Genomic DNA, 144,179 nt, shown 5'->3' on the forward strand with positions numbered 1-144,179 from the left:
GACATGATCTTGTGCTTGTGGCCCATCCGAGACTTGAAATTTCATCATTTTCGGGCAAAGCATATATTTCAGCGGGCTTATCACAACCATTGTATCAAAAATTACATATCTCACTAATTAGAGATATTAAAGTTGATTTAGTAATTAAATTCAAATCCCTGTAAATATAATATGGTTAGGTACTTTTGGATTAAAGTTGATTCACGCTTCAGGGTGACAAACACACTGGGAGGATTGCAAATCCAGGGGGTTCCTAATTCAGGGGGTTACAAATCCATCCTCCCAAACAGGCCCTAAGGATCACATCAATTGGGTTTAAACCCAACAGCCACAGCCCTTTTTGAAAGGGTGTATCTACACCCTTAAGGGTATTTTCACAAAGTCTATAAATAGACTTTCTCTTATCTATTTTTTGTAAGCAAGAAAAAGTTTGGTTTTACGTTCAAAGTATGGTTTAAGTATTTTCTAGTTTGGGTTAAGACTGTAAGTGTAACACCCTGAAAATCAGGGGTCGTGCATACGCTCGACTCCCGAGTTCCCAGGGTCACTTATAATCGGTTTTCATTAATATGCGATTAATCCAGGTTTAAAGGAGCAGCATGGAATTACTTGAAACATGAAGCACGATCACAACTAATCTGCTAAAATGAAAATAGATCATTATATACAGGTCCAAAAGAATATAAAAAAGGGTCGCATCAGGCGTTGCCCAACAAAATCACAAAAGGAATATCATCACCAAAAGAATAGGGCTGAGCCCTCTGCGCAGCGATCCAGTGTGCCATCTACAGGTCCGATGAGGGCCCGTACATCGGCTGGAAGTAAGAGAACTTGTCCTCCTCCTCGAGGCTCGCATCGCCAGGCTCCACGAAGTCTGTATCACCTGCATCTATGAACGGGTCTGGTTGGTGTTTTAAAACACCGTCCCAGAGTGGGAGTGAGTGATCAACTCAGTGGGTGCTATTAGCCATAAGTTGTAACAAGCATCAATTATAATAAGAATTTAATGAAAAGCAATCAATCATAAACATCTATCTAGTCTTGTTAATGTGCATGTATGCAGGATGATATGATGTATGCCCTCACCACAACGCTCCCTCGTGCGACAACATCTAACGATCGCCAATGCCAACACTCCCTCAGTGCGACCTCGACTGCTGAGTCGCCAACCTAGCTAATGCCATGCAATGATGATGTTAACCGGGTTCTTAGTTAAGTCCATTTATCCAGCAGATTTGGAAATCTGATACACCCCACATATCAAATGCCCTGAACTAGTTGTGAGGCCAAGACCCCCCAATGTGTGAGGCCGAGACCCCGCGATCCTTGACCCTGTCGGGTTTCCTCTATCTCCGACTTCAAGTACATGGGGGTGCTGAATGTGGGGTCACTCGCGGTCACTACGGGGAGGCGCGTCACCCTAGCGTAGGCCGACAGCTTGGACATAGTGTCCCATTCCACCATGCCCAGCTCACGAGACTGTGGATTAATATTCTATCCGGTATCGATGGGTTACAACGGTGGTGGGGTGTTCCAGTTTCCATACATATGTGAGCAAACAAGGTTAACAAACTAGGTGGGTCAGCCAGTGGACTAAACCGCACGAGCCCAGGCAAGTATGTGGCGGAACGACATCAGGTACAAGCGACCCATGTAGCCTGTCTACTGCCGCCCACACATACTCGTCCAAACCCATGGGTTTAGCCTCAAGGTGGTCCTACCAACGGAACCACCTTCGCTCTCCTCATGTTCCTGACCAACCCAAGAGTAGGAATAGTGACTCATAGCATGCCAACTACCAATGTAACATCAAACATATTCAACACCATGTTCTCATGTTGCTCAATATACAACTCAAATTTCTCTAGCAAGCAAACTATTAATATCATGAACAAGGTGTATGTGTGTGGTGTGGGTTGGTGAGGAAGTTAAGCACTTCCTACACCTCAAGAGATCAATTACACAAGAACAATGAATCAACACACTAAGAAGCAATACATATGAGAGAAAAGAAAATCAAACAAACATGAGCATGTAATCATCCATACACTAGATCATGAGAGGTAAGATTTAACATCAAGGAGAACTAAACATGTCATTCCATACAATCCAACAACATACCATTCCTAGGTTCCTCTAGATTCTTCCATACAACATACCAAGCAAACAAAATCATTAAACTCTAACTATAATTGGTGCTAGGCCACCTAAGGATAATAGTCCGCACCTTAAGGGGATATTTCCATTCTTTGAGATCTTAGGGTTTGGGGATTTGGGTAAAACCACCATTTCCTAAATCAAAATCAAGAAAGACAACATTAATGCCTAGCAATCTACAATAAGTTGCTCTATTGAAGGGAAATATACCATTCTTACCTCCGCTTCTTGGCATGGGTGGGTTTGGTGGAGGTTTCCTCGGAGAATGGGTAGAGAGTTATAAGGTTGTGCTTCCTTGGGCCCCACCTCATACCACATACTCATTTCCTTTCTTCTTCCTCTCTCTTTCTCCTCCTTTCTCCTCTTTCTCTTCTCCCTTTTCTCTCTTCTCTCCTTCCTTCTCTAGGGTAAATTCGTATGGGGAGAGGGGTGCCCCAAAGGAGGCCCTTTTATAATGCCAGATTTGGTGCAAATGGCCCCAAGTGCTAGGTTTTTACTATACTAGACCTATGAGAGGGTCTTTCTAAGCTCTAGGGCCCACTATGGGGTGTACAAGTGAATATACACCGTAGGATAGTTAACCCTAATGATGATCTATGTATGGATATGATCGGCCCGCCATTTGGATCCGCCGATTGATAGATATGATGAGAAGTCTGTTCAACGGTCGCCGATGGTCGATCGGGGCTGCGGCTATACGGATATGAGCAGGGAAATATCCTCACTCTATGTGTGAAGTTTGGTCACAAACCGACGGTCCGAAATCCTCAACTTTGCATGAGAGTGGACAACTCAATTCACTTAAGTTCTAACTCCTTCTTTTAGGGTATTTGCACTTCTCATGCACTCGTCCTTTAGCTCAAGTTGACCAGTTCTGGACCGTACCCAGGTCCGATTCCCGCGATGGACGTCAAGCCCAATGAGACGGACATTATTCTATAGTTTTGGAACTAGTGGTCCACCAACGAGCGGTCTAGAGTTTGTTTGGATAACCGGGGCAGTTCTGGTGGCCCTCTGACCATGAAACTTATAGGATAGGTGATCCATGGCCCGATGAAGGGCCATGCAAAATTTGGAGATGATCAGATATGGGGTTTAGTCGCACGGGTCTGATTCGTGATCAACGGTCACCGTGCCACGATCGGGTCCTAGAGTTTGCGGACGGGCGTAGAAAAATACATTAGACCCTCATCGTAAATTATGAAGAAATCTTATATTTCAGTTTTATTTACACGTGCCAGATTCCAATTTTGGCATTGGTGGGCCGCATCTGGCAAGTGCTAGATTCCACTTCTGGGTGTCCACTGGGTCCGTGGTCCGCGATGGTCCCCGAGCCCAGTGAGACCTATGCTCTCCTAAATTTTTATAATTTTTTTGACCTTCCTGTGTCGCGATATAGCCCGCACGGGCTGTTGCTAGGTGTAAACAGCCATCTGGCTTGGAGGCCCGCACCAGGTTCTATCAAGACCTGTCTGGCCTAATCAATTGGGCTAATCTTGGTCTAGTTTATTTGTGATACCTCACTACAAGTAGCTTAAACGAACGGTCCTGTGGCAAATCCTACGTGGACACCCCAGGACACTGTTCTGGTTGGACGGGATGTTACACTACACCTGATGTTTAAGTGATTAGGATGATTTATTGGTTTCCTACGGCTGATTAATCAGACTGGTACGGTTCTTTACTGGTACCACCCATGTATACACTAACATTAAGTGTTAATGGTTATTAAGTAATATTTAGGTTAATTAAAATTTTAAAATAATAAAAAAAATTGATGGATTTTTGAAAATCTAAAACGGTGAAAATCCAGGATGTTACAGTAAGTGGTTCAAGCCCGCGTACGGTGAGTGTACCATTGGGACTGGGTGATAGTCGTTGTATCCTAGAGGTCAATTGATCGTTGAATCCTGTTGCACTTGGGATGTGGTCCAAGGACGGCAAATTCGATTTCAAGCCAAGTGAATCATATCACGCCTCGACTTCTACAAACCGATAAGTTTTTTAATTTTCTTAATTTAATTTTATTTATTTCAAATAGCTTTCAAACATGAAACTCTAACAATCTTGAAATCGAAATTTTTTGTTTGGAAACTATTTGAAAATATGATAACATAGTTAAGTGCAACATGACCACACTCGCTTAGGTTTAGTGTGAAAATGTTCACGTATTTCATAAATGTAGTTGTCTTCATTTGTTGCAAGTTTCGTAGTGACTCATATATGTGCCTTCACATATATGGCTACATATATGTCAAATTGAAATAGGATGATTCTTGGACTTTGTCATGGAGATATCTCTATATCATTGCATCACGCCTTAAATCAGTGATATTCTCCAAGAGTGGATGTTACCAACCATTCTAATTGTGGAAATGTGGTGAGATATGGGTTGTTCAGCTTCTGCCACTCTGTATTAGTCATGGCCCAAAGTCAAGGCTACACCATTCATAAGATAGGTCTAACATGAGTGGAAACGGTAACCTACGATTCCCGCTGGCATACACTTGTGGGTCTTGATTATTGAAATGATTTAATCTATAAGCCATGGTAAATACATGATGAAGCCCATGTGAAAAATGTTTGCTATTTCTTTTATTCTTGACCATCCATTTAGTGGACTCCATTGTGCATTGGCCAATTCTTGAGAATTACCCAAATTCGACAATCCTTGCCAACCCATGAGTGATCTTCTAACCAATGTTGAAAACAACTAAGTCCCACCGGATCCAGAAGAAGAGGAAATTATGAAACTGGCTTCTTATGAAAATCTATGTTATTTCTCCTAACGACTCATACTCACTTCAAACTAGAAATGTCGAGATGTTCTATGATCCTCAACTCATCGTCTCCTCCTTTGTCTCTTCGCAATGGTAGTATATAGTGGACTAACATACGGCTATGGAATTATTCTCATTGATGTGGTCGGGTTGTGATTGTTGTTTGTGGGAGTGGTATTGAGGCTAATGAAGAAAGTCATCTAATTGTGCTCCATGAGCGAGTGGTGGTGGTGATGATGGGAGAGTGTAAAACAATTTAGTAGAACATTGGCCATGGGACTTCGATATTATTCTTTATCTACTCCCAGTAAGTCTATTTCTCTCATGCTTATGCATTACTTAAACTCAATCGACAGAGAGGGGGAGATTATGATAAAGGGCTTTCATTTTTATGACCCCCTGAGAAAGAGAGGCGTGGAGATGAAGCGGTGCACTGTCAGATAAGTTGGAATTCAAATTTAATGTGGTGGTTGGAAGAGCACCATGGTTCATACGCATGTGTTCTATAATTCTACAAGTAGCAGAGTTTCTTAGCAATTATGACCATCCATATAGTTTTTCATACAGTGGATGCAAAATATCCAAAGATAATACACATATATCCACCGGTTTATATGATAACTGGAGTTCAAACCGACAGTAAAAAAAAGTTGTAAATGGTGTTATCCACTATTCTTAGTTTATGAAACTAGGCTGGAATGGTATTGTTCAATATTGGCGAGAAGATGACACTTGGGTCAACCGTATTATCTTTTTTATCCTTGTTGTTTAGAGTAAATAAGGAAAATACCCTCTAGTGATTAGGAAGTAATGAGGCAGTGTGTGACTCTTGTTACACAAGTACTCGGAGAAACTGTACACATACATGGCACCATATGAGAAATGCAAAGGTTCATATGTGCTATCTAGTCTTTCTTGTGCAAGATTAAAATGGCTCATCGGGATTCTATTAGAGGTTTTACAAGTAATGGCATTGGTATGATCCATAGAAAGTTTTCTACTAAACCCTATGGAGCTTGGGTGTTCTACCGCCATATATGGGGATGAATCCAACCATCAACTGGTCTACCACATGCATTTAGGATTTCTCGGATAACAATGGAGTCATCTAAAATTAGGCATATAAAGTCCTAAGGTGGGCCACACCATAGAAATAATGAACAATCATCCAATAACCTCCATCCAAACCGATAGATCATAATTGCCTACCGTGGTGAATGGTCTGTCTTTGTCCTTACCACTTGGATCAATGGTATAGACTATACCATCTTTGAGACTTTCATCCAGCGGACTTTTGGTGAATATTCATAATCTAAGGTGAGTATGGTATGAAGCGGGCCACCCTTGAACTTTTAATGCGACACATTAAAAGTATCTTGGAGATTACACTAGTCCACCGACCAATGGATGAAGGATGGACAATTGGGAAGTTGGGATATCATGGACAAGGGTTTTGCCTTTAATGGCCTAGATGGAGGGGTATTCATCTTGAACACATTGCATGTAGATGGTGCATCAACGCTACCCATCTAGTGGGTCAATTCCATGGATGGCCATTAATAGTATGTAGTACAAGAGTGCATGGTCTGGATCGTGAAAACATAGGGTCTACTATATGTTAGTGGGAGAACAAAATATAACATGTCATTTTGTTCAGGTGCATATCAATGAGTTGAGTTTTGTGTAGTTGATGTGCAGAGAATAATAACTATATTGGTGTTGATCTTTATAAATGCAGTAGAATGCACGGTTACACACTAAGGTGTCACTCCACACGTGTATGTAGCATGAGTAGTTAATTAATAGGTTGTTTGTATTCATAGTGACCTTAAAATTAAGTTATAAGGTGGACCAATCATAGGTGTGGCTGACCTTTATGATAATGAGTACACATAAGGAATATAAGAGTATGGTATATTGAACTGGATCAGATCAATGGCCAAGTCTATGAAACCATGGGCCCACTTATCATTGTGTATTTATAGACAACTCACATTATTCCTTTTGTATCATTGCATGTATCTTGTGACCTTTGATCCATCGTACATTGGTTGATGGTTGATCTATTTGAATCTTGTATTCATATTTTAGATGTACAAATATATAGTCTTTCCATTATAACATAAAATATTATACGATGTATGATTCTTAATACATAGACACTTAGAAATTGTACATATGTGGAAAAAATCACATTCCTAGTTATAAATATTTGAAATTGTGGGGGTTATGTACTTGGATGCACTAATAAAAATCAACTTAGCTCATAGATGCACTTAGAGTTGATTGTATAAGAGGCCAAAGTTACAGATCCATACAGATGTTATGTTGGCCCATGTGGAATGATTATGTTTCGGTTTTAGTGATAATGTGTATAGATAAAAAAATCCTCTTAAGATAGAGAATGAAAATGATTAGTGGTCTGAATTCAAAAGATGATTGTTCAATTAATGAGATTTTTAAGCTATATTTTATTCTCATTTGAGGCTAGATTTGGACGTTAGGGATTGGTGTTCATATGCGACTATAAGTTCACTTGATGAACTATATTATTTTACCATTAATAAATGTATAGTTTTCTACTGGCCAAACTTATACACCTATGAAGCCTATTGTTCAATCTGCCGGCCAAGATACTTAACATGAATTTGGACATTTCTCCTCCATATTGGAATATCAAAAATCTATTAAGGAATATATAATATTGTAATGACGTTAAATTGTGGTGCATGATAAATTACTCCAGCCTCTTTGTATTACATATACAATAAGTTTGATTGACTTTACCACTAGTTGGTTGAATGATGGGCTAGTGAAGTTGGTTGAATGGTAAGAGTATATTCAGGGCTAGAAAAGTTAGTTGTATTTAGAGCTGGTGATACGACGATTATCATAATAAAAGTGATGGTCAATATATGTTGTATGATGGAGTCGTAATTATTGACCTTGTGAGGTTAGAAAAAAGTTTAGTATGCATTGGCTTGACATATGATTAGTCAAAGAGGTTGTAACGGACTGCCAAAAACTTAATTGAGGAGCAAAAAGATGAATCCGCCTAAGTAGAGGCTCATTTTTTAGTAGCTAGTTAGTGAGGCAATAGCTTATCAAGGTGATGATCTGTAGCTGGTTTGAAATAATGATTAGCTATACTGGGACTAAGACACGACCAAACTCCCATTAGAGGTAGTAGTTGTGAATTTTATTTTATTTTTACAGGGTGAAACCTAATGACGTAATGTCACGTGGAGGTAGAAAGCCTACGAGTGATACACTTTTAAATCCTCTGACCAGATGACTATATAAAAGATTAATCAATGATACATCGAACGGAATGGGGTTGCGCCTAATAAATGAGTTGCCAATGTCAACAACCTAATCTATACAAGTGGAGATCACATGAGATAGGTTCAATGGGTAAATAACAAGACACAAAGTAGACAATTGCATTAATATAAATGAGCCCCTTCCATGGTGTAGCAATGTGAGCAACAATGAAAAAGTATGAGTATTTGAACACTTAATGAATCAATAATAATATATTTAGTAGTGTAATCAACTGATGCGTACACTTGATGAAATTCACCTATATGGGTGCGGAGGTGGAGGCCACTTCCTATGAAATTTTGGGTGAATTCTTTAGAGCACTCATGAAATCCAGTAATGGTGCATGACCACAACGCACCAAACTGCAGAATCACTTATAGTGAAAAAGCTGTGTGAGTGGCATATACTTGTGATTTGCATCAAAAGGAGTCAGGTTTGAGACTATGGTGTCACTTAATTCTTGTAAACCTATCTTGTTTACTCTAATATCGGTTGGAGTCTATGGTGACACCGACACCATTGCACAACTCTTCCATCTTAACCTGAAAGTCATAAATTTTGAAACATGTGGGACATTGTTGTATTTTAAATTCTTTTAAAATAAATTAATGTTTCAAATTTTCTGTTGGGTCAGGCCGTAGCTGTAGCCATAGATGTGTGCAAGCCCACGGATGTGTCTTTTCATGCAAGTCCGAAAGGTAGCACCCTTTCATATTTTTTGTTTTGAAAAATTGTATCTTCTCAAGCATAAGGGTCACATCAATTGGATTTAAACCCAACTGCCACAACCCTTTTTGAAAGGGTGTCTTTAAAAAGTCTATAAGTAGACTTTCTCTTATTTATTTTTTGTAAGCAAGAAAAAGTATGGTTTTACATTCAAAGTATGGTTCGGGTTAAGACTATAAGTGGTTTGAGCCTGCGCACAGTGAGTGCACCATTGGGACTAGGTGATAGTTGTTGTATCCTAGAAGTTAATTGCTTGTTGAATCCTGTTGCACTTGGGACGTGGTCCGAGGAGGGAAAATTGGATTTCAAGTCGAGTGACTCATGCCATGCCTTAACTTCTACAAACTAATAAGTTTTCTCATTTTCTTAATTTAAATTTATTTGGTTCAGATAGCTTTCAAATATGAAACTCCAACAAAAAGTATGTTCACGGCTACTTTTTCAGCTAATAGTGATCATCTCACGACACATAGTAGAAGATAAGTGACTACACCTGCATGGAGTTATGAGTGGAATGTTTTAAAATGCATGATTGGCTAAAGCGGTGATCGACAATGACACATGATAAAACATAACTGGTCACATGCATTTGGAAATAGATTGATTATATGAAGATCATAAAGATCAATTTCAAGATAGAAATATAATCAGTTATATCTACCAGATGATTTGTTGATTACAGAAAGATTTTGAAGATTGATGATTAAGTTAGAAATATAATCAGCCACGTCTGTTAATTGGCCAATTAATATGGAGGAGATTGCGAAGATTGATTGTAAGGTGAGTCTCCAGCAAACTGCTTTGCATCTCTATAAATTCAGTAGAGAGTGATGAGCTCGAGGCCTATGCCAATCTAACATAACACTACTCTTTTAGTGTCACGTTGCCCATCCTTCACCTGCTATGGACATTTATCTTAGTTATAATTCAATCTAACTCCACTATTAGCCAACGTAATGGTACGAACTAGCATAAATCAATTAGATTGAAATTAGTTAGCTACCACCCTATGTCACACAACTATGTCGTTAGACCTTTAGAGAGATCCCTAGGTATTAAATGGATGGCTAGGGGGCCATCTTACCGCGTGCGTAGGGATTTCTTCCACCATCTCGCCATAAAAGTTCTATCTAGGCCATGAATAAGTTGTTGTTTAATTACAGTGGACTTGCCATGAAAGCTTGTTGAGGGATAAACAAGTGGTCAAATCACGACAATCTTGCATGCAGAGTGAGGTTGAAAGCAATGAATGAACAGTCATTCCCACGACTATCTTGCTATGAAGGACCCAAAGCAACAAATAGGTTGTCACCTCATTGACCTCTTACCTATGTTCGGGGTAATGACTAATTGTTATTTCTAATGACCGTCTAATAATGAAATTCAACTTTTTGATAAACAAAATGTCGAAGATTCACCCACCATTAGTCGTCTTGCCATGAAATCTAATCCTAGGTAACAAACATGCAGTTATCCCAACAATTGCCTTGCCACGAGACTAGCCAAGCGACAAACGGATGACCATTCTCGTGAACAAGAATTGTCTCACACAACAAAGCTTAGTCATGTAATGAATTGACTATCATTCTTGACGATTGTCATGCCACTAAGTCAATTGAGAATGCAATTCAGTTTTCGTGCCAGACAACTGTTTTCTTACAGAGCTTGGTATCTTACTAGACAATGAATGATTAACATGATTCAGTGTATTATTCAATAAATATATGTGTATCTATAATATTATTGAATCATTTCATTCACGAGGAGCTGGATGAGAAGAAACTTTGGGTAGGGAAGTGAATGAACATACGCCCCGAATGGTGGCCATGGTGGGTTCAAGGATCTTACGCGACGGAGCGAACTCTTCTATCATAGTAGTCTTGGTAGTAGTACCAGTAGGCCCCTTCGATGATGAAGTGCTTTCGGCCTGGGGGTGTCGCCCAAGGCTTGAAGGCACTAATGACAGGTCCAATTGGGTGATCCACTCCGGAGATCTTTTCATGGGAGGATTGTCATTGGTTATTCTTTTTTTATTAAAAACTTTTTTTTTTCTATTTATTTATTGATTATAGTTAAAGGTGTACACGAGTCGAACCGAGTCGAGCTTGGCACAACTTGACTCGGCTTGCCCACTAGCTGACCTTAGCTCGAACTCGGCTCGGATCGGTCCTCGAGCTTGACTGGCCAACTCGACTCGGTTCAGTCAGTAGCTCGAGCCAGTTCGAGCCAAGATCGAGCCGAGTTCACCTGTGCAACATTTTCACAAACACATGGATTGCACCTTCAAATTATCATTGTATGTAAAACACCAGCAATGGTTTTACAGGTATTTCATTAAACACCTTGTACGTTACACCAAAATCAAGAAAAAAGAGTATTTGTTTGATGAAACATAACTTCCTTGCCACCAGCTGATGCTCAGTTGAGTCATTTCATCAAACACTCGGTGAGCAACATTAATATCAGAGTAACTGAGTCATCGAACTAGTTCGATCCGAGTTCGATTTGAGTTGGGTTTGATTCGAGTCGAGTCAAGCTCAGTTCGAAATTTTTTCGAGCTGGTTCGATCCAAGTTGAGTCGAGCTCAATTTGAAATTTTTTCGAGCTCCAAAAATCAGCTCGACTCGGCTCGAACTCAGTTTCGAACCGAGTCGAATCGAGCTTTTTGGAGTCGAGTCGAGGGAGATAACCAAGCTAACTCAGTTCATGTAAAGCCCTAATTATAGTTACGTTATCGATATTAATATTATGATATCTAGCTTTGTTTTATTTCTTTTAGCAATATTGTGTTATCGGTTTATTGGTATAAGTTATCATGTGATTAATTGAAAATTATTTTTCCAAAGGTTAAAAAATTCATAAGAAGGATGAATCCTTGTATGTCTGATTCTTCGTAATTGTGGATAGATAAATGGCTGATCCGCACCAATCCAACAATAGGTCTATTTTGACCCATCGGATCTTAAGGCATTCAATGTGATCTGCCACTTGATATTGCGTGTCAGAAGAATATGGAATTTGAGCTAAATAAGTTTACTAAAGAAGTCCGTATCACAAGCTTGCAACAAGTGGGACTCACATTTGGAGTGAACATAAACATTAGGGCAGCCCTGTATAAATGTTTCGACGGTGGGAGTTTTCATCCTCATTATTTCTCATGGTGTGTCCTATGTAAGTTTGAGATCTCCCTCCTTTTAGGCCTTTGTCCTGGAACAGGCTGGCGAAATGGATGGACAGTATGGATGTAAACCAAACATCACGGGTAGCCCACGGACGCTGAGGTCACAGGAAATTCTGTAATCTCCCGTCCTACTCGGAAGTGTGATGGTTCACGCTCAGGCACTCGGAAATTGCATCCGCATCATCATTAGGTCCAAAAGCGTGTGACCTACTGTAAGTCATCATAGCGAAATCAGATTTGGTTGAAAAATATAAACCTTTTATTTGAAGAAATTTGTCTGGACGTTCAGACAGCTGGCCACGTTTCATCTTAACCGTTGAAAAATGGCCATCAATTGGCTTCGTTAGTTACTCAAATCAGAGTAAATGGTGGCTTATGACCTAATAAAAAGTGTGGATAGACTTTGAACGTTCTAAATAGAGTCACTTGCATCCCTCATGTACAATTCCTGAGGCGCCTGCGTATCAATCATCACACTCTGGCGGAGTATCAAAGCTTCCCTCTAAAAAAATAATCCCAAAAAGATCCTCTCTTTTCTAGAGAGAGAGTGGGAGAGAGGGAGAGGGAGAGGCTGGGAAATGGGTAAGAAGGCGACAGTAGAGAAGAAGAAGAAGAAGAAGAAGGGCCGTCCTTCTCTTCTAGAACTCCAAAAACGTCAGCAGCAACTAGAAAAACGAAGCCCTAACCCTAATTCCGGAAACTCTGATCCTAACCCTACTCGCCGATCCACCAGACGAAACCCTAACCCGGACGCGGACCGGATCGAAGAAGAATCCCGAGAAGAAGAAGAAGAAGAAGACGACGACGACAACGGCGATGAATTGGATGGAAAGAGAAAGGAGAAGAAGCTCAAGCTCGTGCTTAAATTACCGCACCGGTCGTCTTCGCCGACGGTGAATTCTTCCGGCGGATCGGGTGGGGGGTCGGACGGTTCGGATGATTCGGACGGGGAGACTTCGCTCAAGAAGCGGAAGATCAATGCCGTCCGCGGTGATGGATTGGACGGGTTGGCGGGGAAGAAGGTACCTTTTTTGCCCCTCGGATTTTGAGTTTTTACAATCTCAGCTATTGTGGATTATTTTGTGAGAATTTGGCTTGAAAGTTGGAAGTTCTTTGATTTGACATTAGTCAACTGTTCAGTTATTTTGTTGAAAGTTAGGTCAAAGATGTCCTTATTTTTCAAAAATTATTTACTTTTTGTTTAAATTCTGGATCGGAGTTTTCTTTTTTGAATTTTTAAAATTATGTATTGGATTTTTCTTTTTGATTTTTTTTCCCCCAAAAAAGTCACATTTTGTCTTCTCTTCTGTCGAGACTTCTTATTTGAAGCTGATTTGCATTTAGGTCTCTCTCTCTCTCTCATTTATTTAAATGTTTGGATTCTGTATGCGAATTCGATTTGATCTGATTCGTGTTTCCATTGAGTGATTTCGGTACTATGGATTTTGCAGGCTGTTGGGCATAATTCTGGTCTGAATGCAACGGATCCTCTTCCAGGTTTTGGGGTTGATCGTGTTTAAGTTCACAAAAGACGTTAATACTTAGTACCATTTAATTAATTAATTAAAATATGAACAGGAACCCCACCAGATTCGGGCCTCGCAACACCCTTACCGGACAAGAAGTTGCTGGTTTTTATTCTTGACAGGCTTCAAAAGTGCGTGTTCTCTATTTGGGAATGATCATATACACCCTGATCGATGGGTTTGATATTGTAGCCGTGCAAAAGGTGGGGCCCTCCATTAAGATTGTCTTTCGCAAAAATCAGGCAGGTCTGGTCACAGGCTGCACTGTATGAAATCATTAGATGCTTTATATCAGATCTCCCATGTGTTCCTATTGCCTTCCTTGAGTCACAGGTTTTGTGATTTTGGCGCCTTAGGATCTCCTCCTGCCACAGCTTGTTGTCAAGCATAGACAGCTCTTCCCTTTTTTCTGCCCCTTCTAACTCTTGAGATCTTCCAGAACATTCTATCTCAGACTGGATTCTACAAAGCTGACCCTCGATTTGCGCGCTTTCTTCCCACAAATATCTCCAGAGCCCTCCTTCAAACACCTGCACAACATCAGTTTCAGATACCGGAATTTCTGCACTATCTTGAACATGGGCATGCCCTTCACTTTGATAGTACAGGTCTCCCTAATAACCCTTTCTTATTCTGGGTGCTCCAAGCAGATTCATTCAAATAAGAGTGATTCAATATGCATGCGTGGCCTGCATGATGACTGGACTAGCCTGACTTTTGTGCCAGGTGATATTCATGGTGGGGCCCAACTTTTTCATGGCTTAGATGTAGTGCACATGGGGCATGTTGTCACATGTACTTCAGCCAGTAACTTACCATCTACTAGGGTGTATGTGATACTTCCTTCCTCTTTTGTACATATATATCCTAAACAATTCACTCATTTGATTACTTTTTTGGTTCGTTTTGATGTTGGGTTGAATGAGATTTTTGATTTTACTTCAGGAAAGACACTTATGGTGTATTCTCTGAACCCGTGGATCCAGATGAGGTATTTTTCTGAAATGAAAAATGTATTTCCAATAATCAAATGCACATTTTTTTTTTCACCCCGATGAAAGAATTTCTTTTAGGCCTAAATTTCTCTCTCTCTCTCTCTCTCTCTCTCTCTCTCAGCTGCCAGACTACCATGAAGTCATAGAGAATCCTATGGATTTTAGCACTGTGAGGAAGAAGCTATCTTCTGGGGCGTATGCGAACTTGGAACAATTCAAGGTTAGTCAATACACTTACTGGATTAGAATACTATGCTCTTGCATTGGGGTGTTTGATCGATTTATTTATTTATTCTTGTAGTATGTTTTTATTTTGGTAGTGGACCCATGAAGTTTTGCATAATTATAAGTGTTATTTTTCTCATCTTTTATTGTTGCAGTTGTTTGTTAGGGATACCAAAGAAACCCTATTTCCATGTGACAAATATCACTAAGGTTTTTAAAATCTTTTGATACTTCCATGAATAATTAATCAAATGACATTACTATGATTATATCGTTAGATTTTCAAAATCTCGGCATTTTTAATTTTTTTCTTTGAAAGATGGAGAAAATTTATTAAAAAAAGCCTAACAAGACATTAGGCAAATTGCAACAAAGTAGCCCGATTCAAATCAACCAGGGAATCTAAACATGAGGCCCATCCCATTGCATCCAACTTGGTTGTTCAAAACACCTCGGCATTTTTATTTTTTCACAATTCTATCTCAAAATTAACTTAGTTTTTGTTATTTCATTATATGCATATGTATTTCAATTTTAAAATTGTTTTTAGTTTATAATAGTAATAATATATAAATACACACACATGAGGAAAAAGTAATATGAGGTCGACCTCATGGGAACTTCCCATGAGGTTTAATCTTTGGGCCCCACCATGGTGTGTCAGACATCCACATCGTGCATTCAGTGGGTCTTCTCTAGGTTATGGGATGTCCCAAAAATCCGCCGCATTCGGAACTTAGGCAGGCCACACCATCTGTAACCATGTGAAATCATGCCTAAAACATCAAAAGCACTTGTTGGGGCCCACCTAAGTTTTGGAATGGCATGAAATTTGGTGTGACCTCTCATCCAAGTGGGGCGCACAGTGGATGGGCTGGATGTCTGAACCTCATCTCAGTGGGCTCTATAAACAATGAGGAAGGTTTCAATGGGTGGATATCCACTCTTAACTGTTGTTTGTTTTGTGCCTCACCTAAATCATGGATTAGCTTTATTTTTAGGTCTATGGCCCACCATGGAAGGGTGCATTTGATTGATGGGGTGGATGTCTGACACACATCGCGGTGGGGCCCACAGAGCTCGACCTCATGGGAAGCCCATGAGGTCGACTTCATAGTACCTTTCGCCCCTATGAGGTTGACCGCATAGTACCTTTTCCCATATATATATTTGGGGAGTCAAGGAACAACATATTCATAGGATGATTGTGGCAGAAATGAGGATGTTGAGATGGATGAGCGGCAAGATAAGGAAGGATAAACTTAAATGCGAATTCATTTGAGGGAACTTATATAGGGTAAGAAGTCGAGGGAAGTAGACTAAAGATGATTTGGCCATCTGCAATGGTGACTGAGAATAACGATAATTAGGAGTGAGTTGCTTAAGGTTGAAGGCTTTAAAAGGGCAATGTGAAGGCCTAAGGGCCTGTTTGGTTTTCCGAATTACACTTTAATTGGCTGTAAAGACATCATAATAACTTCTTTACATGTATTTCTAATCATTGGAGCAGTACCAGGATTCTGCTTTCCCACGCTTGTTTTTTCAAACTTTCAGAGTGTAATACACACTAACTGTGTGACCAGTCGTTTGGTAATACATTATAGTAGTCAAATCAATATGTTAATAGGCTTATGGTGTCCACCATTCCAGTTATACATATACTCAAAACGCTTGTTTGTTTTTTCAAACAGACTGATTATGTTTAGAAGGTTACAAGTGACTGCATCGGACCTGATAGGGTCTTATACGACCAGGACCAAATCTGTCCTGCTTCAAGTAGTAATTTTGGTAAACATGTTCCTAGATCAACTATAATCTCAGCTCTATTAATTGAAATAGCTGAAGCTTGTAGTGATGGTCCACATATGAAAGAACAGTAGCAAGGCGTCATTAACCATTGGATTTGTAATAGTTTCTATCCTTCCCACATTAACTATGAATGAGCTGATTGAAACAACAATATGTGGGCATCCGATGATGCTTACACCAGACAGTATTACATGGATTTTGCATTGGAGCATGTGAATAGATTGTGTTGTAATATTACATATCTTGGTTTACCTGAAAGAGTCATAGATGTGACAATTGTTAGATATCAGTGTCAACGATGCAAACTAATGTCCATAATGTTGCGTGATAGTCCAAAACATATTATCTCCTTTGTTACATATCAGTGTCAACGATGCAAGGGACTAATTAATATTGCAACACATGGTCCAAAACATACTATCTCGCAAAACAAATATCAGTGTAAACGATACAAACCAACGTCCAAAATATTGTCCATAACAGTTTAAAAAAAAAAGCCATATAGCCAACACATAGGCTGCCTACTTAAACGACCACAGCGTCCAGCCATCAGTACCGCCAAGACATGAGGTGAATGGCGAGGATTAGAACCAGGCAGACAAAGATAATCTTGATTAGCGCCAAAAGTGCATTCGTCGAATCTTCATCAACGTCCTCCCGCATGTAGTTCCCACTAGCAGATGGACAGTAAAAGGATGGTCCCTGGAAAGTCGGTAGAGGATTCATGTGAGCGGTCGCAGATCGCCGTGCAAACGTGGACCCGCTACTGTCACGATCCTCCTGCGTCTCAGGTGTGAATGCATTTGTCACATCCATACTATCGCGATATTCTTTCCATTGAACTAATGCCTCTGACGTGGATTTGTATCCATGGAAGCGGGCACACGTATACCCTTCCACCTGCTGACGGCATTCCTCCCAGTTGTGGTAAATACCTGGACGACGTCCGTTGAAGACAACGTAAAGTTTTTTAGGCATCTGCACATATTGGGAAATATCAGATGAATGTGTCTTAAATATTGTAGGAAACATAGAGTATAAAAAACCTGAGATAACCAGAGTCTGGCAATATGAAAAATGGCCTTCTGCAGTAAGAGTATAGAATACCTGAGCTAACCATGAAAATTACATCATAGCTACACTACTGATTAAATAGACCTACATAGTACGTACCCTATGCAGATATGAAAAGCAAAGTCCCATACGTCATACGAAGGTTACGTCTAAAGTAATAGCAGATAATATGGGTTTTTAGGCAGTGAGGAATAAGCATTAACTACAGGCCTAAATCCATAAACGTAACAGTTATCATCTAAAAAATTACAGTGATCCAAGTGCCTCCCAGCACAGCTATCTGTAAAACAGAATAGCAGGAAAAAACAAAGTTTGTCCAGTATTTCAACAGCTAGTACACTTCACTAGCCGAACAGAAAACCCAAAATATTGTCCAACGAACCAAATGGCTGATCAGCCATATGTAGATAACATCCCAAAAGAGAAGATCAATGGATAAAAAAATCAGTCAGAAGAGATCATCAGTCCGAAGACTGATCTGGTGCAAGTATCATCAGCACAAAGTCGAGCCTCATAGACTCGGGAAGCGAAAGGAACGACGCAGATTGGCTTTCATCTTTGGACAGGATCCTAGTTGATGTAAGACCTCGTTACTTGTGAGGCCATCAATCTGCTCGAGTGCAGGTACAATCTACTTCATACGTATGACGTCTTTGCCTTTGTGTATTGTTAGTGCCAGAGACTTGACAGCATCTGCCACCTCACTCATCCCTTTGCCAATTACGTCACATGGGCGTTCCAATCTGGCTCGCTTCCTAGAATTGGTTGTGCTACCCGTGTTGATGGAGTTGTTGCCATTGTGATTCGGACTTTTGGTTGCAATATGCGCACCGTAATAACTTTGAAATGACCATTGGATGTTATGTCCACTATCTCCCACATCGTCACTTGACAGAACAAGTGTTTCGTCATTAAGATCAACCGATGCAGTCGGTGTAACATCATCATCACAAGACTTTCTCGTACCAATTTGTGTATGCATATTTCCAGTCGTAGCACGAAGTCCAGTAGCTCGGTCACTTCCAAATAAGAACACCAGGTCATCATACCTTCTTACCGGTTTCCCACGAACATGTTGGGCATAGGGATGTGACTATTCACAGAGATAGAGATATATTGATTAGTAAACCTCAATGGACTGGCTTTGGATAATCTAAATGATAAATGAAAAAATAACATCTCACCCGTATGTAATCATCCCATACGTCATCTGGTGCGGTAACTAACTTCTTGTCGTCATCCCAACCGAGCCCACTCGCGTTCAGGGTGTCCCGAACCTCAAAATACAACCTCTTTAGTGTTTGCAGGCAATTACCAACATGTTTCTCCACAACTGATATCCCTAGTGCCCTCCTGACACTTTCTACAAACGTTTTATACGTTTCTTTTTTAAATCTGTTCGCACTCTTGCGGCCGTTCGCAACCACATCCATCAATGTATCGATGAGACAGTCATCCATTTGGTCTGTCCACCGCATAGCACCACCTGAGATAACGTTCTCATCAAGTGATTTTGATTTGTATTTGCGTGGTGTCCTTCTGGGTGTGTCACACCGACCTTGCCCAGACTGTTTCTTTGGTGTAGTCTGGTTGTCACCGCTATTTGGATCCATATCGTCATCACTATATACTTCGATAATCTAAAAATAGCACAATAAGCAGATTTAGTTTGACAAGTACAACCAAAGCATCTAGGTCAGGAGGATGCATTAATTTATAATAGGTGAAATATATAAACACAAAAAGTAAAGATAGCATATAGAAATGGGGATATTCATCATTACAATCATCAAAAAGTATATATGGATCTTTTAACAAAGGCTGTATAGGCAACATAGTACAGTCATGTGATGATATTACCTATTGTAAAAAGTGAAATTACAATTCAAATTTCAAACCATACGACTCACAGGATGAGATTCGTTCCACATCCTAGTAGCAATATTGTCTCGATATGTCGCCCATTCGTCCTTCTCCCATTGTGTCACGTTCATATCGCATGGAGACAAATCTAGACTCTCAGCAACATTTGTAGCTGTGATTTCATCTTTTACCAAACCTTCTCGCCAGATATACGGATAAAGTTGTGTAAAACACAACATGCGATGACTATCTTCACCTGTGTTTGAGGGTTGTATGGTGGAGCTGATTTGAGGATTGGAAAGCGGGCTTTCAATACTCCAAAAATTCTCTCTATAACGTTTCTTAGTTGAGCATGCCGATAGTTGAATAGTTCTTTCTTGTTGGAAGGATTGCGGCCCGTGCGGTACTCATTGAGGTGGTTCCGTACACCACGGCAAGGAGCCATGAATCCCGATGAATGAGCGTAACCAGCATCAACTACGTAATACTTACCTACAATTAATTGCGATGAATTATCAATCTAATTGGGTGGAAAATCATATTATCAATTGGTTGTCAGACAGTTATAAACTCAGTACCCGCAGGCAAAGTTAACCGATCAATGGAATGTGTCAAAGCACTCTGTAAGATGCGTGCGTCAGAAGCTGATCCCTCCCATCCGGCGAGCACATATACGAACTTCATGTCAAATGTACATGCACCCAACACGTTCTGAGAAAGTACCCCTTTCCTGTTACGGTAGGTTGCACTTTCCAATGCCGGTACATAGGCGGGTATATGAGTCCCATCAATTGCACCAATGCAGTCCTATTTTCACCGTGAATAATCAGGAAGACAGTATATGACATTGCGCAATATTGCATCATTTGATTATACCATACCTGAAAGTAATCACTTCAGTTAGGATTGGCTAGGATCTCAACTGGTGTATCCGCACCTAGGAGTTTCATGAACTCCGGATACAATCCGACAATAGCATCCACCGCTTTACTAAAATAGCGGCTCACCGTTTCTCCAGATCTTATAAACCGATGCCCGATGACACGGTTCCTAACATTGTCCTATCGTGTGAAGGAACATGATAAGTTGTTCCTCCATAGATACATGTTTCCTGTCTGGAAGTAAATTTCTATCTCTTAAAAACGAGCATAGGTTTAAAAATGTAGCTTTGTTCATGCGGAGTTGTGCTACACACTCATTGTCACCCGCTCTAATAATCCCATTTATTAGCTTCCTTCTTTCAAGTTCTCCAAATCTGGAGGGTGATTTATATAAAATATTATTGCAATATTCACCTACAACAATTGTTGTAGTTGCTGCAGTAAGTGTAGCTGCAAAGGCTGCTGTTTCTTCATCCGTCCATCCATGTTCATCCATGTTCTGTTTGGTTTTCTTGGAGAACACACAGATTGTTCGGCTGATTCAACAACATAAAAATATCAATATTCAGCGCCAACTATCCAAATCTGGTCTAGGAAATATTGAAAGGTTCAGTCCAACTTTGCTATCCTATAGCTTCTTAAATGAGATTATTATATTATTGCTACAGGTTCTATGGAAAATCATGCGTATTTCTTAGCTGTCCATCGAGGGACTGTTTATCAGACATTCAGGGTTAGGTTCTACATGAGGTGCATTTGGCCTGTGTGCAATCAGACTCAGCATGGTTGATAGCTATCTCAGCATGTTCAGTTAACCAAGGGAAAGGTAATACAACACATGATAGGTAACCATGTTCAGATAGAACAAATATCGGTCGTATCTGGTTACCTGTCTCAGAATATTCAGTTAACCTCAGCATGAGAGGATGTAAGAAATCACCCCAATACACACAGTTGAAATCAGTCTCATCCATGTTCAGTTAACCAGAGGATGAGATAATGTAAGAGAGTAATTAGCTACACAGACATTTAAAATTGTCCAAGAATGGTCAGTTAAGTAGAGCAGGATCAAATAAGAGATTAAATAGCTACATAGACATCTGATATCAGTCTCTACATGTTCAGATAACCATGGTAAAGATAATGTAGGAAGTAATAGGTAACCATGACCAGATAGTAGAACAAATATCAGCCATGGCTGATAGCTGTCTGTATTTGTTCATTTAACCATGGCAATGATAATTCAAGAAATGATAGGTAAGCATGTCAACAACGTCCACCAAATATCTGTAATGGCTGTTACCTGTCACAGAATGTTCAGTGAACCTGAGGATGAGAGGATGCAAAAAATCACCCCAACACACTCATTATCACATCAGTATCATCCATGTTCAGATAACCAGAGCATGAGATAATGTATGAGAATAATTATCTACACAGACATGTGAAATCAATCCTAGAATGGTCAGTTAACCTGAGCATGTTATGATGTAAGAAATCATAGATACATTGTCATGTGAAATCATTCACAACATGTTCAGGTTCTACATGGCTTTGTTGGAATAGCAAATGAGAGCTACACAGCTGAAATCAGTCTCAGCTTGTTAAGTTAATCATGGGAAAGCTAATATAACAAATGATAGGTAACCATGTTTAGATCGTAGCACAGATTACTGAACATGGTTGATAGCTGTCTTAACATGCATGGTTGATAGCTATCTCAACATGTTCAGTTAACCATGTTCAGATAGTAGAACAAATATCAGTCATGGTCGATAACTGTATGTATTTGTTCATTTAACCATGACACTGATAATATAAGAAATGATAGGTAAGCATGTCTAGTTTGTAGAACAAATACTAGTCATGGAGGATGATTGTCTCTATTTGTTCAGTTAACCATGACTATGCTACAATGAGAAATCATAGGTAACCATGTTCACGTAGTAGAACAGATATCTGTTATGCCTGTTACCTGTCTCCGAATGTTCAGTTAACCTGAGCATGAGATGATGGCGGAAATCACCCTAACACACACAACTGAAATCAGACTCATCCATGTTTAGTTATCCAGAGTAGGAGATGATAGGAAATTAATTAACTACATTGATATAGTGATATCTTCAATCAGTCTCAGCATGTTCAGTTAACCATGGCATCAAAGGAATGACACATGATAGATACACACAGCTGAAATCAGTCGCAGAATGTTCAGTTAACCATGGCAGAGATGATATAACTTCCGACATCTACACACACTGTGGAGCGAGTACCCCATGGCCCTATTGGACTAGGAATGTATCAAGGAAAGAGGCTTGCAATGCGCACATTCAACCTCAAAGTAGAGAAAGGAAAACATAAAGCCTGTTCGCCTGTCGGCACCTATACAATGGCCCACCATTTGTTCTTTTACGGGATCAATGTCAAACATGTGGGCAACAAGTGTCCGAAACAAGTCAGAACAGGACATCAGCTTCTATTTCATAAACTCACTTCTAACTTAGTCATGGTCTCCATACATTCAACAGAGCCACATGACTTACCTCTTCTGGCGTTGCCGTAGCTGATGGCGGGGGGTGGATGTCAGTCCCAGACGACAAAGGATATTTCTGCTTGACAGAGTAACAGATTTATTACCGTAGAAGAAAAAACTATAGTGGAATAAAGGGATGGAATAGAGGGTTTTCAACCGAAACGTAATACATATAATACTTGAGTGGGGTATTGGAGAAGATGTCAGTAGCAGAAGGCAGATGGATCAGGCCCCGGAGATTGCAATGAACATCACAATCGGGTGACGAAGTCGACAAAGGGAAACCATGACGTTCCAACAACATGCAAGACAAATGGGATCATGGAAATCGTAATATGTTAGATGGCAGAAGACATGCGATGACATGCAAGCTACCGAACAAACGGACATCAAGCAAGGCGTGTGATCTGGATGAAGAAGAACAGCAACATGATGGCCAGATTAAAATGCATTCTTCCTTGTTTCCATACTTCAGATATTATGGAAACAGAGGATGCGCAAGCGGAAGGAGATGCTTTTGATTTTTCCCTGTTTCCATAGCTCAGGTTTCGACAGTAAACACGGAGAAGTGGAAGAGAAGGAGATGCTATTTGGTAAATGGTAGGGAGAAGTGAAAGAATAGACGATAGACAAAAGCTATCTGGTTGAAGGGTATGCCGTATATCTGGCCTGAGATTGAACGCTCTGAAAGAGACGAGTGCGCTGGTGAGAAGTGGAAGAAAAGCAGAAGCTTTTGAAATGATAAAATCTGAAATCATACATATGTAGCACGATCAGTGCTCATGCGGACCACCGAACCATGGTTGTCAGACAAATCCATACTTTGAACTACCGTCAGCAGGGGATGTAAATCCCGTCTCTGCCCGATGCGTCTCTACTACCGATTCGGGCGCTGTCAGACTGTGTCCGAAACATCAATTTTCAAACGGGCGGCTGGAGTGTAATGAAGACTTATTACACCTAAATATGCGTAATTCGAAAAACCAAACAGGCCCTAAAAGGACATGGGTAGAGGTAGTAAGAAAAGTTTTGATGACCTATGGTTTAACTGAGGATATGGTCCTTGATAGAGTGGAATGGTGGTGTAGGTTTTGTGTGGTCAACCCCAATTAGTTGTGACCAGGCTTAGAGGATGACAAGACAACAATTTTGTTTTATCTTTATTTTTGCCTTTTGGTTAGATTTTCCAATAATATACGAAGAAAACCTCAAAGTCTGGAAATCTTCAAAAAAATTCCTGAAAAGCGAGAAATTGTTGAGAACGAGATTTTTCGTAATCCCATGTTTGTAAGCATTGGAGTAATTCATTTCAATGAAGTTTTGACCCAATACTCAAAAGCAACATGTTTCAAAAATTTGATATTTGGAACTTTATGTTCTTTGTTCCTTGTTGCAATGCAACTCTCCTCAGGGCTTGTTTGGGAGCATAGATTTGGAACCCTTTGGATTTGGAACTCCCTGGATTTGAAACCCCCTAGATTTGGAATCGTCCCATTGTGTTTGACACCTGGAATTGAGAATCCCCTCTAATTCAAAACTAGCTATGCATAGTATATTTACAGGGGTTTGAATTTAATTACTAAATCAACTTTAATATCTATAATTAGTGTGTGTATGTAATGTTCGAAACAATGGTTGTAACAAGCTTGTTGAAATCAGTGTATTAAATAGCGTGTAGCGTACGCTACGTAGCGTAGTGTACAAAAAACGCTACGTAGCGTATAAAATAGCGTAAATACGCAGTAGCGTATGCTACAAGGGTTGTAGCGTACGCTACACATACGTAGTGTGTAGCGTATATCGCGTACACCTCAAGACTACTGTAAGAATTTTAAAATAAAAGTCATTTTAGTTAAAAACTTGTTTTTAAATGGTGGTGACTGGGCATCTTTCCTTTTGAGTAGGTGGTGGGGGACTCATATTATAAGTCTTTTTTTTTTTATAACTTAAAACAATCGCAATAGGGCTTTCGAACAACTCTATTGCAATGCCACAGTAGTCGCAGGTTCCCCATTTTTGAAGCTTTGATTTCAAGATTTTGAAGAGCCATTTCTCAAATCCGATTTTTGGAGTTCAATCGGAATTACAAGAGCATCATCTTGCTGGAATTTCAGGAGCATTGAAGCCCAAACAAGGGAGAAATCGCGTATCCCTCTTTTCGCAGCCGCGCAGACACGTAGCTCCCAAAAATCAATTTTAAGTTGATTAAATCTCTATTTAAGGTATGTTTTGGCCCTTTAATCATTTTTAATGAGTTTTATTTTTATTTATGCTGAAATATTGTGTTATTTTTTCATTTTTTTCAATTTTTTTTTCTTTTTATGGGGGCTGTGGTGTGTATGGCATGGATTTGACCCATCCAACCATCACGTGGGACACATGCGTGGAGTCCACTATGTTCTATGCCACAATCCACATGTGTGGGGGTCCTCTGTGGTGTTTTATGCCGTGGCCCACATGCGTGGGGACCATTGTGGTGTGTATGGCATGGCCCACATGCGTGGGGTCCATTGTGGTGTGTGTATGGCATGACCCACACGCGTGGGGTCCATTGTTGTGTGTATGGCATGGCCCACACGCGTGGGGTTCACTGTGGTGTGTGTATGGCATGGCCCACATGCGTAGGGTCTACTGTGATGTATGTTTTTTTGAATAATGTGACATTTATATATTTTGCTTTTTTCTTACTATTTAATATTTATCACATATATATATTTTTAAATTTAAAAATAGAAGTATTGTGTAGCTTACGCTACACGCTACGCTATTTCGCTACACGCTACGGAGGGTTGAACGCTACGCAACACGCTACCGCTATTTAAAACACTGGTTGAAATACATACTTTGCCTGAAAATGATGAAATTCCAAGTCTCGGATGGACCACAAGCACAAGATCACATATTAGTGACTAACCAACGATTTTTAACCGTTGATTTAGGATAATGTTTGGATGACGTAAATCATCGTATTAAAGTAATTATAGTGATGCAATTGATAATCTAATTGTTTTGGGATATCATCAGTGAGCCATGTGCCCAATAGATTAATTGTCTAGTGACACATGTTACACATGCAACTCTTGGAAGGATTTTAGATGTAATCCAAGCTTTCACCGTGGATTTCAAACCATTTGAAACCCCCAGTTACTTTATGGTGCCAAACATACCAAGGGATTTGAAATCCCCTCATATCGCCTCAAACCCCCCCAAATCCATGGTGCCAAACGACCCCTGATGGTTTTCTTTTTCCATGGAGTGAATGTGATGGTCTTGGCTATTCCAATATTTTGTTCCAGCTATCCATAGGGATTCAAATTTCTACTTGAATACAACCCCACCTTTTCCTTATAAATGTCCATGATGTAAGGGGCCATTCTTTGTTAAGAATCATGTCTTGGGCTGCCTGAAAATATTATTAACCTGAGAGCTTAGACCGACTTAAAAACTTGCATGTTTAATATTATAAATATCTAATATCAATGATTCAATATAAATTTGTGGAAAGAAATTTAAAATTAAATTTGGATTAATAGTGTCAAGCTGATTTGGGATCACTAAAAAAAGCCTCCAAAACAGCCTGGAATTCTTGCAATATGTGGAACTCATCCCACTAATGCATATCCTAACTATTTGACTTCATTTTCCTTGAGAAATTTGAGGAAAAAAAATTAAAATTAATTTGGTTGAAATAGTGTCGTCATGGTGTGCCATAACGGTCATTACGGGGCCATAAATGCCGTTACATAAAGGTAATGGTGGCAACCGTTACATTTATGTGGTTGTAACGGCCCATAAGGGCTGTTATGGAAAAAAATGACCCGTAATCATCGTTATTGCCCGTTACAACCCCCGTAAAGGTTGTAATGGCCCCGTAACGGTCCATTACAGGGCAGATACATGTATTTCAGGATTATTTTTTTTTCAATAAAAAAAGAAATCGTAACAGCCGTTACAACCCTTGTAATGGCCGTTACGACCCATATCTTAAAGGTAATGGTGGTGGCCATTACGGCCACCATTACTGTTACGAAATACCTCTAGTGTCGGGACCACTCGAAGGTCCCCAAAGTGCACTGAAATTTATGCAATCTGTGGGATTCATCCCACTAATGCATATATCCCTAAGTAGTTGACATCATACCCCATAAGAAATTTGGATATAATATATATATATATATATATATATATATATTATATCTGTCACCATTCATCCAAAAACTAACTTGAAATTACCAAAAGATAAGATATGAAAAACTGGAGAAAAACATTGATTTAGTGCATGCACGTGTAGATATAAACTCCATCAATGTGTTTTGAATAATCTACACTCTAAATACTGTATAAATTTTTTTTTGGAAAATTGCTGGAAATTATATAAAAACTAGCAAAAATATAAAAAAATGAAAAATTGTACAAACATGATCAAATTGAACATAAATCTACCAATATTTGGGTGATTTAGTAATATAATGCTGAATCAATAAATTTTCGACAAGGAAAAAAAGAAATTTTACCTATTTTTCGATTTTCACCAAGTTTAGCCTCAGATCTTCAATTCCTCCAAAATGGCTTAAATTTCTTGTTTTAATCTTCAAGGATTGCACATATCTAGTAATAAACGAGTTAAAAATAGTTCTAAGAAGCAAAAATGTCAAAAAGTGGAGGAGAAATGGGAGAAAAGTGAAAAGCAACCCCCAAAGGGGACTTATATACATGTAACAACCCTGGGCCATTAGGTGACATCATGATGGGCTGTTATTTGTTAAGGTCCAAATTTTCTAGCATGGGCCATTATGACCCTCTATCACGTAGTGACCGTATGCACCGTTTTTGAATACCTATTGCCCGGCTTGGCAGCTCTTGGGGCAAAATGCTTTTGTTGCTAGTAAACAATCTTTTGCCTGTGTTCTAAGTAAACACTGTCAATGATCTTAGAAGTTCCTTGTTTGTCACAATGTCATGTTGGGACTTGGGAACCATGTACTTTTTTGTTCCCTACTACAAAGACCATATTTTCTGTGAGGATTTGGACAAACATTGTTGTCATGTGTGATCACATACACCATTTTTTTCCCAGAAGGATCACATATGCTAGCATGTGCAATCCAAGAGAGTATGCTATGGCATACTTTTTTTTTTATGTGACAAGTATGTGATCGCAGACTCCATATGCGATGGCATACTTTGTAAGTTGTGCTTGTTATATATATATATAATTTTTAACTTGTATTTGTAAATTATGTTGTAACTTGTAAGTTGTTCAAGTTATCAAATTATTATTTATCAATAAAATTTCTATGTTCAAAGTTTTTAATAATTAATTCTCTATTAAGTCTTAATGTAGCTTGTTGATTGTTTTGTTAAATTTTATATAAATAATACAAGTATTTAAGTAATTAATTATATAACTTAATTTATAGATGGCCTATCGCGCACTTATCCGATGCACGTAGTTTATGGGTGATTGCGTGCATCTGCAGGGAATAGTCTTGCCTTCAAAAGGGGCAGACACTATTGTTATATAAAAAAAACTTAATTTATAGATTTTTTTTTTTTTTAAAGATTTAATTTATATATGGTCTAATAGTCTCAAACACCCAAAACCACAATGAAATGGGCAAAAGAACCCAATCTAATCACTTGTGGTAATTAGGCATATTTTTTCCTAATTTTTTAAATATATTTTTATATTTTTACATTTTTTAAATTTTAAAAAAGAGGCCAGAGCAATATGCGATCGCGTATGCAAACAGCATATGTTGGTCGCATACGATGATATATGCGATTTGACAAAATTGGGTACAGATAATCCGAACTCAGCTTGCATAATCCAAACCCGGCACGAGTTTGGGCGAACGGCTTTGGATGCACTGACACGAGTTTGATTCCCCACCCCATGGATTACCCGATGCACGTGGTTGGTGGGTGATTGCATGCATCCACAGGAAATAGTCTCGCCTTAAAAGGGGTGGGGACACCGTGTCGTCATAAAAAAACTCCGAACCTCAACTTGCATTCATATTTTTCTTCAATTGTATGATCTTGTTATAGCTTACCTCGTAGCAAATAATAAGTCCTCATTGTTATAGGATAGGATGTGTATATACAGTGGAACATGCTAAAGATAGGTGGATTGCTATCGAGAGGATGGAAGCTTTCAATCAGATGCTATCGAGAGGGCAAGTCTAGCCTCATAAGTGGTTTAGAGTCTCCGACTTGGTAACGGCTATCTCCCACCTTCAATTCGTAGACGATACCATCATTTCTTGCGACGCTGACCCAATTATGGCGGACAATTTATGTAAGATCATTGTTTGTTTGGAGGCGGTTTTTGGCTTGAAGGTTAATTTGGAAAAAAAGCGAGATTCTGAGCAATCATCACTCCAAAGACAACGTCTCCTTTTGCTATGATCTGTAGTTGTAAGGCGGGGTCCCTCCCATCCTCTTACTTGGGGCTGCCATTGTGCATGGGGAAACCCGCTACTCATCTATGGGACATGGTTATTGAGCATATAGAGAATCTCTAAGTGGAGGAGTTGTTATCTTTCCCCGGGAGGGAGGTTAACTCTCATTAGGATGACTTTTGCAAACATGCCGCTCTACTTCATGTCCCTTTGTAAATGCCCTGCTCGGTTTGGAAGAGACTGGATAAGCTTAGAAGAGATTTTCTATGGAAAGGTGCGGAAGGTGGCAACAAATTCCATCTTTTAAGTGGGGAGGAAGTCTGCAAACCTCTTAATGAGGGAGGAGCCGGGGTGAGGAATCTTCTCGATATGAATAACGCCCTACTTGGGAAATGGTTTTGGTAGTTTGGCACAGAACAAGGGAGTTTTTGGAGGAAAACAATTGCCTCCAAGTATGGGCTGTAGATGGGGGGGTGGGAGATCAAGGAACCTCCCTCTATAGGGTCTTCAACACGAAGGTCGATCATGTTGCTCAAGTTGGTCTTCAAGAAGGGCATATCTTTCTCTATTGGCGATGGGAACCGAGTGAGATTTTGGCATGATGTGTGGTGTGGCGATGTTCATTTAGCTCAAGCCTTTACCAATTTAGCTTGACTCTCGCCCGTGCCAAATATTCTAGTGACGGATTGTTTCTCTTTCAACGACCCTAAAATCTGTTGGACTCCACGTGGAAGGGACTTATTAGACAGAGGTGGAAGAGCTTCTCCGTCTTCTCGATATGCTTCACTTTGTCTCCTTGTTTGGTGATGTGGACAAAATGATTTGGATCGCGGATAAATCAGGTTGTTTCTCGGTCAGATCCTTCTACAAGATGATGTGTACCCATGAAGGGGGGGTTGACAGTTATGCCTTCCACTTTTGGCATTACGCCATACCCCCTAAGGTTGCAGCTTCACGTGGCTTGTGGAAAGGAAGGTCCTTACTATTGATAACCTTCAAAAGCGCTCTTTGGTCATTCTAAATAGACGCTATATTTGTTATCAAGCTGAGGAGCCAGTGGATCATCTATTTATCCCATGCCCCTTCCCCTCCAAGGTGTGGTTGCACGTCCTCTCGTCCTTCACCTCCTCATGGCTCATACCAAGCAATGTCTGGGACCTTTGCTGGGCTTGGTGTAGGGAAGGACTTCAAGTCAAGGATGGGACCCGATTTCACATTTCTCTTCCAGTGGTTTGGTGGGCGACGTGGGCTGAGAGGAATGGATGATGTTTTCAAAACTTGTCCCTGTCAATTGAAGTGGTCATAGCTAATGTTTCAGCTCTCGTTCTTGAATGGGGGACCTTTGCAAAGCCCCTGGGGTGATGAGTGGGGGTTATCTGTTTATGGCTGCTTGTTGAGCCCTTGGCTCCCCCTATCTTTTGTTTCCCTTGTATTCTTTTCTCAGTGGCCGTTGTCGGTCAGTGGCCCTTTAATTAAATTTCTGTCTACTCATCAAAAAGAAGAAGAAAAAAGATAGGTGGATTTCTATCAAGATAATTCTCCTCGTATATATTTGGTATTCACCATGTAATACCAACAAGCTAATCACAAAGTACCTCTTACATGTTAACATGGTATTAGAGCCATCATCGGCTCATCTTCAATTGTCCATCCTTGATCTCACGATCATTGGATCTGCTGCCCTTTGCATTCCAAGTAGCCACAATTTTTCTTGATCTACCACATGTCGCTCAAATCTTTGATTGAGCAACTTGGAACCTATGGTTTTCATTAGCGTACCCAGATTTACATCTCTAAGCCTCTGTCATCATCCTTCTCTAGCCGACTTTGTGTTTATCCTCTTCACTATTCATATTATTGGTATAGTTACATGCATCGCTGGTTGGGAATATGGAAACGTGCATTGAAATCGCTGATACCCAGAAATGTATCACTAACTGATGGAAACATTAGGAAAACACGGGGAAATTTGATGGAGGATACATGATTTTATCCTAGCATGCAACATGGAGATTATGAAAGAGTCCATAAAGTAATGCAATTAACAAAAGATGCTAACCAACCACGTAATTAAGAGTAAATAATATGAACTAAAATCTGATTTAACCTAAATCACATGCCCGCATGCTAAGAAATCACATAAATCAATTAAAATTAGGCCCGATGGAAGGATAAAACTTCCAATTTAGCATAGGCACGTTCTACACTCAATTGATTGATTTGTAGGTTCAATGATTAGGGTTAGGAAGGGAAAAATATGAAATTTGAAAAATTAGGGTTCATGGGAATTGGGAATTCTGGAATTAGGTTTTTTTAGAATTTGGAGAAAAGATGAAATTAGAAATAAATTGGGGGATTTGGTTAAGGGGATTAATGGATTTAGGTATTGGTAGAGGAGAATTAAGGTTTTGGATGAAGGGAAGTTAGGTATTTTGGGGTCCTCAATAGTTAATTTCGGTTGGGGTTGAAGTTGGATGATGAAAAGTTGAAGAAAAAGATGATTTGGATAGTTTTGGATAAGAAGGGAAGAAAAGAGATGGAGTTTTTGGGAAAATACTTCTTTTGGATAGAAAAGAAGAGAGGAGGAGGATAATAGATGGAAGCCTCACACCTCCGTTGAATGGGGAATGGAATCACACCACACCCAAGTTCCAAATCACATGCAGTATTCTTCAAATCACATGAAGAAGAGAAAACACCTTTTTTTTTTTTTCAAAATAATGGCATTAAGGCTCCACACACCCCCTTCTCTCTTTTATAGTATCAAAAAATACATTTTACAAAAAGCTGCTCTCAGATAAGATTCTCAACATAAAGGTGCTTAATAAATTAAAAGTTGTTCCTGACTCCCTAATATTAACACAAATATATGTTATAACAAAAATAATAAAGCATGTAAATAATATAAACAACTAAACCGTTTCGTGGCCCATAAGGGTCCATGATTAAGATGTTTGATGATGATGATCCAACGGTCCGATCATTGTGTCCACCAAGCTCCTATATGCAGCCCATGTGCATCTTCCCAGTGTGGGGTCTTCAAAGATGTACTAGCATGCACATGGGGTCTTCAACGTGGCTAGGAATGTGAATTGGGCAGGTGGGCCCAATGTAATGGTCGTCTAGTCATAAGGAGACTAGCTTAGCCCTCCTCCTTTGGTATAACGCTCGAATGTCCTCATCAATTCCCCTCCGTTGAGGAGATTTCGCCTCTGGCGAAATAAAGCTGTGGTAATGTTCAAGGAGATTCGGGTCTTGTTGCTGAAGCTCTGCCTCTGTGATCCATGTACTGTCTAACTTTGGGTTTGCCCTTCCACTTGACGAGGTACTCCTGGTAACCTGTATGTTGTCTGGAAACCGCTTCTTCATTTAAGATATCTTCTATCTCCTCTCTTTTCGTAGGTATGGATGGTACGGGTGGTAAATGTTGAGAAGAGGGGTCAGGTAATGGCCATGGGTTATGGGATATGTCAGGGGCATCATCATCAAAGTTCATGTGGGGGTTAGGGGAAGGTCCATGAAACAATACAAGATCTTCCACATTAAATGTGGAACTGATACCCTTGTTAGGTGGAAGATCTATTAAATAAGCATTCAGACCAGTCTTTTCAAGATTTTATACGATCCAGTGCTATGGGCTTGCATTTTTATTTATTTATTATTTTTTTAATGGTTCCCTCTGGAAACCTTTTTGGACGTATTATAATCATGACTTCATCACCTATAACAAACTCTTTAAACCTACGGTGTGATTCAACAATCATTTTGCATGTTACTTTTTTTTTTTTTGAGAAAGGCAACGAGATAAATATATTAAAGTAGAAAAAACAAATACAGAGAGTCTGCTGAGAGGGCAGAAACTCAAAGGAAACACATTACACGCCAATGAAAGTTAAATCATGGCCCTATAACCTATCTGATTGAGACGCCATTCCACTAGCATGCGCTTTACTCTAGAAGAGACTACAAAAGTTGAACAAGATGCGTCCGAGAAACATCTTTGGTTTCTTTCTTCGCAAATTGCCCACCATATTGCGAGGATGCCCATCCTCCATAGAGAGGTTTTGAAATTACCGAAGTTGACCCCATACCAAGCTTGAAAGAATTCTGCCGTCGAACGGGGGGCGCACCAGCTTATGTTGAAGAGAAGACAGAAGTGAGCCTAGATTTGAGAAGAGAAAGGGCAGTGTAGTAGGAGGTAATTCACAGATTCTCCATTCTGCGTACAACAGAGACAGATGTTGACTAAAGACATACCTCTCTTGTGCAAATTGTCGACCGTCAGGATTTTCTGCTTGCAGACAAGCCATCCAAATGCCTGGGTTTTTGGCGGTGCGGGAGACTTCCAGATTCGATGCAGCTTCTGAGATTCATGTAGCGTCGGGCTGATGAGGAGGGAGGTATACATAGATTTGACTGAGAACAGACTGTCTTTTGCCAATTTCCAAATTAGACCATTTTCTGCTGACAGATCTGGAGAGGTAGCAGCTACACAGTTCAGCAATTCAACGTATTCAGCTACTTCCCAATCTTGTAAGTTTCTCCTGGTAGGCAAATTCTAGACGACGTTGTTGTCTTGGATGTCGAAACAATCGGCTATAAAGCATTCCTTTGAAGGGGCAAGAAGATACATATTGGGGAATCTTTCTTTCAGCGGAGAGGGGCTAATCCAGGGGTCTGACCAAAAACAAATTCTGTTCCCTTTGCCCAACTCAAAGGCCACTCCCCTCGATACTAGAGAATGGAGCTCCGGGATATCTTTCCAAATTGTCGATGCTCTGTAGAGAGAGGATTCCTTGGTCCACCAGCCTCCTGCTGACGTTCCATATTTACCTTTTATGACCATGTTCCACAGTGCCCTGGTTTCTATCCCTAGTCCCCAAATCCACTTGCCGAGAAGAGCCCGATTCATCACTGTTAAGTTCTTTATTCCAGCCCCACCTGCTTTATACTGCTGACACACACCTCATCCCAACGCAGAAGATGGAACTTTTTCTCCTCCCTGCCGTGCCATAGAAAGTCTCATCTTAGTCTATCAATAGAAGATATGACCTTGTGTGGGCACCTGAATAGAGACATAATATGTGGGCAGATTTGACAGGGCTGCCTTGATGAGAGTGAGACGACCTCCCAGCGATAAGTATCTACCTTTTCATCTTGCCAAGTATTTTTGAATTCTGAATATAATTTTCTCCCAACGAGACTTGGGAGGCTTGCCAATGCATAGAGGCAGGCCCACAAAGGTAGCCAGAAGGGCAGCAGACAAGCAATGGAGAATGCCTGTGAAATGCTTGAGCTCCCCGTCTTCAAGATTGATCCCTAATAACTTTGATTTGGCGAGATTGACTCTCAAGCCCGACACTGCTTCAAAGCAGCATATAGTGGTTCTCAGATTTTGCAACTAAGCAGAGTTAGCTTCACAGAAAATTAACGTGTCATCTGCGAACTGGATATGCGATAAGGGCGTACCCATTCCTTTAATCTGAATGCCTCCAAGAAGGCCCACTGAGATACCTCGCAGGATTAGTTTCGATAGGGCCTCAACGACAATGAGAAACAGAAAGGGGGACGGGGGGTCCCCTTGCCTTAATCCTCTAGAACTCTTAAAAAACCCTTTGGGAGAGCCATTTAGAAGCACCGAGAAATGAGCCGAACCGATGCATTCTCTTATCCACTTGCGCCATTTGTCCCCAAAGCCCGTCCTCTTCATCATATAATCTAGGAAATTCCAATCCACATGATCGTAAGCTTTCTCAATATCCAACTTGCATACAAGGGTCTTCTCCCCAGACGTGTGGCTCGAGTGTAGGCACTCGTTTGCTATTAATGCACTATCTATTATCTATCTCCCAACTATAAAAGCACTTTGGTGTCCCAATATTACCCTGTCAATCACCCATTTGAGCCGAGAAGAGAGAACTTTCGCCAGTATTTTGTATGGCCCTCCAACCAAACTGATCGGTCTGTAGTCCTTGAAGGATGCAACCCTCGACATTTTCTGAATAAGGGCAATAAAAGATGCACCCAATCCTTTCGACAGTCTGCCTCTGTCATAAAATTCCTTGAAGACGGCCATAACGTCGTCCCTTATGACCTCCCAAAACCATTGGAAGAATAAAATGGGAAAACCATCCCAACCAGGGGCCTTTTCGCTGCCAAGAGAGTCAATAGCAGACTTCACCTCTTCAATTGAAAATGGGGCTTCCAACTTACAAGCTTCATTCGATGAAATGCAGTCCATTTTGCATGTTTCATTACTTATATTGATTCCTTTTCCAATCTCCACATGCAAGTCATGTATATTTGTGTAGATGCATGTGCAGACTCTGAAGGCCTATGGAACACTGACATGGGTATGCAATCTATAGGTCCCCTAGGCTCATTTACTTGTTTTTCCAGATCCGCTTCGTCCCCAGGACTCATTTGATCGTGAAGAAGGTTTGGTAGAGTCAACGCGTGAATGTCCCGCACGGGTGTAAGCTCATCCAGTATGTCCTCTGGAATAACAATATTAGACTTCTCTAATACCGGACTCACCTCAGATGGTAACTCTACACTACTCTCGTGTGTAATCTCAGGTGACATCTCCATAATAACCTTAAGTGTGACCTCACTTGCCACGTGGGCATACAACGTCAAATCAGTTTCTCTTTTAGACTCTTGGGCATTAACTATAGGAAGAGACTCAAGCTGGAGTTTTGTCACATCTTTAGGACCACGTTTCTTGACGTCCTCCTTTTCCGGGCTACTTTTGGACAGGAGAGGCTTAAAGACAATCCTTTTGCTCTCATACAAAAACGAACACATATTCAAGCGACCGAATAGTGTTGCGTCCCTATCATACAAAAGGCCTTCCCAAAATGATGTGGCCTATATTCATAGGCAAAACATCACACCACAATGTCTGTGTAGGAACCAAACTAGATGGGAATGGGACAATACTAAGAAATTGAAATCGAAGGCACATTAACCCATGAGACTTGATAGGGTCGAGGGTGAGGAACATCTAACATACCTAAGGGATCCACTGTGCTAGCAGAGACCACATTGATGCAATTGCCACTATCAATGATTACCTTGCACTTTTTGCGACCACGCTTGGCATAAATGTGGAAAATTGAATTCCCGCACCAATCATCACTTTCTACAATCTGGCTTAAGGTGCGGCTAACAATTGCAAGTGGCACAGTCTCAACTCCTTTAATTTGATCCTCGACTTGTGATTTGACATCTTTCCCGGTGTTGGGGTTCGCCTGAAGGGAGGCTTTAAGTTAATTGACACGCACATTGGTCACGGTTAATTGAGTCACAGTTGTCCTATTGTGCGCTTCAATGGCCGTTAGACGGTTGTTGATAGCATTAAGGGCCTCGGCAATCTGTTGTAGATTCATAGTGGGATATAGGCCAAAACCACGTCCAGAATGAGTGGACATACACAAGGTAACTCTTAGGGAAAAACCTAGATCTTAGGATAATGTTATGACAACGATTAAACCAACATAGAGATCAAATTGGACACACAAGAAACACTAATATGAAAATTCAGCAAACTGTCACCCTCAAATATTACGTTGAAAATTCAGCAGGACAGTAATCTGAGAGCACCAAGCTAAAAATTCAGCAAACTGTAATATGAAAATTACAAACTGAAAATTCAGTAAGGTGATAACCTGAGATTACAACACTGAAAATTCATCAATGGTATAAGTGGAAAGCGCTGGCTGAAAATTCATCAATGGTATAAGTGGAAAACGCTAGCTGAAAATTCAACAATGGGATACTCCAAACTAGGAACAAAATTCAGCAATATGATCATAGATCCTATATGCAATGTATGCTTTACTAACCCTAGATGTGACTCTAGCCTAATTGCAACACAAAAATCCTATGCTAAACCTATGACTTTGATAGCAAGTTTGATTAAGGACACATGATTTAATCCTTGCATGCAATATGGAGATTATGAAAGAGTCTATAAAGTAATTTAATTAACAAAAGATGCTAACCCACTACGTAATTAAGAGTAAATAAAATCTAATTTAACCTAAATCACATGCCCGCATGCTAAGAAATCACATAAATCAATTAAAAGTAGGCCCGATGGAAGGATATAACTTCCAATTTAGCATAGGCACGTTCCACACTCCATTGACTGACTTGTAGGTTCTATGATTAGGGTTAGGAAGGAAAAAAATCTGAAAATTGGAAAATTAGGGTTCATGGAAATTGAGAATTTTGGAATTAGTGCTTTTTAGACTTTGGAGAAAAGATGAAATCAAGAATAAATTGGGTGAATTGGTTAAGGGGACTGATGGATTTAGTATTGGTAGAGGGGAATTAAAGTTTTGGATGAAGGGAAGTTAGGGATTTTGGGGTCCTCAATAGTTAATTTCGGTTGGGGTTGAAGTTGGAGGATGAAAAGTTAAAGAAAAAGATGATTTGGATGGTTTTGGATAGGAATGGAAGAAAAGAGATGAAGTTTTTGGGAAAATACCTCTTTTGGATAGAAAGGAAGAGAGAAGGAAGATGATATGTGGAAGCCTCGCACCTCCGTTGAATGGGGAATGGAATCACATCACACTCAAGCTCTAAATCACATGAAGAAGAGAAAACACAGAGCTTTTATTTTTTCTTCAAAATAATGGCATTAGGGCTCCACACACCCCATTTTCCCTTTTATAGTATCAGAAAATACCTTTTACAAAAAGCCGCTTTTAGATAAGATTTTCAATATAAAGACGCCTAATAAATTAAAAGTTGTTCCTAACTCCCTAATGTCAACACGAATATAAGCTATACCAAAAATAATGAAGCATGTAAGTAATCTAAACAACTAAACTATTTCATGGCCCATGGGGGTCCACGATCAAGATGTCTGACCAACAGTCCGATCATCGTGTCCATCAAGCTCCTATATGCAGTCCACGTATATCTTCCGATTGTGGGGTCTTCAAAGATGCGCGAACATGCACCTGAGGTCTTCACCGTGGCTAGGAATGTGAATTGGGCCAAGTGGGTCCTATGTAATGGTCGTCTAGCCATAAGGAGACTAGTTTAGCCCTCCTTTGATATAATGCTTGGGTGTCCTCATCAAAATTAGTGGAATTTCTCAATGAAACTTAAGGAGATGCTAAAATACACATATTTGCATATATAGGAATCAATAATTGCACAAAAAAAAACCCGCATACATGACAAGTTTCTCTTTAATGGCGGATGTAAAAGCATGCAACTCTAACTCAAGGAAACTTTGTAGAAACATGGGAAAAATGGTGGAATTTTTTAATGATACTTCAGGAAATGCTAAAATACGCATATTTTGCATATTTAAGAATCAAATAATAGTGAAAAAGACGCATATCTGTATATTTGGGAATCAAATGATAAGTTTCCCTTTAATGGGGGCCTAAAAGCTTGTATCGTTAACTCAATGCAACATTGGAGAAACATAGGGAAAATGGTGGATCCATCCATCCATCCATCCATGCACATACATACATTCAAACACACACGCATGATCCATCCAAACACCTATGGATACATACAATGACAAATACGCACACACATGCATGATCCATCCATGCATGCACGCATGTGCACACACACACATCCATCCATCCAACCATCGTCCATCTATGCATACATGCATCCATCCATCCATCCATTTGTGCATGCATGCATGCATACATATACACACGCACAAACACACATTTCTACAATCATGCATACATACAAAAATTGAAATGGAATTTTTTTAATAAACAGATTTTTGATGATATTGATACATCGGTGATATTATCGAAATATCATTGATACATTTGCGATACAAGCGACACCTGGAATTTATACCGTCGAAAATATTGGCAATACATTGGTGATATCGATACATTGGCGATATATCGCCAATACTTGGAATTTTTGATACCATCAGTGTTATCGGTATTGTCGAGCTGGAGATACTGATAATATCGGGGATATTGTCGATAATGTCGCCAATGCTTGCAACAATGATCCTCTCTGGCATCCTCTGAGTGCTCTGTCTCATATCTGCGTTCGCACCATCACTTGCAATCAGATCCAACCCATCACCAATTACAGCATTGTCCCTGCATGTTTATGCTTTCTGAAGCCGAACCTGTCTACATCACTGTTGATACTTCAAGCCCATCATGAACACATCGCTCAAACATGACATCCTGACCGACCATTTCTGATAGTCTTTGATTTTGAACGCATAGGTCACCGTCCGGATCTGAGGTCCTGACATCGTCGGCTGGATTTAATTCTCTGCCATCGTTGACCAACATATCTGCACCATACCAACACCATCATCAGCTAGCAGCAAGGTATTCGGTAACAGTGGCCATAACAGCCACCATTATTACCATTATGATATGGGCTATAATGGCCGTCATGGCACTCTCTATTTTTTTGAAGAAAACTTGTATCGGCCCCGTAGTGGAAACACCCCCCGCGCGGTTAACAGCCATTACCACCCCGTAACGTGTAACGGTTGCCACCATTATGTTATGGCACACCTGGGTTAGCAGTTGTTGATATTCATCTATTCCACAGCCATCAGCGTTGTTTGGGTATAATCTGATATCTTCCTGCTCAAAGTCAGTTTGACCCTGCTCTCTGATCTTCATTTCAGCTTCTCTTATATGTTTTCTGGAGAGATTCATGCTTCTCTCATATGCTTTCTGGTGGGAACCTTGTTTCTCGTCTGATTTTTGAAAGGATTTGTCTCTCATTTGCTTTTTGGTGAGATTTTGATTCCTTCTTATTTCGACGGTTAATGTCAGCACTGTCCACCAATCTACATCGGATCTGATGTTTGCTGCTGCCAGTAACCATCATCTTTCTGAATCTGCTGAAGGAAATGGATTTGATCATCTGAAATTCATCGGCATTTGTCTCTCTTATTGGTATCTGTTACCTGAAGTTGACAAGTCAGTGGCATTTGAATTCGTGCCTGATACCTTATATTTGGTTCGCATGTTCTGTTTCCTGATCAGATCTCCTGTCTACAGATCAGTTTCATGTCCAGGGAGCTGATCTTCGGTTCACCAATTTTCATGGTTGTTCTGATCTTCACTCTCGATGTTGTGCCTATTCGTCTATCTAATGCCGATCACCGTTTTGGATATCTTCTTGTTGCAATCAGCCCTTATTGCAACTTGGTCACAGTGCCTTCTGCTTCGTATCAGATTGTTGTTGTGCATCTGTTATCCACTGTTGCTGCCCATTGTAGCATCACTTCACGCTGGAAGCCTGCTGCTGAAGATTTTGTGTCACTGTTCTTACTTGCAATGCCCTTCAAACCATCTAGTCTTTCTTAGAGCACCTTGTGTTTGAGGTGGTTGTTGGTAGAGGGGGATAGGGTGCACATAGAGCTATATATATTAAAGATAGGTGATTGAGATTTATCTTGAATGTCAGTTAAGATATTCCCCCTGGTATATATTTTAGTGTTCCTAAAGCAATACCGACGAGGTATTCACTCTTCACAATGCAGTCTCTTACACGTTAACACTCGTTACCATGAGTAATATGTAGATGTTGGCAGGTTTATTCTTTTGGTGGAACATGTTTATGCTAACAAATGTGGAAATCAAATGAAACTGTTATTCTTCAATGAAGATATCAAAATAGTTTGTAAATCCTTAGATATGTCCTGCCTGATGTCTGTTGTCAAAAACCCAAAAGTTTATGATTGGGGCTCAAGCCTTTCAGGTTGAAAATCATGATTAGGATGAGTTAATCAATGAATAATGCCTAATTATCCATAAAAAAGGTGAAACCATTACCAACCTTCACTTGAACTTTAAACTTTGCATTTTATTTTTTGGTGTATATGCGTACATTTTTTTAAAAAAAATTTTAAAATTTTTATTTTTGGATTTTAAAAATTCAGAAAAATTATTATTATTTCAATATTTTTCTGTTTTAATGGTTGAATATTGTGTGTTAATGATAGTTACAAAATTAAATCTATGAGTTTTGCAATCAATTCAAAGCTGTCAAGTTCGTAAATTCATCAAACCACTCGATACAACTTTCTCACCAAAGAGTGGACCATTACACCACCATAAACACGTTAAAAAATGATAAATGAATGCATATTGGGAATATTTAGAATTTTCTGTATTTAATGGATATTTTTCTCGGAATGTTTTTAGAACAAATGTTTTTTTTTTTGGCCGTTGGGGGCGTATCGGCCGTTATGGGGCCGTAATGGCCCATACGGCTCGTAACCGTATTTGTAATGTGGGCACCGTTACCGCAACGGTACACCTTCGTCACACCCCAAATCTAGTTTCCGGCGCCCATTCGCCATAACCCAAATCCGTAGGTGACAACTTTCGTAGTACTCCCTGATTTCGGTTCCTAGCGCCCATTCGCCGAGGACAAAGAAGAGGAAAAGAGAGGCAGAGAAAGCCAAGAAGATTTGGCCATCATCGGAGTGGGCCTCTACCACTATGGGTCCACCACATGCAATCGTGCATGCAACAAGGTGGGTTCCACCCTTGTGGTCCCACAAAATGAAAGGAAACAAAGGAAATGGGGAAAACCTCCACCCTTGTAGTCACTCTCCGCAAAGGATAGAAGTGGACGGTTGGATCGGGTCAGATCGTCGATTGGGATGAGCCACCAAGCTCCAACAGCACATCCCTTCCCTTTAATCTCTCTCTCTCAATCACATTACTCTCTTTCTCACAATCTCTCTTAATCTTCTCTCTTCCTCCCTAATCTTCTCTTTTTTCTTGTCTTCATTTCTATCCCTCACTCCCTTTTCTTTGTCTCCAAATGTTAGAATGGTGTGTGAGATATCTCATACGTATGGGGGCCTTTTTGGTGGGAAAATGGGGATAGAGAGGGAAATAGAAAGGGGGAGAAAAATAGCATGAAATTATGAGGTAGCTAGAGTAGGAGGGTATGTGTTGACTTTGGGGGCCCTTTTGTATGGGGAATGGGAGAAAATGAGGAGCAAAATGGTCTATTGTAGGGTGTAGGTGCTACTTTTTAGGGGTATATGGGTCTTTTGGAGGTGATAGGCGGATGTGTGATGGGATGATGGGGAAAAAGGTGATAGAGTATGGAGGTATGGGGATTCACTAAAATCTCTAGAGATTTGCGTAAGTGAGGCTCGCGCTACATATACGTTGCGTGGCCCGCCTCGTAATGCGCCAACGATTGCATATTCCAAATCTAGCATAGTAATGGGGTGTGCCGTGTGGTGCCCACGTGGTTACTGGGGTATTGGTCTCGGGTCGTTGCCGTACTAAAACATGGTGCTTGATCGGTGCTTGCTAATCTAGTCCATCGTGGGTGTGCCGGCACTGGAAACTAAGCGTACGGAAGGTTTTAGCGGAACACGGGTCTCACATCTCTCCCTTCCTAAAAGAAAATTTCGTCCTAAAAAAATTTCAACAACCAAACCTTATGCAAAGTACACTCACCAGGGTGCTATGTTCAGAAGTTTCTAAGTTCTCAAACGAGAATGCTAATTTAGACTAAGTCCGCAAACTGGCAAGTCTAAAGGTAATTCTCTAGGTCATTTCAAACAAGGGATTCTAGTGATTCTAAGTTCGCAGCCATCATGCGGTGAAAGATTCAAGGGACTATAAGAGAAATGTGGAGTCGTTGGCAGGTATTCCTAGGTTATGCTCTGATACCAACTTCCGGGACAATACCAGCTTGGAGACTCGTGTTCCGCTGGAACCTTTCGTATGCTTAGTTTTCAGTGTTGGTATATTCGGGATAAACCGGATTGGTGAGTATAGACTGGGCACCCTGTTTTATTACCACGACCTGAAACCTATACCTCGGTGACCAAGCGGGCGCTGCGATTCCAACACCATGTGGAACGCCTTGATACCATACCCGATTTGGAAGATGCGATCGTTGGCACATTACGTGGGTTGCACAATGCACGCATGGTGCGATCCCCACTTGTGCAAATCCTTAGAGATTTTTGTGAATCCTCATGCCATCACACCCCATCACCTTTTCCTCCATCTTCCCATCACCCATCACACCTATCACCTCCAAAAGACCCATATACTCCTAAAAAGTAGCACCTATATCCTATAATGGAGTATTTTGCCTCTACTTTTTTCCCATTCCTCATGTAAAAGGGCCCCTAAAGTCAACACCTACCCCCTACTCTAGTTACCCCATTGTTTCATGCCCCTTTCCCTCCCCTTTTTGTCCCTCCCTTTATATTTCCCTCTCTATCCTAGAATAGCCGTTTCCCTCCCATGATGGCCAATTGTGGAGGGGCGTATGCATCCTAGTTGTGACACGACACATGGTTTACAGTTCATATCAACCATGCATGAATCCACCATAGGTAAACAATATCCAAATATTGGATCCACCACAATCCATATAAGCCATACACAAGGTATTCCCAACAATGCATCAATATAACCTTTATGGGTTTCCATCTTTCCAAAACATGATTCTTATACATATGGGGTAAGGTGCTTCCTTTGATGTGGCATCCAAACACATATTCCTATCCAAATAACACATGGGCGTGCCATGTCTATCATCATAACATAATATCCATGAAACAAGCATAGTTTCCACATGGTTGTATTCACATGCATGATTCCAATTCCAAATGTCCCAACACGCATCATGTTCAATATTAACAAAAGTCTTGCAGCATATCATCATGAAATTTTCATGTTACACATCATCATAACATGTACAAACATCACAAATCACTGGCCACCCCAAAACTTCTTCATATAGGGTCCATACATTCAACCCTAGTGGCCATCCCAAAACTTCTTCATATAGGGTCCATACGTTCCACCCTAGTGGCGCATCAACGTAGTATCCGCAGGTTAGCTCTATTCAACGAGTTAACTCGCTGATCTAGATGATTCCATGAAAACCTCCATCATGGAACATCAACATAGGATCCATATGGTCACATGCCCCATCTAGGTTAGGTTACCAACATCAATTTCATATAAATTCTGCATTCTACATTACATAGTTTGGGTTTAGGTCAAATCATAATTCAAACCCTCATCAAATCATATTCAAACATGAAATCATTCATCCATCACACAATTTACAGCGATAAATCATGTTTAAACAGAAAATAAATCAAGGGTTATAAAATTCAAGCAAACAACATTCAAACTTAAGAATCTAGGTGTACAATCATGAAAACATAGGCTAGAATTGTGTCTAAGCTTCAAGGGATTCCTCACCTTTGCCTAACTTGAAGCCCTAGTTGAGATTATCGAGGAAGACAACGTCTACATGATCCAAGGGGCACACACGAGCAACGGATGAAAGGTCCCACATGACGGGCGACTTGGATGGATGGGGGGCTTCCTTAGGTTTGACGTCTCTCTCTCTCTCTCTCTCTGCCCCCCCCCCCCCCCCTTCGCTTTCTCTCTCTCTCATGTGAAAGGGGTAGAGGCATGAAGGTTTATGGGGAGAGAGGGGCGCACACCCCCCCTTTTGTAAGAGAGGTGGGTGTGAGCTAGAGTGTGGCACATCCCACTTAGAGTGGGGCTTTCTAAATCTCATGGTTCAGGTGTTCTTTTCTAAATTCTAATCCGTTCATGGTGTTGAGGTCGAGGAATAGATCTGGGATACATAATTTTCTTGGTGATCTGAAATCTAGATTGGCCCATCTTGAAAAATGGCATGGTGGGTGCCAAAACAGGCTTGATCTTGATTAATGGTCCACGCTTGATGATCAGGGCCTAAAATTGGGAGAAATGTGTAGTCATGACATGCAAACAATTGGGTAAAATTTGGTGGTTTATTGATGGTGGAAAATGTCTAAATCTGAAATCTCACTTGTTGGATCAAAATGAATGAATTGGCTTTAAGGCGGTCATCATTCAACGATTTAGGATCGTAGATCAGGGTCTAAATTTTGCATGATCTTGTAGTCATATGAGGCCAAGGTGTGGTGCAAATTTGAGTTGTGATACAGTGGGAAGTGGGTTTATTGAAAGATCCAGATTTGGTAACGTGGTTATTTTCTAAACGGGGTGACTTGTCGCTTAAGAAAATGCTTACCAAGGTGAGGCACTCATATCTCACATTCGGTTCATATGATGGGCGATCTAAGTCATTCATAAGAAGGGAAATATTTGATCACGACTACCTATGAACTTTCCTCACTCGATGGACACTAAAATCAACGGTTAAGGGGTTGATTAGGCAATTGGGTCGCTTCTACTATGATCGAAGGGTTGAAATTTGATGTATACGGTTAATTTATGTTAGATAGGCATGAGATAAAATTACAAATCAATCGAATCATGGAAACCATATGATGTAGAAATCAAAGGTCTAGGTTAATGACATTTTCGTAATTATTTCTGATATGAGAGTTTTGAGAAATCTAATCATTCCACATAGTTCTAGGCACGTTTCTAAGCAATTCTTATAAAAGAACTTATATTTAAATCATTATAGATAAAGAGTTATTCACCAAATGAGTTAAAATTCACTTTGATTAAGGAAAAATACACATAACAAGCTATATGCTAAACCTAACATAAAACGGTGACATCTGGGATGCTTCAATCCACCCCCCTTAAAAACAGACTTCGTCCCCGAAGTTTTTGAGGTGCGATGTCGAGAAGCTGGGGGTGTTCCTCTCTCATATTATCCTTACTCTCCCACATTGCTCCCCTTTTCCATGGAATGATCAAAGCACTTTAACTAGGGGAATGGCTTGCAAAATTCTCATTCCTTTTTAACTTTTGTCGTTAACATTTGCCTAACGATGCGGTGCATGATGAGGATGCCCGAAAATACTTTACCATTGGATTTAGCGAGCGAAAGGAAATCGTTTCTATTATTCTTGAAATTCAAGACTTGTGCTCGTGATTTCTTTCTTGTCTTTAATTATCTTTGATCCATTTTGACGTGTATCAAAATTTGGGGTTATTACATCATGTGGTGGCTTTTGTTTGGCTTGTGGGTCAGAAGAGAATTTTCATGGTTGATAATCTCTAGATGAGATCTTTAGTTCTTCCCAACATTTGTTTGATGTGTAAGGAGAATTAGGAATCGATTGATCACCTCTTCATTCATTAACCTTTTGCCGGAAGAATTTGGGATAATTTCCTTTGCTTCCTCCACACCAACTAGGTGATGCCATGGGCTGTTGAGGACCTGGTATGGGCTTGGCATGGAGTTGTTGGCAAATCCGGGAAAGCTATTAGAAGACTTAGTCATTATGGCTATCTTTTGGGTTATTTGGAGAGCTAGGAATGGGCGTTGTTTTAGGAATGAATGTGAGGGTGTAGACACGGTCATTAGAAAAATCAAAGGTCTTTTTGTGGGTTTGCCCGTCTATGTAAAGGCCGCCTTGGTTGGCCCTCTTTTTTTAGTCTCTTTGTTTCTGTTCGGGATGGATTCTTTTCTTGTTTTTGTCGTCTAATAAAGTTGCTATTATCTCTCTCTCTCTCTCTCATAAAAAAAAAAAAAAACCGATCATACAAGGCAGAAAAAAGAAAAAAAGAAGCTCCACTTATTGATAGGGCCTGCAATGAGCAGCCTTTAGATTGCCTGAACTTTAACCGGTCCTAAAACTCAAGCCAGGCTCAGCCTGTTTGGTGGTCAGGCCTTCAATTTCAGGCCCAAACCTGCCCAGTATACTCATCAATAGGCCTTCTCCTGGGCTTGGACTAGGCCTTACTAGGGATCTGACTGATGGGTCTATATTAGAGGCCCGAGCCTGACCCATTTCTGGCAGGGGCCTGAAACTCAAAAGCTCAACCTGTCCTATTGTTGAAATTGTTGAGTATTATTTTGTGCTGAGTCATAATTCATGTTACTAAACATGAAGTCTGTGTTGCTACCGTTGTTAGAATTATGAGAGGGCAAGTTGCACAGGACTCGTAGAAATATGGACTTTCCAGACGTGTATAACTGTTATAGTGTTGCTGTGTCATCTGTATGCCGCAAAAAATCCAACAAATGCTATTTGTAGATTATAATCAGTCTATATAAAAAAAAAGCACAGAGATGCAAACTTGCCCAGCACCAGTGAAGAGTCACCCTTCTCGTGTCCAAATCGAAGGATAAGAAGAGAGGTTAAGCTGTTTGAATAATAATCTTTCAAACTGTGATTATATCTCTTGCTTTTTTGGACCTGCCATAAAAAAACACCTCTCTCTCTCTCTCTCTCTCTCTCTCTCTCTCTCTCTCAATGTGGAAGAGTGGTTTATCATTTGTGATCATCCATCCAGTTAATCCTACCGTGGATGGCAAATGGTTGAAAATGACATGGGTTGATCCTAGCATGGTTAGCAGTCAAACGTTTATTGTGAAAACTGAAGATACGTGATGGCTATGAATTGTATAATAGGTGTGATTTTAAAACTCTACTCACCCATGATGGGGTCACCAGATGAGTAGATCTGACTGATGCATCACCATGGTACTTTGTACTATGGGGAGAAGGCTTTACCATATTCTGGTTCTTCTGAAAATGTCCTTGCTGTATCATCTCCCTTGCAAGAATCACACAATCTTTTGGCTCATGATGTTTCCTATAATGAAAGACTTCTAAAACTAATCCATTCCTACCCAACAAAATCTTGATTATAAAAATAGTAAAATTAGCATGTGCAATACATGTGCAGAGAGAGGAAGTCGTTTGGGGGAGGAAAAGTTCATTATAGGAGGGGAATTTGCAGAATTGGAGAAATTTAGTCTGCAGTTAGAGAAAATTAGGGAAATTTAGGGTTTATAGTGAAGGGAAATTGGGAATTTAGGATTAGGGTTTGGGGGATGTTGGGAAAATTAGGTAAGTAAGAAGATTTAGGGAAAATAGGAAAGAAGAGAACAAATTCCTAAGTATAGGAACTTGCTTTGATGCCAAGTTAATGCAACTAGAATAAAAAGAAACTGAATGTGGGAATACAAAATTTTAGGGTTTTTGGCATATAGACCCCTACCTTTTAGCTATACTGTAAATAAACCCTCAGGTTTACGTATTTGTAAAAATCTCCTTCCGTTTTACTGTGTGTGCAAGCTATATCCTAACTCTAAGGTTACATTTGCTAATGGGAAAAGAACCATGTTAAGCAACTTTTAGAAAGGACTGTTACCCTCTTATGTGAGGGCAATTGAAAACCCCAGTTATTGAAATCAGCGTGCGTATTGAGACAACAAAAATCTAATGAACCATGCTAGCCTGACTTTACATAGGCATACAGGGGTGTGCTTACTACTAACCGAGCGGCTCGTGGGGGACAGTGTGCATGAGATCCACCTTGTCTATTGGCGCATTGCCTCACATTCACTCTGGAAATCAAACATCAAGGTGGTCCAAAACTCATGTAGGCAATAGGCCACACTGTAAGGAAGAGTTGGGATGGGACACCAACCATTAATTAAGCGCCTGGACCATTGTAATTTATATATGTCATCCAATCATTCATTCAATATGAATCACTAGGATGAAGGACATTCCAAAATTAACTAGTTGTGAAACTCAGGTGGGCCACACCATTTGATTTTAGAAGTTTTAGGCATGATTTTGCTTTGTTTCCTATTGTGATGCCCACCTGAGTTTTGGATTGGGCATGTGGTCTAGTTAAGGCACTAGGCATACCCCCGACACACTTGCCCCTATAGGGTCCGAAATGCCTAGGCGTGCCTAGGCTCATGCTTATATATATATATATATATATATATAAGTTGCTTTCTTAAAATAATCAAAGTTGCTCTTTAAAAAAATAAAAATCAAAGTCAATGCCATTCAATTTGTCTTAGCCTAATGCTCTGTATTCCAAAATTTCCCCAAATTCCCCAATTATAAAATCATAATTTATCAAAAGTCAGGTCGAGTTGACCTTTTTTTTTTTCCTGTGTATCCCGATTTAGTAGTGTACGAGTTGTCTAGAATAAACATTATCAAAAGTAATTTGTAACAGGAAAAAACGAACGAAGTAAATAAACATTGTCAAAACTCAGAATTATGTTCAAAATCTCAGATGGAGTTGCACATACAAACCATTCATTCATTCAATATCCTCTATATGAAGAATGCCTTTGTGGCGTGCAACCCGAGTATCCTTGTCCATAATAGTAACCCCCTCCACCTTTGTTGCCAGAATCATCCTTTTGTTCTCTTTTTACGGCTTGGACTGCGGGAAAACTCTGGGTTGAGTCTGAGCTGGAGGTGCCTAAAAGAAGGTTGTTTACTTCTTTTGAATCGGATGGTAGAGATGCCTTTCCATTGTCCGCATTCATAGATTTAACGGATTTTTTCAACCTCTTTTATGATCCAATTTGTATGGGGTTCCCAACCATCTATAGAATGCAGCGAGACTTTTAAGAAACTTTGATGATTTATCGCTTGGTTTATGTCCCGTACTCGTGCTTGCTTCTACATCCTGTTGTCTCAGAGTGGGTTGATGTTATTTGGTCCTGGATGCCAATTCTAGGCTTTGTTTTACTGTTTCTCTATAATCTTGTTCTTCTTGTTCCCTTAATAGTCCGTCTTCTTCTTCTCTACTAAGTGTGGGGGCTCTTCTTCTGCTTGACACTTCATTTATAATAGGTTTACTTCTATATCTTCTGTGATTGGTTGTATTGGCTGTAGGTGAAGAGGTGAAAGCCTTTGTCTTCTAGTCCAGAAGGGCTCGAAATAAATCCCGGACTTCTGAAGGAGCTTTGCTACATAGGGCAATGTCTCCTCCCTGACAAGCTAAATGCAATTTTAACCGATTTGTTTTGTTTACAAGTTGTTTTCCACAACTCGCATTGCAACTTTATCTTTCTGTCCTTGGAGTAGACTTGGGCTCCATAATCCCAAACATCTACCGATGGATCATCTTCGCATGACAGATCTGTAAGTGTGAGTTTTGAAAGAAAGAATATTTGGTTACGCTGAGTCAACATAAATAATTAAGGAATGGAGATAAACAAACACAACCAACCAACTATATGAGATTTAAGCAACATTGAGATTTAAGAAACATTAAGTCATTTAAAAGCATAAATAAAAATATGAGAAATATAAAAAAACATTAAAATATTAAGTTGAAAAGCATAGAAAATATACATCCACCTATCAAATGTTATAATTCAAATCCACAAATAATAACTGTCAAATTGTCGTTAGCAAATTCAAGGAAAATAGGAGGTACTATCTTATTCTGCTTCATGCAATTATTGTAGGTAATGTCTCATCCTACTTCTCACTCTCCTCTTCATCGAACTCCTCATCAACAGAGTTGCCTTTTTTCCAGATTAGATGGAGCCAATCCTATGTATAAATGAACTTTTCAACTACTTCTGGTGTAAGTGAGCTTTGATACTTGTTCATGTTCTTACTCCCCGTGCTAAAAGTAGATTCTGACGCCACAGATGAAATAGGAATTGACAATGTCTCGTGCCATTAACGAGAGCACAGTGTATTGTGATTCGCGAGCTTTCTACTTCCACTAGTCTAAAACATCAAATTCTTTGCCTTTGTACTTTACAAGTGGCTCCTTGAGATAATGGTCAAATTATGTTTTGGTTGTCTACGTTTCGATCTCAACTTGTGCCATGAAAGACATGAAATCGTCGATCGTATTTTGTTATGCAGCAACACTAGAACGAGAACCCACTTGAGGAGTCTGGCATGCAGTATTGTCTTTTGCAGACCCTAAAGTTTCTACATAGAAATTATACATATATCCAACTGCATCACGAATCTTATCGACCTTGGTAGCACTCTTCTCACCATACAACTTTTTAAAAATGAATATAATCATGAACATCTTGTATCGAGGATCAAGAATGATTGCAACGACTACCAAACTAAACTCAGACCAATACTTATCAAACTTTAACTGCATACCCGTAGTCATTATTTGTATTGGTCTATTACAGCTTCTGTGCAAAACATCCTTTACTCTCCGAAGTTCTGACAGAAATATATTTGTTGTTGGAAACTTGCTTTCTAAAAAGATCTTCGTTGTGTCATAATAAAATTGAAAGAAACTTGTGAACTGCTTCAGCTCTTGTCCAATCATTATAAGAAGGCAAACACTAACATGCATTATCACACTCCGCATAGTGAAGGAATGCATCTCTGCAAGCTATCGCTGAATCCAACATTTCGTAAGTCGAATTCTAACTTGTCATGATATCCAGTTTCATCGTTCTTTGAAATGAAAAATTTAACCGTTTCATGATCTCATTACATATATTTAATTGTGAAGGTGAAAACCATATGTGCTTCACACTCTTATATTCTCGATCGTTGGCTCAATTTTTTTAAGCCCATCTTGTATAATCAAGCTTAAGATGTGGGCACAACACTTGACATAAAATATTTTCCCATCGAAATACAAGTCACTGGTGGCTCTAAATTGGTTCTGCAAAATCGTTATCACACTATCGTTTATAGATGCATTGTCTAAAGTTATCGATGAGATTTTTTTCTCAATGCCCCACTCCACAAGGCATCTGCAGATGTAATCTGAAATCATCAAACCGGTGTGAGGAGGTGCAAGATAGCGAAAGTTTATTACTCTTTTGCAGAGCCTCCATTCGGCATCAACATAGTGGGTAGTTAGTGACATATACCCCTTTCGTTGATTGGATGACGTCCACAAATATAATGTCAGGCTGATTCGGGAAACTGATGCCAATTGCCCTATCAACTTGACCTTCTTGCTCGCATACATCTTCATGCACACTCTTTATTGTTGTACGGGAGACCTCATATTTGGGGTTAAGGCCTCTAGCTAATTTGACCAAAGACGGACTCAATGCCATTTGAAATGGTTTTTTATTTGAATAATAAATCTGGCCGTTAACTCATTCACATGGTCCCTATTATACTTATAGGTGGACAAGGTACCTTGCGACGAATCCACCATAGATTGAGTAAATTAAAGTGTTTGTTGGCCTGAGGTCTGACTTCTCACTTTTTTTTTTTATGATACTTCAATATGTGTTTCTTCAGAGTTGTGGTCGACCCGTCTACTTAGCATATTGAGCCTTACAGTACTTACACTATATCTTCACATTGCTGTTCTTTGTGGTTACTTCTTCAAAATCTTCTCACACTACTAATCCTTTAAAAAAAAAATTTTTTTTTTTATTGAACTCTGGGAGGTACTAATCTCAGTGGGCATGTCTTCATCTTGTAGACCTAATCCTCCATTCAAGATCATCGACAAAGTAACTGACAAACCGCTGGGGGTATTGGGAATTTCCTCGCTAGTTGTCTACTAATTGAAAGATACTACTAAATCGGAATAGCACTATAATGCCCTAAAAGTATTACAAAACCCTAATATATTATAATACTTCCATATTCTCATTTAAACGCCCACGCTGAAATTTTGGCAGCATCCCCCCACATCTCTCCAGATAAGTTGATCTTCCATTTCATTCCCATGCAAAATATCTAAGCAATGTGACGATATTTGACATGAGTTATAAAAAGGAAGAAACGTTTCCCAAGAGAAATAGAGAGATGGAGCGCATAACAGGCATGAGCATTTAAATAGGCTATATGAAAGCATACTATCTATTTAACCATGAACTGTCCAAAATGGGACAATTTGAACGATTTCTATGCCACAAAAAAAACACACTATATTTATGCCTGACCACATAGAAATCCTCAAATGGGTAACTAATTGTTTAATTCACAAAAATGAACCACAATAGGCTAACTGCCTAATGCACAATGATAAGCTAAGCAATAAGCAATGTAATCCATAATTTACAAAAGTAAACCACTAATAATTCATAAAAATGAACCACAATAGGAAAGCCATCTAATGCACAATAATAAGCTAAGCAGTAAGGGGTTAGGGGAATGAGGGTTTAGGGGTTAGGGTTTAGGTTTTAGGTTTTATGTTTAGGGATTATGTTTGGATTTAGGGTTTAGAAATGGCTCAGCCCGAGCCAACCCAACCGCACCCGAGCCAGCCTGGTCGCATCCTAGCCAGCTCGGACGCACCCAAGCCAACCTAGACCATATATAAGCACCCAACTCATTCCAATTTGTCCATTCAACCCTACCAAACTCCAATTTCACAAAACTCCCAAATTAGAATAAATGAAAATCATGAAATAAAATTATAGAAGTCTTCCCGAATACAAAATTACCTTGATTAGTTGATTTGGAGAGTTGGGTGGTTGTCGAGAGTCGACAACGAGCGGGTGGGCAAGTGGGTGAGTTACTATAACGTTTTTTTTTGTTAAAGTTGAAATATTTCCCATGCTTTTGGTTTTTCATCTTTTTTACTTTTTAGAAAGGCAATGAAGCTTTTATTAAAAACGCCAAAAGGCGCAAAAACAAAATAAAAGGATCCCCACAATGACCTAAAAGAGACAATCTATGGGGATATACAGCTTGGAAGCCCACTTTTTTACACTGCTCTTTGCTTGGCTCAATACAATAGAAAAAGAAGCGAACTTGTCCCTAAAACAATGATTATCTCTGCCCAATTAGACCACAAGTTCGCTAACAAACAAAGCCTCCATAATTTCTTGCCATTCCACCCAAAACCACCCGTGCCACAACAAAAAAAGCTCCTCGATGGTCCCGGCATCACCCAAGGAATCTTGAACACCCCCAAGAAGCCCTCCCAAATCAACCTAACAAGCGGGCAGTGAATAAACAAGTGGTTTACAGATTCCGCATCGTTAAGGTAGGAGTAAATATTGGGAATGATCGTTGACCTCTTTTGAAGATTATCAATGGTAAGCACCCAACTCCTGCTCACCAACCACGCAAAAGCCGCCGCCATCTTTGGGGGAGCACTGTAGCTCCACACGAACTCCGAAGGGCATGTGCCTGCAGTCGCATCCTTTGGAGAGGAATAAAAAGATTGGACCAAAAACGTGCCTGATTTCTCGAGGCTCTACACGAAATATTTCCGATGCTTTTTCACTATTGCTTGTAAAATTGAAACTATGACAGCTTGATCGAGGGTCTGTTTGTAATGTTGCTTCCACCGCCTGCAGGCCAATCCATAGTCCACTGCCCAAACCATGAATACGATGATAATGGGTCCAGCCCATCATCATCGCATTCCCCTTTTTGGCATGTATCTGAGGACTGAGGGCCAGATGCTACCATTTGCATTTTTCAGGATGTGCTAAACGCCTGCTTGTTATATGAGCTGGTAGGGACAGTGTAGTGTCTGTGAGTGATCCGGGGTTCAACCCCTGGTAGTGTTACCCATAAAAAAAAGGGATGTGCAAAACATGCTTGTCTACAAAATTCACCTGTATCGGGGCCTCATTTCACATCATTTCCATTATGGGTTATTTTCAAACAAGTCCTATTGGTGAAAAAATAAATAATCCAAATGGGTCCTAAAGCTTTGAATGCATTTTGGTTCCTGTTAATGACCCGGTCAATGACTTCCATGTATTCAGTTTTGGGCATCCTTAACTTGTTCTTGTCTTTGTTGGCTGATGCAGCTGTTGAGAATTATAGAAGCATCCCACATTTTATGTTTTGGCTTGGTTATTAATAAATATGTTATCAATTTTCTTATTTGAAATTTAGGATATTGGGGAAAATGATGCAACTGGTTTAATACAAGTTCTGATGTTTACTTCTATTGTTTAATATGCAGAAAGATGTCTTCTTGATATCTTCAAATGCAATGCGCTACAATGCAAACGACACAATTTACTTCCGACAGGTACAATTGAGTGTCCCCCCCAATGACCATATTGTGAAAATAGCCATGATCACTTTAAAAACTCTGTAATCTTTTCCAGGCACGATCGATTCAAGAGCTGGCACAGAAGAGTTTTGAGAATTTAAAGCAAGACAGCAAAGGTAGTGAGCCTGAACAGAAGGCTGTACGGAGAGGCAGACCGCCGGGCAAGAGCTCAATTGCACGATCGGTTGGCAGACCTCCCTCTGATCGCACTGGTTCAGATTTTTCCTCGGATGCAACTCTTGCGACTGCTGGAGATAATGCACTCTGGTCAAGTTCAATACTTGATTTCTCAAGAAATGCAGATCTTTCAGATAAGTTCAGCATCACAGATCTATCAGCAAGGACTTCCCATATGCCTAGCAATAGTGAAAGCTACAGCTGGTTGGCTGATTATAGATCTGAGAGAAATGAAGAATTTCCAGGTTTGTAACTTGACACCATCTGCTGAAGTAGCATATTTCTTTGTCCTGCTGCCTTCATTTTTCCTCCTCGCTTGCCTTCCTCCCTATATTCAACTTAGGCTGTGATATTGCTGCTCCCTTAATCCTGCTTCCCCATGTGAAACCTGGCTGCTCAGCAGGTTTGACCACTCTCTATGTACTGTGGCCTGAACATGAGGCTGGACATGTCATCAGGTGTCCCATACATGGACATCAATGTGGACCGCTAATGCATTTGTTTCAATCACTCGTTTCTTTTTTCTACATGTGTTGCTACCTGATGACCACACCATCCTGATTCCTGGCCACTGCACACAGATGGTATGACTCAGTTGATGAATGGCTTGGATCTCTTGTAAATTTGCCATTCAGGATTTGTAATTATATTTCTAGGTAGCCATAACACTTCCTTCAACTCATTGGTTCAGATTCGGAAGAGTTTTGAGGTATAATTCTTTGCTTGCAGGTTCTCTGCTGAAGGGCATGTCAAAATTAGGGAAGAAGCAGTTCGTATTAGATGATAACCGCCGTAGCACTTACAAGAACTCCCATCAGTCCATCTCCAGGCACGAAATGTCTGTATTAACAACATTTGACGCAGACAGGAAGCAGCTGACACCGGTAACTGTCAATGGAAAATTACATATCATCATCATCATCTAAGCATTTTATTCTGATTTATTGTGATAAGGCTATAAGGACTATATCCTCAGTCAAACTATAGGTCATCAAATCTTGTCTCTCCACCCATGTCCTTTTGGCCTTCCCCTTATCATTTCAGGACCTTCAACTTGAACCAACTTACTCCTAACTGGTGAAGTTCTTGGTCTCTGTTGCAATGGCCAAACCATCGAAGTCTACTTTCCCTCATATTATTACCTATTTGTGCTATTTCCTCAAATGCATTCATTTCAAAATATCCTTCCTCATCTTGTTACTTATCCATCTCAACATTCTCATTTCAGCCGTGTTCATGCTATGGACATCTTGTTCCTTGACTGCCAATATCCTGTCTCATAAAGCATGGCTGGTCTTATAGCCATCCTATAAAACTTCCTCTAGCTTCGTTAGCATGTGGTTATCTCATAAAAAACTCAAGAGGCATACATGATACATCTCCACGCCATCCACCTAGCTCTAATTCGATTAGTAACATCCTTACAAGTCTTGTTGCTCTCCTGAATTATTGACCCAAAATATCGGAAACGGTAATTTTGGGGTACATGGTCAATAATCTTAGCTAATTCCTCATTCTTTTTATTTATTTTTTTTATTTTTATAACACACCCACACACACCACATGGGTACTTGATCCCATGACCTCGGTGTTGAAACCCACGGGGTCTACCACTGAGCCATGAGTAGGGACCCCTCTGAGCTAATTCCTCGTTTCCACTCCTGTTGTTACTAAAATTGCATTCCATGTACTCTGTTTAGTTTCTCGAGTAGTGGTCCTCACATCTGTTGCCACTCTCTCATATATATCCTTAGTCATATTGATACATCTTATTGAGACTCCTTTCTTTCCCAAAACCCACCATATTCTTTAGGGTCCCTATCGTATGCTTCCTCTGTGTCAATAAAGACAATATGGATATCCTCCCTCCCTCAGTTTGACATTCCTGGCATGAATCTGAACCGATTTTCTTATACATTTGTTTCATGTCTTTGTCTTTGCTCGATCACTCTCCCAAAGTTTCATAGCGTCAGTGATTCATGAGTTTTTTCTTTTTTTCTTTTATTTCCAGAGGGAAAATTACAAATCAAATGGAAAATCTATGTATTTCTAGTTTTTATTTTTGAAACTTTGAATGGTTTTTTAGAGTTGTGGCTCACAAATTGCTATTATTAAAATCAGGTTGGGCTTCACATGGAGCACACATACGCTAGGAGCTTGGCTCGATTTGCAGCCAATCTTGGCCCTGTTGCTTGGAAAGTCGCCTTGAAGAAGATTGAAAAATCTTTGCCCACTGGAATGAGGTTTGGACCAGGATGGGTGGGAGAAATTGAAGAATCACGACCACGGCTGCCACTACGATTGGCATCTCCACTTTGTCAGACACTGCCCTTGTCATCAACACCTCCACAACAGCCCCTTTCTCAGTCCAAAATCATGCTGGAACCAAAAGATGATAAACTTTCAGAAAGGCAGGAACCGTCAAACAATCCAACTTTAGATGCCCATTTGATCAGAATCCACCCTCCATCTGCCTCCACATCCGCAGTTTCGAACAGATCTTCCAATCCTGCAGAGGGTGGAGAAGCTGTCAGGCGGACAAGTAATGAAAGTGGCTTTAGTTTACCGGCCGGTGTTGGTGGCGGGGCCCAGCCTAGGCCTCACTTCCAGCTTCATCAGAACCCTGCCATTTACCCTACTCTCAATGGTTTTAGAAGCTTCAATCTGCCATCACAAGTTGGGAAGCTGACCAGACCTGCAAGGCCTGCCTCTAACTTTGGTTTGGAGGGGTCGATGCCTTGTGGAATAATTGACATGGCTTCTAGAATCAATAACAGTTCCACTCATCTGACATCCATGAACCATTTACAAATGGATTCGAAGTTTTCGAGCAATTCCAATTCAGTAAACGCAATCAGTTCCTCATTGGATTCACGCCACGAGGGCCAGACGGGCTCCAGAGTAGCGCAACATCCACAGCCGTCTTGGCAGGGACAGTCACTTCATCAGAAGCAGGATTCAGTTCCGCCGGACCTGAATGTCGGATTCCAACCTCCGGGATCACCCCCTTCCGGCGTGGATTCACAGCAGCCAGATTTAGCATTACAGCTCTGATGGGGGGTTAGTTATTCTTCTTTTTTATTAGGTTGACAAATAGAGATTGGTGGCATGGTTCCAAGACTCGGTGACTCATCTGAGTCGACTCGGACTTGGTTGGATCTGATCCAGTTTGACACCACTAGTCAGCCGGACGAGTCACGACTCAACTTGAGTTTGGAGTTGGGCCAAGTCCCTGAGTCTTAAATCCATGATTGGTGGTAGATCATTGAGAATTGGATGGGAATGAGAAGAAGCTGAGGGTTTTCTCTCAGAAGGGGAGAGTCAGTGTCGCACCCATTTATGTTTATTAAGAACAGGGAGGAGAGCTTTGTACAGATTAATGTAATCCAAAATAGCAGGTGAAAAGAAGGCCAAATTCCCACTTGTAACATTTTAATCTTATGAGTTTAGTAGAAAAGGAGATTTTTGGTTCCGTCATCCAACAGCTGCATCCCATCTGGTAATATTATATTAAGCTATGCATTGAAATACCGTGTATGATCAGCGTTTCTATTTTACCCTTATTCTTGTATTACTCTTCACACACGCACACACACCCCAATAGGGAACCCAAAAAGTCTATGTTTCTCTGCTTTCCTATTTTGAGCATTAGCCCCATGGGAAGGGGTACACTTCATATATATATATATATAGAGAGAGAGAGAGAGAGAGAGAGAGAGAGAGGATGTTCACTCTGGATGTTCATGTACTAAAAATCCCCAGATTCGAAATCTTAGCTGCAGAATGTGTGGCCTTTTGCCAGTTGAATGGGAACAATAGCTGTATCTTCTTTCTTAACGGTCTGTTTGTTGGGCCACTCATTGAAGGGTTAGGATTTATTATTTATTTCAGTTGTTGAAATAGGGAAATATGATTTTTTTTTTCCCCTTTTCAACTGCCCTGTGAATGTCCACTGTTGTAATGGTCAGATAATAATCTTGACTTTGGTTCACGATGTCTAAAGATGGACCCATAATCTTTGACCTTTTTAATCTCTCTCTCTCTCTCTCTCAAATATATATATATATATATATATATATAACGTCAGTAATCTTAGATATTTTATCCTTACAATTAGTCCCAGGAACTTTAGTTACTAGAGAGTAAAATTGTCCATAAACTAATTACTTAGGAAGGGAATGTTGAGATTTTATCGCTCAAGGTGCCATAAACAATTTAGATCCAACTCTCTTTCTTTTACTTTTATTTATTTAATGCACGCAGTTTACATGGACATTTTCTATTCCATGTAGCTTGTATTCACCTCTCATCTTCTATGTTAAACACATGAAGTGTCTAATTGGAGAGACCAAAGTGGCAATGGCTCTGTGGGGCTCAACCTCATGACTAACTGATATTCACTCTTGCATTTACTCGCGTTTAGGACACCAACCCATAAATTAGACAGATTGGGGACTCAAGTGGGCTAAAAAAGAGAAATAATAAAGATGCGTCGCCCACTATTCCATTCTTTCTTCCTCTCTCCATGGACCTCACATCTACCTTTCTATTCCCTTCTCGCTCCACTTGCATTGCGCTTGCCATACATCCTTTAATTTGAATTTGTAAACAGCTTACACTTTTTTTTTTTTGTTAGCTTGTTAGTACACCCCACTGTCAGTTCATACCTCACTGTAAACAGCTTACACTCTGCCATGGTACCAAAGTTTCTCTAATAACATTTTATTTGAAACAAGTATTTGAATGATTATCTTGTCGCTCAGGTTGAAAACTAGGCCATTCATCAGGCAGCGGGCCCTAAACATGGCAGGGACAAAATAATATTGGCCTACTGATGAGGTAGGCCAAGCTTGAACAAGAAAAATGAACTCCTAAAAAACAGTCTGGAGGTCCAAGCCATACACTTGATTAGTATACTACCCTATTTTTTGGTCCATGACATGTTCACATTGCATACACTACTTGAGGAATGAATTGACTCCTGTGCTATTTTCTTAGATCATTGACATTTATTTGACACCCCTCATTGAATCACGACCCTTGGTTTTTGGCCCATCCAATGGGCCCTCTGAATGGAACAATCAATATCTGCACATGTTGGCCACATTTTAAGGCCTGTTTGGATTGAAGTAAACTAGGAGAATGCAAGGAAAAACTAAATTATAATATAAGCTAATAGTAGATCGACTACCTTTTTTTACACTTGTTTATTTTTTAAAGAAAGGTTTTAAAAATTAATATCTTTTCAATATGATAAGAATTTTATAATAAGTGACTTCCAGCTTTGTATGGCAATTGGCAAACATGGCCTTTTAATTTTGAAAGTGGGACGTAGAAATCTAGACGGTTGGTATGCTGTGTCCCCACATGGATGGGACATGGCCCCAAAACCATCCGGATTAGAAGATACCAGTAACCAAAGTTGGGGCTTCCAAACTTGAATTTGGGCCGTTGTTGCGTCTCTTCTTCGCAGTCAGTCTTTGTACCAAAATTACAAAGGTGGAATTTTCCTATCAAGGAGATTCCTGGGGCATTGTCCTCAATGATGGGCCCAAGAAAGCAATTGTCCAGATAACAGATTGGCCAAACCCACTTATAGGAACTGAAAACGGGCTTACATAGTGAAAAAATGCCGGTGGAGTATCGAATAATTCCTCCTTTTGTATTCGATGGTCGATCAAACAGTTATGAATTCCAATCAGCATGATTTTCTGGGATGTGGCTCATCGAAGGATGTGGTCCACTTGTTGGACGGTTGACATCACCAAAGTGCACCAAACAGTGATGGACGCACATTCAGAAAGCAGATGATTCCAAACTTGAGGGGTCTTCTGTAATTTAACAAAAAGGACAATGGCAAATTCTAGAATAGTATGACGCTGTTTTACCACTACAGTTCACTCCATTCGCATCACTCCAAATGATTACAGAGGGCCGATGTTTTGCCATAAATGCCCCTCGCCTGTCGTCTCCTACAACGGCCACGTTTTCAGGTCGTTTACCAGTTAGGCAATAGGTGGTTAAGGGCGGTTTCGTCATTATCAGGCCTTCTCGTTCCTACGTCTGGTAATCTGGTAATTTCCTTGAAAAAGAATGGTGCTTTAGTCAATTTGTAAAGCGAAAATGGGATGCAGAGCGACGCCTGACAGATTGCAAGAGAGCGCGCGAAAGCCGGTGCTACGCGACAAAACGTGAAACCTGGGATTCCTATTCTCCCAAACGAACCCTGCTTTTCAATCATTACGAAAAGTTGCCACTCACTGTAACAGGGATCGACGAGGTTCTCAAAATCTCGCGTATCGTGATATTCTCGGAATGTCGGCAAATTTTTTTCTCTCTGTCAATTCATCGATTGGATGGTTGCGATTGCCTAATGAACGTGAATCTGTATCGATGATGTGCCATAAGAAATACATGGATTAAATTGTTGATGGGACCTATTTTCTATTTCTATAAAAGTAGCATCAGGATGAAACGATAATGGCCTGTTACGAAGCGTGGATTTAGAAATCCTCCTCTTGTGTGTGGCACCCTGGTATCAGAATCAATTTTGATTCAAAAATAGCTATGAACAGCATGATTACAGGGGTTTGAATTTAATAACTAAATAAACTTTAGTATCTCTAACTTATGTAATGTTTGACACAAATGTTATAATAAGCCCGCTGAAATATATTCTTTGCCTTAAAATGATGAAATTTCAAGTCTTGGATGGGCCACAAGCATAAAATCACATCCGAGTGACTAATCAATGATTTTTAACTGTTGATTTAGGTGGACAATGTTTGGACAATGCTTATCATCATATTAAAGTAATTATAGTGATGCAATTGATAATTTAATTATTTTGAGATATCATTAGTGGGCTATGTGTCCAATAGATTAATAATCTAGTGACACACATGTTACCCATGCAACCATATGAAGGATTTGAGATGTAATCCAAGATCTCACCGTGGATTTCAAACACCCTCTTCGAGAGGATTTGAAACCCCTGGATACTTTATGGTGCCAAACAACCAGGGGATTTGACCTCAAATCCCCCCCAAATCAATGGTGTCAAACGGCCCTTAAAGGTAGTACCTTATTGGCACACTAATTTGGTACCCGATAAGAGGGAGAATCGAGTTCCAATTGGCTTGAATGGGCTTATTTGAATTTAGTCTTAATGAACTTGGTTTTATTTAATTTTAATAAAGACTACTATAAAAAATCGTGATGGTTGTTGATGCACTTTTCCAGCAGATCCTCCGTTGTTAACCCTTTTGTACCTACACAGGTGTAAAAGAGAAACAAAGGAAACCCTGGCTAGTGCAGAGACTCTTCGATGGCTAAGTCAAGAATGGGGTCTTTTTTGTAGGGTAGGGTCTCCAGAAAAGAGACACTAGTCGAATGCTAGGGTTAGAATGTATGTACTTGTGAAGATTGGGGATATCTCTATATATATAGGGAAGAGAGTCCAATCGTACTAGGATTTGTCCTGATATCTTGTAGATCCGTCGGGATTGGAATAATCTTTATAAGATTACCGATTTCCGAGATTATTGGGATTTGATCTTATCTCCCGAAGATTTAGGGAGAGATCTTCGGGATGATAGAAGCTCCATCGAATCTGCATCTCAGATTTGGGTCAACTCCCATAGGCAGGTGCCGGGTCGAAAATAAGCGACTCCGATCTTCTTGACAGATCAACATTCACCATCTTCGACCAATGGTTGGGTTGTAGGATTCGTGTTCCTTTTAGCTGGACGCTAATGGTCTTTGACCTTGTCATGCGATGTCGTTGGCCTGTAACCAGACATTGGCCGATCTATGGCTGAGCTATAATCGAGTAGTAGGCGATCTGGGGTTGATATATGGTCGAGCTTTATACGACCTATGACCGTTTTATGGTTGATCTGTAGTTGACCTATTAGGTCAGAACACGCCTTGTTTTAATAAGCTCGTAGCCGTGTTCTTAGAGTGTCATTACGGTTGCATCGACCTCTTTGCAGGTTGGCCTATTTTTGGACGTAGACGCCTTATCAGGCTTGAGTTTCATTGGGCCTACGCTGGTTAAGTAGAGTTGGTCCATTCCATGAGCCGACTTATGGACTTGTCAATTTTTCTCCCAACAATGGTTTCTTGCAATGGAATTTTTAACAATCCCTTTTTATAAATGGCTTTGGAATTAGAGATTTTTCATAAGTAAAAAATCAAAAATTTATTTTGTTCGATTATTATTATGATTTTCTCTTTGGGCTTAAAGAAGGAAGGCGGTATTGCTTTTGTATGGTATTAGTCTTGAGATCTCGCAGCTAGTGCACGCTTAGAAAACCGTTTGCTAGAGTGTTGTATTTTAAGACATAGTTGTATCGGCAACTTTCAACACTGATTTAGCATATCGATGGGAACAAACTTTATCACAAATAGCAACCACATACGTGCCTCGACCTAATGGCTATTTTATATCACTATTGATTGTGTTTTTGCTACCATCTCATATCTCTAGTGCATGTTGTTGTACCCTAATTCTAGCAATTCTGAGAAAACCAACAGGGAAATGACATGTGGCATTGTATGAGGGATATGAAGTGGATAAAAAAGATCTCTAAAGATTTGGAGCACTTTTTGCGGAATTACAATTGACATAAGTTTACTTTTACACATCATAGGATGGTTGATAAAATGCTGTGGTCGATGTATAAGAGGTGCAATCAAGTTGTTTAAGGATATGAAGGACGACAGATGACAAAAAAATAAAACCTTAGCTAACGAGAAGCGTTTGGAAGTGGAAATGTTACAAAAGAGAAATGTAATAAGAGAATGATATAGAAAGAAGCCTTTCGACTGCTGTAACCATTGTAGTAATGGAAGAAGGATCTGGAAGAATAAGCCACAACAGAACTCTATAAATAACAGAGGAACGTGACGGGAAAAAAAATAAACATCAAATCTCAAAACCAACAAATCAACAATCAAACGTACTTATCAATTTTCTTTATCTCAGCTTATCCTAGGAGTAGTAATAACCCAGTAGTGGTAATTCTTAGATATAATCTTTAGTTGTAATCCAAGTCTACGTTAATATGTTAGATTTGTTCTTTATCTAATATCAAGCAGTTATTTCAAAAGACACATTCTTGCAGTTGCTCCTATTGACTAATTGTGAGTTTTTTTTTCTTTTGTTTGATTTGCACTGATATTCTGAAAGTCCATTCTTATGGAAGGCACAAAGTAACCCATCTTTAGATGAAGAACCCCACCATCTGATTATCGTCTGATCGTTATCAAATTCTCCAAGTGGCTGAGTAAGCGACCAATTTTCTTAGAATTTGGTCATATACATTCATATTAGACTGTATCTACTTATTTTTGTACTTGGGGGTCAAAGTTGATCAGTTTGGATCAAATTACTATATTGATTTTGGCATGCTCGCATAATTGAAAATAAATCGAGCAACCAACATTTTTTGGCACGCCCAATGGGACTAACAACTAGTAGGATGTCATAAATATTTATTATCTACCGGTCGTGCAAAAAGTCAATATTTTTTAGCACGCCCAATGGGACTAACAACTACCAAGTTGTCATAAATATTTATTATGCACTGGTCATGTAAAAAGGCCAACATTTTTTAGCATGCCCAGTGGGACTCCAAATTGCTTAGTTGCCTTAACAGTTGGTTTACTCAAGTATATTTGTAAGTATAGTAATCATTTGGAATCATAAGCCAAAGGGGTGCTTATAATTCTTCAACAACCGCTACTGCGGCTAACGAGCCTCCTACTCAAGAGGAGGAGGTGCAAGTCCAACAAGTACCCAATTAAGGAGATCCACTACCTACTCCAGCGCCTGTTCCTCCAAACCCAAATAGACTATTGACATCACGGGTTTAATCTCTTGAGATTATGTCAGTCGAGATGGTTGATGTGCAGATGAGGATTTAACACATTGCAAAACTATCATGGGTTCAGGCAGAATAATCACGAGTTCAGGCTAAGGCTTTTAATAGGTGGATGATCAGTTAGACCAAGACCATGAATCAGTCGATAGTTTTGTTTACTGATAGAGCATTTTTTGCACCTTAACAACAGACTAATGCAAGTTCTGTTAGAAATTGGGCACTTATACCACCAATTCAACTGATGCCATAGATACTGCCATTACAACAAAATTTACCACCTAGTCCTATCCCTGGTCCAATTCAGGATGTGTGAAATTAATCACACCTAATCCTAATCTCAACTCCCTAACCTAAACCTAAACCCAAATTTGAAAACCCAAACCTAAACCCGATCTCGAACCCGATTTCCTAAACCTAAACCTTAACCTATTCTCAATTCCCTAAACCTATAGCTTATAACCTAAACCGAAACCTAAACCTATACCTTAACCTAAACCTAAACCTATAACCTATAACCTAAACCTAAACCTAAAACCTAAATGTATTCTCAAATCCCTAAACCTAAACCTACACCTAATCCTAATCTCAAGTCCCTAACCTAAACCTAAACATACACTTGAAAACCCAAACCTAAACCCGATCCTGAACCCGAACTTGATTTCCTAAACCTAAACCTTAACCTATTCTCAATTCCCTAAACCTTAACCTATAACCTAACCTAAACCTAAATCTATAACCTGCACTTATAACCTAAACCTAAACCTAAAACCTAAGTGTATTCTCAAATCCTTAAACCTAAACCTACACCTAATCCCAATCTCAACTCCCTAACGTAAACCTAATTGAAAACCCAAACTTAAACTCGATCCCGAACCCGAACCCGATTTCCTAAACCTAAACCTTAACCTATTCTCAAATCACTAAACCTATATCTTATAACCTAAACCTAAGCCTAAACTTAAACCTAAACCTAAACCTGTAACCTATAACCTAAACCTAAACCTAAAACCTAAATGTATTCTCAAATCCTTAAACCTAAACCTACACCTAATCCTAATCTCAACTCCCTAACCTAAACCTAAACTTAAACTTGAAAACCCAAACCTAAACCCGATCCCGAACCCGAACCCAATTTCCTAAACCTAAACCTTAACCTATTCTCAATTCCCTAAACCTATATCTTATAACCTAAACCTTAACCTAAACCTAAACCTAAACCTGTAACCTATAACCTAAACCTAAACCTAAAACCTAAATGTATTCTCAAATCCCTAAACCTAAACCTACACCTAATCTTAATCTCAACTCCTTAACTTAAACCTAAACCTAAACTTGAAAACCAAAACCTAAACCCGATCCCGAACCCGAACCCGATTTTCTAAACCTAAACCTTAACCTATTCTCAATTCCCTAAACCTATAGCTTATAACCTAAACCTAAACCTAAACCTAAACCTAAACCTAAACATAAACCTAAAACCTAAATGTATTCTCAAATCCCTAAACCTAAACTTACACCTAATCCTAATCTCAACTCCCTAACCTAAACCTAAACCTAAACTTGAAAACCCAAACCTAAACCTGATCCCGAACCCGAACTTGATTTCCTAAACCTAAACCTTTAATGTATTCTCAATTCCTTAACCTATAACCTATAACCTAAACCTTAACCTAAACCTAAACCTAAACCTATAACCTATAACCTAAACCTAAACCTAAAACCTAATGTATTCTCAAATCCCTAAACCTAAACCTACACCTAATCCTAATCTCAACTCCCTAACCTAAACCTAAACCTAAACTTGAAAACCCAAACCTAAACCCGATCCCAAACCCGAACCCGATTTCCTAAACCTAAACCTTAACCTATTCTCAATTCCCTAAACCTATAGCTTATAACCTAAACCAAAATCTAAACCTATATCTTAATATAAACCTAAACCTAAACCTATAACCTATAACCTAAACCTAAACCTAAAACCTAAATGTATTCTCAAATCCCTAAACCTAAACCTATACTTAATCCTAATCTCAACTCCCTAACCTAAACCTAAACCCAAACTCGAAAACCCAAACCTAAACCCGATCCCGAACCCAAACCTAATTTCCTAAACCTAAACATTAACCTATTCTCAATTCTCTAAACCTATAGCTTATAACCTAAACCTAAGCCTAAACCTAAACCTTAACCTAAACCTAAACCTCTAACCTATAACCTAAACCTAAACCTAAAACCTAAATGTATTCTCAAATCTATAAACCTAAACCTACACCTAATCCTAATCTCAAATCCCTAACCTAAACCTAAACTTAAACTTGAAAACCCAAACCTAAACCCAATCCCGAACCCGAACCCGATTTCCTAAACCTAAACCTTAACCTATTCTCAATTCCCTAAACCTAAACCTTAACCTATTCTCAATTCCCTAAACCTTAACCTATAACCTAACCTAAACCTAAACCTATTACCTGCACTTATAACCTAAACCTAAGCCTAAAACCTAAACCTAAACCTAAAACCGAAATATATTCTCAAATCCTTAAACCTAAACCTACACCTAATCCTAATCTCAACTACCTAACCTAAACTTAAACCTAAACTTGAAAACCCATACCTAAACCCGATCCCGAACCCGGACTCGATTTCCTAAACCTAAACCTTAACCTTAACCTATTCTCAATTCCTTAAAACTATAACCTATAACTAAAACCTAAACCTTAAACCTAAATAAAAAACCTAAACCTAAACCTTGACATAAACCAAAACCAAAACCTATAGCCTAAACCTTAACCTATAACCTATAACCTATAACCTAAACTTATAACCTATAACCTAAAACCTAATCCTAAACCTAAACCTAAACCTAAACCTATAACTTAAAACCTAAAACCTAAACCTAAACCTAAAACCTAAATGTATTCTCAAATCTCTAAACCTAGACTTACACCGAATCCTAATCTCAACTCCCTAACCTAAACCTAAACCTAAACTTGAAAAGCCAAACCTAAACCCGATCCCGAACTCGAACCCAATTGCTGTAATAATGTAGCCCAATCACATGGCAAGAAACAAAAATGTATCCCTTTTAACACATGCCCCTTTTTACAAAGCTTTAATTTTTGTTGTTGTTTTATTTTAAAAAAGCGCCCACTTATTTGGAAGAAGTTTATGCAATTCTTCATGATTCTGAATTATAATGTTTTGTTGGTTTAATATTTTTTTAAGATGAAAGACACAAAAAGAAATTGTTACTGATTTTTTTTTTAATAATATTTATGATGTTAAACTTATATGTATTTATGCGTAGATGAATGTAATGTGGATAAGATTGTTTGTGTTTGGATGGATGTAGTTTATGTTTAGATGAATGTAGTTTATGTTGGATTTACATAGTTTGGCTTTAGATGGATGTGAATGTGAATATGATGAAATATATTATATAACAGGTGTATATCAAGAATAATACAATGAAATATATTGTAACAGGTGTATATTGACCCTCTCAACTTTGAAGGCTCATAAGGGACGGTTCATGACAGTCCTTTTTAAGGACGGTCTATGGCCGTCCTTTGAAGGCTCATAAGAGACGGGACATGACAGTCCTTTTTAAGGACGGTCCATGGCCGTTCTTTGAAGGCCTATAAGAGACGGTCCATGACAGTCCTTTTTAAGGACGGTCCATGACCATCCTTTTAAAGGACGGTCTATGGCCGTCCTCTGAAGGCTCATCAGAGACGGTCCATGAGTCCTTTTAAAGGACGGTCTATGACTATCCTTTTAAAGGACGGCCATGGTCCATGGCCGTCCTTTTAAAGGATGGTAAGGCTCATCAGAGACGGTCCACGACCGTCCTTTTTTCGTCAATAAGAATAACGGTTTTCGACCGTCCTTTAAGTAATACGACACGTCAAAATTTGATAGACCATGTGACGGTCCATGACCATTCTTTTTAGTCATTTGAGACGGTTTTGGACCGTCCTTTTTTTGTAGTTTTGGCGTAGTGATAGACCTTCTAAGGCCACCTATCCCTATTCACAACCTACCAGGGTGTGAATTTTCTAGGACCTGAATTGTCATCGGGAGAGGGTATTTCTTTCTTAAATTTGTCTCGCTTAGGTAAAATCCTATTTAGATATTTATACTTAGTAGGGGAATTTCCTATTTGGTTCTTACCCTTGGTGTTGTTACCCCAACTAAGCATTTTCTTTATTTTTCATTCAGAAGGACAACTTGTTTAATCAACTCTCTCATATGATTGTTCATTTTTTGAGAGGTTAGGAACTTCTTCTTCTTCTCAGGTGATTGTTCACTCCCCAAGTATAGGGTTGTGATGTAGTAATAAACTCGGTAAGACCGAGGTCGAATCCCAAGGGACTGATACCTGTACGTAATCTGAAACTAGGTAGAATTAGAACTAGACTAAGATGAAATCTAAATCGATTATAAATTGAAGAATAATGGTGAAATAATTATCTAAAACTTAAGGGATTCAGAGGATCCACTTGTAGAAATCAGGGAGATCTTATGCCTGTTTCAAAAATCATGGAAATCGAACTGAACTTCCTCTGATATAATTTTAAAGAGATGAAAAGTATATGAATTAGAATGGATTCCAACACCAAACCATGCCCAGGAGACAAAGTCAACAACAGAATTAAACTAATTAACAACTAATTAGGTGATTATGAAGGTTAGGAAGGATACTGCCATCCAACCATGCCCAGGAGACAATGGCGAACAACAGGACTTCCTGACGTCATAATCAAAATAAGGAAAAAGAAATACTCAAAGCCATTGCAAACCCATTGTAATTTCAGTCACAACAGGCCATTAAAAACTAAAAATATTCCCATAATAAAATTTAATCAAAAATCAGTTCAGTCTAAACAAAAGGCAGAAGCAAGAAGTCTCCCATCATCCTACAAGCTTCACCTCCTAGCCCGAGCTAAGAGGTCTAGCCTATCATGATCATGCTAAAACCAAAGAAAAACATGAAAGGAAAGAAATAAATAAAAAGAAAAAGAAAAAGGAAAAAGGAACTCCAGAAACCGGCTTCAAAATTCGCCTCCACGGCTACACTCCATGTCCCAGCTCCCTCCTTGGAATTCCCAAGCTCTCCTTTCCTTAAGCTCTGCCACCCTTTTTCCCCCCTCTTCAGCTCTCCTAGGACGTTTTTTATAGCTGCTAGGGGCAGAGGAGAGGCTGTCGCAGCAGCTACACGCGCGCAGCGAAAGCTTTTCAGCAGCAAACTTCGGTGCCTTCAAACTTACCACTTTCCTCGTTTAATCTCTAAAGAAACACCGTCTCTTAGGACGTTTTTGAGTGATCTACATGATGGACAGTTCAGATCTGCCATATGATCAAATATGGTGGGCCACAACCGCCCGGAACTCCGGATTTCGCGGACGTGCGTAAGCCTACGCATGTCCTTCGCTGACGTGATCGGTGGGCTCCATAGAGGTGTTTTCGAGGAAATCCACCCCGTCCATTAGATTGCCCTCGAAATTTCGGTTAGAAACGAGTGGTTTTTAATGTCCATTGACTCAGAACAGAGAAGAAATCATTCAAAAATCAATTTAAACGTTGCAGGGCAGTCCACTTATGGCCTCTGTATCGCGCATATGTGCTTGCATGGGTATAAAAATTCAGCATAGGTTTAAAGTATTCATGGCCCTCTACACGATGGACAGCTTGGATCATACGTAAGATTACTCTGTGGGGCCCACTAGCGTCCGTAAAACGGAGCCGTCTGTCCGTTACGCAGCGCCAATATGGCAATTGCCGTTTTGGGAAGAAGATGTGGGTCAGCGCCTGCTGACCCGCCTTAGTCGGTTTGGTACACGGCGGAACGTGTGCGCATTATGCACATACGCTGTACATACGGGGCCCATTATGATCTTCAATCAAAATCCAATCCATTCATTCAATTAGTCTCCCTATTTAAGGCTTTGAGACCAAATTTTAGATAGCTCCAGATATCAGGCGGGCCCAGAATCAACAGTTTATGGGCTGATCTGTCAGTTGGGGAACTTCCATAGTGATCCGAGGGCTGAAATTTGATATGTACAATTAATTTATGGCCCTCAGACTATCTATGAAGTTTTGAGCCAATCAGATGGCGGGAACTATGTGATCTTGCATTCTTCACCAATTTCGGGCCTCTTTAACGTGAATGGCTTGATTTTCTCGGATCCCTGGCATGTAAATTCTTCAGTCTTAGTTCTCTTGAGTGCGTCCCTTGCTCTGGTAACTTCGGAGTATCAAATCCATGCTTTTAGTGCTATTTTTCAGTCCACCCTCATAAAAACACAATTAAAATATGACATTAAGCATTATCATATATGTAAAATCATGCAATAACTGGGGTCTGATATGTAATATTTGACCCTCAACAGTGATCTTCTAGGAGAACTCTTATTTAGGTGTGTTAATTTTTCAGTTGCAATAAATTCACTTATATGGTTTGGGACTAAGGTGGATTGTAGGTTTTTAGAAGCTAAGTATTCAAATTTCATATGTACTATGTCTCCACACGCATGACACACAGGAGAGGCTCTAGCTCTATTCCCTTAAGTTATAACGTCCTTTTGGATCACCATTGGGACAAAGGTTGTAACAAGAAGATTCTATTATTTCTAAGAACTCTCTTATCCCCAAAAGGCTTACCCATATCTAAAGATTTTCTTAGTTGGTATTTTACTTGGGTAACCTTAGTTTCAACATGATATGATTCAAGTTGGCTGACTTGAAGTTTTATGTCTTAATTTTCAAAATTTACTGTATCAAGTTCAAATTCAAGACCTATATATCTCCATCGAATCACCTCAAGATCATACTCAAGATTTTCCTTTAACTAAATGGGGGAGAGATTTTCATATTTTACTATTTCTAATTAGTTAGCCAATTGATTATTTTCTGCCTTAACCAAACATTGCTTCTTTCTAAGTTTTATAGTTTTAATGTAAAGCCAGTTGAAGGCATCTTGCAAATCGTCGTCTCCTTCATTTTCTTCTTTTGCTTCATTGGAGGATGACACTTCTTCTTTCGAGGTGTCATGATCAGGATCTTCTCCCATGTCTTTAGGGAGAGAAGCAGTAGTGAAGGCCATTAGAACACGTATGTAACACCCCGTGTTTTCAGGACCCGAGTATATGACTCGTTTCTCAAAAACCTGAGTGTTAACCTAAAGAGAGTCAAATTCTATATATATTTTTTCTTTATCTTTCAGAGTTAGCAATTTAGCATATAATGGACAAATCAAAATAAAAGAAAATTCGCATTTACATTTAGAATTTACAAGAGGTTGCCCATAATGACTTATACAAACCAATGTCTCAATATAAGCAAATACAAGATTTACATAATTTAATATATGAGAGATCTTAAAATGCATTTAAACGTAAGCCGCACGATCGTGCAACTTTTCTAGGCAGGTACAACTATGCATCCTTGACAATTGCACCTGGCTTCTCATCAGTCTGAGCCTGAATATCACTTAAGCCACTTGTGCTACCTGTACGGTTATATATTTGATGGATGAGTGGCCAACTTAGTGTGAATTTTCCTCAATATTACACACAATCGCCTTAGTTAAGCATTATTAAAAACAACAAGATAATCAAAACAATACATGATGCAGTCTTTTTAAATGCATGGATGCGTGAATGCACATCGACCTGAGGATGCTCATCTAGTCAGACTTGGGCTTGCCACCCATGCAAAAGACTGGTCACCAGCATATTATATCTCATACAGCATGGTGCCAAGTCATCAAAATAGGTCGATAGTCGATTGTCTGGGAGCTAGCAAAATGATACGCTACTAAGGCTAAGGGCACGTGCTACAACATTCAAAATTAGCCACCCGTCATCGTCAATATGCTATGAATACATCATTAGCCAAACCATTATTATTACAATTACAACCAACCAATTTAAGTAACTCAGTGGTCACTACGGGGGGCTCGTCACCCAGCGTAGGCCGACAGCTCGGGCATAGTGTCCCATGACTACCATCCCAAGCTCATGAGATTCCCCCATCTTAGGATGCTTAATGGACGCCTGTCGACCAGTGGCCAATTAAATTTAATAAATAGGGATTGCATCGCATGGTATAAGCCATCAAAGCCATGTCAGGCAAACCTCAAAACATGAGACAAATGTCAAATCGCAATGGCAAAAAGGGTATATGAAACATCAAATCAATCGGCAAAAAGGGTCAAGCAAGGCTAAATCAGAGCGGTTAAAAGTAATCATTTCTAAGTCACTCAAGTTGTATGCCCTATGGATGGTAAATCTTACATTAATGTTCCATATCCCAAATAACCTCTAAATCGAGGGCCCATTTCTTACTGCAACCCATCTTGTTACATCCCAAGTATGGGTTCACATACAAAAGAGGGATTACCCACAAGAAAGTGTAGTGAATAGAGAGCCATAAGTGACTCACAACAATTCATGAGAAAGCATATAGTTATGGCACGTCAGGCATAAGTTGATTTATAACAATCGCAATAAGTCGTGATAAGAATTATCAATTGGAATTCAAATGAAAACCATTACGTAAGAAGTTATTGTATGAAATCATGGTTCACAACTGTCAATAAATTCAAGTATAAGCCATGCATTAAGAATTGATACAAGATTGCATGCTATGAGATAACATCTGTGAATCAATTAAAGACTATTACTTAAACTAATTTGGAAATGGAAAGCCTATGGGGAAAAGTCATCACCTTATATTTCGAACCACCTACATTGTTGCTAGATGGTGCATGCGCCCTTGGAGTTGAATCCTACCACAATTTATGAACTTGTACGGTTAGATCAAGTTTCGACAAAACTATCTGTGGTCTAGATTATAACCTAGGGTTTGGATTACTTATTGTTACGGTTTTGATGTAGAACTAGGTTTTCATCCTAGAGTTTAGTTCTAGGCTTAGATTTTAGGATTTGGATGCTAATTGATTTACAGTCAATCATAATGCTATTAATACTAATGATTTCAAAACAACTATTAATCTTAATAATATACTTAACATTAGCTAACGTGACACTAATAATCCTTGTGATGAAAATACATAGTATGTTCTAACATTAATAATAATATTTAATAATGACAAAATAAAACACCAATATTTAATAATGATAATTTTTTTTATATGTACTAACTAATATTGGTATGGATAGTTTACTAAAGGCTATTCATGCCTAATAATTGTTACAATTATGGCAATGAAACTAATGGTACTTCAAAATAATTTGATTTGGGAATAGAGAGTTAAACTACGATTCGGTAGCTTGACTTGACAATTTGACTTAGCCGATTTGACTTAGCAAGTCAAAGTCTCATTGCTTCTCTACCTTCCTTCTCCTTGTCTTCTTCATTCTTCTCCTTCCTCTTTTTTTTTTTTTTTTTTTTTTCTCTTTTCTCTTTTCTTTTCTTTTCTTTCTTTCCTAGGCTAACCCAGACCAAACTAGGTCTAACCCGATTAAACCAAACTCAACCCCAATCGAGTTGACCCGGTAGCAACTACGACTCAACCTCCTTTCCTCTCTCGTTTCTCTTTCCCATTTCTCTCTCTTCTTCCTCTGTTTTCCTTTTTTTTCTTTCATTTCCTGCTAGAATGTCCAGCAATGCCATGGACAGATCCAAACTCATCTTGACTCAGCTGGACTCGGTTTCAGTTGAGTTGACTCGACACCCTTTTCTCACTCACACACACACACACTCTCTCACTCTCTCCTTTCTCTTCTCCTACTGGACCAGGTTAGGCTCGCACTCAATTGAGCCTGGACACAGCTCGACTCGCCAGCCAACACCTTGACAACGAGCCGACCCAACTCGGCTCGGTTCGAATCTGGTGCAACAGTGCACCCTTTCTCTCCCATTTCTATTCCTCTCTCACTCTGGAATCCCTAGACGGACTTGGAGTAGGTCTGACTTAAGCCAATCCTCACCGGCTTGACCCGAACTCGAACTCGCAGCGAGTTGAGTTGCCGGCCCTTGTTGATCTGACGGCTTGGGTGGGCCGAGATTGGTGCAACACGCACCATCTCTCCTTCTCTCTTTCTTCCTTTCTTTCTCATTCCATTTTCTTTCTTCTTCCTATTGTGACACTCAAGAGGACCAATCGTAACCTCAGTAACCATTCCTTCTTGATGAAGATGGTGATGACCATTAATGACGGATCTCAAATGGAGGCTTCCTCCTCTAATCTGCCTCTTGCAGATGGTCCATATGGACCCTAGAAAGCTTGTAGACAAGCTTCATTGAAGCTTGGAGGAGGTTAGGCCGGTGGGTTTGAATGGAGGAGCTCTCGGCCAGTTTTTCTCGAGCGGTCGCAATAACAGGGAGGAGCCCTAATGCATCCGTTTCCCAGCTCTTATATGGGGTTTTTCCAGCAATCTTAAACCATAGGATTCGAATCGTGTGGCTCGGATGGTGTTATTTTGTAATGGCTCCAAATATAACCGGTAAAACAAAACCAGTTGTGGTTTCTCTTTACCGCAGGTAGAAAACTCTAAAGTGGTTTGGAATGGTCTAAAACAGAGTGCTGTGATTGGAGAAGAGATCCTTACACGGATCACAATAGTTGGCTGGAGAAAATAGTGGGGATAGTTTTCCACTTTTGGAACGGGTCGTATGAGGGTGTTTTTGGGACGGATTTCAGCACCCACACGTATGCATGGAATTATGTTGGGTCCACCATCCTGGATGGATTTAAGAAGCCTACAACCTGAATAATTTGGATTAGCTCGAGGTGGCCCATACAGATCACAAACGGTTGGTTTTAAGAGGGCTGGAAACACAACTTGTCCCCATGTCATCCTTCTTGCGATCGATGTTATGTGTATACACGAGTTCTCCAGCATGCGAAACACTTGGGTTTTGGTCAGAGCCATGCGAATCTGATGGACGGTTTGGATCGTCTAAGTGGGTGATCATGGTGGCCATAGTACGCACCAAACGGATGCTACCTGTCCATCAAGGTGCGGTAGAAGAGAGAGAGACAGAGAGAGAGAGAGAGAGGGAGAGAGAGAGAGAGAAATTCTCTCTTTTTATAGTAATTGTGGGTTAGCCCGCTTTGACCGGGCTCCCCGTACCCGTGCACAATGAGTGCACCTCCCATGGTGCACACACGAAATGTATGTGGGGCCCATGGAGATGTTTGGATGAAATCCACTTCGTTCATTTAATCCATCTACCTATATAAGGCCATGAACTCAAGATTAGGCCTGACCTAAACTTTAAGTGGGTCATACTCTTAAATTTCTAGTTCTAATGGTGGATTCTCGTCGACCTAATGGTCGGATCTTCCTGAAATTGAACGTCAATGGTTAAAAGGTCCTAATGGGTCCCGTGTATGTTCAAGACCTTCATAATATATCACTAATCCAAATACGAATATTAATATTAATTTTATTACTATTATTATTATCATTAATTATTTCACTTTATTTTTTTATTATTATTCTCACATGCATGTATTTTTTGTTGTGAGTCCCGCTCTGTAGGTTATTGGGACTATCTGTCTCATGATTTTATATTATTATTATTATTATTATTATTATTATTATCGTTGTTACTACCTATACACATTGTTATTTATTTATCTTTTTATTTATTTATTTATTTATTTATTTATTATTTTTATTATTATCATGCCTATATGTAAGTTGTGGGCTACTGGTTGTGTATTAATTAATGATTCGTGTGGAGTGAATAAATGGTGATCCTCATGATTTCGGTCCTGATTCTAAAATGATCTAAGATAAAAGCCTTCCATGGCTTGCATTGGATGGTTCTGATGGTCAATTTAAGCGTCAAATGCTTTAGATTTCTGACCAACCCAAGTCTCACTCGTTAGATGACCGTCCTTGCAATCCAATAACTAGATTGTCTCAAAAAGTGCACTATAGGTGTCCCACGACGTCTTGTTGGAATATTCAGGCCTAGATGATCCATACGATTAATGTCCAGATTTGCACACATACACCGTGAAAGGCTCAAAATGCTTTATGGCATACTTCCCACTGTTAGGATTTGATTTCAATGGTGGGAAGTACTCGTTTCATATTGAGGTCATGATTTAAGGGTCAGAGTCATTGATGGTCCGGCCCTAAGAGTCAATGGTTGGATAGCCTAACTACGGATGAAGATTACTCCTTGTGGATTGATCTAGAGGTTGATCAAATGGGTTGCCTAACTCACAGTTGGATTGAGAGATTATACGCATTTATTTAGGATAAAAATTGAGGTTTAATTGATCTTTTCGATCAAATGAATATGGTACTGAAGACTTCAACCTTCGGCTTAGATCACAGGCCGATCGTTCATGACGCAACCCTACCATGAGCAATCAAGAGTTAATTTAAGGTGGATTGACCTCAGACCTTACAATTGTGTTGTAGGTCACCCTAACCCCAAATTCAGACGGTTAAGATGGTCTAATTGTGACTAATCGAGAGGTGGTTAGCGGTGTGGGTTATATGTGTTCCCACATGAGCCTGCTAATTAGGTTCCTATGTTAACACCCAAGTGCTGAAAAGTACAGGGTGTTACAACGTAAGTGTCTGAGGTCTTCATCACTATAAGAGTCTCCTGAAACTAATTTAGACTACTCCGTATCATTGCATGTTGCTTCCAAGTCTTTCATTTGGCTCTTGATTTGCTTGTACATTCTATGGCAACATGTCCATACCCCTCACAGTTGTAACATTAGATTTATTTAGGTTGTTTAAAAGATTTACTTATATGCATGGGTTCAACAGATTGGTCCTTCATGTCACAACATTTTCCTCTACTAATCTTGAGAAATTTCTTGAATTGTCTAATCATCTCTTCATTTTCATCTTCCTCGTCACTATCACCTTCAGATTTAATTTTCTTTTGCCTTTGTGAGTGCTTGTATGAAGATTTAAGAACAGTGAGTTTCTTTTTACTAAATGGGGTCTTAATGTGTAGTTCATATAATTATAGGGAACCTATAAGTTCTTCTACTTTCATTATATTTATGTGTCTACATCATCTATTAAGGTTGTCTTGGGAGTGAGCCTATTTGGGAGGGATCTAAGTATTTTTTTATATATTCGGCTCTCCTAAAGTCTCTCTCTTAAACTCTACATAGAATTGCAAATATAATTTAATTTATAATAAAACTCTATAAATGTTTCAGACTCTTTCATCATAATATTTTCAAATTGGGTGGTCAAAAGCTAAAGTTTAAAGTGCTTTACTGTACTAGTTTTCTTGTTGGTGGTTTTTAAAATATCTCACACTTCATTTTCCATTTCATATGTATAAATACGTTTAAATTCATTGGGGGAAATGACATACTCAATTGTATTGAGAGTTTTAATATCATGGCCATATCTAACTCTCTCATCCACACTCCATTTAGTTTTATCTCTGGGAGTGGTAATTGTTACACCATCTATCACAACTTGTTTTACATGCATATGTCATCCTTATTCTACAATAGCCCAAATCACATGGTCAATGAATATAAAAAATACCCTTATCCTAACCTTCCAATAGGTATGGTTAGACCCATCAAAATAAGGTTGTCATGAGACAATCCTCCTCTCATAAGTAGATATTATTTTAAAGCTCTTACGGTTCTTACTATATATGGTTAAGTCCTTGAAAAGTAACCTGCTTTAATACCAATTGAAATTGCGTCGGCTGTTTAACACAATACCACACTACGCAGAAGCTTCCAGAGTTTAGAATTATGCTTAAGACTAGAGGGAGGTGAATTGTAATATCCCAAGTAAATTTTGGAGGTATATATATATATATATTTCCATTTTTCTACCAAATTAAAAACTTTTCCTATTGATGATCAAGGGTTGAATCAAGTGACCAAACACTTATCTCCCATGATCTAGAAGACCATGTCCTTTGGATAACATTTTTAACAGTTCCTTTGAAAATTTAACGGTTAGTTTTAAGCTTACGTGGTTCAGATCGATAATCCTAGTTTGACAATCCAACAAACAAACCATCTTAAATTTGGGATAGATGATCCTGATGGTCAATCTGATCATCAATCCCAGTTATCATGCTTTTCGAAAAAAAAAAAAAGTACCCAAAATTAAATATTGATTATACTAAATTATTGTTTTGACCTATTTTTATATAAACAATCTTAACAGTTTATATTAAAGTTTGTTTGATCAAATGGTTATAATTTGTCCAATTGGTTTGATATTTACTTGCTTACCCAACAAATGTGCATTGGACCTACTAAATAATCTAGATCAATGAATTAGATTGTTCCAGTGTCCCAGGATATTCAAAGGTTTCTACAAAGATATTTTAGCGTGTATTATACCAATCGTAAAAAAACAACATTTCAATTTCTAGTAATTTATATAATTATTTTCAACTGAAATTTTCTGAATACGTGTCGAGAAACTGCTAAAAATCTTAAAATCTCGTGAGAAATTTCACCAACCGAGAAATTGCCGATGAGGAGATATTGTCACTGTAGCAGGCACCTGCGCCGCAACAAGGCACAGGTCGTTAATACATGACACGTGTAAAACTTTATATGCAGGCGTACAGAGAATCATACAGCGTCAGAGTATCAAATAACTAGTTTGATAGCGTGGAAAATTATATGCAGGCACTTGAAATTACTTAGAAATTGCATGGAAAATTATAAACGTAAAACTATGCTTATTTGAGTTGCTGACTATTGGTTTTATGGACATATATTGGACGGTTAAAAATGAAAAATATCCAACGGTCTTGTTCAACAAATAGGTGTCCATCAATCAGTCATTAAGACTATTCATTCAATCATTCTGGATTTTGAGACTGTGACCTATGTACAGTGATTTCAACAATTTAACGGTTTAGTTTGAGTTAATGCATTTTAAAATGTGTATGAAGCACCGTACTCTGCCTGAGTATCAAATACCTCGCCGAGATATAACTCCAGGTACGCAGATTAGCTACTGAACTCGACAGTAGCAGTCTGGATGCTGAAATGATGTCACTACATTAGGGGCCCCACCATGACGTAAGTGTTGTATCCATTTGGAGAAATAATTATAAGGCATGATCCGTAAGTATTGTATCCATTTGGAGAAATCATTACGAGGCATGATCCAAATAATAAGCAGATCAAAAGCTAAAGTGGATCATTAGAAAAAATAGTTGGAATTGTACGCCTACCGTTAAAAATTTTCCCAGGGAAGTTTTGGATCAGGCTAATATTTATGTTTTCCTTTACTCCATGTCTGTTTTAACTTATAAACAAGTTAGATCTTAAATAAAAAACATAGTTAACCCTAGGAAGGTTTCAATGGTGGGTGTCACAGTCCCAATCTTTTCTTTGATGGGTCCACTTGAACTTTGGATCTGCCTCATTCTCTAGAACATGCCCTAAAATTATCTCTCCAAAATGTATGAATGGTGTGGATACAACACATATGGTGGGCCCAAAGAACGTGGTGACGTCACTTCGGTAGCTAGACTCGCAACCGTCGGGCTTCAGGAGCTAATCCGCGTCCCAATTCCAGTGGCCGGAACGGAGTGTAATGAAATGGAAATCTACACGAGTATAATGTGCTTCTTAGCACACAATTCGTTAAATTGTGGCAATACATGCACCATAAACTTGGATACATGCACTCCAATCTGGACCTTCCAAATTATCATCCTTACTGGGAATGGAAGTCAATGTGGAAAGCACACTTTCTGAACCATCCTAACCGTCTGATTGATGGCCATCAAATGAACTCTAACATCCCAGTGATTTGCTCAAAATTAATTGGAGAAATCAGATAGTTAAGATTGTCCATTCAGCTCTAATTTCCATCCATGTGTAGTTCACAGTGGGGATCATGATTTGGATGGTCCGGATTGGCCTGCATAGACGGTGGATTGATGGCCTGGGTTTAATGAGTTGTGACAAACTCATACTGTTTCGAGCCGACAAAATAATAAAACGAAGAGGAACCACCTTTCATGCATTGCTATACAGTAGCACAACTTCGTACTTCACCAAAAGCAGAATTCGTATAAGTGGGGAAGGGGCAACGGTCCAATGATCCAAACCGTTGAAATGATGAACCCCACCATGGATATCTGATTGGAGGAAAAACATTTAGAATGGAAGATCCATTTATCGAATACCTGACCTTTTCTGGTTGAATCTGAACTGTTGCTGTATTTTCTTTCTAAATCTTCATCTTTTGACCACGTATTGAGTGGCTACTATCTTCCCATCAAGGAGAAATCGAGTTCATGGGCCATCTAAAGTGGGGACCACAATACCATCCGTTTCGATCGTTGAAGCATGGCCCCAAATCGGATACCCGAACCCGAGCTCTATGTAATACCCATTCAATGCTCGGGAGTCGGGAAGGAAATCCTAACCACAGAATGTATAAAGTGGGGGCCATATTTGAGTGATCTGAAACGTTGATATGGTGGGCCCACCATGGATGGCCGACGAACCAAAAACTCCTACAGATTGAAAGATCCTAACCGCAGAATGTCTATAATGTTAGTAGTCGGATCGAAAATATTGCTGCGTTCTATTTCTTAATAGGGTTTAGATTAATCCAATCCAGAGGAGTTTATTGCATGGGAAATCCCTATTGAGGCCCACCATACTGAACGTCTCCGATGACTTAGATGGCCCCACACGTGTACAATTGCAAGTCGGAACAGTAGTGAAAGAACATTGAGATTGAGGATATTCCATACCTCTCTCTTTTCTTAAATAAAGCCCAGTGGCCTTTCTCTACTCCTCCACTTCCATCTTCTTCCCTCTTTCACCACCTTTGATAACATTCTCATTCCAGGTAAATTGTACATACATAACATACATACATACATACATACATGCAGATATGAAGAAAACTTCTTATTCTTTTTCCTTCTCCTTCTTCACTTCCTTCAAATGAAGAAAGCTGCTTTAAGAAGCACTTCCTCTCCTTGGAGATGATTCTCTGATGGAAATTTACGAATTTCCCATCTGGGTTTTCTTCTCCAGCAGATTTTCTTCTAGAAATTCGTTTTAAAAAAAATACATTTCCATTTTTCTTGGCAGAATTTCTGCTGAAAATTTCCATTTCTTGATGCATTTCTGTTTTGTTAATTTTTTCATCTCCTCCATCTGGGTTTTTCTCCTACCGATTTTCTACTGAAAATTTCCATGTTATCGATGAAATTTCTGCTGAAGGTTTCTGTTTTCGATGGGTTCTTCTCTGTTTTTCATTCTGGGATTTCTGTCCAACCAATTTTCTGCTGACAAAAGTTTCATTTCCCTTCTGTTTTTTTTTTTTCCTTCTCCAATCGATTTTATCTGGACTTTCCATTTTCCCCGTCCGGGTTTTCTTTCTGCTTCAAATTTCCAATTTTCCCATCTGGGTTTTCTTTTTCCTGCTGATGTTTGGCTGATAATTACCATTTTTTATCATCTGAATTTTCTATGGAGCTGATCAGGAGCTTCCATGTCTATCAATACATAGATGGAAAACAGTAACGTGTGGAGAGACAGAGAGTTCATGTTCTATCCAAGTTCTTATGTGGAGATAGTAGCACATCCACTTCCGAATTATTGAGGTCACAACCGTTGGAGCTTGTTGAAGGGCTGCTGATTGGTCTGTGGCTCTGCATCCTCGAATTTGACACCAACCGCCCGATTGGTTTGGCTCTGGAACTTTCCTCACACAATTTTAAGTTACTCTTCTTCTTGCAGGTCAAATTGGGAAGAGATTTTTTTTTTTTCCTAGAAATTCTGTAATGATGTGTGCTTTGTGGTTTGTCACTCGTGATCAGGATGGCTTTGTCTGTGGCACTATGATGATGGGCCATAGTGCAGCTACAAGATGATCATGCTCCAATTGTTGTGAGTTTTGCCCATTGAATGTGGCTGTTACTCACTTTTCTTGCTTAACTTAATGTTGACCATTCATTTCCAGATCACTGCTCAGATGGCTATGATGGTCTGATTGTGTTGACACAATGGAGCACCAACTCAATGGGCCTGATCACTGTATGCCTGAATGTATATGGTTGAGATGTTTGGTGCTTCATGGAACTCCATGAAGTGCATTTCAATAGTAGGATTCCCTTTTCCCAACTAGGCATCACTTGTTTTTTTGCTGATGGTTTAGTGAGGTATTCATGGTTTTCATCAAATAGGTGTCATAATTTATTATTATTATTTTTTTTAAATTACAAATTTCTATCATTGGGTATGTTTATTGAAATACTGTGATTTTGCATGTCATGCTAAAATTTCAAATTTCTTAGACATTTTCATTTGATTCAAAAAATATTTCATTGCTATTTGAGGAGAGAATGCAAGAAGAGAACCAGCAATTACATTAGGAGAGTGACATATCAGCACATTATCATTAACAAGGACTTTTTATTTTATTTTTAAATTCAGGACAGGAAGGTTTTGTTGTAGCATCACTTTTTTAATTCAACTTTTTTTCGAATGGCACATTAGTTATTCAACTTCAACCCCGAGGTCTCAAATAGGATTTGAAAAACGGTCTGCTTGCCTGTGGTAGTTGAATTCACCTTCTGGAGATGATTCGTTTTGGTTTGCATGCGGCACCAGTGAAATTAAAGATGGTACTCTATTGTGATATGATTAACTATTGCCAAGAATTTCAATCTTCTATTGTTTCATGAAGCATTGTTTGAAAATTCAAGCCCAATGTGGAAAACACTTAGAGGTTTTTCATCACTGAGTCAATGGAAAATGCCTCACTTGGACCCAGTTGAACCAAGTCAAGTTGGCCAAATTTTGCACTGAGTAATGCAATTTTAAATATTGACCCAAAGCATTGATTGTTATGGTGGTATTCTAATTCTACTTTCTAACCATGTATCCTTTTAAGCTTCTTAATGTTTGTGTTATCGGGAGGCATAGGTAGATGACTGTTATATTAGTTGCAATCATGGGTTCTACCAAGCTCAATTTGTATGGAGAGAAAACAAAGATGAATCTACCAATGAAACCATGTAAAAGAAGAGAGAAACAACAAAAAGGGTTTTTATCCATCATCATCTAAGTCTTATCCCAACTAATTGGGGTTGGCTACATGAATCCTTTTATGCAGTTCCACTCTATCAAGAGCCATAATTTTAGTTGGACCATAGGTCATCAAGTCTTTTCTTTCTACTCCACCCACATCTTTTGGGCCTTCTCCTTGCCCTTCTAGATCCTTCAACCTGTACCAACTCATTCCTTCTAACCGGCACAGTTCTTAGATTCCGTTGCACATGACCAAACCATCTAAATCTACTTTCCCTCATTTCATTAGTTATTACCTATTGGTGGGTGATATTCCTAAGTTCCCTTGAATTTATCCATTTCTAATTCTATCATTCCTTCTCTTACCACTCATCCATCGCAACATCCTCATTTTATCTACACTCATCTTATTAACATGTTGTTCCTTAATTGCCCAACATTCTAAAACGGGATCTCCATCCTGGAGCAAAAGCCAGCGTAAACTTCAATTGGTTGAATGAAAAGCCATTCCTCACAATAACCCAAATAAATGAAGGACAGAACCAATGTTATCATAATCGTACGATTCACGATATGAATCCTATGATTCATATCGAATCATATGGATGTACGATTCAAAATTGTACCCCCAAATTGTAAATCCCAAATAATTGTATGATAATCATACGAATTGTATGAATCATACGATAATCGTTGATTACATAAATGCGCCAAAAAAATAATCTTAAAAATCAAAAAATTCAATTTTTCTTTAATTTGAGAGAGAGAGAGAGAGAGAGAGAGAGAGAGTATTCACAATGGATTCGGATGCCAGTTTTTCTAACATGATTCTACACTCAAGAAAGGTACAAATGGGATGGTGTTCTTTTACAGAGTTTTCCATACTATTATAAGAGCATGCCCATTCGTATGATTTATCAAAAGATTCAAAACATTATCGTAGGTTGCAATGCATAAACTTGTTTTGTTGGGTGGAATCTTAGTTGTAGGATTGTTCTAGCAGGGTGCAGCTCCCACTTCAACCCACTCTTCGGACTCACACCACCACTCTCCTCACACTTGCTTCTTAGACCTTTACACTCGGTATTGCTAATATCTTAAAACTGATGCCGTGTCGCTCCATCACCCTCCTACTTACTCTCATGCTTTTTGACTGAGGGTGAAATTAATCTGTGCATTCTGTGTATGTAATTTAGTTCTTTGAACTTGTTCTGCCAAGTATTTTCTATGGAGTAACATTGAGGTATAGAGATACTTCCATTATAGATTTCCTCTCTAAGCTAACAAAACATTGGGATTCTTCCCAAACTTATGCGCGTGTTTATGCTCATGGGTCATCCATTGTATGCTAGGATCAATTGTTCAAAAAAATAGGGTACACTCTATGTAGGTCTACTATTTTTTTTTATTTTTTATTTTTGTACAAGAAATATCCTAAATTAAGAAAGTGAAATCTAAGTGGTTACCTTGATATTCTCACTACTTTGTTAAAATTGGAAATCACAACTGTTCAAACAATTATCTGCATATTGTGATAATTATCATCAACCACCAAGATACATGTTTGTCCATAAAACTGTTTATTTAATTTTCAGAAATCCGAAATTGAGATTGATACCGACTTTCACCAGCGATCTTCAGAAGGTTTTCCACATAAGGTGCAGAAAAGAAAAAGAAAGCTAGCACAATTGGCTCCCAAGGAAATGTGTAGAGAAAACGAATATAACTCTTACCACTCAACCATTGTTGCACGAGGATTATCGGGCAATCAACAAATTGACCAAAGTGTACCAGGTTGGGAATCCTTTCTACAATATTTTTCTTTTTTAGAATTGCATAATACCCATAGTTTTTCTACCACTCTCCAAGAAATGGTGAAACCTTGTTCTCTCAAAATATCTGTCCAGTGTTACTTTGTGGTTTCACCATGTGCCTCCAAGAATGGCGCTATTATCTTTTGGGCACTTGACAGGCTAGACATCATTATTATACTACATACATAGAAGCTAAAGAGCCGCATACTTGATGTTGAAGAGTTAAAGTTGGTCTAGAACGGTTATACCCTGCCCTGCTCTTGGAAAATCCCCAATATGTAGTGTTACCCAGTACTCTGTAGAGTACTCAGCAACATAATATACTTTTCACTTATGGGTATCTTCCTATGCTTTTCTTTTCCTATAGTTGTCAAGCAACTATATTCTAAATTTAAGCAAGGCCTGTTAAAGTACCAAAATAGTCAGTAATCATTGGGTGACAGAAGTCGAGGCATTATGGGAAGATCCTCACCTTTTTTCCATTTCCTTTTGCGGAAGGGGTAGCAGTGGATGAGATGTTCTATTGGATCTCCCTTGGTCAGACCGAACCTTGCCGGCTTAAACTCTTTCTCAATGAAATTAGATGTTTTTGTTTGAGGATAAAATTTCATTTTCCTTGTGGGAAGGAAAACCAATGTGGTGGCCATGGACCTTTCTAGGGAGGGTGCCAGGCGTTGTGTGTTAGTGTTGGGGTATTAAGCCTTCGTAAATCTTTTCTTCATTATGAAGTTCTTGTTCTTCATCCAAAAAAAAAACAAAAACAAAAAAAAAGTTGTCCTTGATGCTGGAAGTCTAACAATTTTTCTGTATTAAATATCATTCTTTTGATTTTGTCAAATGGAAGAACAAATCCCTTTCCCAATGCAAACAATTAGTGACTATCATTGTTGAAACTGTGGTTGCTTTTATTTCCCAACAACATATTTTAAAATTGTTTTAATAACCAACTTCATTTTTAAAAAAAGTTCAGTATTACGAACTCTTTTCTCGAAAAGAGTTGGGGAGTTTTTCGCTTGCAAATATGCTAAAAGAAAAGCCTTTTATTTGCACACGCATGTACATCAAAATGTGAATTGTTAGTTATTTTTTCTGTAAGCATTCTCATACACACCTGATGAGTGGAATGGCCTGATTTACGGGCTAGGGCATGTTGATGGTGGGGCCCACTTGACTTGCCCTGGATCCTTCACATGCAAGCCCTGGTAGCTGGGCTCTTTACTCTGTCGCAGAAGGTATGTTTATTTAACAAATTCATTCAAGATAAACAAATGAACCCTGATTCTATAGAACTCAGGCATTCTAGAAGCACTAGTCCGTTCAAACCATTTCTTGGAAAATGTGGTGAAGCATGTGGGTATCCTTTTGGAGGTTTTTCTCTTGTGATTATAGTCATCTTCTTATAGTTTGAATGAAAGACAGCAGAGATTGTGGTGAAGAAGAAGAAGAGGGCAGCAACACAGCATGTAGCTAGCATCGCTCTAACCGATCTTGCTAAATACTTCGGTCTTCCAATCACAGAGGCATCAAGAAATCTGAAGGTTGGACTTACGGTACTCAAGAGGAAATGCAGAGAATTTGGCATTCCTCGTTGGCCACATAGGAAGATCAAATCCCTCGACACTCTCATACATGATCTCCAGGTACTAGTCTCTTCTTTCCTCCTCACCCATCAGGTTGCATTCTATTTTGATTTCTTGGTAATGGCTCAAAATTCTCCACATTCAATGTCATCTTTCATCCGTTATTTATACACTGGTATTAGTTCTTACTATTCTTGTTTGAACATCTTAAGATGTCAATGATTAATTACAAGTTTAGGGATTCCATTTTTTTTCTTTTCAAGAATGAGGTCAATATGGCCATTTCACATGTGGCTGATAAACTCTCTAGGCTCACTATAATAATGAAAAAAAAATCTGTTATGGTATTTATTTTTATTGCTTTGTCGTTATTTCTTGATTGTTAAAAAGAACTCAGTGATATCGTTGCAAAATTGGGAAACTATGTTTATGGTATGCTTCTATTAGACTTTCAGTATTGGTAAAATCAATGTTGTCAAATCGGATACACGGTTTTTTGCGACCGCATATGCTTGTGCACACATGGGATTGCACAATCACATATGCTGTCACATTTTTATTTTTATTTTTGAATTTTTAAAAAAAAAAAATTCAAAATGAGGGAAAATCTTTTTTATTTATTTATTTAAATGTAAATAAATATAATTACTAGTATATTACAACAATCAACATTCAACAATATAGTTAACAAAAAAATCAATATGCTATTTATTGTACAAATACAATTTACAAGTAATCAAGTTACATCTTAATGTTTATTATTTAATATTTATACACTACTTACAAAATAATACTAATAGTCTAAATGCCTAATACCATGTACATTGATCCACTTGCCATTGTGGCATGATCACCACTATCATCATCATCATTGTCGTCATCATCACAGTCATCTCCTTCTTCCACGTATACTTCATCTTCTTTTATTTCTTCATTGTCTGCATGCACTAGTAATTCATCAACATCCAATGGTTGATCTTCAACTTGATCATCTCCTTCTTCTATCTCCTCAATCTCTTCCACCAACTGACTGGTATTGCTTGTCCCCTCTCCCTTGCCTTCAAGCAGAAGTACCTTCTTCAGGTGCTGATCTGAATGCGACATCTTCAACTTGGGCCTATGTAAGCTCCTCGCCAACAAAGATTGGGTCCTTCGTTTCTACGAGCCACTTATTATTTGCATCTAGCTCATTTAAGCAAATATGGTCATAGAAATCAAGTTTTTCTTGCCTAGCTTGTAATATTTCTCACAGCTTTTGATAGTATTGGACAAACACCAAGTCATTGAGCTTCTTTTGTTCAAGGCAATTCCTTTTTTTTGTGTGAATTTTATGAACGAAATTGTATTAACTTACTTAGACTTGGACTTATTTTTATAACTTATAAGTTATAACTTTTAACTCCTGAACTATAACATTTTCCAAACTTACTGCCTTGAAAGTGCTCCAGTTGTGCTCACAACCACTAGCAAAATGCATGAGTCCAAGAATTCTCATGGTCAGCTTCTTTATATTTGGATCCTTCTTGTTCGGGTCCACTTTATAGGCTAGTCAACTAAAAAAAATAGTTTTAAGTTAGGCTTTGTAGATTATAAAAAACTATCTGTAGGAGTCTAAGACATTCATACGATGATTATATCTCTTGAGAATATGCCTTCACTCTTCGTATAAAAGTCTAGTAGAGCTGAGATCACGTCCTGTTGTTCTTTATATGGAACCATTCTTTCCAACACGTTAATAAATCCAACCAAATGCATAGTCTGTCATTCTATCGAATCAGAGGAAGCAAATAGATAGGTTGGGTTGAGTATGTAGGCAGCCAAATACAATGGAGATGACATTTGGCTGCCCCGTCTTCTATCTATAATATTTAAAGTGGGCTTGTAATCACATGCTTTGTTAAAATGGTCCATGATTTTATTTCTTTCCCTCCCATTGGTGGTTTCTCATCTCCTTCCACTAATCACAACATAGTGACTAAGAGTTTAGACGTTTTTAGTACGTTTATCACTTATATCCAAAAAATTTTTAAAAGGATGGTTTGTTGGACTAGCTTCCCTTCAGCTTTCTTTTGACTAATGCTCATTTGTCTAATCGCCAACACTCCAAAGTTTCTAAGTTCGGATTTTTTTAATGCAATATGTGTGGTGTTAAGAAGGCTGTAGCGAAACGGGTGACTGTTGGATGTAGGAAGTTACACCCAATGTGTTTTCTTATTTGATGGAGAAAAAGGGTGTTCTAGCATTTGTAATCACTTTTAAGAATAACCTACCTATATCTTTTAGCATAAGATCAACATAATGGGCCACACAATGAGTCCAAAATAAATGGCGCCTCTTCTCTGTAAAAAGACGACCGGTGGCTACATACGAAGTTGTGTTGCCTGTGATTACCTGGACAAGTATTCCTCTCCCACTTCCCAGCTACACTATCTAGTAATTTAAAAAAGTAATCTACCATATAAGGATGACCCAATGCATCCATAGACTTCAATAACATTGTCCTAGTTGGACAATTTATTAGAAAGTTTATTGGAGTCCAAGTAGATTTATCAATCTATCCATCGGCCATGAGTGTACAACCATATATTTTCCATGATTTCTTATATTTGGCTATGAAAGATAGTGTATAATCATTATCGACTTCGAGGCATGTCTCCCTCATTTCATGATATGAATGAGGTTTAAGCCCAGGTCCAAATTAACCTATTGCCCCAACCATAACTTTAAAGTTTTTCAACTTAATAATGTTGAAAGCAACACCAGCTTGGTATAACTACTTAGCGATATATTGAATCATGATTTTCCTATCTTTTTGTTTATATCAGTTTTCTAATGTGGCCTGAGTGGGTTCTTTACCTTGATCCCTTTGATTGACCACATCCTCGGGGTGTGGTCTACATCATCTATCTATGGTGCCATGTCTATGAGCTCTTTTCAAGGTCGGTGGTCTAGGTCAGCCTATCAATGTAGGGGGGGATAGGGCTAGCTTCATCCACATCAATTACATTTATATTCTTATATGCTTCTTGTGCCATAAATTCCTCTTGAAGTACGACATTATCACATTTCTTTTTTGTTTGTTTATCCATGTACTCCACAATTTTCCTTCGGATTTCTAGAGTAATTTTGGGACATGCTCTTGTATTTGATCCCAATGTATGTACAAGGTGTTGCTTGTGTTGCGCAATGCCGCCAAAACTCACATACCCACATAAGTCACATACTACGTGGGTCTTTTTCGTAGCACTACGATAGTGCTCGTACTTCCAACCCGACCCGAGTTGTTTGACTTGGGTTTCAAAGAAGAAGATTAGGAAGAAGAAGACATCGTGATTTCTTCTTGTTAGTTGTAAAAACTAAAGACTGAATTAAATATTAGAGAATAAATGGGAGAGAAGGAGAGAGTTACACACTTACACTTGTAGAGTTGTAGTTGTAGTTGTAGATGAGAGAGAGAGAGAGAGAGAGAGAGAGAGAGAGAGAGAGAGAGTGCTTGGATCTTCCTCGAATGAACATAAAATCTAGAAAGAGAGAAATGTAGAATGCTTGGATCTTCCTTGAATGAACGTAGAATTTAGAATCTTCCTTGAGTCTTGCTTTAATCTTGTAGAGAAGTAAGAACTTGGAAGTTGGAACTTGGTTGGAACTAGGTGTAGACTCAAGAATTTGGAGAATGGTTTTTTGTATTTCTTCAACCCAAAGGTGGGTTTAAATAACCACTCTACAATACTATACGAGGAAACTTATTTAGAGCCTATCTATACATTATATATTACAACTACTAACCCATACATAATCCCATATACACAATATTCTCACACCCCCCCTCAAACTGATCTGGGATAATGAACCAATATCAGTTTGCCACGAAGAAACCTATGACGGGATGAAGTCATAGTTTTGGTGAATAAATCAGCAAGTTGTAGCTCTGATGTCAGATGAGGAAGAGAAATGATTCCAGCTGTGTATTTTTCTCTCACAAAGTGGCAGTCAACTTCAATTGTGTTTAGTCACTCATGAAATACTGGATTAGAAGCCAACTGAATTGCACTGAGATTGTCAGCATATAATGGAGTCGGCAAAGACAAATGAATCCCTGTGCTTCATGAAATAAATCCAAGTGTGCCTTGAAAAGTCATCTACAAATATGATGTAATACAACAAACCACCGGGAGCCATAATGGGAGATGGACCCCAAACATCAGTATGAATGAGATCAAATAGATTCTAAGCACGAGAGTTGCTCAATGAAAATGGCAATGCAGTAGATTTACACACTTTGCAATTAACACAGTTCATATTAATGGAAATGGGAATAATATTGATTTCATCATTTAAAAGACCAGATCTAAATAAGAAAATCATATTTTTAGAATTTGGATACTCTAAACGACTATGCCAAAGTTTCCAGCATTTATCAGCAAAAGAAATATCATGAGAAGATGGAAGAAAGAAACAACGCGATGAGACAACTTCGAGATCGAACTCCAAAATAAATAACCTTCCTCTCTTATGGTCCTTCCCAATCAGCTTCCCTGCTTCCAGATCCTGTATGAAACAACTAGATTGATAAAACAAAACCAAACAATTATTTTCTACTAGTTGAGCAACCGAAATCAAGTTAGCAGATAATTTAGGAACATAAAACGCTTTACGAATGAAGAACTTATGAGATGATGAAGGTGAGACTTTCAATGACCCGATATGAGAGATAGGTAAATGGTTTTCATCCGCAGTGGAGATGGAACCCATTCCTTTATAGGGGACACAATCAGTTAGACAAGAAAGGTCTCTAGTCATATGATTACATGCCCCTGAGTCAATATACCAAAGATTTATAGGATTAATATTACCTATTGAACCTGAAGAACTCATCGCTTGAAGGATTTGCTGAATTTGTTTTGGGGAAAGTAGAGTAGGCTGCACTGATGGGGCCATAGATGAAGAGTTAGGCTTCTTAGCAGAGGAAGCTAGAAATGCACGTCCACGTCGCTGGTAGTGAGGAGATAGGGGAGGGAGAGTTGGGCAATTGACTATATTATGTCCTTCTTGTTTGCAGTAGTGACAAAACAAAGTACTTGGTCCAGAGGGTTTCAAATTTGCTTTCTTGTTGGGACAATGAATAGCCACATGACCAAATCCATTACATTCAAAACATTTAACTTTCGACATGTCTCGTGACTTTCCTGAATAATTGCGAGTAATGTATGCAACATCAAGAACAACCTCTCTCATGGAAGCAAGGGTTTTCAAACGTCTCTTCTGCCATCAAATCAGATAGAGTTGCCTCAAGACATGGAAGTTGAGGTCGGTTCATCAGAGCGGTTCGGGTTGCTTCAAACTCTGGACGGAGTTTATACAAAAATTGTATCAATTTATTTGTGTCGCGAAGTATCTTTACTGTTTCTACCACCGCAGCGGGAATAACTGGATCCATAAGTTGAATCTCATGCCAAAGGGAGGTAAGTTTAGAATAAAAATCTTGTATACTCAGAGCTCATTGTTCTAATTTTGACAACTCATACTCTACTTGATAGCGACGAGCATGATTTGATTGTTGATAACACATTTTCAAGTAAGCCCATATTTCGGATGCAGACTCGAATGATATGAGGTTAATTGCAATGTGGCTCTCAACACTGTTAAGGATCCAAATGACCACCTTCGAATTAGTTGTGGTCCAAGATAGGAGTTCCTTTTCATCTTTTGGTTTGCCCATAGAACCATTTATATAGCTGTAGAGGCTCTTTCCTGCTAAAAAATGCTTCGAAATTGCCACAGGGAAAATTTTTTCTCATCCAACTGAACATGGATGGTTTTGATCTTATCGGAGGGATTTATAGATGGCATAAGAAAGAAAAACCATGAAGAAGAAATGTACCACTAATTTCTGGGTGAGAAAAATTGGATTTGACGAGCAGAGGTAGAGCCGCTGTCGTCGATGGAGAATAATCGACTTGAAGGGTTCAACAGATCTCAGATCAATGGATCCAAATGTGAAGATAGAGGTAGTGAGCCAGAGATGGGTTTCAATGGATATGAGAAATTGGGAGCTGCTGCTGAATCTGCTACAATGGATCTGGAGGGGCCGCCGAAATCAATGGGGGCCACCGGAATTGATGGGAGCCGATGGAATCTTGATGGGGGCTGCCGGAATTGATGGGGGCCACTAGAATCTCGATGTGGGAGCACCGGAATCGATGATGGGCTGCCGGAATCAATGGAGGAGCGCCGGTCGTGCGGCAGATTCAAAAACCTCACTCTAATACTGTGCAAACTCAAGAATTTGGAAAATGTTTTTTTGTATTTCTTCAACCCAAAGGTGGGTTTAAATAACCACTCTACAAGACTATACAAGGAAGCTTATTTAGAGCTTCTCTATACATAGTATATTACAGCTAATAACCCATACACAATCCCATATACACAATATTCTCACACTAGGAACTGTGTAAGAGAGAGATTAGAACTTGGAAGTAAGAGTTTAGGGAGTACGAAGAGTAAAAGAGTGTTCAGAGTGATAATGTTGCAAATGGAGGAGGTTTGGGTACCTTTTTATAGGCAAAAAGTGGTTTTTTTTTTTGCACAAAAAAAAAAAGAAAAAGAAAAAAAGGAGTGCCAATGGACAGATTTCTGACCATTGGCAGATACGCCATTGCATATGCCATATGCAATCGATTTCATATCTTCGCATTTTCTACACTGCGATCGCATATAGCATATGCGATCTGCATTTGTAAAATCACCTATGTGAATATGCGATCACATTTCATTAAAATCATTCCACATTTTAAATATGCTCCCCCCCCCTCTTTTCGAAGAGTAGGGAGAACCTAAAAAGGAACAAAACCACAAGCGGGGCAAAGAGGCTCCCTCAATAACAGAGGGCAGGGAGCACCCTTTCTTAGCAAAATCATTAGCCACCCCATTCGCCTCTCTTTTGACATGATTAAAAGAAATCGAGCTAGTTTCTCTCAATTCCCAAATTTCCTCCAACCAATTGGCCAACCGCCATGGGTGAGTCTTCTCTTCTTTTTTTGTTATTTGGGTAAAGGTAATAGGTCTAGGTCCCATATTCACTCGACACCCACAATATCGATGTTTAACTTTTTATTATTAACTTGTTCTTCTAAATATCCTTTTATTATTGTTTATTATAGTTCTACAGTTTTAAATTATTATAAAATAACATATTCGGGTATGGTCAAGCTCTATCCAACACGGATGCCATCCCACATCCATACCAATGACTGGTCACACATGAATTCGCTAAGGGATTTGAAGGATCTAGGCATCATACCCTTTCTCCCCATATTTCCAGAAAGATGCTATGAAATGAGTTTTCCAAGGAGAAGAACAAAAGATTTCCATTGGAGAACTTAATGAACTGTTATTATTGACAACAGCAAAAGCAAAAAAGAATTTGAGCGTACATGAACTAATGGGCTCTCATACGAGCACATCTTGTGAGACCTATATTGTCATTATAGAACACATGACTCGAGAGTAAATCAAGCCATATTTGCCAGATAGTACTGCAATAGCCAAAGCCTGATCTTTGTAAAAGAAATCGATCTTGAGATTCCATTAACTACCATAACGGTATCAACAGTGACTAACTATATCGTCTTTATTTACAGTTTGAAGAGATCTCGTTTTTTTTTTTTTTTTAATAAAAAAAATAAAATTATTTAATAAGAAGTGGGTACTGGGATGATGTTGATTCTGTTTTTCTACACTTTGGCGTTGCATTGGTAGTTCAGTAGACAAAGCCTGCAACGGAATGAACAAGGCAACACACACACACACACACACAACACACGCACACACGCACGGACGCACAGGTCACACACACACACACACACACACACAGAGGTCTGACTGAGTCCAGTTTGACTTGGATGGGTCACATTTGACTCATCCAAGAAAAACCATGTTTGGGGCTCAGTGAATTCTCTTAGTGTGGCATTATTGGGATCAGCCATTGTGAGAATCCATCCCAGCCAGGTGGCAGCCTGGGATAGGATCTCACATTATGATGGTGCTGTGTTTGGTCTGTTGGCCAGATCAGGGCAAAACAAAAGGGATACACGCTTGTTATGAAATCCTTTTTCCATCTATAAAACCTAGAGTAATGGGTGAGTCGGAACACAAGAATATGGAGGCAAATCTCAGCCCTTGATATCACCAAGCCTGCCCCTCAGATTGTTATATTATTTTGATTACTTCATGGGTTCTGTAAGGGTATCGCACTTAGCTCAAGCAAATGCACTTACCCATCAAAGCTATAGGGTTGTGAATGTATCGCATGAGTCAGAAGAGACTTCACTATATATGAAATTTTACGGCCCAAATCATGTCAAGCAATGGATAGTTGTCTCTATACATTCGCATTTTCACTACTATCCATGCATGCATACACATGCACATACATAATAAATTTCACTCATACATGCATTCACTTAGGCATGCAAGCAAAACATAAAGAGGCAGGCTTTGGTGGCACTTGGCATATGTTGGTCCATGTGATGCACGCAGGCCATCCAATCCGTCCATCAGAAGCGTCATCTCATACCCAGGTGCTAAAAGTCAGCCTGATCAGACACCCAGGTGGGCCACAGCACGGAACAATGTGAGAGAGAATACCCACCCTTGGGTCACCTGAATTGCAAAACAGCTTGAGTTTTGTCCTTACCTTCATCCAGGCCCGATGAAGGATTGGAACAGCCTAGATTCTGTATACACAGTATGGTGGGCCCTCCACAGTTCACAAAAATCGAGGGTGGGCATTCCCTCCTAAATTTTACCCATGGTGTGGCCGACCTTATTTATGACTCATTCTTTGGGATCTGGGATAATGAGAGAATGCCCACCCTTGATTTAAAAAGGGGCCCACCTGAATTGCAAAACAGCTTGAGTTTTGTCATTACCATTCATCCAGGCCAGATGAAGGATCAGAACGGCCTAGATTCCATATACATGGCATGCGGGGCTCTGCAACAAATCGAGGGTGTGCGTTCCCTCCACCTGATTCACAGATCATCCTCCTTTTCAGGATCCGGGGGTAGGGTAACATGCACTGTTGCATCTCATGGAGCGGTTAGATTTCATTCTGCATCAGGTGGGCCACACAAATGCCTGTTACTACAGTAGCTCACAGTGAGTACCGATACCACTGCAGCACTCCCCCAAAATAAACGCATGCATTATGCAACTAGTCATGCATGTGCACGTGCGAACACAAACATACCTTCATAAATTGGAAAAAAAAAAAGAAAGAAAAGAAAAGGAAGAAGAAACAAAGAGAATTTACAGGAAGGATTTACTACAGGAAGAGGCGGAACGACAGGAGAGGGAGAACAAGGCAGCAGCCAGAGCAGTAATGAAAAGACAGAGAATGCTGGAGAGCGAGAAGGAAGGCATTGAGCGGAAGCCCTTCATGGAGATACAAAGCGAGACCAAGAGATTCAGGCAGGATGTTTTCAAGCGAAGGCACAGAGCCAGAGTCCTTAAAAACAACATGCACAAATCTGAAGTGCCAACGACGGTATGAAATAATTTGTAGTAGTAACAATAATAATGCAATCCTTATACATGTGACCAAAACTACCCATCATTTTAAAATCTGAAAAAAAAAAAAAAAAAACCCTGTTTCACTCAAATCTCAGCTTTCTGCTTCTAATGACAATAGAGTTGATTTAGGTGGATGGAATGCTAAATTCCCATTTGATCATACCCATCGTTTCGAAGTGCTGTTGTGAATGTTTACTGTTTTTTTTTTAAATTTTAATAACCAATATCAACCATGATCCTAGTAAACAAACTCTACACAATCATATTGATTGAGGTTTTGGTCATGGAGGGGATTTAAGGCCCACTGTGATGATGGTGATGATGATGGGACCATGACCTTGATGATTAAATTAATGATCAACCATGTCTTGTATAGGTAGAATTGGTATGTTATGTTGGTCCATGATGTACAACACAGTAGTTGATTTTGGTGTGGAAATTTGGAATGTTGGCCATGATTTTACCTGAGAGGATATACATGTTTTACTTTGATTTTCAGTTTGTACTGATGGGTCCGTTAGTTCAGTAAACCGGATCAGTGGTTTTTTTTTTTCTTTTCTTTTCTTTTTGTGGGTAGTTCCTTGAGCAGAGTTTCTTGGATCAGTGGTTATTTGGGTCCCACCATGGATGGATCATTCCCCAATATCTGCTGCATACTACAGTCATAGCTAGCTCAGTTAGTAACTTAAAAAGTGGTCCAGGATATAGTAATGGTCCACACTCAACTGAAAGAAAGAAAAATATAAAAAGGCTGAAGATTGGTGGCTAGATTCTTGCAGTAGTTCCAATGGGGGTGAGCATGGCTGTAATGCCTGTCCAACATTGGGACTGTGGGGCCCAGCTTGCAATGGTCTCAATTACTGAACCTTGGCCCAACTAGTACAGAGTGGAAATACAAAGCACATGGCACAGCTGTCAACAGGCTGGGTCGAGTGTCATGTTGCCCAAGCCCAACCTTAAATCGTCGAGGCTTGCCCAAGCCCATATCATGTCCACTTGTATTCATTTACATAACAACTTGAAGGTATAAAAATGCAAAAGGGCAAATATCCAAACACACTCTAATATAGAACATAAAGAGCCATAAAAATGCAAAAGGAGAATTGCATACATCCAAACACACTTTACATCAGAATTTCAGGTAATTTCATTTAAAAGTAAAATGAAAACATTTTAATTGCAATTCAAATGGGATTTATACATCTCACTTGGGCAATTTAAGTTGTTGCAAGTCTAAAAACCAAGTCACGTGAAAAGAAGTAAAGTTCAATCCATGCACATCTCACCAAAAAATCAAAAGAAATGGGGACATTCAACAATGGAATAGTAAAATAGACACCTGATAGATGGCTTTGATCTTGGACTTTGTATGTTTTTGCTAACACAAGTTCAGTGGACGACTGTATCATCTTATTGCTTGAGGAAAAAGGCATTTTGTTCATGAGAATGAAAATTTTGCTTAATTTATCAACTACTATGTGAAAGTAAATATTGTAAAAGTAGGTATATTATTTTAATTGTAGGAAAAATACCATATTACACCAGGAATTTTCTGGACTCGATTATCCAAACCCGGGTTAATCGGGTCCAAATCTTGCTAGGTTCAGGTCTTTCAAAGTGGGGTTGACCCCCTCCCTTTGACCCTACCAAAGATCTGTGGCGTTGAAGACTTTTCAATCTGACCATTTCTAGCATCTCCCACAGCACAGCTCATCATATTTATTGCATGTAATGGGGATCATGACCCGTTCAACACATTACCATCCTATAATTCCTCAATGTGACAGGCTATTTGCAAGGTTAGGACTATTCCATCATGAAGTTCGTGGAAATGGTTCATCAGCAGTGGGGCCAATGAGATGAAAATGATCTGTACCATTCAACGACCAGGTCCACTCTCTTCCATTGATTTATTTACACTATGTTATTTAAATAATGCGAATATTTTACCATTTTGAATATGTATGAATCATTGTGATTGATGAACGTTTGCATAGTCTATATAGGTGGCCGTAATTCATGGATATTGTATTGGACTTCGTGCATGTGGTTTACAGGGCTTAAAGTTTCTTATTTATGAGAGTTATGTTTACAACCGATCATGTGCTTGGGCAAGCACATTTACAAGGTTGTTATGATACTCTATGATTGTACATGTAGTGTAGACCTTGTCAAGCATAATTTTGGTTGGGTGCTCACTTCAGTTCATGAGTGTACATGACATTGGCAATGTTGGAGAATTGATGCGCTTTCCATCAGTGTGTGAATCAAACAAAAATATAAAGCCTATTCATAGGCATCGAAAATTTAATATTATAAAATAGAAAAAGTGTAAACCACACCATCAAATAATTTATGAAAGAAGGACCAAAGACTATCCTATTCCTATCCTAAAGGAGGAGTAGGAGGAGTCAATCTTCTTTGAATTTAAGATCGAGGAAAAGATAGGACAATGATACCATTCGGAAGAAGTCTTTTACAGAGGAAAACCCTGTTATGAATAAGCAGAGAGGAAAAATCTCCAGAGATTCCTATCTCATTATATTCCAGTGGCTCGACCGGTAACCAATGGCAAAAACTCCGTCGACCACGACGACTGAAACGACGCGACAAATCAAGACCCTGGAAAGCCCATCAAGGCCCCACATTCCATGGGTTAGGACCCTCGCCAAACCCCCCTCATGCGTCTCACATCACATGGGTACTGCCTCACACGAGTTACCCACCTCACATAGGCCACTCACCTCAAGTGTACCCCAGCATCCCACAGGCCACCCCACTCAAGTCCAGTGTGAAAATGCCCTTGCATTAAAAGTTCTTTGTCAGATGTTATGATTCTCGTACCTACAATTGTATGCATAAATTCGAGTATCTGAGTAGAGTAACCCGGACTCGAATCCCAAGCCCATGAGATACAAGATTCAATTTATTTAAGTTTATATAACTATTTTCATTCCCAATATACCAAGATTTCTCATAACATCATTTACATCAACTAAGTACAAATAAAAATCTCATGTCATCATGTCAAAATAACTAAATAAAGTTAACTCGATTTTAATGTATCATTTTTTCACTAAAATAAACCTGAGTAAAAGAAAATACATAATCCATTAAGTCTAGACTAAACAAAAACAATAGAAATCCCTAAAGATGAGTATGACTTTGGCTCATCAATAACAGCATGTCTCCTCGAAGTATTAATATCCTGTACCTAAAATAGTTTAAACACCTTGAGTACGACAACTCAATAGGATCATTTCCATCCCAACCGAAATTTGTACGTTATTACCATAACACACTTTCATAATAATAAATAATTTTTAAAAAATAACATTTAAGGAGACAATAATTATTCACAAAAAGATTTTAAATTTTAAGAAAATAATTTCATAAATGATTGAATTAAAAATGCACTCATCTGCAATTAACTTGAAAATATATCTATGATGACAATCTTTTAGGGAATGACCCTGAGCAGAGCACCACATAATATCTTTTAGGGAACGAATCTGGGCGAAGCACTACGTGATTTCTTTTAGAAGTTAATTCAAGGCAGCACACCCATGTGTATCTTTTAGGGAAGTACCCAGGGCAGGGCACATGTGCCGATCTTTCGGGAGTGACTCAAGGCAGAGCACCTGTATGTGTATCTTTTAGGGAATTACCTAAGGTAAAGCACCCGTTTAACGATATTTTATCCATACACTCTACAATTTCACAATTTCTATATACCAAATATAACTAATTACAGATACATTATATCAACAATGTATTCTCCTAAAAATTGACACACCACATATATAACAATTCATATTTTTATGGAGAAACAACTATAACAACAATATCATGAAATTTTGAATAAAATAATAACTCATTGATGGTAATTCAAAGAAGGCATACACTATAAGCAAAAAATAGACATAATATATTTGTGTATAAATAATCATCAATTCAATGTATACCTTATTTAATAACACAAAAAGAATTCATGAATTTATAAATAAAATTAATAACTATTTGATGGTAATTCAAGAAGACATATACTAGGAAGGAAGAACAAACATAATATATTCAAGATTTTTATGCATAAGTAGTCATCAATCTAATGTGTACATTATTCAACAATACATCAACACAAAAGGATTTAATGCCTAAGATATTTACGTATAAATCTCGGTGTGGGGTGTGGGTTAGATCACCTACCTGATGTGTGACCTGTGTCCAGAGACAGCTATCACACAACTCAACAGTTGATGGTCTTGCCGAGGAAGGTGGTACATTCTCTAATATTGACTTGTTGATCGATGATTTTTCGATGATTTCACTTCTTCAGGATAATAGAGTTTGATGTAGGAAACTTGAGAGGTGAGGGATTAAGGCTTTAATGGAGATTCAACAGTGGTTTAAGAGGTTCATGGCTTCGTAGTTGAGGCTGCGTGCGTGCACAATCCACGTCGCTGATTTTTATCATCATTATCAACATTATTTGTTTTCCTTTTTCCTTTTTTTTTAATTTTAAGAGGAATGGTTTAGATAGCTCAGTTGGGTGCGGATTCGTTCCGTTGTCGAGCAAATGTTTAACATTATGTGTGTTTTTCATTTCTCTCTCTTTTTAAAGATAGGTTAAATGACAAAATCTACCGGAAAAAAAAAAGAAAAGGGTTCAGATCAAAACCCTGGCCCACTTTCCCAGTGGTTTGGAGGTAATATATGTCTGAGAGCCTTTTGTCGTGAGCAGAGAAAACGGAAAATGAGAGAAAAGCTCGGGAAGATTAGTAACGCACGTCACTTGAAATATATTTTGCTTATTTTTATTTTTATTTTTATCCAATGGGTACCAAAGTGGCGTCGCAGGGAATCCATTTCATTCATCTGTTTTGCCTAGTCATGTTAGGGCATGGGTTCAAAAGTGAAGGCAATATAAAGTTGTAATGGGCCAAACCAAAGGGATCAGTGAGGTTTGGAATACCTACCGTTTAAAAAAAATGAGATGTTACAGCATATGTGATTGGTTCATTCAAAGGAGAAGCATACCGTCCCATGGGAGCTCGATAAAGAATTCACGATATCAATATTTTAGTTTGGCTATTTCACTAATGAAGATTGCTTGAATCTACTGTCCACTATAGTCATATGCAAATGCAGTTTTTTTTTTTTTTTTTTTTTTTAAATTAAAAAAGTCCTAAAAATGGTTTTAGTGAAGAAAACACATGATTTTATTATTTTAAGTAAATTGGTTTTCTGTTTGTCAATGGTGAAATTTGAAGATCATCAATTGGGGTTCATGTTTAGGGCCTAAGTGATGGCTTGAATTTCCCATATGCAAGTAGTCAGTGATAGCCCATGGGAACTCTACATACATCAACATGGCACATTTCTCTCTCTTAGGTTTAAGAATATAAAAGGGACCAAAGGGTGTAGACCACCAGTGATTAAAAACTTGTTTTTATAGAACATGTAATGTTACTCGATTTTCATTAAAGGTTAAAATAGAAGGGCCCATTTTATAGGACGTTCCCTTGTGCTTTTAGATGCATCCATGGTCAAAGATCTGGCCAATCTGGCCATCTATTAGGTTGACCCGACTTATCATGGCCGTCCGAAAAAAAAAAATCACATCAGTCTAGAGAAACTTTTCCATCCGATCAATCCCATACAAGTATGAACGGTTTACATTAAAGGACATTGATTATTGGGCAATGTTTGAAAGGTTAGAATCCTCTGATCGATACGTGTGTTTTACGGTGGCCAAACAAAACTAAGGTAGGGAGCGCATCAGGTGAGACCCCGGCCGATGCACTAAGGTGGGTGGGACCCTGACTGTGGGGCCCACTGTGATGTATGTAACTATATCCACACCGTCCATCCATATTGGAAGCTTATTTTAGGGCATGATACAAAAAATGAAGCAGATCCAAATCTCAGGTGGACCATAATAATAGTGGTAATTGACCGTTAAAAACTTCTCATAGGCCACAAAAGTTTTGGATCAAGCTGAATTTGTGTAGTCTCTTCATCAAGATATTTGTGACCTTATCAACAGGTTGGATGGAAAATAAACATTCCGGTGGCCGTCATAAATTTTTTAATGATGAGGATTCAATCACTACTGTTTCCTGTTGTATGGTCCACATAACATTTGGATCTGCTTCATTTCTTGGAGGATGCCCTAAAATGAGCTTTTAAAACGGTTGGACGGTGTGGATTTAACGCATATACGTCAATGTAAGCCCCACAGTCAGGGGTCCCACCCACCTCAGTGGATCCGGGGTCTCACCTAATCCGCTCCCGGCCGCACACGGGCTTTCCTCATTTTTGGACCACCCAAGATTAAAAATCCCCTCTTTTTAAAAGGTCAAATCCTATTTCTAGGGTCTTTCCTACCCGGCTTCGCCCCCAAGGCTAGCTTTTGACCTTTCGGCATCTAGGGTTTTTTTATTATAAAAAAAATATTTTTAATACTCTGGCGAAGGGCAATGCTTGATACACAGGCGTTAGCAAATTGGACGCCTGTCACACTATTCAAACTGGACCGACTAAACTGCCACAGTCCCAAAATTTGATTGGTCAAGCAATCCTAACCTATGATTCGTGGACACTTGTTCGTTAGAATTATTTTTAACCGTCCAATAAATGTCCACCTATACAATATTCAGAAAATCGAAAATGCTTAATTTTTAGTCTATGGTACATCTAAAGCGGGACCCATATTTGGTAAAGGTCAGAGTGCCACGTATACAATTTCTAAGTAGTTTCTGCATGCCTGACTCTCATCCAACCATGCAATATACGGGACCTACATTACGTATATCATACCTTAAAATTTACATGGAATTGGTATTCCTAGGCTGATTGGTGGATATCCAACGGACGCACCAACCGAAGTCAGAATTGTACAATCAATCTGATTTCAGGAATATAAGGTGTCTAGGGTGGGACCCACGGAAGGACGGATTTTATGTGTTACACGTATGCCGAGACTACAACTAGAGTGAGTGAATAAGTATGAACCATGGAACTCTTCCATAGTACCAAATAACTCCAAATCCTCTACTATTTACTAATTATTTATTTACAGGGTTAACATTGTAGACGTTTTCGTTAGGGCTGAAAGTCAGCGGATTAGGTCTGGTCGGTGCTCAACATTAGCCCAATCCAAGGATCCTATGCCTCAATCCTAACCCAACCCAACCTCGGGTTGCAAATTCGAAGCAGTCGGGTGGATACATGCTAATATTCTTGTTATTATATTAGTTTATTATATTTCAATACATGCCTTAATTTTGTACCTATAATTTTATTAATTATATATAGTTATTTATTATAAGAAACTTCATTTTTTTCTAAACAAACAAGTTAAAATCTATATTTGAGAGAGAGGAATCAGGTGTATCTTATTAGCTTGAGTCATCGGAAATGACGTGGACCAATGAGACCCAATGGTATTAGAATTTCTTATGCCTTCAACTCAAGCGATCCACACTCAACTATAATATGACTTATATATCCATGGGGTTATATCCATTGGGTTCAGACAACCTAAGACCTCAACCTAAGCCTTTTTTTCAGGTGAGTGTTTATATAACCCAAGCTGGGGACCAAACCCAATACATTTTCGGGTCGGTCATGAGTTGGTCGAGTTGATCCCACCCAATTTTCAGCCCTCGTCTTCATAGCAAAAAAAGGAGCTTAAATTTGAGAGTATTTTTTTCTTCTTCTTCTTCTTTTTTTATTTTTTTTGTTGAAATATTTATTTTCTTAGGGTTGATCCAGTTCTCTTCTCTTGGTCACTATAGTGATCCCATCTGCATTGGCACATTTGGATGGTCCAATTGATCAATCTAGACCGTTCATTAGACCCACCACACAATTTTATTGGCTGCCATTAAAAAATCGACACGAAGAAAATGGTTGAATCCATCTGTACGTTGGTTTTCTCATCTTTAGCCACCCACGATGGTTAGGATTGCCTAATAAATGGGATGCTTCCAAAATAAGAAATGATCCATGATGGTTCAAACTGTTGATTGTAACTATCTTACACAAACAATCCTGACCGTCCATATTTCATGGGCCATCAATCAGATGAATTGAATCACTCCATCGATGTGATTTTTGCCTTATTGCCTATGACATGCGTGCCAGACCTAATGCGCAGGTCGGACTGATAGATTGGTCTGTTAAAGTGCCCTGGTCCAGCAAGTGTTCTGAGAGCAATGGACCATTTCTCTTTTTTCTACTTTATCACTAATTAGATGGAATGTTACGGTACATCTCAATGCACTGAACAGGATAAAAAGGTACTTTAGCAGTTGGACCACGGTTCTTCTCAGTGACCCAGACCATTTGTATGATGGTCCTCATGCAAGGTGAGACCCATCTTATCAACGGTTTAGATGGTTGAAAGATGACCACAGGTCCAAATGCTGATGGTCCTATGTAGCATATAGCAATAGGCCGAGATGAATCCAGCAAACCTAGGCTCGGCCCATTAACAGCCCTTGTCTACGGTGCTGCGGTCTGCAGACATACGGTGGTTTGTGCAGGACACTCATATAACGTACTGATCAGTAATTAAAATTTTTGGCCTCACTATGATGCATGAGTCTTATCCACGCCATCCATCCATTTTCCAGCTCATTTTACGGCATGAGCTCAAAATTGAATTATATCCTAAGCTCAAGCGGACCACACTATAGGAAATAGTGGGAATTGAATGCCCACCGTTGAAAAGACCAAAAAATTTTTGGATGAAGCTGATATTTGTGTTTTTCCTTCATTGACAGATCTTATGAACAGGTTGGATAATATATAAACATCACTGTGGCCCTATGAAGGTTTCAATGGTGGACATCATCATCCCCCACTGTTTCCTACTGTGTGATCCACTTGAGCTTTAGATATGCTTCAATTTTGGGCTTATGCCTGAAATTAGCTCATAAAACAGATGGACGAGCTTGGATGCGACACATACATCACGCTCCCATAGAGTTTACCCGGTAAGCGAATTAGGCGTGTCCATTTGTGAATTAGCTGACTTGTGCACAAGTGTGGACATAACATACACCCAGATCATAGCTCAAGTGGTAGACTGAGTTAAAGATACCTCGTTTCAACACTGAAGTCTTGGTATCAAGCTACCGGTAGAAAGTTTTTTTTTTTTTTTTTTAAAGTAAAAAAGTGTGAACTTAACAAAGTTCAAAACTTTGAATATTTTGACAGTGTGATGGATAATATTGGTACATTTAGAAATTACTTAGAAATTGCACAGATAGCGTACAAGTAATTCAAATTAGCTATTTAAAATTTAAGTTGATTTGATTACCTGATAGATGGTTAAAAAAATAAAAATTATTCAGTGATCTTATTTTAACAAACAAGTGTCCACAAATCCGGGTTGTCCAGCCATTATGGATTTTTATTGGAACTCAGCGAAAATAGTTTTCACAATTTAGATCATTTCACTGTTTCTAGTCTTTCACCCCATGCATTTCTAGGGTCCCGTCAGCTAGAGTATGTAGTAACTGCTTTTCTAATTCTACCCACCTTGAACAATATGAAGTTGCTGCCTGTATTATTATGAGAGCAGGTGTTGAAAAGGTTGAACGAGGACATGGATTGACAACCAAGTGGTGGAATCTTGCTATAGTCATGACATGGACTGATAGAGTATGAAAGATGTGGGCTTGCAGTGAAAAGTAAAAATTTTCTTTTTCTCTTTCACACCGAGATTTACAGCTAACAAGTACATAAAATGCTAGTAGTAGAGAATCTACGTCTCAACTTCACATTCACTAAGCAAAAAGTTTGAGAAAAATGGGGGTTTTATAATGTAAGAGTTGAATGTAGGCACTTAGAAATTACATGCATGAAATATAAATTGAATTAAAACGTTTAAACTATGGATAACAGCAGTATGTAGAGTGGATCATGGATGTATTATTGGCATAGATTTGACTGTAAAAAGCCTGAACGGAAGTGGACGTAGTTCATTAGATACAAGTTTAGTCCTATGTCAGGCATGATGTAATTTGGGCCTAAGTGTGTTCCTATTGAAGAAATTTATTCCAGATAGGGAAAAAATATAGTTCGAAGTTTGAACCGTATATTAGCCATAAATTTTAATTCAGGTATCGTCACAGAATGTACAACCCATCGATCCTTATATAACAGGCCATCCAGAGTCAACCAACTTCTGTAGTGAGTTACATCTGTCCGTTTTCGTATCATTCCGGTTCAAAATTGTGGTTTTAAGATAAATTACTATTTTTAGTAAAATTTAATTTTATTGCATTTCTTCCGGTAAGGTTAATTTATGATTTTTTATTTATATAAATTTTATTATTTTGGGTAATTTTAGTTCTAATCGAATTAAGTCTTTTATTAGAATTTGAGTCTTCCGTGTAGTGGTATAATCATGTATTCTAGATTATTATTCAATAATATAATTTTAAAATTTTATTTTCTTCTTATATCTTATAGATTTACGATTTTCCCTACTCCAAGAAGACAGTAATCATCTTCTCATTCTCATAGTTTGACACTCTCCCTGTTAGTGTTGATGTATTACAGGCCAACCATTACCAGCATTGGTCATCTGCACATCAGATAAGCATATATCTACTGGACAGTAAAATAAAAATCCAAAGATGATATTTAAATGAAAAAGCATCCCTGGATCTTGAGGATAGGATCATTCAAACGGTATAATTTTTGTCCAGTGACCCAGTGAAAGTGGTATCTACAGTTTAGTCCGTTTATTTTGTGTTAACATACACGTGTCTAACCCATAGTTCATCTTGTTTCTGTCATGATTATTAACATTTAAGGTAGTGATAGCAAAATCCATACGTTAAGCAACTCAAAAAATGAATGGTCTCGATCATTGTTAAATTCAGCACGTGGGCCCCAATGTACACGCGACGGACGCTAGACATAAGTCAGGAGGACCGTTGGAATTGGAATTATCCATGCTTGTGTAACACACGAGATCTATGGGGCCCACCGTGAAAACGAGGGCTCGACGGTGAAGATCAACTGTCTTAAAAATCTGCCGATTAACTCGTTAGATGGGCCATTCCTGTCTCAAGTGGTGGATAAACTTTGATACTCTGAGGCAGTGTGACGAACGATACACATGCACTTAGAAAGTGCATACCTAAAATACAAGTAATTAAAATTAAATTGTTTAAATATTGGGTCCTAATTTAGTTATATCATGGCCTTAAAATAATATACTTGTGTGATCAAATATTGGACGGTTGAAAATGAAAAATACTCAACGATCTCACTTCAACAAACAAATATCCGTGTATCAGAGGCTTAGAATAGTTCCTCAAAATTGGTTGTGAGATTCTGATTTCATAACATTGAGTTGCAGAATTTCCTCGGTTAGTTTAATTTAATTTTTGCCACGTATATAATTTCGGAGTGCCCGCTTATCAAGCTTTGTATGCAGTCAGAGTATTAAAAAACTCGAAGAAAGAATTCGTTTTGTCTCTTCTGTGACTTAGAATCCAGCCGGTGGCCCCACCCAGTAGGGCCCATGTGATGAGATAGTCCGATTGTTTTATCCGTCTATTTTCTCCTTGTTACCGTAAATAAGTTTTTTATTTTTATTTTTACCTCATCATTTCGCTTTAGTGATGATTTTATTCTTTGATTTTTTAAAGATGAATGCAAACCATTAAAATTTTCTTTTCACTGTTTCGAATTCGTCAACAGATAACGATGGCCATACAATCAGCTTTCCAGCATAAGTTGTGTGAGAATAATATTTTCCACAGGATGGATGGTTTGGATCATCGACCACTCATTATGTGGGCTCAGTGCCGGCCTCACACGCTGGCAACTTACCTCTGCGAAGTTTCCTGTTATACGTGGGAGGGGATTCAGTCAGGCCGTGACATGGGACCATCTTGATATATGTGTTGTCTATCCACACCGTCCATCCGTTTCTACAGATCATTTTAGAACTTGGTTCCAAAGATGAAGTAGATCCAAATCTCATGTGGTCCACATCACAAGAAATAGTGGTGGTTGACCATTAAAACTTCTTGTGGGCCACAAAAGTTTTCATTCAAGCTGATATTTGTGTTTTCCCTTCATCGTTGTACTCGTGACTTTATCAACAAGTTGGATGGAATGTAAACATTTCGGTGGGCCTTAAGAGGTTTTTAATGGTATGCATTCAATCACAACTATTTCCTGGGGTGTGGTTCACCAGAATTTTTTATCTACTTCATTTCTAAGCCCTTCACCTAAAATGAGCGGTTAACAAGTTAAAAAGGATGGACTGCATTGATATATAATACATATGTCAAGGTGAGCTCATGGTCATGCCAGAACTCGGTGTTATTAGACATGTACACAAACTGGGCTAGCTCGGTTGGCTTGCTCGACTCGACTCGAAAAAGCTCGATTCAACTCAAATTAAAGTTGAGTCCGAGCTGAGTTGAACTGATTTTTTGAGTTTGAAAATGAGTTCAAGCCGAGTTTGAGCGGACCTCAGCTCGACTCAACTTGGATCAAAACCAGCTCAAATCGTACTTGGATCGAACTAGTTTGGTGACTCAATTACTTTGATATTGATGTTGCTTATCAAGTGTTTGATGAAATGACTCAAAGAAGTGTGGCTGATAGAAAGGAAGGTATGTATATGAAACCAACACCATTTTTTCTTGATTTTTATGTTGCTTATAAGGTGTTTGATAAAATACTTGTAAAACCATTGTTGCTGGCTCAATTATAGTGAAATTTTGAAGGTGCAGTCCAATCAGGAGCTACTGATTAAATTGAGCCAAGCCATGCCAAGCCGAGCTGAGCCGAGTCGAGCTCGACTCGGTTCAACTCGATGTACACCCCCCAGGTGTTATACTCCAACCTGACCGACTCCCCTCCCGTGATAACTCTTGTAACAATACAACACCTGTTTCACGTAGCGGTTAAAACACTCAGCTCTTTAGGGCCATCGTGTTGTGTATGTTAATTTACTCCGTCCATCAGGTTAACTTCAAGACTCAAAGGACATAGGTCAAAAAATAAGCTAGATTTGCAAGTCAGGTGGACCATACCATATAGAACAATTGTAATGGGATACCAACCATGGGTTTGTGTGTGGAGCCACCATGGCGTTTGTATTTCACCAAACCCATTCATTATCTGTGAAGAAAGGAAGGTAGAAAAATACTTATACAAAACTCAGGTGGGCCACAACACATGAGAGATTTAAAAGCGTGATTTTACATTGTTCCCGTTGATGTAACTCATCTTATATTTTTATCAGTCTGATTGTATGTACGGTTAAAATAAGATTCAGCATCTGATGGACGGAGTCGATTTTCACATGCAGAACAGGGTGGGCCTCGAAGAGCTTGGATGCGTAGGAAAGGTGCATACGGACGCGGATTAGCTACTGACAGGTTGAGTAGCGGGGTCTCGCTACTGAAGTGACGTCACCAAGTTACGTGGGGCCCACCATGATGTATGTTTTGCATCCACACCGTCCATACATTTGGAGAGATCATACTAGGGAATCAGCCAAAGAATGAGTCAGAGCCAAAGCTCGAGTTAACCCTACCACAGAAAACAGTCCGGAGAGTGACATCCACCATTAAAAGCTTCTTAGGACCACAAAAGTTTTCAATCAAGCTGATATTTGAGTTTTCCCTTCTTTCATGTCTGCGTTAACACATGAACAGGTTGGATCTCAAACAAACATCATGGTGGGTGCCACTCTCTCCACTGTTTTCCGTGGTGGGGCCCACTCCAGCTTTGGATTTGCCTCATTCTTTGAAACATGCCCTAAAATGCTCTCTCCAAATGGATGGACGGTGTGGATGCAACACATACATCATGGTGGGCCCACAAAACTTGGTAACGACAGTTCAGTAGTCAGTAGCTAATCCGCGTCCGGTGTATACCATTCCGGTCAAGGTTCCCTCTTCTTTCTCTTCGTATGGTCGAGAAATTACTCATACGTATTTGCCACGTGTCACTGAATGATTGGCTACAGCAAATTTAATCATTCACACACCGTTGAAGTTTCAATCCTCAACGTTTGTGGACCATCCAAAATGCAGTCCTTGGGTGGACAATAAAGCATCTAATGGTGAGTGCTTTAGGTTAAGATCCATTTTAAATGGGACCCATCTATTGGATGGTCCACGTCGATACGCAGCTAGTTTATACATCAATATTCAATGCATAATGTCACCTAAATGGACCATTATAGGCTGATGTCCGTTGCTTGTTGACTTGCTTTGCTCTTTCGAGTAGGTAAGGCTAACGAAGACGTGAACTCCAATACGTCCAACGATAGCTGTCTTAGAATTTGAGAAATGCTCAGTCGAACCGCTCGAGTGAGTTTCGTGACACACGTGTCAACATGACACACGTGTACGAGATCTGAGTTATTCATGTGATGATACGTTGGTCTGAACGAAAAATTAGAACGGTTCACTAATTAAGTGGGGCTCACTTTAGATGATAACAACGGATGGGTAGGGAAAGAGTGACCATTGGTATCTGCTCATTACAGATACGTGTGGCTCACCTGTTGAATTAGACAGTTTCGATTTTTTATTTAGAGGATTTCACGTGGGCCACTTCTGATGAATGGAATGGATCATATACAAGTGTGCCATCTTAGCACGTAAGCCGCCAATTGCCTCTTCAATCTCTCCTCGCGTGACTTGCGCTGCGCCAGTTAAGTACATTGTCTAAGGAGCTTATGAGAGAAGGTCTCCAGTTCAATCAGTTGGACCATAAGTTCCACTACACCTAAGGATAACTTCCAACCTTTTGTACTTGTATGAAATCCAACCTGTTTAATAGATTTTCTCCACTATGAGGACTACTTTGAAAAAAATCGGTCACATTCACTCGTCATATGGACCACATTTGTATTTATGTCATTTATCAGTGTGTACACATTGTTTTCTATGATATACAGCATGTGATGTGTGGATAGGGCTGCTTACCCAAGGTGATCCTTATTTTTCTCCTAACCTATTGGAAGGGTTGGATGTGATACATACGTGATAGATTAGAAGTGATTCACTGAGTGGACGGTAACTAATCCTCCAACTGGTTGGACTTGAAAACATTTCAGCAAATGGGTGTATTCGCTAAATCAATGATTTTCCAAGTGGACAAGAAATATGTACAACTAAGACGGCTAAAATGGGATATTCAAATAGACCATGATCATGCCATTAGTGATTCATTCTACTAAGGAAATTGCTTGATTTTAATTAAGACATTAATGGCTGGGTCAAATCAGTTGATGGCTTTGAGGAGACCGGAGATGGATTATCTAAGGGATGTGCTTGTTCAAAGCACTAGCCGGAAATGGTATAAGAAATTGATGAAGGTTATACTTAGGAAATTATTATTTTTTTTATACTTAAGTTAGCATTAAGTCTAGGAAAATATTTTTTAACATTAATTTTAATTATCTAAATAATTATGTAATTTAAGATTTAGAATGATATATCAACCACAATGGACTATTATTTCAGACAATGTCTTCAAATACTTTACCCTGTTACCATAACAGCTTATATGTTTGTTACAAGTCAATAATGCACCGGGATCCTCAATCTTGCTTAGTTTCAACACCCGGTCAAGGGTTTGAGTATCCATAGGTGGTGAAATTCCAGTAGCGTGAGTGTGACGGGTGTGTGTGCGTTTGTTAAAAAAACAAAAAAAGAGTCAATAATGCACGGCAGAAAAAGAGTGGCGCCCTTGTCAAGAGTAGCTTGTAATATTCTTTAATTTGCTAAAAATTTATATATTATATCATTATCATCATTAGGCAAGTTTTATCTTGATTAAGTGAGGTTAGCTACACATATCTTATTCCACCATTTCACTGATCATATGTAGAGAGGAACCTCTAGGGTTAGGTTTCAATCCTTTCATTCTTCTCTTTTTATAAACTACAAAAGGGTATGATACTTCGAGGACTACTACAAAATATATATACGAACACCCTACTTGCACCCCCATCTCTTGAACTGGAGCATAGATGTAAACCATGCTCAACTTAGAAATAATGTTAGTGAATGATGTAGAGCGGGTTGTGGACAACTTCATGGCCAAGATGGACTAGAAAAGGCCCGGTTGATGACAGAAGTGATCCGGACTGTCGGACCTTAGATCAAGCGTATCTCGCAATTCGGAATGAGTTACCAGACGTAAAATATATGATTTTGAGGTAGATCGAGCTACTTTAGCCACCCAACCCTATTATGCTAGGTTGCACAAGCCAGATTTGTGAAATACCCCCGGATCGACGGTCATTTTCGTATTTTAATTCCATTTTTACTATAAATAGTAAGTTTTAGTTTCATTATAATTCTTCATCCATTGGGCTTTAGAAGTTGCGCCCAACATGAAAAGAGCTTAGAATAATTAGGAGAATAGCTTGGGGAGGCCAAATAGGACACTTACTATTTTTCGCCAAAAACCTTGCGCACTAGTAGACATCACGACTGTCTATAAATAGTAAGTAAGTTGTGAATTCTAAGAGTTTTAGTTCTAGTTTGCTTCTGATTTCTCTTCCATTGCTTGGTATTGAACTCGTTTATTTCAATCATCAATCAATTTCGAATTTTATAGAATTTATTTTCTATTTTGCTTGCTTTCTTTCTCTTGGATTCGAGAAGTCTCTGTGAGGAGTCCAAAGAAGTTCCTCACGTCCTTCTTTACATCAATTTGTGTCAAAGCGAGGTTTTTTCTTGGATCGATGGCTTCTACCGATGGGTCGGGCAATAATCCCATGGACGGTGCTCCATGGAATCAGCTTTTAACGGCTTTCGAAGCAGCATAATGAGAGAATCGGCAAGCCACGCAAGGGCTGCAGGCTTCCATCAATCGCATGGCAGATCGCATAGCGGAGGCCCTAGGGCAGCTCCGTGTTCCTGATGGTAATCTTCCACCACCAATTGTTGAGACTCGTAAATACCCTGATCGCAGGATAATACCGGTAGTGCATCCAAGGGTAATTCATGAGAAAGGGAGATTCAACGAGGAGGAAATCGACGACATAATCTTCCAACACCCCTAGACAAGGCGACGATCGAGTAGATCGAACAGATCGAGAATTCAAGATGCGGTTGATATTCTTAGCTTCAATGGCCAACTGCACATTGAGGATTTCTTCGATTGACTTTCTGAAGTTGAGTGCTTCTTCGACTATATGGACATCCCTGAAGCAAAAAAGGTCAAGCCTGTAGCATACAAGTTAAAGGGCGGAGCTTCAGCTTGGTGGAAAAAACTGCAACTCACATGGACCAGGTAGACGAAAGCACTAATCTGCACATGACAGCAGATGAAGCAACTACTACGTGCCTGATTCCTCTCTAGCGACTGCGATTAGGTATTATTCCAACAATACAAAAATTATCGATCGGTGAGAGAATACATAAAAGAATTTTACTGTCTGGCGGCGCGTAATGATATGGTCGAGACTAAATCGGAGCAACTCGCCCGATTCAAAGGTGAATTGCGTATGGCAATCCATGATCGGGTCCAGATGCAATCCGTCTGGACGATGAATGATGCAATCAAGTTGGCTACCTAGGCAGAAGCGCAACTTGAACATTCTAACATACGGACCTATCCTACCGCAAAGGTTACCGCAGTAGGTCCGCCCAGGGAGCTCCACAGCCCAAGGGGAAGGAGCCTGTAGGAGCACGCACTCAACCTCCTACACCCATGAACTTAGATCAAGGAAGCAGGCAAACTAGGCCCCAAAGGGGCGTATCGACCGCCACTGGCTTAAGCAGGATCCCAAACCCTTATGCTCGGCTAAGGGGAGACCATTGCTTTCGTTGTGGCCAGCCGGGTCACCTGTCAAATACTTGTCCCCAGCGACAAGTGGCGAACCTCGTCATCAATGATGATAGTGTTGAAAACACCGACGAGGATCCAAGTATTGAGGAACCAGAACACGCTACGGAAGACGAGGCAGATGAGTCAAGTTAGGTTCAAGAGGATTATGGCGAATCACTCAACGTGAGGCGACTATTGTACGCGCCAAGGAAAGAAGTACACCCACAACGGCATAACATCTTCTGAACTAGATGTACAATGAATCGAAAAGTCTATGATGTGATCATCGATAGCGGGAGTAACGAGAATATCGTCTCTAGGGTAATAGTAGAAAAATTGCAATTGAATATATGATCGGTTGGATCAAGAAGGTCAGCGAAACAAAGGTAATTAAACAGCGCACCATATCATTTTCAATTGACAAACATTATAAGGATGACGTAGTATGTAATATGGTTGACATGGAATCATGTCATATACTACTCGGTCGACCCTGACAATCTGACCGTGACACCACTCAAATAATATATATATATATATATATCTTCGTTAAGAACAGCCGGAAGACCATATTAGCCCCTATGGATCCAGAGGGACCACCCGAAACTTCTAAAGTGGAGGGTCATTTTCTCTTAACCATACGGGACTTCGTAGAGGAATCCAAAGAAACAGGACAGGCCTGTGCACTAATCATGAAAGGGAAAGAACTCGATCTCACCAACATCCTTAATGAACTAAAATCCTTACTGCATGAGTTTAAAGAAATTTGGCCTGATGACCTTCCTGATAGATTACCTCCCATACGAGATATCTAACACAATATCGACATTGTCCCTGGGTCTAGCTTACCAAATCGTCCTCACTATCGGATGAGTTCGAAGGAGTGCAAAATTCTTCAAGGGCAAGTGGAGGAAGTAATTCGTAAGGGTCTCATCTGAGAAAGCATGAGCCCATGTACTGTACATGCTCTATTAACTCCTAAGAAAGATAAGAGTTGGCGCATGTGTGTCGACAGCCAAGCCATCAACAAAGTCGCCATCAAATACAGGTTTCTCATACCACAGCTAGACGATATGTTGGACATGCGAGAGGGTGCAAAATTAGTCTCGAAATTGGATCTGAGGAGTGACTACCATCAGATTCGAATATGGTCGGGTGATAAGTGGAAGACGACCTTTAAGACCAAGGAAAGATTGTACGAATGGATAGTCATGCCCTTCGGTCCTTCGAACGCGCTTAGCACATTCATGAGGTTGATGAACGAAGTTCTGAAACCCTTCACTGGGCGGTTCATTGTGGTCTATTTTGATGATATTTTGATATATAGTCAAAACAAAACCACCCATATAGAACACCTCAAGAAGGTCCTTTAAGTGCTCACTGAAAATAAATTGTATCCTAATTAAAAAAAGTACAGCTTCATGACCAATAGCCTGTTGTTTCTGGGTTTTGTTGTAATATCATGGGCATTTAGGTGGATGAGAAAAAGGTGAAGGCAATCAGAGAATGGCCAGTTCTCACGCCTCCGTAGTACCCCATTCTCGACTCCCAGCGCCCATACGCCAGATTCCGATCCTGGGATCCTACAAGGAGGATTTTCAGTATGAATTTTTTTTTAATGGAGCATAACCACAAGCATAACCAAGTCACAAAACAACAACACCACATATCCACTATAACAAAAACTTTAAGTACAATGCGTATGAAAGGGAAATACAATATAATGAAAGTAAAAGAAACTCCAGAAGCTCGGCTGCACGCTCCAAGCTCAACGCTGCTGCAACCTAACGCCACCTGCACGCATCTATCGTGCATAAGCTTATAGAAAGCTTAGAGGGTGGTGAAAGTGTGTGTAAGGCGAGTGCCAAGTGTATAATATCAGAGTAATGCGGAAATATGCGGTAAGTCCATGAATACTATCAACTATATCAAAGTTATGCGATGCGAGGCATGAATGCTATCAGCCATACCAAGGCTATGCGATGCGAGGCCTATGTAGCCAATGTCATATGCGAGATGCAAAGCAAGCGTGCCAGTACTCATCATATCAATACAGTTCCTCTCTGGATATCACCGGGGTCTAATACACCTCACACTGACTGCCTCCTCCCTAGCTGCACAGTCAAGCAAGTGGAAGAGACCACACTATCTGCCTGACCAGTAGTCTGCCAATACCTACCCGGCTCGTCGATAGCGGACTCATTTGCGAGCTGGTCAAACTCAGCCTAGCTTATAGCCCCCTCACTCGGGTGGATAAGGCCACACCCCCTTCCAACTGACCACGACACAGTGGGAGGCCTCTCGGTATTCGGCACTCGGGCGCTCGTGTATCCACTCGGTGCAGACATTGGAGCATCTCCTGGTACCAAAAAGGTTAGGACTTTCACCCAAGGACATCCTAAGTGCCCACATTCTAGAACCAAGCATTTCCGGTATCCGATACGGCCATCCACGATGTGTCTGTGGGGCCACGGCCCTGATGTCGCTAGGGCGTGCAGTGGTCAAGTCACACATATGCGAGATGCATGAGTCACACCGTACAATCATGCAGCAATCCTGCGTGTACCACGCGATCATGTGGGGCACTCCGTCTCATAAGGAGTCCCGTAAATGTCTCAGCCCAACGGCTTATGCTATGATCAAACATTCCTCATCTCAAGCATACATATGATGCGTATGGGCATGAATCATGAAAGTGCACTAAGCATGTTATAAAGTAATAAACTATCAACAAGTATGGGCCTATCAATGGGCCCTAGGGAGAGTTATAATGCGGACATTTAACCAACATTATCCTTGCAATGTGGACGTCAAACCAACATTGCTCCCAAGGCAAGGCCGGCCATAAAATATCATTACCCAAACCATATGGAATCACTCATTGCAATGGGCCTATATACGTCTTATTGGGCCTTGACCCATAGGCCTTAGTACGTCAAATGGGCCGCCTCATAAGAGCCTTATATAAATCAAGTGGGCCGCATCAATGGGCCTTATGTACATTGCAATGGGCCATGTCCCATGGGCCTTTGAAAACATCACAATGGGCCTTATAACATGGGCCTTATGCATGCCAAATGGGCCTAATCATGTGGGCCTTATGCATACCAAATGGGCCTAATCATATGGGCCCTAGATATATACCAAGGTGAGCCTTAATGGACGGCCATAAGTAAATCAAGATGGGCCCCAAACATATGCCAGGGTGGGGTCCATTTGAACTATAGATCTATCTTATTTTTAGTCTCAAGCCTTAAAAATGGACTTTCAAAATGATTGGACAGCTTGGATGCAGCACATGCATCATGGTGGAAGTCCACATGAAGGCCCACCATCAGGTATGTTATAAAATATAATATATTTAATATATTTAATATATATATAATGTAATATATATATATATACACACACACACACACACACACACGCATGCGCACACACATGGCAGCTATAGGGGTGGTTCCTACCATCCGGGGTGGACGGTGCGGATAAAACATATAGATCATGGTGGGGTCCACTGTCCAGAGAGTGGACAGTGTGGATAACCACATAAATCAGGGTGGAGCTCACCGTCCACGGCAGAGAACACATACACGGTGGGTTCCACCGTCCCGTGCTGGGGAACGGTGTGAATAAAATACATTCATCACTGTGGGTCCCACGTGGGGCCCACCATAACGTTGCTTTCCATCCAACCTGTTGATAAGGTCACAGTGACCTGAATGAAAGGGAAAAAAAACAAATTTAAGCTTGATCCAGAAACTTTCGTGGACCAAAAAGGGTTTTAATGATATACATTCAATCCCACTGTTTCCTATAATGTGGGCCACCTGAGTCTTGGATGCGGCTGAAATTCGAAGGAGGCCCGCCTCAGGAGGTGGCCCATCGAATGAACGGATTGGATGACAAATGTGCATCATGGTGGGGCCCACGGCTGGAGCCGTGGGTCTGCTGGCCGACCGTCAAACGCAGCACGCTGCTGCTACTGTGTCAGTGGCAGCAGACGCTGACCTTCTTTGCTTCCTTTTTTTTTTTTGGAAAAACCGGTATTTTTATGGTTTTTCACGTGTGGGGCCCGCTTCAAGGTAATCCACTCTAACCATCAGATTTCATAGTCCATAACAAGTTCATCAAGCCCAATATTGGACCTGTTTCAGCGTGTAGAAAAATCCGGAGAACTTTAAACGGTGGAGATCACTGTTTGCTAAGGAATGGCCCGCCAAAATCTCAGATTGAATCCATTTTTCAGCTCAACGTCTAAAATGAGCTAGGGAGTGGAATGGATGGTATGGATTGAAAACTTACATCAAGATGGGGCCTACACAAGTGGGCCACCAAGAAGCTTGTGAACCAAGCTTATATTTGTTTTTTCCATGGACGTCCAGCGTCCCTGGACGCTGGACAATCTGGGCCTATCATCCGCATAAGGTGGGCCCTGTTTAGGTGGGCCACCAAATGGTGAGTGTTGTGGATACAATACCTATAAGGTGGGTCTCACCTATAGATGGTTTAGGATAAAATACAAGCCTTATGGTGGGGTCTATTCAGGCGGGCCTCACAATCATACCAACATCACAAGAAAAGAAGAATAAAAGAAAGGGAGGGAGAGAGAGAGAGATATACACGGGTGATGGAGGGGCCCCGGCACTATGGGCCCTCCGTTCTAAGCATCCAATCATACATCAAGTGGGTCCCATTGCATATGGGCCCACCAAATTTAAAATCAACGGTGGAGATCCTTTCTCCACCAAACTAAAAGGTCTAGATGACCATATTCATACAAGAAAGTAAACATCATGATGGGGTCCATGGAGAATGGCCCCATCATGGAATGATCTTAAGCATCAAGGTGGGCCACTAGCCACATCAAGGGTCCAAAGTGAGATCCATACCATTGATCGGTAGGCCTCACTTGGCCCATCATAAGAACATGAAAATCTAGTCTATAGAAGCACCCACCGGTCGATCTTCTCGGTCCGTTGGAATGCCGATCTCCTTAAGCTTCACTTTAACGGTGGAATATGGGAAATGAATGGTTAGGATGGAGGATTTAGGGATGGGAAAGTGGGCCACACACATGCACTCTCTCACATGGAGAAGCTTGGACGTGAGCTCTCTCTTTGGTTGCTTGGAATTGATTTGAGAAATGAGAGAGAGAGAGAGGGAGATGGGATGTAAAGAGAGAGAGTGATGGGTGTGAGTGATGGGTGAGGTGATGTGTACTTGACTAGCATGGGTGTGTAAGAGAGAGGGTGAGAAAGGGTTGACTTTGGAGAGAGAAAGCATAGGTTGCTTTGTACTTGACATGAGGTGATGGATGGGATTGATTGATGGGATTGATTTGACATATTGTAGAGATTCTCTTGGGATTGCAAACGCGCGGCGTTTTCTTCGAAATAAACGCTGGCTCACATCTTCCTGCCAGGGTATCGGATCGGTACACGAGTCGCGGCGTTGGAACCGCGGCGACGGTGCGGTTGCAATGGTACAAGTCTCGAATTAAGCCGACTCAAATCTACAACATACGACTTAGGATCGATCGCAACGTCGATTATATGTCACAGGTTGCCGAAATTCGACAGGAAGGATCGCGGGACTTGATGGAACAGTACGGACTAGGATACGGGTCTTACATATTTTGTTTTAAATTTTTTTATTTTCTCAAAGATTTTCCTAGGTGGGGTCTGCATCAGTAAAATCCAACCCAACCATTGGTTTCTATGGCCCAAGACAGACCCATTAAGCCTAATATTCGACATGTTTTGGTGTACAGAAACATCAGGATGGATTTCAATGGTAAAAGCACTATTTTTTTATACTATGGCCCGCCAGAAAAATCGGATTGGGTTCATTTTTTAGCTCAACGTCTAAAATGAGCTGGGGAATGGAATGGACGGCGTGGATTAGTTCCATAAATCAAGGTGAGGCCTACATGAGCAGTTCACCAAAAGAGTTTAAAAATTAAACTAATATATTTTTTTTTTTTATCCTAGCGTCATACACCACGCTGTCAGTCCACACTTCCACATGCACGGCCAGGGACGCTGGACAGTTTGGGTAACACATATATAAGGTGGGCCCCACCTACAAATGGCTGCCTAGGTGGGCCACCAATGGTTGGATGGTGTGGATAAGACAAACATCAAAGTGGGGTCCATCCAAGTGAGCCACACAACTACATCATCACAAAAAGGGAAAGAGAGAGAGAGAGAGAGTAAGATCGAGTGATGGAGGGACCCCGACACTATGGGCCCTCCCTTCCATGATTTGGGTAACACATATATAAGGTGGACCCCACCTACAAATGGCTGCCTAGGTGAGCCACCAATGGTTGGATGGTGTGGATAAGACAAACATCCAAGTGGGCCACACAACTACATCATAACAAAAAGGGAAAGAGAGAGAGAGAGAGAGATAGAGAGAGAGAGTAAGATCGAGTGATGGAGGGACCCCGGCACTATGGGCCCTCCCTTCCATGATTTATAACATACATCAAGTGAGTCTCATTACATATGGGCCCACCGATCAAAATCAACGATGAAGATCCTTTCTCCACCGAAATGCAAGGTCTAGATAACCCTATCCATGCAAGAAAAATAAATATCATGATGGGGTCCATGGAGAATGGCCCCATCATGGAATGATCATGAGAATCAAGGTGGGCCATCGGCCACATCTAGGGTCCAAAGTGAGATCCATACCATTAATCGGTAGGCCTCACTTGGCCCATCATTAAAAAAATGAAATCTAGGCCTATGAAAACACCCACCGTTTGATCTTCTTGGTCCGATGGAATGTCGATCTCCTTGTGCTTCAGTTTGATGGAAGATGATGAGAAAGGAAGGGCTAGGATGATGGATCTTGGGAGAGGAAGTGGGTCACATAAAATACACTTTTCTCGCTTAGAAAGGATTGGACGTCCACCACTTTTGCTTGAAATTTTTGTTGAGAAAGAGAGAGAGAAATGGTGGTTGTAAGAGAGAGATGATGGATGTGAGGTAATAGTTGTACTTGACATGTATGGGTGTGTAAGAGAGAGTGAGAGAGAGTTGACTTTGGAGTTGTTCTTGTACTTGACATGAGGTGATTGATTAATTGATTGATTGAGTAATTGATTGATGGGACATGTTATAGAGATTCTCTTTGGGTTGCAAATGCACGGTGTTTTCTCGAACTGAACGTGGGCCCACATCTCTTGGCCTGGGTATCACCTCGGCGCATAATAGCGGTGTCGGACACGGCGACAGTGCGATCGCAATGGTACAAGTCTCTGGTCAAGCCGACTCAAATCTACGGGATACGACTTAGGGTCGAGCGCAAACATCGATTATAGGTCGCGGGTTGCCGGAATTCGTTCAGAAGGATCGTGAGAGTCGACAGAACAGTACAGACTAGGATACGAGCCTTACAAGTTTTATCTCAAGAAGGTAGACTGGTAGCCTTCTACAGTGAGAAACTTAGCGATGCACGCAAGAAGTGGTCTACATATGAGATCGAATTGTATGCAGTAGTTCAGGCACTGCGACACTGGCAACATTATTTGATTTAAAGGAAATTTATACTGTACACAGACCATCAAGCTCTCAAATTCATTAATAGTCAAGCTAACGTTAACCGTGTGTATGCTAGGTGGATCTCATTTTTTCAGGAATTCATATTTGTGCTAAAACATAAGTCTCGGCAACAAAACAAAGTAGTTGATGCATTGAGTCATCGTGCAACTTTGTTAGTCACTATGAGCAATGAGGTTGTCGAGTTCGAGTGCCTTATGGACATATATGCCGACAACGACGACTTCAAGGACGCATGGGTTAGATGCTAAGAAGGTCATCTCGGTGACCTACATATGCAAGACGGGTTCCTTTTCAAGGGGAATCGACTGTGCATCCCCAAAAGTTCGTAAGGGAACAGATCATCCAAGAGCTACATGAAGGTGGCCTTAGTGGATACCTTGGGCGAGACAAGATGCAAGCTCTTGTAGAAGAGTGGTATTACTGGCCGCAATTGGTACATGATGTGGGAAAAACAGTTCAACGTTGTTGTGTTTGTCAAACTTCCAAGGGGCAATCTCAAAATACGAGCCTCTATACCCTGTTACCTATGCTTGACAACCTTTGGGAAGACTTATCTATGGACTTCGTGCTTGACCTCCCATGAACAAAGCGCGGCATGGATTCGGTGTTCTTAGTGGTAGATCATTTCTCCAAGATGGCACACTTTATCCTATGTAAGAAGACTCTCAATGCAACCATGTGGTGAATCTATTCTTCAGAGAGATTGTGCGGCTACACAGGGTTCCCAAGTCTATTACTTTTGACCATGACACAAAGTTCATTAGCCACTTTTAGTGAACTTTGTGGACTCGAATCGATACACAACTTCATTTCAGCAACGCCTACCACCCATAAACTAATGGATAGACCGAGGAAACTAACAGATAAACCGAGGTTGTGAATTGTACATTGGAAAACCTCCTTCGATGTATTTCAGGAGAAAAACTAAAACATTATGATTTGGCCTTGTCTTAAGCGGAGTTTACATTCAACAATATGGTGAATCGCTTGACAAGGAAATCCTCGTTCCAGATTATTTATGGACGAGTGGCTTGCCACATACTTGACTTGGTCGCTCTGCCCAAACTCCCAGGCATAAGCATTGCAACATAACACATGGCAAACAGGATCATGGGCATTCATGCAGAGGTGCAGACTAAGCTACATGCCTCAAACGAGAAATACAAGGAGTAAGCGGACAACATCAACGACAAAAAGTATTCGAAGTGGGCGACCTCGTTATGGTTTATCTGCGCAAAGAAAGATTTTCGACCGGGACGTACAACAAGTTGAAGAATAAGAAGATTGAACTGGTACCAATCATCCGAAAGATCAATAATAATACTTATGTTATTGATCTTCTAGATGACATGGTGATCTCATAGACTTTCAACGTCGCGGACCTGACTAGGTATCATGAACTAGAGTAGGACGAGAATTTAAGGACGAGTTCTTTTAAAGTGGAGGGGACTGACGTAGAGTGGGTCGCATACAACTTCATGGCCAAGATGGATCGAAAAAGGCCCGCTCAATGACAGAAGTTATCCGAACCGTCAGACCTTGGATCGGGCATATCTCAGAATCCGGAATGAGTTACCAGGCATAAAATATATGATTTTGGGGTAGAACGAGCTACTTTAGCCACCTAACCCTGCTACGCTAGGTTATGCAAGCTAGATTTGTGAAATACCCCCGGATCGATGGTTGTTTCCCGTTTTAATTCAGTTTTTACTATAAATTGTAAGTTTTAGTTTCATTATAATCATCCGTTGGGCTTTAGGAGTTGCACCCAACATGAATAAAACCTAGAATAATTAGAAGAACATCTTGGTGAGGCCAAATAGGATACTTACTATTTTTGGCTGAAAACCTTGCGCACTAGTAGACATCCCGACCGTCTATAAATATTAAGTTTACTATTTATAATAAGTTGCAAATTCTAGGAGTTTTAGTTGTAGTTTACTTTTGATTTCTCTTCCATTGCTTGGTATCCCTATTTAAAGGGTTGTGAACTCATTTATTTCAATCATCAATCAATTTTGAATTTTATAAAATTTATTTTCTATTTTGCTTACTTTCTTTCTCGTGGATTCGAGAAGTCTCTGTGAGGAGTCCAGAGAAGTTCCGTGGATTCGGAATAGTTATTCCCTTGAGGAAGACGGTGCTCGACCTCACGTCCTTCCCTACGTCAGTGAACTGAGATGCAAACACAACTTTAATGAAGTACTTGAGAGAATTCATTTGAGCTAGCACCTTGACAGGGTGATAGAGCATATAATGGCAATGCTTCTGAGATTGAGCTTTGAAGGACAAATGAGGAATAAAAATAATGGCTAATACCAACTTCTTAGAAAAAAATAGCAGTTAACCTCAATATGCTTTGTGCGCTTGTGAAAAATCAGATTGAAGGCAATATATACAATAGCTTGATTATCATAGTATAATAGAATGGGAGAGCGAACATCGACACTAAAGTAGAAAACAAATGAATGAAACTAGAAAAATTCACTCGTACCATGGCCATGAACAGTACTCAGCTTTAAAAAAAGTGCTAGTAATAACAGTTTGTTTCTTACTTTTTCAAGAAATGATATGTTCAACAACAATCATGCAGAAACTAGTGGTAGAGCAACAATTATTAGATGAGCCAACCTAATATGCATCACTGTAGGCATGAATGGCGAGGCGACTGTGAGTAGTATAAAGAATAATCTTCTCATTAGCATATTTGATGTAGTATAAAATGTGAAATACGACATCAAGATGATGTGAGGAAACTTTACGAATTGGCTTACTACACTCACAGTGTATGTAATGTCCATTTGAGTGATGGATAAAGAAAGAAGATTTCCCATTAAACATCGATACAACCAAGGATTGGTAAGAGGATCAATATGCATGGTGAATCACTTATGATTGATTGCAATTGGAGATTCAATCCTCTGAAAGTCCATAATGTAGTGAGATACAACAAGTTAATAACATACTTACATTAAGAAATGAAAATGGCCTCGGAAGAATTGGCAATTTCAATCTCAAGGAAGTAATGGAAGGGCCCATGGCCCATCTCAAACTTCTTCGCCATAATGACTTGACCATGGAGATATTAGTATCACTATCCTTCATAATAAGAATATCATCAACATAAACAACCAATACAAAGGGAAAAAAAAAGGAAAAAAAGAAGAAGAAGAAGACAGCCAACACAATATTAGAATTACCACATTGTTTGACAAATACAGATTGATCAGATGAACAATAGAAAAGCTCAATCTAGCAGGCAGTTGTGTTGAAGAGCTCGAACCGCACATGAGGAAATTGTTTGAACCCATATAAAAGCCTTCTTTAGACAATATACTTTGTGAAAAGACTCCTTAGGTCAATATATATATATATATATATACACACACACACACACACACACACACACACACACACACACACACACACATATAGGTGGAGGTAGTGTATAGATTTCTTCATGAAGATCCTTATTAAGAAGGCATTCTTTGCATCCAATTTATAAATAGGCCAACAATGATTGGCTGCAATAAATAGCAAGATGTATACGCAAGAGTTTAGTAATTAGTGAGAAATTGTCATGATAATTAACTCTAAAATTCTATGTAAATCCTTGGCAACAAGTCAGGCTTTATTGTTAAAATTGTTTATCCTTATGGGACTGTCGAGATTGAAAATTATTTGAATGATAATTTTTTAAAAGTGAATGGACAAAGATTGAAACCATTTATTGAGAAGTTTATTTTAGAGGAAGAGTCTATGCCTCTAGAAGATCCTGTTTATCAGAATTAATCTTCTAGTCCGATGGATATTCCTTTCCGTTGTATTCGTAGATTAGTTTTTTTAGTAGGAAGGTTGTTTTTGTGTTTCTATTTTTCTTTAGTTTTTGTTGTCCTGTCGACTTAGAGAAATCCAATACTTGTAAGTATTCATCATCTTAGGTACTCTCTACCCTCTACTTGTTACTTTTTAGTTGCTCTCATGTTGTTTTTATTGCATGACATCTTTAACATTGAGGATAATGTATCATTTAGATTGGGGTGGGGTTTCTTCTGGAAAGTTCTTCTAATTGATCGATCTTGTTTCCGTTTTGGGCTAAATTTTTGAAGAAAAAAAGTTATGTGTATTCATGTGATTTGAAATTGTTTAAATATTAGAATGATAAGGCACTTGGTTATATTGAAGTCTATGAACTAGTATATTTGAAGAAATAAAAAATGAGTTCTTTTCAAAAATTCTTAAGGAAAATTTTTAAATATTGATGAATTATGAATTTCACATTTCATATCTGACTTACATTATTAGGGTTTAAGTCTGATATGGTAGTTGATGACTTGATGATTGTTAGAGTGTAAGGAACCAAGCCTATTGAACCTTGACTATCTTATTTAGAAAGAAAAATAAGAAGAAGAAGAATACATTGAAAATGGCTACCTATTGTTTGAAAGAAAAAAATAATAATAATAATAGAGAAAATAATGTAAAAAAAAAAAAAAAAGAGTGAAAGCCGTCGATGTGAAAAACTTTGAGAGTGATTTGGAATTCCTATTAAATAGTTAGTGAGGTTTTAATTCAGCATCTTTGGCTATAGGTAATTATTAGAGTTAACATTACTGTAAAGAGTTGAACCCCTAGTGGTGTTAAGTTAGAATTCACTTAGCACATTGGTACTCAATGTTTGAAAGTAAAGTTTTCCATTAGATGATTAATGATTTGAACTTGGGATTTGATTCTCTGCTTAGTGTGCTTGAATTTAGACTGATATTATCCATAAGAGTTTTGTGCCTTAGAATTATGTTATTTGGATTTCTTTAAGGTTACATGAATATACAAAACATACTCTGCTAAGAAATTTTTAGCCTTGGATTTCTAAAATCTTTTTGCATTCTTTTGCTCAGGACTAGCAAAATGTTGGTTGGGGGGTATGATAATTGTGTAATATTATATGATCAACCCCTATTTTGTATTGATTTCCCATGCATATTTATGATAGAATTGTCTAATTAAATGTATTTTCTATGTGCAGGAAAGAATGGAAGTTCCAAGATAAATTTGAGCTAATAATGGAGAATTAAAGCTTAAAAGAAGTCCAAGTTCAAGTGTGGAAGAGCCTTGAAGAAACCAAATTTTGAAGAACATTAAGGGCGTGTTTGATTTTCCAAAGCTTTAGTAAATACACTACAAATGGGTAATAATTATTTCACTGGGTAATTACATTGTTGTTATCAATGCTTGATTTGACACTTACTTTTTTAAGCTTTAAAATCGAGGATACTACCAAATATATATGGGGCCCACCATGATGTGTGTGTCTTATCCACACTGCCCATCTGTTATACCAACTGAATTTAGGGCTTGACCAAAAAAATGAGGTTGATACAAAGCTCAAGTAGACCACACCACAAGAATTAGGAAATTCAACATCTACTGTTAAAAAAGTATCAATGCCACTATTTCCTTTAGTGTGGGCCACTTGAGTGTTGGATCAGGCCCATTTTTTAGCTCATGCCTCAAAATGTTACGCTAAAATTGATGGACAATGCATATATATCATATACATCATGGTGGGGCCCAGAAATTTAAACCAGTCTTTTTTACTCGGTTTTCGAAACAGAAATGCAAGTGCATTTTCAAATAGGTAGAGAAGTAATAATTACTAATTCCTAAGGCATTTACATGCGATTTGGAAAATCAAACAGGCCCTAAAGAGAGTGTAAAAGTCACATTTAAAAAAAAAAATTAATCGACCATAGCTTCAATTCGATCAAGAGGTCATCGATTAAAGTCGATCGATCGGTCAATAATTCTCTGAAATTCCCAAATTGGTTGCTGGACTATTTTGAACATCTTCGATTCGATCGATGAGACTCTGAATTTGATCGAGAAAGTACTGAATTTTTAGAATTGGTTGCTAGACAGTTTTTGACACTTTTGATTCGATAGAAAGTGGGTTTGATTTGTTCGACGGCTATCGATTGGAATTCGATCGATTGAGGTTCGATCGACAGTCCATGTAAATTTGTGTACATGTGAAGTTTCTTAAGTCGACTTTAAAGATGGTGGAATTTTTTTTTATACAAGGGACGTTCTTAAATGTACCCAGGAATTATCCTATGGTTCCAGGAGAGAGAGAAAGTGAAGGCAGAGCTTGATCTTCTTCGACTTCTTCTAGTTTTTCTTCTTCCTCTTCTAATTCTAGTTTATTTTTTTTATTTTTCATTAAGATATTAGCTATGCTTGACTAATCTCTTAACTAAGGCTAATGGGTAAAGCTTTTAATAGATTTTTATTATTAATTCATTTTTCATTTCAAAGATTATGATTTTTAATGATGAATTGTGATTGATGTGATTGAATTCTTAGTGTTGGTGAAAGTTTTGATTTATAAAATTCATTAATCTATTATTAACTACAGGTATAATAGATGTTTAAAATTATCTACGATCAACTACTTAGTTCTTAATGAGAAATCGATCGATTGAGATCCATGCCTTGTTTAGATGTTCTAAATTGGTTTAATTGTTGCATATCCCGATTGGAAGGAATCATTATTTGATTCCAATTGAGTTATCAATATCGAATTGATGAATTATAGTAAGGATTTTTTTTAAATGGATCCCTGGATCCTTAGTTTGCTTTATTTATTCTTCCTACACTATTTTCAATTCGCCCTAATGGGAAAACTCAGATTCTATTAGCTTTCTAATAATGTTCTTACTAAAAGTCCATGTTGATCGACCTCGATCTTACTGAGTATATACTACTTTGCAACCCTTTACATGGGGTAGCTAAGGTCACCTCTACAACACATAATATTTCATTAGAACAACAATTTGTATAAAAATAAAAGTTAAGAAACTGATCTTATTTAACACATATGTACTGCTACCACAGCATCATGTTATATATCCCTCTGTCCAAAAGTGGGATCCGATGCAATGAGATTTTTTTTATTCGTATTTGGAAAAAAAATCATTAAAAATATAAATTTATATTTAAAAAAGGATGTAAATTAAATATATTTAAGAGCACTCACAATGGTCTCAGTCGACTCGGGAGTCAACGCGCTACCATTAACCCTAATATGGTTGTTGATGTATAGATCCATCCTAGAGAGCATACTACCATCTGCCCTTTACTTTTTCTATAAAATAAAAAACAAATATGGAAGAAAAAAATTCAATTCACATATACATCAAAATTAATGGGTATTTTAAATTGATTTCTCACTAATTCATCAACTCTATTCGCCATGTCCCTTCTACCTGTAGTGTGTGGCGTCTTCATCCTTACTACGTAGTTCTTTAAACTTTGCATTCTTCTCTTGTTCCATCTTTGTCGACTTCAAGTCGACGAACTTCTCCCAATCTTCTTACTTGATGAACTTGTTGCAATTGTTCACTTTGTGATCCGCGTCCGTAGAATTGGTTTCGTTGTAGTCATTTCCTAGTTGGTATTTCCAATCTTTTCAGGCTTTACTGGCTCTATTTTGCAAATAATTTCAATGTTCATCAGCCCCATCATAGTGGTTCTGGGGAGAAGACAAGCAAATAAGTCAAATTAAACAACAATCATAGTATGTGTCAAAGTAAATAGTCAGATTATTAATATAATAAGATGATTCGAAGTAACTTATGGTACTCTTGAACATTACTTGAATAAGACGTTACACTAAATCAAGCTCATGGGACACGTTGCTCATTGCAAAATGATTGATATTGATCGCTAAGTTAATTGCGTTCTCCCCAATGCGCTACCCAATCGCATTGAAGGAGAGATGGAGTCATGATAAATATGGTGTCAAAGTGGAAGAAGAGGGTGTAGGTGCTGATCAAGAAGAGGATGTAGGCGATAATCGAGAAGATGATGCAAGTGTCAATTGGTCAAATGCATGTTTCACACAGGCAGATGAGGTTTGGTCATCTAAACATGGAGTTGTGGGATGTGAATGCCCCTGCGACATAGTGCATGTATTCAAATTATAATATACAAAGAGGTTATTCTAGCATTAAACAATATCGGGGCCCCGTCATATATTACAAGACACAAGTGACTCAAATTGTCCATATTAAATAAAAAGATGGCATATTCATAATCATAAAAAAAGAAAAGCTATTGTCAAATTCATAATTTTTCAGACATGCATTTGGGTGCACCCTTTGCCATGGCTGCGTGAATTGGCTGCCTGAAATCACAAATAAACAAGCACTCTAAACATAACCAACCAACAATGTAGAGAAAATGCACATTCCCAAATATCTGACAATCAAAAGCAAAACGCTATGATTGAGCACATCCATATCATCACTGCCTCATAACTAAATTCCATGATTTGCTATAAATGAAATTATTGTTTTGCAGGAAAAATATAGTTAAAAATGGAGCCTCGTGATTATGGCTTTTCTCATAAACATGTACCTGTAGAAAACACATTTAATTCTACAAAACCATCCAATACACATCCAATTCCCACAAAAAAAAGGATGAGGCTCAGATTCGGCTTCTTTCAAACATGCGTTTGGGTGTACCTTGTGCCATGGTAGCATGAATTGGCTATCTGAAGCCACAAAAACTCAGAGCCTTCAAATATGCTCAACTAACAAATGCAAAGAAAAGTCATTTTCATAAAAATTGACAATCAAAAGCTAAACGGAGTATCATTGCCGTCTTTAGTTTAGTTATTGCAAACGACATAGTTCAGTTATAGCAAATTACATTGTTTAGTTATGGAACAAATCATAAATTTTAGTTATAGCACAAACTACAACAGATTTCAGTTATAGTACAACTAAAGAGTCCAATTGTAGCACAATTACAAAAGTCGGTTTTAACAAATCGCAGAGTTTAGTTTTAAGAGTGGAGTTTGTACTTATTACCTAAAATTTAGTGTGGGGTCTGTAGTTATTATCTAAAATTAAAAATTCTTGTAGAATATCCTCAAGCTAGACTTCTATTATGGGAAGTAACAGAGTTCAGTTATATCACAACCAAAGAGTTCAGTTATAGCACAATTACAAAATTCAGTTATAACAAATTGTAGATTTTAGTTTTAAGTATAGGGTCTGTAGTTATTACCTGAAATTGAAAATTCCTGTAGAGTTTCCTCAAGCCAAACTTTAGTTATAGGAAATCACAAAGTTCAGTTATATCACAACCAAAGAATTTAGTTATAGCACAATTACATAATTCAGTTATAACAAATCGTAGAGTCTAGTTTTAAGTGTGGGGTCGTAGCTATTATTTAAAATTAAAAATTCTTGTAGAATGTCCTCAAGCTCGACTTCATTTATAACACAACTAAAGAGTTCAATTATATCACAATCAAAGAGTACAATTATAACAGAATTACATAATTCAATTATAAGAAAGAGTTATAGGAAAAGAAAAAATATTTATTTATTTATTTTATTGGACTTTCCATAAACAATAAGAGAGTTGACATACCTATCATCATGATAATAAGATCATGTCACTGTATTTCAACTCTTTTCCCCATACAACAACACAAAAGTGTATTTGAGTATGAATGGTTCTCCAGTCTTTTTCATTACAAGATCAATGAGAGCTTGCGTATGAGCTTAAATAGTGTAGGGGGAGTTGACAATGAAAGTTTTTCGGATGCTCCTCCGGGATTTTAGAATGTTGATTTGAAGTCATTTACATCCATTAACCTGCTTCAAATTGTCAACCAAAAATCCCATAGGCTTGTCTGAGGAAACTCCATCATCGACTCACCCTACACCATTTGAGCTTGTAAGAAAAAAACACAAGGCCGCACAAGCGCTCCTTGATCTTATGTTTGAACTTCATTGAATTCTAGTTGATTCTAAGGAATATTTTCAGTTTTTAATGATTTATTGTGACTCAAATTACAATAAGTCTGTAATAGCTTTAAATATTTTCTTTTCTATTTGAGATTATGGATTTGGAAAATCCCGTTTTTGCCATTGTCTCCTGGGTATGGTTGGGTGATGGAATCTCTTCCAATTCACCACAATTCTCCTTCATTGGGGCTAGATCAATGAGAAGTTTAGAGATTTGACTGTCTCTTCTTCCAACTAGAGAGGATAGGACTCTGATTCTAGTTGGATCTCTTGAATTAAGGTAGTGTCTCAATTGCTACAAGTGGATCCTTAGCACCCTAGTTCCCACCTTTAAATTTACAAGTTTTAATTACTTAAATTACAATTACTCTCTTCAATTATTCAGATTTAGTTTTAGTTCTTCATTTAGTTCTAGTTCAAGTTAAATTCAGAAGATATATACAAGTCAATCCCTATGGATTCAACCGCAGTCTCACCGAGATTATTACTACATGTAACCCTACACTTGGGGTTGTGAACACTACGCATATGTCTCTGCCTAAGTATCATCTGTATCAATTTATATGTCTACGATCAACCTTTCTAGTTCTTCTTGCTCCTCTTGATTATTCTTGTGAAATAGGGAGCTTTCATCGAATCTGACGTCACGGCTAGTGATGACCTTACGTGTGACCTTGTTGAATAACCTGTAACATTTCATACTAACACCATAGCCAATAAAAATATACTCTTTAGCTCTATGCTCTAGCTTATCTCTCTCAACTGACGGTACATGAGAGTAAGTCTCATAACCAAATATGTGCAAATCTGAGTAGTCCATCTTACAACCACTCTATACTTTCTCTAAAATTTTATATTCAATTACTGTAAAAGGAGACCGGTTCACCAAATAACAAGTCGTGTTAACAGCCTCTGTCCATAAGTCCTTGCCCAACGCAGTATTAATTAACATGCATCGATCCCTCTCCAAGAGAGTTCGATTCATCCGCTCAGCCATACCATTTTGTTCGGGTGTGTGGCGCATTGTGTTGTGCCTAATGATCTCTTCATCCTTGTAATATTCATTAAACTCAATGGAAGTAAATTCCTCACCATTGTCAATCCTTAAAACCTTTATTTTTTTACCCTGAGTGTTTTTTCACCATTGCTTTCTATTGTTTGAATATGGTGAAAACTTTGAATTTACATTTCATGAAGTAAACCCAAACTTTTCAGGAGTAGTTGTCAATGAAAGAAACAAACCATGACGACCCTCCAATGGACACCTCTGGCGATGTCCCCCCATACATTAGAGTGCATATAATCAAGCACTCTCTTACATACATGTTTTCCATATTTAAAAGATACTCTAAATTATTTACCATATATACAATGCTCACATATTTCTAAATCAGAATTCTTAAAAGCCAAAATTAAATAATGATCAAATAGTACCTTCATGCCCTGCTCGCTTATGTGGCCCAGACAAGCATGCCACATACGTGCAGACGTGGAATCTGTAACAGCTACTACCGCTTCACCTGTTGAAGTATTCTCGATTAACTTATAAAGGTTTCTATGCCTTTACGCTCTCATAAGACCAGTGAACTTGTACCCTATAGCCTCAAGTGCACCATGAGAAATTAGACTCTTCTTCATATCAGGACATGCCTAATATCGGTCAAAGTACGCTCCATACTATCAAACATCTTAATGCTCACTGTACCAATAGTCATAACATTACAGGTATTGTCATTGCCCATAAAGAGCCATCCATCGACGCATTCTCTGTAACTAGCGAACTAACTCTAATGAGGAGTCATGTGATATGATGCTCTTGTGTCAAGAATCCATGTTCACAACCCCAAGTGTAGGGTCGCGATGTAGTAATAATCTCGGTGAGACCGAGGTCGAATCCATAGGGACTAATCTTGTGCATATTCTGAAAAAAACTAGAGGTGGAACTAGAAAAAGATCTAAATCTAAATCTGGAATATAAGAAAGTAATTGTGAATATTGTTTAAACTATCAATTAAAAGTGGGAACTAGGGTGTCAAGGATCCACTTGTAGCAATTAAGATGCTACCTTGCTTGATTCAGGAATCTCAACTGAAATTAGAGTCATATCCTATCTAGTTGGAGAAAGAGGTAATCAAATTTCTAAACTCTTCATTGATCTAGCCTCAATGGAGGAGAATTGTGAAGATTTAGAAGGGATTCCATCACCCAACCATGCCTAGGAGACAATGACAAACAACATGATTTACCAATCCCATAATCTCAAGTAAGAAAAGAAGATACTTAAAGCTATCACAGATCTACTGTAATTTGAGTCACAATAAAACATTAAAAACTAAAAGTATTCTTTAAAATCAAACTAGAATTCAATGGAGTATAATAAAACATGAATCAAAGTAAAGTAAACATCTAAATCACGCTACAAGCTTCACCTCTTAGCCTTAGCTAAGAGATTTAGTCAACCATAGACATGATTGGATCTAAAACCCTAAAAGACAGCATTAAAAACAAACTAGGAAAGAAGAAAAACTCTTGGGAGGCTCCTCCACCCTTTGGCTCTGCTCCTTGAAACCCTAGATATCCCAAAAGTCCTTAGGAAACCCTTATTTATAGCCTTGTCCAGTCGGATTTGCAAAACTGCCTCAATTTACGTAGTCCGCGTAAGTTCTGCATAACGCGTTCGATGACATCGAACAACCTTCGATGTCATCGAGCATAAGTTGAATTCCGAAAGTCGCGCCTTTATGCACTATGTAAGTTCTTGTGTCATTGAACCTTTCTTCGATGTAATCGAAAAGACCTTCGATGGCATCGAAGGGTCTTCGATCCATCGAGAATGCGTCCAGATCAGTCCAACGAGTTTCTTCAAAAATCTTCATAATTCACGATGCCATTGAACAGGCTTCAATATCATCGAGCAGCTCTTCGATGTCATCAAGCATATCTTTGAGTAATTGAAAAATGCATCCAATATGTCCAGCAACCAAACTTGATTTTTCTATAATTCTTCGTTGTCATTGAACCATGGTCGATGTCATCGAACGTTGGCCTCGATGTCATCGACACAAACAGTTCTGGTTCTGAGAATTTTCATACTTTGCACTGCTAACTTCCTTCCTTCTCTACTTAATTTTCTTAGATCTTGAGGTCTTAAAATCTTCAATCTTGGTCTCCAAAGATCCATTCCTTTCCTTGATGATTATAGCATTCTTTTCAATCCAAGCTCTCAAACTCACCTTGCAACACAAACATGCATAAAGTATACTATTAAGCAGTATCATGTTCATAAAACCAAGATATAAATGGGAGAAAATATGTAATATTTGACCTCAACAATCCACTCATCTCTATGATTTTCGTGTAAGCGTACGATTATGGACACAGACAAAACATTACCTCCACTCGTCTCTTCATTAGATGTGACAACATTAGCCTCTTTGGAAGAGGCCTCTGAATTTTCTTTCTTTGCTTTAGGATTTAGACAATCCTTCTTCATGTGTCCAGTCATCCCATAGTTCCAACACTTTAATTTTTCTTTCCCATTACCCTTGGATTTGGATCTAGGTTTTGAAGATCCTGTACCTCAATCAGTATTCCTGCCTTTCATAAACAGTGCATCAGAAGATGTCCCTACACCACCGTTTATCTTTCTCATGGCATTCCCTTAAAGGGCTGAGATAACGGTGTCCACACTCAAGGTTTTATTTTCGATGCACAATGTGTCCCTGAATGACTCATACGATGCCGGAAGAGAATTCAACAACATACGTGCCTAATCTTCATCTTTGACCACTTCCTCCATATCTAGCAACTTGCAAATCAATTTATTAAAGTTACTGGTGTGGGCCTCCACATCTCCACCTACTTCCATCCTGAAGGTAAACAACTATAGCTTCAAGTTTAGGCGATTCTCAGTGATTTTTTTCACATAAATATCCTCTAACTTTGCCCATAAACCAGTTACAGTTTTCTCCCTCAAAACATTATATAGAACCTCATCCATGAGACACAAACAGATCGAGGATAAGGCATTCTTATCAAGAGTGTTCCAATCATCATCACTCATAGTCGTCTTTTGTTCCTCAAGAGCACCATCTTCACCTTACTTGGTTAAGAGACTGATCATCTTGATCTTCCATAAATTAAAGTTATTTTTACTTGAGTACTTCTTAATGTCATACCTAGTGTTTCCCATTAATGTTAATCCTGTAGATTTAAGCCTACGCCCCAACGATTGCTCTGATACCACTTATTGGGGGAAACGACGGAATCACATAGGAATGAATCTACAATAGCAATCCAAAATCACCATACAAAAGGAAGAAGAACACAACGGTTTAATTTGAAAAAAAAAACCACAGCATAAAGTGACAAAAATTCACTATGAAAGCAGAAATTACAAAGAGAGAAGGTTTACCCGATTCGAACAACCTCGAATCTCACCCTTGCTCCACCCCTTTGAAACCCTATAACTATTTAAAAACCCTTGGAATACCTCTCAATCCCATTTACACCCATATATATAGTTTTAGAAAGAATCCCAAACGAAATCAAAATTCAACATGAAACCGTTCGATGATATCGAATACCCTTTAATGACATCGAACATCCGCTAAAACTATCTAGCGACAAAATATGGATTTTCTGAAAATCTTCGATTGCTCGACCCAGCATCAATGGCATTGAATACATCTTTGATGTCATCAAAAGCCCTTCGATGTCATCAAAAAATGGCACCAATATGTCCAACAACCAACAAAGGAAATATAAGAAATACTTGATGGCATCAAGCTGACTTCAATGACATCGAACCTGTAATTGACAGACTGATGATTTAATAGATTTAAGACATCTATCAACAACAACCTGGTCGACCCACCAAGTCTTGAGTCCACCCAGACCCGTGACCGATGGAGTCACAAGGTGACTTCAAACTATAATACCGAGAAATGGTGGTTATGGGCACTTGTGATATTTTAATCAAATCCTTGAAAACAATTGTTTGTGTAGATTTTGAATTTAGAATATGAGACATGCTCCTCCATAAGTTTAAAACATGAGGCCGGTTCCTCCACAAGTCCTTGTTGAATGTCTATTCTACATGTTGTTCATCTAAAATAAATAAATAAATAGAAAAAAAAATATTCAACTACATGTATATATTTTTCACTGGACTTGTTTCCAACTCATTCACTTTCTTATACCTATTGCTTACTTGAAGCCCACTGTATCGTGCGTGTGTCGTCAAAAGCATCACTCTCCCAATGGTGATAGGATGTCCAAAAATTAGACCTATACATTTACAAGTTAGACTATACTATAGAAAATAGAGGACAGTCGTCAAAAGTTCTAAGCTTAATTGGGTTCGACCCAGGTTGTGGTTGGACTGATCTGAGTATTGGATTTCCAAATGCCAGGTGGGTCCCTTGTCTAAGGACTTGTGGATGGACTTACCTGGATATTAGATTTCCACATGCCACGTGGGTCACGTGTTTAAGGACTTGTAGAGGAATTGGCGTCGCACGTTATTGTCCTATTTGGAATTAGGGATATGATCATCGCAAAATTTTATTACACCCACTATTTAGATGGAACGATGATGTGAAGTGAGGCCCACTTGATCCTACCATCTCCTGAGAAACAAAGAAGACCCCACTTCCTATCACTATCTTGAAACTCTGATCTTTGACGTTATAAGATTTGTCCATCCGAAGCAAAATCTCTCTTGAACACACACACACACACACACACACACACACACACACACACACACACATATATGGGAAAAGGTTCTATGCGGTCGAGCTCATGGGAACTTCCTGAAAAGGGGGAGCTCCAAGTCCTGGGGGGGTGAATAGGACTATGCCAAGTAAAAAGTAAAATGCAGAAAATAAACTCAAATAGTATAAATCTAAAGTAACCTCAAATGCACAAGTATTGAGAGGTTAATACAAACGTTGTTCTAAGGACAACCTTACCCCAAAAACCAATGGCTTTTGGTAGGACAACCTGATTTCTAGAACGTCGGTAAGTATCAAAAACTTAAATCAATATAGAGGCAAAAGAAATAAACCTAGCTATTACAACATTCACCACAAAAGCATAAAATAGATTACAACATTCACACACATAATCAAATACAATCATCCACCACAACTCCAAGAATTATAGTGGTTCGTGTGTGTATACCAACTGTTCGTAAACAGCCATACAACTACTCCACTCCCAATATTCATACCCACGGGATATTGACTTTCACTAAGAAAGAAGGTTTTCCAAGGTTCACCTTAAAACCTTTATAGATGTATTTTTCAATGGGCTTACACAATAAAAAATCCCACGTTGAGATTTTCCTAGCTGATCTCAGTCAAAACCACAAATAGAGATTTTTCCTGGCTGAATATCACAAACCAAAAATACAAAAAATTGAAATACAATACTTATTTGAAGAATGATCTTCGATGTAGCCAGTAGAACTGCTTCTTTGTAGATGAGGATGTTCAAAGTTCAATCTCACAAATAAAGGGGTTCTAGGTCTAGATGAGTTTTAACTTAAATCCAACCTTTAGCTACTTGGATTCAATTTCTTGGATTTCAAAAAGGGTTAAAGAAATATCCCCTTTTATATCAAATAGAATGGAATCAAGATATCAAGAAATTAAGAAACCAAAAAGCTATTAAAATAAATTTTAAATACTTCATAATAACTTCACAATAGTGGAGACTTATCTCTCAGAGTGGTGGCTTGAATTGGCTTGAAATGAATGAAAAAAAATCTGAGAACTGTCCTCTATTTATATGCTGCAATTCGATTCCTCGACTGGTCTAAGGTTCAACTCGACTGGTCCTAGCAAAACCAACTTTCAAATTTTCTAGCGCGATCAGATAAAACACACCATCAAGTGGCCAACTCGACTGATCGAGTGAATAAAAATTATGTTGCTGGACTTTGAGTCAAGTCTTGCTCAACTGGTCGAGTCAGACTCCACGACCAATCGAGAAGTGTACTCGACTGGTTGAAGAACAAACAACCTTATCTGATTTCTTGAGTAAAATCCCAGACTGGTCGAGAAAAATCCTAAACTGATCGAGCCAGTGCCTGGACTATTCGAACCGAGTCTAGGACTAGTCGAAGTAAAGCCTAAAATAAGTACTATGACCTAAAATAAACATGCAATGTTAATAACCTAATCCTATGGTCTTTCTAGGGTCATGTGTACCTTAAATATGGGAATTTAAATTGAAACATTGGTCACTTCAGTAGATTGAGAAACGACAATTGAAGGCTTCTAGCATGCTTTTGGGATATCAAATGGCCTCAAAATTAGGCGATTCCTCTTTTGTTTTGAAAGGTCGTCAAGTTACCTTTCCAACGAGCTAAAAATCATCTAAATCTGACCTCCGATGAGGGAGTTATAAGGGTTTTCGTGGGAACAAGAGATGTTAGAAAAATTCTGGACCATTTACTCTCACCCCACTTTTGGGGGCCCAAACGGTCTTAGAATGCGACAATTCTAGTGGGTTTCGAAGAGCACTGATTCACTTTTCCAATGAACCTAAAATCAACCCAATCCGACATATAACGAGGGAGTTATGAGCGTTTTGTTCGCTTCACGTGATTTTGAAAGATTAACGATCGAGATTGAGAAACGACGATCGAAGGCTTCTAGCACTTTGAAGCACATGAAGCTTAACCTCATATACTTGAACTTATGTCTCAAACTTGTGTCTTGAGCATGTAATGCACTCGAACTTGAGCTTGAGATAATGCACTTGGACTTGGTGAACTTTAACTTGTTCTCGTAGTTGGACATGCGTAATTGTAGCACACTAAATGTCGATGTAGATAACATGAAGCTTATCTTCGAATGAAGGTGAACTTTCCATCTATTTGAACTTGAAGGTAAACATTCCATTTATCAAAACAAGTCAAACATTCCGAAGTGTTTTGGCACAATAAAATTTGACAATTCAGGGTGCTAGATTCACAACATACCACTTACAATCTCCCCCTTTGTCAAATTTGTGACAAAACCAACTTACAGAAGATTAACCTATTATAATACACAGATTCACTCAGTTCACATTAAAACCAATAATCACAACTCTCCCTTAATCAACTCCCCCTCAACTTAAGCTCAGTAGAGACCTGTATTAAGACATACATATACATATCCAAAAAAAATTCCACAATGCCACATGCATATCCACATCTCTACATCCACTCCAGAACCACAAAAAAAAAAGCAATAAGCAATCATATACTACACCAATTTCCCTCCATTTTTGTCATAAAAATGACAAAAGAAGAAAAAGATGATAAATATGGGAATGTGGTATGTAAATATGTGAAGAGAGTAAGAAAGAGTGTGAAAGTTAGCAAATTAAAACATAATAGAATAGAGTAACCACATCACACACAGTTAAACATATCCAAATATAAGAGTCACCAATAAGAGTAAAGTGAAGTAATTAATATAAGTTCAACAAAAGAAAGTGAACTAATCAGAACCAGATGAAGAGGGAGGTAGAATAGATGGATCAATCTGGTGTAATCCCTTATTTATGCATCTAAAATACTTACTCATATACTTCATTTGATTATCTTGAAAAAAATTTAGCCCATCCACTTCTTTTCTAGTGAGCGAAGGCGCTCATCAAAACCAGAAGGCTGAAAATCAAGATCAGCCTCAACGTCATCAGATGCTAATTCATTAAAAATATCATCCATATTGGCGTCAATTAGTAGCACATATTCCCCTCCAACTTCTCTAACTTCTCCATCATCCCTATCAATTGGACCAAGTGTTAACTTCAAATTCATCTTGTTGATATTTGAATTGTTGAATGGAAGATGAGAAGTAGGAGCTTCTCCAGGTGGCGTGACCACAGAACAGTGTAAAGCAAGGGTGGTCATCAAATAAGCGAATGGAATATCACTATGTCCCAGATGAAGTTGAAATTGGATAATGAAATAACATATTAACGAAGGAAGACATACCAGAATGCTAAACACAACAGAATGAAGAATACGCACCATAAAGGTAGTCAGTTCGGCCTTGTTACCAGATCTAAGGTAAACATTGGAAATAAAGATGTGATGTAATACTCTATATTTGGGCAACATCTGATTGGCCCAGAGCGCATTCCCGAAACTCTATTCCAAGTCCATGTTGCATAAACTTCTAGTTAATAAAAGTTTTTCCAACTCATTCAATCTTTCAGCCAATGTCGGAATAGGAATGCCTTCATCATTCACTTGAATGTCCATCAACTCAGAAATTAAGTGACAATCTACTTTATATGAACCTTCTCTAAACATGATAGTGAAGGTTAAATCTTTAATAAAAACATCACCTATATACACATACATTGCTTGTGTAATGGAGGGGTATGTTGGTCCGCCCCAATTCAGAATGTTATCCCATCCTACAGCAACAAGGAGGGGAATAATGTTGAATTGAACAAGATGGTTTGCATTGACAGTCCGCTCAACAATTATGTTGCAGAGACGGATATCCCGCACATATTTCGGGTCCTCTTCGGGTGGTCGAACAGTACGCACTGAAATGGAACGAGAAGAAGATGCTCGAGCAGGTTTCTTCTTCGGTCTACCTTCCATTGCAAGAGTAAACATGAAAATGCAAGAAAGGATTTAAGGGTTTCAAACCCAATGGATTTTTTCCTAAAATACCAAGGAAATCACAAGAAAACTTGAAATGAAGATAAGAATCAAACTAAATGACAATCAAGGAACCCAAATCCGAAAGAAAAATGAAAATGATGTACATACCAAGTAGTAATCGAAGGTGGGTTCGACCGGTCGGAGGAGGGGCTTGAGAAGAAGAAGAAATAAATGAAGAAAAAGTGATTTTCACACATTAAAAAGCCCTCTAACCGCACACTACGACTGGTCGAGTACATGCCCGACCGGTCGTGCCACGACTAGTCGAGTATGTATATGACCGGTTGTGAAAGCAAAAAAATCACAATTTTATTAATTTAAAATCTGAAAGTTTAGAAATACACACACACACACACACACACACACATACATACATACAAAAATAGAACATGTAAATATGATAAACTCAGATTAAATCACACATGCCAATATCCATTTTTAATTTAGAGAACCTATTTCTGTTAAGTGGTTTAGTAAATATATTCGCAAGTTGATTTTCAATTTGAACATAATTCAATGAAATAATTTTATCTTCTACTAATTTCTGAATATAATGATACTGAATGTCAATATGTTTGGTACGGGAATGCTGGATGGGATTCTTAGAGATATTGATTACGCTAGAGTTATCGCAATATAGAATCATTGTGTCTTGCGCAATGTTGTAATCATTTAACATTCTTTTCATCCACACAAGCTGAGTAGAAGCATTTCCGGCTGCGATATATTCAACCTTAGCTGTGGATAGGGATACGGAACTTTGTTTCTTGTTATGCTAGGAAACCAAACAGTTCCCAATATAAAAGCAACCACCACTATTGGATTTTCTATCATCTATATTCCCAGCCTAGTTAGCATCCGAATAACTAGCTAAATGAACATTAGTATCATGTGGATACCATAGGCATAAATTAATCAAACTTGCACATACCTAATAATCCTCTTGACAGAAATCAGGTGAGATTCCTTAGGATCTGATTGATATCTTACATAGATACCTACGTTGAATGTAATATCTAGTCAACTTGTAATTAAATATAATAGACTACCAATTATACTGTGATAAAACTGAGAATCTACACTCTTACCTGTTGCATCTTTAAAAAGCTTAAGAGTTGTACTCATAGGAGTATCAAAGTGCTTACCACTTTCAAAACCAAACTTCTTAACCAAGTTTAGAGCATACTTGGTTTGAGAAATGAAAATACCGTCTTTAAGTTGTTTCACTTGCAGACCTGGGAAGTAATTCAGTTCTCCCACCATGCTTATTTCGAACTTGGACTTCATCAACTCTGCAAACTCAGACAAGTTAGAACATGTAGAGCCATAAATAATGTCATCAACATATATCTGCACTATCATTATGTGTTCATTATTTTTCTTAACAAATAAAGTTTTATCAACACTCCCCATAGCGAAGTCATGACTTAGTAAAAACTTAGTCAATTTCTCGTACCATGCCTTGGGAGCTTGTTTTAAACCATAGAGTAGTTTTTTCAAGCGATACACATGATCAGTACGTTTAGGGTCTTCAAAAGCCTTAGGTTATTCAACATAAACCTCTTCATGTAAATCACCATTCAAGAAAGCACTCTTGACATCCATTTGATAAATTTTAAACTTTTTTAAACATGCAATGGATATGAATAATCTAATGGATTCAAGACGAGCTACTAGGGCAAAGGTTTCATCATAATCGATTCCTTCTATCTGTGTGTACCCTTGTACAACCAGTCTTGCTTTGTTTCTTATGATATTCCCTAACTAATCAGATTTATTTTTAAAGATCCACTTGGTTCCAATGTTATGTTTATCAACTGGTCTAGGAACCAAATACCACATATCATTTCGAATAAATTGATTCAGTTCATCTTGTATGGCTACTATCCAGTTTTCATCAGTAAGCACCTCTTTTACATTGGCCGGCTCAATTTGGAAAGTAATACACACATAATTACATATGTTTTCTAATTTTTTTCCCATACGCACACCAATGAGAGGGTTACCTAGTATTTAATTAGTAGGACAGTCTTT

General features: G+C 39.0%; 2 protein-coding genes across 2 annotated transcripts; both read left to right on the top strand.

The window, feature by feature from the left end:
* The first annotated feature begins 12,607 nt into the window (after positions 1–12,607).
* LOC131237010 (uncharacterized) lies at positions 12,608–58,832 on the top strand. The gene is made up of 9 exons (XM_058234617.1): positions 12,608–13,190; positions 13,620–13,665; positions 13,747–13,825; positions 14,640–14,685; positions 14,811–14,909; positions 55,086–55,154; positions 55,234–55,600; positions 56,085–56,239; positions 57,477–58,832. Exons 1-9 carry the CDS (start codon positions 12,747–12,749, stop codon positions 58,407–58,409), a joined length of 2,238 nt encoding a protein of 745 aa, XP_058090600.1. The 5' UTR covers positions 12,608–12,746; the 3' UTR covers positions 58,410–58,832.
* A 23,162-nt stretch (positions 58,833–81,994) lies between these two features.
* LOC131237011 (protein RKD5) lies at positions 81,995–97,508 on the top strand. Its single transcript, XM_058234618.1, has 4 exons — positions 81,995–82,065; positions 85,853–86,051; positions 87,491–87,711; positions 96,983–97,508. The coding sequence occupies exons 2-4, from the start codon at positions 85,961–85,963 to the stop codon at positions 97,202–97,204; spliced, it is 534 nt and encodes a 177-aa protein (XP_058090601.1). The 5' UTR covers positions 81,995–82,065; positions 85,853–85,960; the 3' UTR covers positions 97,205–97,508.
* Positions 97,509–144,179: the final 46,671 nt, after the last annotated feature.

Source organism: Magnolia sinica, chromosome 2, assembly GCF_029962835.1.
Source record: "Magnolia sinica isolate HGM2019 chromosome 2, MsV1, whole genome shotgun sequence".
NCBI classification, from domain to species: domain Eukaryota; kingdom Viridiplantae; phylum Streptophyta; class Magnoliopsida; order Magnoliales; family Magnoliaceae; genus Magnolia; species Magnolia sinica.

Excerpts from the sequence above, each read along its gene's own strand:
- LOC131237010 (XM_058234617.1), top strand. The coding sequence starts at position 12,747 with ATGGGTAAGAAGGCGACAGTAGAGAAGAAGAAGAAGAAGAAGAAGGGC. Across the intron at positions 13,191-13,619 it reads ACGGGTTGGCGGGGAAGAAG|GCTGTTGGGCATAATTCTGG; the intron begins GTACCTTTTTTG and ends TGGATTTTGCAG. Across the intron at positions 14,910-55,085 it reads CGAACTTGGAACAATTCAAG|AAAGATGTCTTCTTGATATC; the intron begins GTTAGTCAATAC and ends TTTAATATGCAG.
- LOC131237011 (XM_058234618.1), top strand. The coding sequence starts at position 85,961 with ATGTGTAGAGAAAACGAATATAACTCTTACCACTCAACCATTGTTGCA. Across the intron at positions 86,052-87,490 it reads AATTGACCAAAGTGTACCAG|CAGAGATTGTGGTGAAGAAG; the intron begins GTTGGGAATCCT and ends AATGAAAGACAG. Across the intron at positions 87,712-96,982 it reads CTCTCATACATGATCTCCAG|GAAGAGGCGGAACGACAGGA; the intron begins GTACTAGTCTCT and ends GATTTACTACAG.